General features: G+C 33.6%; 5 protein-coding genes across 5 annotated transcripts in view; 3 read left to right on the forward strand and 2 right to left on the reverse strand.

Annotated features, from left to right (window-relative positions):
- Positions 1-3908, reverse strand: part of LOC132717842 (uncharacterized) — a 5306-nt gene extending 1398 nt beyond the window's left edge. Inside the window, exons 1-4 of the mRNA XM_060701416.1 lie at positions 3524-3908; positions 1390-1617; positions 313-766; positions 1-36 (exon numbers count right to left, since the gene is read on the reverse strand). The exon at positions 1-36 is cut by the window's left edge and continues 1398 nt beyond it. Of these exons, the coding sequence (XP_060557399.1) occupies positions 33-36; positions 313-766; positions 1390-1617; positions 3524-3782 (945 nt within the window). The 5' untranslated portion in view covers positions 3783-3908 and the 3' untranslated portion in view covers positions 1-32. The remainder of the gene's footprint in view (positions 37-312; positions 767-1389; positions 1618-3523) is intronic.
- Positions 3909-17894: 13986 nt separating this feature from the next.
- Positions 17895-57425, forward strand: LOC132717843 (protein O-linked-mannose beta-1,2-N-acetylglucosaminyltransferase 1-like). Its single transcript, XM_060701417.1, has 26 exons — positions 17895-17994; positions 19796-19857; positions 21144-21221; positions 22161-22205; positions 27381-27483; positions 28622-28680; positions 28980-29030; positions 29234-29318; positions 35785-35911; positions 37213-37279; positions 37593-37776; positions 38616-38725; positions 40217-40301; positions 40777-40903; positions 41601-41670; positions 42049-42147; positions 42804-42902; positions 43525-43601; positions 44473-44566; positions 45010-45059; positions 45837-45963; positions 47958-48090; positions 49247-49405; positions 50078-50236; positions 50714-50842; positions 51852-57425. Exons 2-26 carry the CDS (start codon positions 19824-19826, stop codon positions 51940-51942), a joined length of 2442 nt encoding a protein of 813 aa, XP_060557400.1. The 5' UTR covers positions 17895-17994; positions 19796-19823; the 3' UTR covers positions 51943-57425.
- A 1433-nt stretch (positions 57426-58858) lies between these two features.
- On the forward strand, positions 58859-63286 carry LOC132717844 (protein rolling stone-like). The gene is made up of 4 exons (XM_060701418.1): positions 58859-59136; positions 61299-61533; positions 61972-62082; positions 62714-63286. Exons 1-4 carry the CDS (start codon positions 59044-59046, stop codon positions 63121-63123), a joined length of 849 nt encoding a protein of 282 aa, XP_060557401.1. The 5' UTR covers positions 58859-59043; the 3' UTR covers positions 63124-63286.
- Positions 63287-64250: 964 nt separating this feature from the next.
- On the reverse strand, positions 64251-68902 carry LOC132717845 (uncharacterized). The gene is made up of 5 exons (XM_060701419.1): positions 68755-68902; positions 67950-68097; positions 66952-67052; positions 66232-66373; positions 64251-64935 (listed from the first exon to the last, which is right to left on the reverse strand). The coding sequence occupies exons 1-5, from the start codon at positions 68801-68803 to the stop codon at positions 64806-64808; spliced, it is 570 nt and encodes a 189-aa protein (XP_060557402.1). The 5' UTR covers positions 68804-68902; the 3' UTR covers positions 64251-64805.
- Positions 68903-72023: 3121 nt separating this feature from the next.
- LOC132717846 (transcription initiation factor TFIID subunit 3-like) lies at positions 72024-95024 on the forward strand. Its single transcript, XM_060701420.1, has 11 exons — positions 72024-72143; positions 78265-78431; positions 78665-78913; positions 80379-80535; positions 81084-82720; positions 84928-85595; positions 86251-86343; positions 87844-88040; positions 89318-90431; positions 92662-92762; positions 94269-95024. Exons 2-11 carry the CDS (start codon positions 78266-78268, stop codon positions 94381-94383), a joined length of 4497 nt encoding a protein of 1498 aa, XP_060557403.1. The 5' UTR covers positions 72024-72143; position 78265; the 3' UTR covers positions 94384-95024.
- The last annotated feature ends 22137 nt before the right edge of the window (positions 95025-117161 follow it).

Below are 117161 nucleotides of genomic sequence, written 5' to 3' on the forward strand. Positions count from 1 at the left end.
TTATCCCTCAAAATGTCTTCGTCGTTCTCACTTTAGCTGAAAGAATAAAAAAGATGTCATTTCAATTTCGAATATATTGAAAGAGATAATGAACATTGAATTAATAAAGAAATTACATTTTCTACTTCAAAGATGTAATATTGTCACAAAACTTACATATGGTTATTGATTAAATACATATATTTAGAAAGGAATTGATAGCTCTTTAGTGATTTGTAAATGAAAAGATACAGTACATCGCCAGAAATATATATTAAAAGTTGCGCTATCATAGCATTATCTATTTATTCTGAAAGTTTCAAACTGACTCACCAATCGGATCTGTTTCCACACGGGCCACATGTCTTCTTTTCGGGCATGCACACATCATGGAAAGCATCAAAAGTCTCGCCAGGCTGACATTTCACAAAATTTGAAAACTTGCCCCCTCTGCAGACAGTGTACCGGTCACAGCGACCAAACTCATCGAGGTAGAACCCGTCAGCTAAATTGGTGCAGTCTGGCATCATACCGCCGTGAGCACGTGGAATTTGGTCCATTGAAACGCATTCGTTTAGTTCCGGGTTGAAAATCTGCGTTCGTCCATGTTCGTCTGCTTTGCATATTCTTTCCGAAATAGTGCGTTCTTTGTAGCAGTCGACAAAGTATGGGCTCCACAGTTTGACTTCATGGGCATGGATTCCGTCGGGCTTTCCTTCGCAGCTTGGTAATCTTACACTGCACGGGACACAGTGGGCGACTGGGCATTGATTTCTTCTGTAATTGCCTATAATTGTGAAATATAAAACTTAATATTTAGTTTTTTTGGCTTATTGACTATGAACACTTTCATTGATAGACCAATGTTAATTCGTTAAAAAGAATGAACTGTTTGTTAATGCGAAAACCTCTTAATATGATTATTAAATAAATTAAAGACAATAAACAAGGCGAACAAAAATAATGGAACTGTTTGTTTTATAAGTACCGAGAGATTATTTAAATTAATTTGATGAAATCTATTTACATATGCTTGACCGTCGTAAGTTTTAAAATGGTCATTCGGTCAAATAGAAGCATATTGAATCAAAATCTTATTGTTCAAATAAATTTATTAAACCTTCGGAATGTAAACATGAATAAATTATTAGTTATAAAGAATTTTGAAAGGTTATATGAATCCGTGAAAAACGTTTGGAGCCTATATAACCTCGTCTTTTAGGCCATATAACCGTAATAAAGTTAATCTTTTTAACGAAAAATAACTGCATAATTTTTTGCTTTATCTAAGAAAATCTTAAATTTGTAACTTGTGATAATTATTTGGCGTCACTAGTGTTCAATGAAAACCGATGTTGCAAACGTTTTGTACAATTTACCTTAATTAAATACATTTAAAGCCGTACTTACATCCGTTTTTAAAGACCTTTCGTTCTCCGCATTTTACGTCTTCGAAATGTTCACATTTTCCGGTCTCTGAACTGAAGAGCTGAGGGTAGGGGCACTCTTGCAAGTGTTGTTCAAAGTGTCTTGGCACGGACTCGTACCAGTGACTGCAGTTATAATATGCTTGGCACTCGTCGGGGTGAGGAATTAATCCGCCCTTTACATGACACTGCTCTGCGATAGTCAATGGACCTGTAATATCATAATTGTTAAAATTCATAATTGTTGAGATAAGAAATTTATAGAAATTGGTATAATAGAAAGAATTTCTTAACAGTAACTATTTGAGCCAGGTCACGACAAAACCAACGTTATGCGTTTGCGACCAGCATGGATCCAGTCTGCGCAGTCTGATCAGGATCCATACTGTTTGCCATCAGTTTCTCTACTTGTAATAGAGTTTGTAAGCGAACAGCATGGATCCTGATCAGACTGCGCGGAGGCGCAGGCTGGTCTGGATCCATGCTGGTCGCAAACGCACTATGTTGGTTTTGTCGTGACGCGGCTCATTGAATAAAAACACATGATTAACAGTTCATGAAATAATAATAAATCATATATACAATATGCAAAGTAGATCTAATGAAAACTTGTCAAAAACTGTTGTTTTCTCTCGTTTATTTTGTAAAAGTCATTCTTGACGCTTGATAAGCCCCGTTAACTGTGTAAACAAATAACAATTGATTGTGATGTCATTTCAAAAAGAAAAACAACATGTTTTCCATATTTTAAATTGTTTAAAAACCTATTTGAATCAATCAGCAATGAAATATTTAAATGAATGAAACCTCCCATTTTTATGCGCGTTTAATTGATGATATTCAATTAAGATTCCCTTTGTCCAATTGAAAATATGTCAACAGAATTAGAATATATTCTTTAATGGATATGTTTACAAGTGTTAAAATAATCAAGCGTTTACATCAAGCATGTTTTAGGATAGTTAGCCTCGTTTTGAGAATTAATGAATCGGCATCATGACAATTCGTCATGTTAAACAAATCTAAAATTGTAAATTTCGCCAGGCCTCATTGTAAACATAATTTATTATAAATAACCAGAATGTTTCAAAACATGTTGTAACTATATATTTCATGATACATATTTGTATTTTTCTATATTTTTTCCCATTTGTTTAAACATTTTGGTTTGAACATAAGTTACAATACAACACATGAAACACACAATTTATACAAAATCATGATAAAGTGGATTAAACTGAAAGCTCAAAGCTAATTGTAATTTTCTCCACTTCTAGTTAGACATCGGTACAGATTTTTAAACATTTTAAGGTCTGTTTATTCATCATTTCGTACATACAGTTTTTTTATTATCAATCATATATTAGATATAAAACAAAAAACATGTATGACTTAATTAAATTTAAATTGCGGTAAGCAACACAATGGAAAAGAAAAAGGTTTCAATGATATAATTAAAAGGTCTCATTGTAAGAATTATATTTCACAAAAATCATGATGTGACTTCTTTCCTACTTAATACAATACTCGTTTAATACTGTTAGAAAATAATTTATTCTCAAATCGCACATTTTTTTCTTAAGATCGTAATTTTTATCGCATATAAATACTTTTATGTTTTATTAATAAGCATTACTAACTTCTATTTGATATCTATTTCTAGCATATATTGTAATGTTTATTAATTGGAATTTACAACTGTATACTTCTATACAATATCATTTTCATTTTCAATTTTCAATCAAAGTTTTGTTTTTGAGTTATCTAAACTGATTATGAACAAATTAACAAGGAGGAACATATACCATGGTTATAGTAAAACATAAAAAAAATGAATACGATATCGCGGACAATGAAAAAATATATACGTAAGAAATCAAATGTGTAAATCACAGATCGATTGACTTGTGATTCTGTAAAGTTTTATTGACCGTACCGAAAGTTTTATTCCTTGCATGTCATTTTTTGGTTTGATGCATTGAACATCTAATAGAAATTCGTTTCATTTTCTTTTTATTTATTTATATTTTTTTACCTAGACAGTGGACGATCTGAATTTTGAAAATACTCAGCTATCAGGCAATGAATATAAAAAGATAAATATCCAAAGGTCTTACCGAGGTCTGGAACTGTTGGCATAACATCTAGTTTACAGTCGTCGTATATGCTATCTTTAGGAACGCACACGTGCGCAGACGTGCTGAACGCTGAACCAGGGGGACAGTCTGGCATTTCCACGGGTTTTCCGAAAACGCATAGGTAATATCCGGTGCAGTCCAATTTCGGAATAATCTGATACTTTCCTGCAACGCATTTTGGTAGATCGGCTCTTACAACGCCAAGTGTAATGAATAAAATTGCTCCGTATACAAACATTTTCAGTTTGTGTTGTTTTTTTCGAAGTGAAGTTTCTTAAACTCTGTAAAATTTTCCGACTTTACTGAAAGTTTTTATCGTGTTTGTGATATGTTTACGAAGTAAACTTTCAGTGGATAATGAACACACTCTGTCAATTGCCTTGTTTTATATGAATCGGGCCCACCTTTGGGCCGGGCTATCTTTGCTGTGTAAACAGAACAGGCCCGCAAAAATGACGTAGTGTCGGAAGTTAAAGAGACAACAAACCGCGTGCGCATTACGTACACCTACGGAAATTAATTATGCAAATCGGTCCGCATATTTTTGTAAAATACTCCTGTGCAACGCACGCTAATTGTGTTTAATTTGTTATGTCATCCTGGCTGATAAGCAAATGAATTAAGCGAAATAGATATGTGAAAACTAAATATAGACAATTTGCGGTAGATTATCTAAGGCGGATTGACAATTTCATTCAGATTTTTCATTCAAATTATTTTCCCACAACAATTAATAATTATGCGCGTAAATTAATTGTATTGAAATATTTCATTTACGCCTTTTGTTTTTTTTTTGTTGATAATATATTTTTCTTTATATTTTTTTCTACATATACATTTATTACCTTATTATGCGTTACCCCGTCATTTAATTATTAAAGGTCCATTATGACTCAGGAATAATTTTTCGTTAGTTGTCAAAAACTTTTAATTTTTGGTCTACTTATGAAGTTTCTAAAAAGTAACTCACTGGCCAATTTCTTGAACCATATTTTTCTGTTGTTTCTTTTTGGTAATTTGTACAGTTATAGTCATTTAGTATTATATGTATGGAAGTCAAAATACTTTTACATAATGTTTCTTTAATTCATGACAAATTATTTCACGTTTAACCAGACTTTCTCAAGAAAACAAGCATCCTTCGTGCTTTTTACTATTATTTAAACATTATAAAACTCATGTTTTCCCTTTGTAAAGAGGTAAAAATTCATTCGTTGCTGAGGCATAATGTACCTTTAAATAAATGACAATTTCACTAAACTGTGTTTCTTTTACATTATATCAAACTGAGGAAAAACTCCGAAAACAAGCAATCGATTTACATAAATGTATACATTTATGCTATTCATAGACTTATTTTCATTTAATTCATCTTTTATTTACCTTATATTTTTCGTATTTTCTTTTCTTAATTAGACATCATTTATTAAAATTTAATAGAGGTACAGCGGTGGGGTAATGATATGTCGTATTCTTGTGTTGAATTTGCAACGTCTAAAGATAACTGTACACAAGACTATAATATTGAATATACATGTGAATTTCTTTCAAAGGTAAATTTTATCATTATCATATATATTTAGACTTTCATGTTTAAGATTATTCTGCCCACGAACAATTTTGCTGATATTGTCTTAAACACCAACTTCATTAATTAAAATATCCATTGTTTGCTCCGCCAATGTGATAGATAATTCCCATGCGTTCCGAAAATATCGGTATCATTACAAAATCAAAAGTTCCCCGACGTCAAATTCTGACTAAAATTTTCAAGACAACATGTTTTGAAACCTTTTTAACCTTTAAAAAAAGTGATGGCTGTGTCAACTTACATTTTTAGCAGATTTGTACTTGAAATGAAATTTTATGTTTGTGTGTTATAGAATGCTATTTTGCATGCCATTTTAAATAAACCATCAATAGATTTATATCTATTACTAGTACGCAATCTCCGCAAAAGGATGGAATTGTTAATTAAGCTAAGTTTATTTATTGTGCTATGTATGAGAGAAGCTCAAACAGTTGATTTTATATATGTAGGTATTTGTTCCTATATTAATATATTCTGTATTTACTTCTGTGACTCCTATAGACATTTTGATATTTTTATAGTAGTTTTGTTAACTGTCTACCATACTTTTCTTATGTAATGTAAAAATGTTATTTGGCGATGAACATATATTTGTTTTGACAAAAAATAATATTTGACTTGACTTGACATGCTCTTTTCTGTTTTATCATATATTTTTGGAAGGTTTGTTAATGTTTTACACCATTGTTAAATAATTGTCGTTTAATGTTTCGAGTGTTTCCTCATCAATATACTCGATGTTTAAGGCACAAAACACACGAATGATAAGACATATTAATGCGTAAATATCGATGAAATACAAAAGAGTCAAATAGAAGTTCGACATTTAGGCAAAAAAAAGTTCACATTTTTTATCAATAATAATTCGAAATAGGGAAAGTTACCATTCAATTTCTCAAAAATTAGATCAGAATAACTACCAACCATTTTATCAATTTCAAATATGGTAATGGTAACTACCAGTCGATATATAAATTGGAACACTGGTTATGATAACTACCAGTCGATATATAAATTGGAACAGTGGTTATGATAACTACCAGTCGATATATAAATTGGAACACTGGTTATGATAACTACCAGTCGATATATAAATTGGAACACTGGTTATGATAACTACCCGTCGATATATAAATTGGAACACTGGTTATGATAACTACCCGTCGATATATAAATTAGAACACTAGTTATGATAACTACCCGTCGATATATAAATTGGAACACTGGCTATGATAACAATCAGTCGATATATAAATTGGAACACTAGTTATGATAACTACCAGTCGAAATATGAATTGGAACACTGGTTATGATAACTACCAGTCGATATATAAATTGGAACACTGGCTATGATAACCATCACTCGATATATAAATTGGAACACTGTTTATGATAACTACCCGTCGATATATAAATTAGAACACTAGTTATGATAACCATCACTCGATATATAAATTGGAACACTGTTTATGATAACTACCAGTCGATATATAAATTGGGACACTGGTTATGATAACCATCAGTCGATATATAAATTGGAACACTGTTTATGATAACTACCCGTCGATATATAAATGAGAACACTAGTTATGATAACTACCAGTCGATATATAAATTGGAACACTGGTTATGATAACATCAGTCGATATATAAATTGGAACACTGGTTATGATAACTACCAGTCGATATATAAATTGGAACACTGGTTATGATAACTACCAGTCGATATATAAATTGGAACACTGGTTATGATAACCATCAGTCGATATATAAATTGGAACACTGTTTATGATAACTACCAGTCGATATATAAATTGGAACACTGGTGATGATAACTACCAGTCGATATATAAATTGGAACACTGGTTATGATAACCATCAGTCGATATATAAATTGGAACACTGTTTATGATAACTTCCCGTCGATATATAAATTAGAGCACTAGTTATGATAACTACCAGTCGATATATAAATTGGAACACTGGTTATGATAACCATCAGTCGATATATAAATTGGAACACTGGTTATGATAACTACAAGTCGATATATAAATTGGAAAACTGGTTATGATAACTACCAGTCGATATATAAATTGGAACACTGGTTATGATAACTACCAGTCGAAATATAAATTGGAACACTGGTTATGATAACCATCAGTCGATATATAAATTGGAACACTGTTTATGATAACTACCAGTCGATATATAAATTGGAACACTGGTTATGATAACCATCAGTCGATATATAAATTGGAACACTGTTTATGATAACTACCCGTCGATATAAAAATTAGAACACTAGTTATGATAACTAACAGTCGATATATAAATTGGAACACTGGCTATGATAACCATCAGTTTATATATAAATTGGAACACTGGTTATGATAACTACCAGTCGAAATATAAATTGGAACACTGGTTATGATAACCATCAAGTCGATATATAAATTGGAACACTGTTTATGATAACTACCCGTCGATATATAAATTAGAACACTAGTTATGATAACTAACACCAGACATATCGATTTCAAAACCGGTTGTAGTCGATATTTGAATATGAAAAGGGGTAATGAAAAATGCTGATCTTTGAATATGGACACTGATTATGATAACTACCAGTTGACACACCACTTGGAACACTGATTATGATAACTATCAGTTGAAACACTGGTTTTGATAACAATGACCCGGCATATAAAAAGAAGAAACACTGGTTATGATAACTGCCAGTCAGAACTATCATGCTAATTATGAACTAGAACCCTGCTCATGATAAGTACCGCCATGATAACTACCACCCGGTACATCACTTGGAACTCTTTTGTGATAATTACTTCTCGATACAATTCAAATATTTTAAACACAGTCAAGACATGAAAAACACAAGCAAATTCATTAGGGAACCGGACATAGATAATAATTAGATCCATAAATTTTCATTTTTTTTCAAACGTTGCCTCAGTCATGATATGTTAATCAAATTTATATCCGTGATTATTTTAATTTCCGGGCTCATGTATAGATAATCTTAGGATTCGGATTGGTATTTTTTACTAATTTTCGCACCAAAAATCTTATTAATATGTTTCCATATTTAATAAGCGGATCTAACGTACATGCAAAGTATGTTGACCGCTTATTACGTAATTTTAACTTTATAATAAGCCGCGTATCATTGACACATGCACGTCATAAAGGTTACAGTAATTTAATATTAAACATTTTCCTCTTGCATTTTTATCTCTCTCATCACCAAGCTATTTCAATCTTTTGTTAATGATTAATTTCTGTCTTTTTTTCAGAAGGCTATTATGTTACATAAGTGCTAATAAAATTTATGAACATGTTTCAAATTTGTGGTTTTATTTTAAAGTCTGTGCTGTATAAAACCGTACGTGTGTTCAGTCACTTTCAATACATGTACAGCAAAAATGAATACTGAAATTAAATGAAAAAGTTAAAAATATATAAGAAGGTGAAGCATATCAAATATATATTTCATCATGATTATTTCTTAGTTTTAAGTACTCGCTAAGAGTGACCAAAAGTAAGACACATTAATTTACGCTACTGAGACGTCAATTATAATAATTAGGATGAAATATGATCCTTTGGAAGCATATGTCATAACAAAAGTACATGAAAACTGATTTAATCTCTGCATGAGGGATAATGAAAAAATACAACATCCCTCACGTCCCGGATTTAGCACCGGCTTGAGCGGTATTCGAGTTTCAACACTTTAAAGTGACGGAATCAATGATCCCGTAGGACCAGAAAAATATAACAGTTATAATGTTCACGTTTTTTTATTTTTATATACAAAATCTTCTTAAGTAAGAAAAGGTTATTTGTTATTTGTTTCTGAGGCATAATGTGCCTTTAATATCGAGGCACAACTTTCGACAATATTCGACAAATAAATTAAGAGGGGTGATTCAGCAAATTGTCTGTCGACGAATTGTCATGGGCCCCCTATTTTGGTAACCTTTCTAGGAGCTCTTTATCTTTAGAATTGTCCCTTCACTTATCGCGTTCCGTGAGAAATGCCCTTTATTTTGCTCTGGCATTGATGAATGTTCATTCATTTTGGTCTCGCCTTTAGATATAGTAGTAACTCCCCTTTTTGCTATGTCCATACGAAATGTCTCTTCGCATAAGTCTTGGCATTGAAATATAATGTTCATTCATTTTGCTACAACCTTGGTAGATATGTCCCTTCGTTTTGTTTTGGCCTAGATAAATGTTCCTTCATTTTGACAGTGGCCCTGAGATATAATGTCCATTCATTTTGCTACAGATTTGATAAAAAATGTTCCTTAGGTTTACTATTGTCTTTTGTCTCGCTTCGATACATTTCCTACTGTTTTAGTCTTGCCTTTGAGAATTTTCCGTTCATGCTGGTCTTCCATTTAGAAATGTCCCATCATATTGCTCTTTTGGAATTGAATTCTTAGCAATCAGATCAATCGATACTGGTCACTCGATGATACTAGGTGGTTACAGTTCCAGGTTTCGTACTATTTGTTCATCCACAATGCTGTGGTTTGAATCCCATAATGACGGTAATGGAGCTGTAGAAATATTGGTAAATTATTATATGTGAGAATATAATATTCAAGGACATTTGGGACTAAAAATTTATACCTTTCTTTCCCACAGAACAGTGTGTAATCCTTACATGTGGAGATATAATACAATAAATGAGCCGCGTCACGACAAAACCAATGTAATGCGTTTGCGACCGGCATGGATCCAGACCAGCCTGCGCATCCGCGCAGTCTGATCAGGATCCATACTGTTCGCTCGCTATCAGTTTCTCTACTTGTAATAGGGTTTGTAAGCGAACATCATGTATCCTGATCAGACTGCGCGGATGCGCAGGCTGGTCTGGATCCATGCTGGTCGCAAACCCATTATGTTGGTTTTGTCACGACACGGCTCAAATGTACAAGTTTATTGGAGATCAGTGGTCTTCCTGATGGGTATATCTCCATCAGTAATGCTGAAAAGTCGCAATTATTATGACATTAACAGTTAAGTGAGTAATACCCCAACATACTCGCCCCCACATACTCCCCACCCATTTTCCTTGCAGTGTGTACCGTATTGTTAGAGAGCATTTAAATTCATGTGTTTCTTTCACTTTCTTTCTCAAATACTTAAATACAACGTAGATAAGTAGCCCCGACAATGTGAAATTCATTCTCATTGCCGGTGTAATCATCAATTAAACGTTAACAAACCCGTACGATTAAGACGGAATACACTGATGACAAAATATTTACATGTTATTTACTTGTGGAATTCGTTTCAGATACGTTTTGTTTAATGAAGGGGCTAAACCGTGCATATTTTATTAAATTAACTGATAACACAACCTTCAGATAGTTGCAGTAACGGGCAATACAGGTTGGAATAACTTCCGCTGATCCTGTTTTGTTGATTTAACTAATACACCTATATTTAAAATCTTTGACAAACCTAGGAAAGGGCTGTAGTTTGGTCTAACACGCGCAAGAGTCACGCTAAGTAAACAAGGCTTTGACCTTTTGCGTTCCAAACTTAAAACGCAAATCATGTTTTTATAAAAACTGAATTCCTGTTAAAAACATTCCTGTCTTATGCAGCATACATTGTACAATATTGTACATTGCATAATTATATAATTTTATATTACCTATCAGTAATCACTAGAACCGGAAGTGCTTAGTCTTTGTCACCACTTTAAAAATCCGACAAAAAAAAGTCCAACAAGTCTGCAAACCGATGCAGTTTGACATTACCAGGACCTGAACTGATGGTTAGGAAATTTAAGAATTGTGTCTGTGCCTGAAGCAGTTATTCTTGTTCGTAAGTATTCATTACCGAAGAAAAAACATGACTTGTATACGCGATCACGCGTGGGTCAGGGCGCCATGTAAAATAGCTTAATGCAATGACGGCCTGGTAGTTTCATTATCAAAATATATAACGCGATAGCACGTGAAAAGTAAGACAAAACCTAGGGTGTTTTTTCTAGAGCAAAATCAACAACAAAACAACAGATAAAGTAAGGCGTAATATCCGAACCATACTTATACTCTTTATGGATAAATGTTGTTAGCGCGCCTTTCAATATCCTCGGGCTTTAAAAATTATAAAATTTAATATCCTGCGTCCCCGTGCTTCTGTAGATGTTAATGCATGTGAAAAGTGCATAAACCCTCATGGAATATTACACATAATTTAAAGAGTCCATTACATAAATTCAGGATGGGGGAGGTTACTGTGTCTAGAAACAATTACGATTCCATAAGTTCGTTTAAAATGCTAATAGTCTTAGAAATCGAGGATGCAGAATCTTATAGGTTTATTCTGTATTTTCATGAAGTTTTCACACTTGTCTTTTCATATTATGTACACTATATACGGTGATACATTAAATACAAAAAGAAAGTGAAAAATGTAACATGCATTAACAAATATTGACAAACTAGTAGCATCCGTTATCGGGAGCTAACCTTTGTGGGGTCGTGTGTAAACCGGAAATTTTGTTCTTTTATGTGAGGAAGCTATCAATATAGCTTTCAGATGCCCGGATGATCTATACATTAATAGATAGGGGAATCATTTTAGAGTGTCCAAATTCATGTTCGATACAATTGAACCTCCACTGAAAAACCTGCGGTCATAAAACCCTTTTTTTATTTTATAAAGAATTTGGATGGCAAATTTGATTTTGATGAGCGACAGAGGTTTTGAAATAACAGAATAGACGAGGGCAACAAAAACGCTTATACATGCATGTCGATATAGTTACAGCCTACAATAGTCACGAAAGCAACACGTACAAATGTTTAAAAAATGCCTTTTCAAAATTAATATTAAAAATAACATTTAAACATTGGCTGGGTCAAAAGTTCGGACCGCTTGTTCGCCATACACAAGTCATAAAGTGCGAACCGCAATATTCTGTGGTTGTCTTTATTTTTCAAATTGTCTCGACAAACGAATGAAAATTAACAAAAAACGTTTTGAATCTATTTATATAACAACTACAGGTACTTTTATCATTATTTTAAGCTAAACGTCTGATCAAGATGAGTAAGAAATTTTTCATAAAACCAAAATATTGATAGTTTAAAAAAATGCATGAATGTAATCCAAGTTACGCTTAAAATATTTCATGCAAATATCACATAATTGATTAGTTTTGTCATCATGGAATAAAAACTGGTTCTACGCATTTTGACAATTGTTACGTAATGAACCAAACAATTGTAATTCCGGCTTAGCAACCTACGAGGACTTTAAATTTAGGATTTTACCCCCCCCCCCCTCCGCCCAAACACACACTCACCCTACTCGTAAGATGCTTAAGCCACCGGTAAATGACAATCAGATTCTGGCGCCAAAACAAAACTGCTATATTGACTCGGCAGAGCAGGGACTGACAAAAGGTATAAAAAATCTCATTTTCCCGCTGTCTCCGCACTCCACCATGCTAGTGCTTGGTGACGATTGACTATATAATGCATATTTTTATGTATATTTATAGTGCAATACACAGTGTACTAGATTTCACACTTTAAGTGTACACTTGAAAATAGTGCTATTAATTAAAACATTTAAAATCGTACTTGACCAACTAAATGACCCGACATTCTTGAACACTTTCAACTGCTACCAACTGCACCCCAAACTTCACAACAAGAGCCAAATCACAAATAGAAGTGTTCATTGCGGAAAAACCAAGGCTAGTCGGTGTGATTATATATTCTATTATATATTAACCTCTGGTTAACGTTCATTTGTTTACAGACCACCTGTAAAGGTTTTTTCCTCATAACGTTTACTTCTTCACTTTCCTAAGTGTTGTCATTACACACAGGGGTATCTGTACATTTGCTTGTGTTTATTTATACCTACAGCAACTAAGAACAAACTCCGTTTTTCGTATAATATTGCATTACATCAGAAAATGCACTTAAAAGTTACATGTATATAAATGCACTGAATAAACGAAAGCATTTGTCATTGAATTCAGGGTTTGTCAAAAAAATTCCATTTGAGCGACATTGTTTAATTACAGCGTCGTAGCCTTCTATTTATCATTTACTTTTTTCTGGAAAAAAATCAAAGTCGGTTTTGCCTTTCTTTTAAAAAAGAAATCTTTTTTTCGGCGTCATTTTGGCAACACAATTTAAGATAACTTCCTTAAACAAAAAACCTAAATCTCTTTTTAATCAAAAGAAGGAGAAATGCAGGTTTTATTTGTTTAATGTACAATAAGCAATGTCAATTAGCCTTGGTTCTCTATGTGTAGTCGGCCTAGTGTATACCATTTAAACAAACCATGTCTGGAATTTTCCATGCCTATACCACGTGACTTGTTTGTGACTTTTTTGTGATCTACAAATACAAAAGAAGGTCGAGGTTTTATTTCTGTCATAACTTTTAAAGAATATTTTTCATTACCTTTTATGGGATATTTATCGTAGATCCTGTTCATTCTAGAGGGAGGTCAATAAAAAAATATTTTTTCGTAAGGTAAAAGGTAAAACCGCGCTAATACATGAAACACGCGGTTTCACTTTCCGTAAAAATATTAATTAAACCCCCCCCCCCCCCAGTACATTGCATTTAATTATATAGGTTTCAAATCAGAATGATACGGAAGAGCATTAGTGCCAGGTGTATGTTTTTTAATAACTCGAAATTTCGAGTTACTAACTCGAAATTTCGACTTACTAACTCGAAATTTCGAGTTACTTATCTCGAAATTTCGAGTTACTAACTCGAAATTTCGAGTTACTAACTCGAAATTTCGACTTACATTGCACGACTTTCATTGGTTGCCAGTGAAAGCAAGGATTGAATTCAAGATACTTTCTTTCGTGTGTAGCTGTTGCACATTGACAGAGCACCTTTAACATTTATTTAACAGAACAATTTTATAGGGTCAAATTGTCCACACATACTGAACATATCCTTCGCTTTTTTGTGGGGGGGGGGGGGGGGTGTAAAATCACACTTTCCACATTTCTGTGTTAACCGGGTGTTTCTTTTTCTTAAGCACACATACAACCCTCATGTGGAGAAACAACAAGTCCAAAACCCACCCTATTGTAAACTTTGCAATATCATGTGTTAGATAAGTTTTAATTGGCGTGTATACGCCAGTTAGTCTGTCACGTTTCTTTATACTAATAATGTTTTTGTAACATTATTCATTATTTACTAATACTTTGATATTGTGTTGATAAAAGTTGATAAAAGTGATACTTGTTGTTATATATATGTTGGGAATAATATAAAAGCATCCGATTTTACAAGAAATATAGTCAGTCCAACAATTTTGACAAAGGCCTCAGCACGCCCTATTTTGGCCACGCCGCGATACTTTCCTAAGATGTCCCACACGTGAAGTATAGGACCGTTTTATTCACAGGGATGAGAAGAATATGATTAGTGAAAAGATATGTTCGAACAGATGGGATACAATACAACGTCTGAAGAACGCCTGAACGTACAAATTAAAGGAAGCCTTGTTTTTTTTAGGTCAGGTGTGTACATGCCATTACTAAGTTTAAGTTAAATTTCAATAGTTTTTGTCCAGGCACCCGTTTCTCCATCTCCATCGTTCAAAGGCACTGCCTACTATATCTTATACCATCTAACTAATAACTTTGGCCATTCTTGTAATGTTAATAAGTCGAAATTTCGAGTTACTAAGTCGAAATTTCGAGATAAGTAACTCGAAATTTCGAGTTAGTAAGTCGAAATTTCGAGTTAGTAAGTCGAAATTTCGAGTTAGTAAGTCGAAATTTCGAGTTAGTAACTCGAAATTTCGAGATAAGTAAGTCGAAATTTCGAGTTAGTAAGTCGAAATTTCGAGTTAGTAAGTCGAAATTTCGAGTTAGTAACTCGAAATTTCGAGATAAGTAAGTCGAAATTTCGAGTTAGTAAGTCGAAATTTCGAGTTAGTAACTCGAAATTTCGAGTTAAGTAAGTCGAAATTTCGAGTTAAGTAAGTCGAAATTTCGAGTTAGTAACTCGAAATTTCGAGTTAATAAAAAACATACACCTGGCACTAATGCTCTTCCGTAGAATGAGGGTTATTAAAAAATAATGAAATATTTAAAAAGTTTGGGAGGAAAATTATAATCTAAATTGGTTATTTGTCCCACACAGATTATACAATGCCACGTGGACCGTGCGTGGCAATACATTATTGTTACTCCTCACAAGTGATTTTCCGGTTTCAATTTTTTCTCTGATGTATCGATACCGGATGTCATTCTTCGATGGATGTGTATAAACAATAAACAAAACGCCTCCATACAAGTAGAAGAATTTTGATGATTTAAATTGAGCCGTGTCATGACAAAAACAACATTGTACGTTTGCGACCAGCATGGATCCAGACCAGCCTGCGCATCCGCGCAGTCTGATCAGGATCCATACTGTTCGCTATCAGTTTCTCTACTTGTTATAGAGATGGTAAGCGATCCATGCTGGTCGCAAACCCATTATGTTGGTTTTGTCGTGACGCGGCTCAAAATATCAAGATTGCATTGGCCAAAGTCGTCAGATCCTACGTAAGATATATACTTACACCTGGACTGTTATTAGAGAAAGAGATTTTTCAAGTATAAACTACTTGACTTGGTTAATATTGAATATTTATAACGTCACTACAAAAGTACACTTGACGTACATTTGAATTATAAATATTAACATAAATCTTATGATGAATATTCATGAGATGTGACCTGCCAACATTTGACTCGGTGACATGGCCAACTGATTGACAGTCTTTCGGATGAGACATTAAATCGAGGTCCCGTGTATGAGTGCTCAAACACTTGGCACTCATATATAGAACCATATAGGTGTATATATATAGTCAAGATTTTCTTAAACAAATCATTCTAAGGTGTGGCGAATTAGTAAATATCTCGTAAGAAAAAGATATGAATGTTTTATACAGATATCAGTTGGCGTAGGTATAATCAAACTATATCACGTACTGTAAGAAAACCACAAGATGAGATGTAACAGAATCTATTGTTAAAAAACTATAACAAATAGTAAAACAATTCATTTCACTTGTACCTGTAATTTGGTCAAAAATACCATATTTCCGTGAATGAAACCACGGATTTATAATATAAATCCGTGATGAAACCATTAAAAATAAAATATGCAGATCTTGTGAATTTTTTAAGCAGCGCGCTCCCAGATTCATGATAATTTTCATGAAAAGTTTGAAATGTATTTTTTAAAAGAAAAATATTTTCATATGAACAAAGATTTAGTACTTTACACATTGCAAACAACACATTCAATCCACGTATATTACCAAATAATTATTATGTTTATAAAATGGAGAAAAAACCCTCACTTATATGGTGATAAATACAGCAAAATCGGTCATCCATAACATTGTAAACATGCAAATTATAACTTGAATTGTAAATATTTTGCTTTTTTGAAAATCTTGATACATTTTCCCGCCAGATGAGTCAAAATATTTCAATAAAATCAAACTTGAGAAAAAGATGTACTAAGTTGTATAAGTAAAAGTAAAAACTTTCAAAATTCAAGTAATATTTTACATATTATGTGCGATTAATGACTGATTTTTCTTTATTTACAATTATATTTCTACTGCGTCACTAACGCAGTAAAGGCTATTTATGCATATTTTGACCACTTTTTGGTAATTTACGTGGTTTGATAATAAGTGCCATTGATAATGTGTAAATTGCTTTCTTTTGGTTACTATACAGTAATACACATTTAAATACATTTTCAAAATTTTCATGAAAATTAGCATGAATCGGGAGGCTAATTTTCGTGAAATTTTTGGCTCTACTGGATGCATGCATGCAGTTGTAAGTATTTGGAAAATACATCGACAGTTTTGACTTACACTATGTTCGTTTGTGTTTGTTTGTCCTTGCAACCGGGAAAATACAATATTGGCAATCGCTTAACGGATAAAGCTGCCTTATTAAGCCAAATAAATTGGCTTTAAATAAGTACGGCGCACAGTTCTTTTATTTGAGCAAAGTGAAAAATGGGGTGAAAGGCCTCAAATTTCAGATTTTAGTTGTTTCAGAGACATACAATAAGTATTTTAACGTCTCTGGTGTGTGTGTGTGCGTGCGTGCGCGCGTGTGTGTGTGCGTACGCGCGCGCGTGTGTACGTACGTCCCCGCGAGGGATTTGACATTAACGAAAGATAGATAATGTGGGGTTTTCTGTTGTTGTTTTTTAAAAAGGCATAAAAAGAATTGTTAAACTAGCGCAGAGAATTTTCTTTCAGGTATTGCATGATTAAAGCAGAGACATTATCTGATTAAAGAGTATCATGATTGAAAAAAATTGATGAAAAATCCTATTTTTGTGTTTAATTCAATTACTTTTATTCATATATTATTACAGCAGCATTATATATATAGAACAGCAGCACTGTATCATGGATTTATTTTACACAAAAATTAAGATCCGTGTACATAGATTGCATTCATATGATTTTCAAATGTTCAGACATATCAAATTTACAGTGGTAGGACTTAATTTGCTAAAAATGCATTTGTAAAACTTTTAAAAGTTTTACTATTTTGTTTAAGTTTAGTAGACTTTCTTCCAATTGATGTGTAGATATTATATTTTTATGTTTCCCTCTGACACGTACGGCTATAAAAATAATTACATGTAGTTAAAGCTGTGTCTCAGAGGTGGGATGGATGGATGGATGGATGGGTGGTCGACATAAGGGGAAGTAAATCCGGTGTTTTCCGCGAATCAATTTTCTAATCTCAAAATAAATTGATGATAAACTCTTCACTTAAACAGGTACTTTATAATAGGAGAATAAACATTGAATTGTCTTTGCCATTTGTTTCAAATGAAACATTAATAGATTGCTTGACAGGTTGAAATTGTCAGAAGAAGATAAAGTTTGCAGTGTGGTAGTAGCCGGATTAGAGTAATTGCCGGTTAAACAATGAAACTTCCTCTTCAGTAAAATCAAATTGTATTAAAGTATATCATTCCAAGAATAAACTATTAAATTGCGTACAGTTATATTGTGAAGTTGTTAAGGGTTGTGTTATTTAAAGACATTCATTCAAACTGGTTGTGTATATCTTAAGTTACAGTAAACATTGTCCAAAATGATCTAAATCGGTTAGAAAAGTGGGATTTGGAGTGGGATATTGGATTTAACCCCTCCAAGTGTCAAGTTATCCACATCGCTAAAAGGAATAAGACTATCCCAACACAGTACTACCTCCATGGAATCGATTACCTCAGCTAAATACCTAGGCTTGGATATATATCAGAAAACCTCACATGCGATGCCCATATAAACAGGACATCCAAGAAAGCAAACCAAACCTTAGGATTCCTATGCAGAAACATAAAGTTTAAATCCCAATCAATTAAGTTCATTGCTTGCCAGACATTAGTCAGAGCCCAGCTTGAAGTATGGTCTACCCACACCAAAATACAAATAGATCAAATTGAAAATGTCCAAAGAAGAGCAGCCCAATAGATTATGCTAGATTATGGTCAGACCTCTAGCGTCACAGACCTGCTTCACTTCCTTTAGCTTAGAAAACTGAAACTTTGACGTATAGATGCTAGGTTATCCCTTTTCTATAAGATTCACCATGGTCTGGTTGCTATCCCCACAGAAGAATATTTGACACCCCTCTCCAGAACATCAAGCCATGGCCATCGCTTATGTTGTAGGTTATTCACAGCAACATCAGACTATATTAAATTCTTATTCTTTCCTAGGACAGTATACCACTGGAACCACCTACCCCCTGCAGTAGCCCTACTTCCTACCCAAGAGCAGTTCATTGCAGCCATAGCTTGCATCCAACTAGTTTTCCAGCCCCTGTTTTTAACATTTTTAATATTCTTTTATCCTCTTTTAAACAACTCTTTTTAACTTTCTTGCAATTTTTGAGGCTCAGACATGTTTACCTCCCCACAAGGGTTTTGACAATAATGGAAGATAGATAGATATTGTATAATGTTTTATGCATATGATGATTATGATGAAATCTATGCATATTGAGTGTCCATCCCACCTTTCATTCACAAAAATCAGCTTTCCCTGTTGAGAATGGACCCGTAGCATGTCGCCAGTAATGCCCTTAAAGGGTTAATTTTGAAATGCGAAGTGGTGATAATTTACCTCCATGCAATTCGAATTTCCAAAGGGGTATTAGCCAAAGATATGAATTTTGAGCCAAAATTAGGTCACTGTACGGTGGCCAATGATATCCTCAATGTACAGTAAACTGAGACAATATGTGAAGGACGTAGCCCTGAAAAGGATGTTGTTGGTGCAAAGCAAAGGGCCTGCCTTTCAAGCTGTCACTTTCTATGCCATCTATTCTTTTCTACTACATGTACATCATTACATGTAGGTTCCCACTTTCATCATGGTCCCTGCCTACTTTGTAGAGCCATTCCCCTTGGCTTTATTCAGGACACTGACAGCTTACTTCATGTAACTGTAGACTAACCCTGAGATGTAGAAAACATGCAATCATCTGCTGATGCCCTGCAAGATACCAAGTGGAAGAAAGAAATTTTTATGCATATGATAAATTACAATTTTTATTATTTACATTTTCAGGTGTACAAAAGGATCATCATATTCAGTAATGAGTTTGGGAAGAAAATGCAAAAGGAAATTTGGTTTGTACATTAACTAATTGTTGAAAATAGAGTATTTTCATTATAATCAATGGCCTCACTATATAGTATTTTATAGGACATAACTTAATAGATTATTAAATTAGAATTTATGAATGCTGCATTTCTAAATATACTTACAAATTGAACTGTGACCTTTAGTCTGCCCTACCCTTGTGACCAGTGCAGACTAAAATCTGCAGGCACATCCATGACATATTAGATTATGGTCTACACACTTGGCTATTCAGTTAATATTTTGCAAACTTTCACTTATAATGATCACAGCTTAAATTGATAAATTGAATTTGAACTTAAAGCCATGGATTGTTGAATGGTTTTATCAGACTGAAAAATGGAAAAGTCCATTTGAGGTATTGAGCATGGTAAGGGTTAATACAAAACTTGACCTACATACGAGTTAACATGCTTTTGTGTAGAGATAGCAATAATATTTTACAAACATGTATATTCTTGACAAATAAGAACTTTTCCTGCAAAATTACATATTTGATATTAAACAAAATCTAAAAATCTGAAAGTAAAGCATCATTCATTACCTTTTCCAAGTTACCAATTACCAGACTTCCTGAACAGTGTTCTCTACAATATTGGATATATTTGGCCTTATAGGCGCTTGAAAAAAAAAACAATTGGCTCATCCAATATGGGTTTTCCTGCTTGGCATTAGTTTGAATTAATCAGTTCTCCATATTGTACAAAACAAACTTGAATAATAAATCTAATATCATTTAACATAATTCGGGCCATCCTTAAAAAAATGTTTGTTTGCAGTAACCCGACCCAGAATTTTCAAGGTGGGTAGGTCGATTTTTTTTTTTTTTTTTTTTTTTTTTTTTATTGAACTGTACTCCCAAATAAACATGTAATTTCAAAATGCTGGACAATATATGCTTTGATAATGTAGTAACAATTAATAAATTGATAACTGAATTCTAATTTAATAAGATCTACATTTTATTTCTTCTATTACCCTTTAAAGAACGAAAACAAAGCACAAGGCATAATTTTCTGATTCAAGAAAATTTTTTTTTATCCAGACCATGAAAAAAACATTTGAGTAGGGGCAAATTTTGTGAGTCGGTCGCGTTACTGCAAACAAATATTTTTCTAAGGATGGCCTCTGCTTCTTTCCTTTATCATATTTTGTAAATATCTTGTGCCCTTTCTTTTCCCCCCACATACAATGTACTTCCTAAGTAGGTAAAGACATAAATGAACTATAGAATATAGCAATAATTGGTATGAAATATTTATACTTGTTTCAGGTGTGAAGAAGCTCTTTGTTTTGACAGTTTTATGCAGTCTTGGAGTCTACATTGTAACAGTTGTGAACAGGGCTAGAGGTATAGATTTATGATTATTTAAATGTTTTTTAATGTTCCAGTTATGATGACAGCTGATCTGCATTCAGTATTACCTCAAATTTTTTTTTAGCCGTGTCATGCCAAAACCAACATAGTGCGTTTGCGACCAGCATAGATCCAGACCAGCCTGCGCATCCGCGCAGTCTGATCAGGATTTATGCTGTTTGCTTACCAACTCTATTACAAGAAGAGAAACTGATAGCGAACAGCATGGATCCTGATCAGACTGCGCGGATGCGCAGGATGGTCTGGATCCATGCTGGTCGCAAACCCACTTTGTTGGTTTTGTTGTGAAATGGCTCATTTGTCTGTTTTAGTTTCACCCAGTTTGGTGACAAGCAGAAAGTCACAACTATAGGGAAGCTATCATGGTGACAATCACCTCTTAAAAAATCGCGAAGATGCTCTGACTTAGGAAAAATTGTTAAAACTGTACCATATTTAAGTCATTGTATAAAGATTGCATACATTTTATAAGTGTATCCTTTGGTACATGCAGTGTTCAACCAAAACATGCTCACCTTAGTGCAGAAACAGGTTAACTCCTATTAAATTATATAAGGAGTTAACTGGTTACTCCACTAAGGTGACAAACTGTCATATGAAACATTTATGAACCCCTAACCTTCTGCTGGAATTAAGTGAATAGCCTTTGCCACCAGTATAGAGTCAGGTTTGTCTGCACTTTGGTACTGTTGGTACATGTTTATCTCCTTGTCTGTAATGGACTGGCCAAATTCAGAGCTTGAAATGTTCATTTTTTCAAATAAGGGTTAAATTCATGAAAACAAAAAAAATATATCAGCAGCCTTGGTGGCTTTTTGCAATAATTTTTGTTTAGTTGAGTATATACCCAAAAAATGTTTATTTCAGTATTGAACGGAATGCTGTTAAAGACACAAGTATCATTTTTTTCAGGGTTTAGAGAAGTATGGACACCAAGTGGACCTGTCAATGTTACAGGTATGTAGAAGTTTGATTGTTAAATTTAATTTTAGGATTCTAAGTTAAAGCCTTAGAAAATGATTTAATGATGTCGTTTTTAATCTGTTGTATTTTTAAAAGGTGAAAATCATTATGGGAAAATATTACTGGTGAAGAAGCTTACCAGCTTCAAAGTTGATAGTTCAACACAAGTGTTACTGTAATTTTTTTATGAACAGGGCAGACTCCCTTTGAACTGAAAAACTATTTGTGAAAATATTTCTATTTGTAAATGCTAAATATTGTTTTAGCTATTAAATGGAAAAAAAACAACAGTTTTTGTTCAAGTCATGTGTTGGAAAATATCCTGATTCATCACAAACATTTAAATAAACAAAAGTCTCATGGTTAAAAGGGAGACACAGGCAAAATTTTTAATTCTTAGTTTTTGAAATTTTCATTCATTATTCTGTAAATGTCCTCAAAATGAATACATTAGACAGTCAAAGGACAAAATTTTTCTCCATATAAAGAATAAAATGGTGGTTTCCTAACTTGACCCGCGTGAGTCAGGTTAGAGCACTAAGATTTCACAATAGTTGTCACAGTGAACTCTGGAAACGTTAAAGAACATGTCAAATGAATGACTTAGACTTGTTTCAGACATACAATATCCACAACATCTGTTATCGTTACTTACAGGATTTGTTCTAGTCACATGATTTGTTTTAAAACTATTCGGTGATTCTGTTGGGGTCTAAATTTTGTTCAACATATAGACCCTTTCATTTAAGCGATAACAGTCATGGAAGAGTTACTTCCCTTACCGGATGTGACGTAAATGGGGGATAAAACTATGCATGCAGCATAGAATGTTAGCTTATTGAAAAGTTAAATGCGTAAATACTGATCGTTCAGTTATGATTATAACATGTAAAAATTTACGCATGCATACATAAATTTAATATCAAGACAATAGAAAAAGAATACAAAAACAAAGATTGAGATTAATTCTCGCTACGGAGTGAAACAGCGAAATTTCAAAGTGAATATATTTATTAGATCTAGATTTTCTCTAATGCCAGGATAAAAAGCTAGTAACTAAATCAAATTTTAATATTTTATAAACACCCATACACACTGAAATTGCCTATTATAAATTTAAATGGCCATTTTCTAGTTTTCTGTGTTATTTTCTGTCATTTAGAAAATTCTGGCGTATTTGTGACAAACCTGAAAACTGGGACATACGATAATGTTATCGTATGTCCCAGCTGAAAATAAGATTGCCAATGTCTTTTAACGATTTTTTTTCTAGCTTTAATAGAACAAAAACAGAATGCATTCTGCCAATACTTCATTATGCCGTATAAAAAATATTTCAAAGAACCAGTGAAGGATATAATTTTATAAATATTCCAGAAAGAACAAAAACCATGTGGCATTGACTAATAATTTTAGATTCGCTGAAAACGATAATAAGATAATTTTGATATTAAAAATCTATTCTTTAAAGACCTTTTCCCTGTAACTTATTTCATAGATAAATAGATGTGTATATTTAAGCGCCACTGGGCCGTAACATATTAATTAACAGGGTACATATGTTGTATATACAAGCGGCACTTGGCTGTGATATCATAAATCACCAGGGTGCATTTTTTCATTTTTTAGAGTTATAACATCACATCAGATTACGTCACTTTTGTTAGTGGTCAAAATATTTATGGTCCGAATTTTGTTATGGATCATCCTAGGGACTTTATTGGTCATGCCTTACTGATTTACTGATTTGATACTCGATCCAGAGTCCTATCAACTGGCACAGTCAAAAATACGTAAACTTATAATTCAATTAATAACGAATTTCTGTGAACGTGTTTCACAACTTGTTTTTTTTTTTTTATACGCCCGTTTGAAAAACGGGACGTATTATGGGAACGCCCCTGGCGGGCGGTCGGGTGGGCGGGCTTTCGGCGTCCAATTTTGTCCGGAGCATATCTCCTACATGTATGGAGGGATTTTAATGAAACTTCATATAAATGTTCACCACTATGAGGAGCAGTGTCGCGCACATGAACCAGGTCTCTAGGTCAAAGGTCAAGGTCACACTTAGAGCTCATTGAAAAAATGCTTGTCCGGAGCAAAACTTCCACATGTATAGAGGGATTTCAATATTATTTGGCACAAATGTTCACCATTGTGAGGCGGAGTGTCGCGTGCAAGATTCAGGTCCTTGCGGCCAAGGTCAAGGTCACACATAGAGGTCAAAGTTCAGATAAAAATATGAAGATGTGTATATGGACCATTTAGTCATCATTTATTGAGGGATTGTAACACAAATGGTCATTATCAAGACTATGGCTGTGATACATATAATTTAGGTCAATATATACAAGGTCAAGGTCACTAAAGATGATGAAATATCCAGATTTTGTAAATAGAATTTAATCAAAGGGAGACAACAAAGTTATTACTTTGTTCATAAATGACTTACACAATTACTCCCCTTGATCTACTTTCACTTTCAATTCTAAAAATAGAATTTAATCAAAGGGCATGAAATAATCCTCTTTCTTGTGCTTGAGTATGTTCTAAAGAATGTAACATTATTTACACATGTTTCATTCATTGGTCAAGATTCTTAACTGTGATAACTATGGTGTTCTGTAGACTTGGTATTTGTTCATAAAGATCATACAGTAATTACCTTATCAAATGTAAATACTTTCTCATAGAAATTTAATTATATTTTAATTTTCAAGTAAATATCAGTTCAGCTCATTCAAAGATTAAGAATTGTAATGAAATGTATTTCCCTAGAATAAAATCTTAAATCAGAATTTTCTAGTTATTAAATTACATGTACTTTTTATACGCATGTTTAAAAAAAGATAAAAATATGAAGATGTGTATAGGGACGATTTAATCATCATTTATTGAGGGATTGTAACACAAATGGTCATTATAATGACTACGGATGTGACACATGTACTTTAGGTCAATATATGCAAGGTCAAGGTCACTAAAGATGGTGAAATATCCAGATTTTGTCTGGAGCATATCTCCTACATGTATGGAAGAATTTTTATAATACTTTATGGAAATGTTCACCACCATGATATGTATTGCTCCATGCATGGTCCAGGTCTCCAGGTCAAAGGTCAAGGTCACACTTAGAGCTCATTGAAAAACGCTTGTCCAGAGCAAAACTTCTACATTCATAGGGGGTTTTCAATATAACTTGGCACAAATGTTCACCATTGTGAGGCTGAGTGTCGCATGCAAAATTCAGATCCCTGCGACCAAAGTCAAGGTTACACATAGAGGTCAAAGTTCAGATAAAAATTTGAAGATGGTTATAGGGACCATTTAGTCATCATTTATTGATGGATTGTAGCACAAATGGTAACTATCATGACTACAGGTGTTACACATTTAATTTAGGTTAATATTTGCAAGGTCAAGGTCACTGGAGATGATTAAATATCCAGATGTTGTCCGGAGCATATTTTCTACATGCATGGAGGAATTTTAATGTTACTTTTATAGAATTGTTCACCACCATGAGACGTAGTGCCCTGCACATAAACCAAGTCTCTAGGTCAAAGGTGAAGGTCAGTTAGAGCTCATAGAAAAACACTTGTCTGGAGCAAAACTTCTACATGCATAGAGGGATTTCAATATAATTTGGCACAAATGTTCATCATTGTGAGGCTGAGTGCCGTGCATAAAATTCAGGTCCCTGCGACCAAGGTCAAGGTCACACATTCTGTGCATATCTTCCCTATTGATTTGTTTTAAAGTTCATTTAACAACACAGTGCCAAGAATAAAAACTTGCTTGCTAGATAACACTTATCCATAATGCCCCATCTCCATCTAAAGCTTTTTCGTAAACGGGCGTATTTTGTGACTATGGCACCCTTGTTTAATATTTGATAAGCAGAGTATGAATTAAAAAGTATCGAGTTGAAAATATTACTTTACCAGCTTAAATATATTGGTGTGATGTACGATTTTTAAGAGTGCATTTTTTGCCGACACAAAAAGTATACAGTCATGTACATTCAAAAGAATTTTTACTTTTTATGCCTTTACATTTGTTTTGAAATACATAGATTTATATTGTTTTCTTTTCTTTGTCTTAGTAATGCTTAAATCAAAACGGTTTTAATAAACCAGTATCTTGCAATTAATTATTACGCAGCCGTTTTTCGAAACTACAGAATCCTTACATTTTTGAAACTCAAAATATGGTATCTATTGGGTATTGTATATTAGCAGAGACATAGATACATTATCTATATCTCTGGTATAAGCAAGTTATTACGATTTTACTGCCTGGTAAAATTTTCATTATTAAGAATCTAACGAAAATGGTAATCATGATCAGTTACCCAGGAATATGGTCTACTATTAAAACAAATCTAAACATATTTATTCATTTCACCATCCTTTTTATGTAATATCTTATTCAATTACACAAAATTTTGGCAATTTCAATCTGCCAATCTTACAAGAGAAAAGATTAAGATCTTTATATCCCTCTATTATTGTACTTTATCGTATAGGCATTGTCCACCGTATCCCCCAATGACATCATCCAAGGGCGACAACTTGAGTAAGGTCTTAAATGAAAGTGTCTATAAAGATGTATTTACGCTTCAAACCGAAAATATATATAATTTAAATAGAAAATTTATGCTAGGACTTTAAAAATGTCCTTTAAGTGTGATTTGAGTACATAAGATCATTTTAATATTTTTATCATTAATTTGCCTGAGTATCCCTTTAATGTCTCTGTTTCTCATGTTGTTAATTTCATTGACAATCATGTCATAATTTTCATTAAATATTTAAAAAAAAAAAAAAAGAATAATAATTTCCGGCTTGTGAGTTGGTCACATTTTCGAGCACTAATCGGTATGAACGAAAAAATACTGCCATTCTCATTATTTTTGTACATCTTAATTATGAAAATATCAATCAAAATAAAACATATAATAGAAATAGTAAGTAAAAAAGAAAGAATCAGAGCTGCTCTCTTAAGACATTGCATGAACATGCACATTATAATAGGAACATTATTTTATCATCAACATGTGAAAGGGACATAAATCTATTTTTCAAACTGGAAAATTTTTGCTTAGTATTTTTTTCTTATTAGAAAATTTTATTTGCAAAATTTTTCATATGCAAATATTTATTGCAGTTGGACAGTGTGGAGTGAAATGTGGGCGTGGTCAGATAAGTTTCTATGTAAAGACTGGGGTCGAAATAAAAGAGGGCCCTATGATATGCTACAACAATCAAATGTAATAAGTTTAGTTCAAACATATTTATTTGAGCTCATTTTAGCTCAACTGTTTAAGAAGCTCTTGCAATCTACATGTATATTATTCTCTTTTGAGTCTGCTTCTCCGAACTAACCAGTACTGTTGTCATATGAGAAAACATGGTTGAGCCCTAGGGCAAAGGCTCATACCCATGATCCTTGTGTGGAGGGACAGACGCCTTGACCACTTGGCTACTACTCCCATGTAACCATGTAATTTGTCACTGTATTTTGTATGTATTCATATTAAAAATATCTAAAGTTTATACAAAAATTAAACATGACATGGATAAGCATGCTGAGAAACATTGTATTCTTGGTTAGAATTGGTATTAGACTAAAGGCTCTAACAGTCTGACTTTACTTGCATGTATCTCACATTTTGCCAATTGCGGTTTGACCCATTTTTCAGACTGATTTTTTCATGCCGGTCAGTCAGAAATAAGAAATCACATATCACTGTTACATTGAAATTAGATTATTGTGAATGTATAATAAGTTGTATCGTCAGATACCTACGGTTGACATGTTAATGGTGTCGGTTATTCCATATTAGCCATGGTTATTCGACAATGAATATGTTGTATGGATCAATGTTCATGAATAAACAAACTATGTCATTGTTAACTCAAAATTTATTGTTTCCAGAGAAATCATGCTGATTATTAGACTAACAATGTTTTACCTGATACATATGACAAAACATTTGAAAGACATTTAACTCAAAATCTAAATGCCCCTCTCTATATTTATGCACCTAGATAGATAAATCAGGAGTGCATATTGTTTTTAGTCTGTCAGGAAACTTAAACCTTGAACATAAGAAAGAATTCCTTCCATCTTCAGCCTATGAACACCTATAAAGGTGAATGCACCTTGATGACTTCCCATTTAGAGGTCACAAAGTTAAGGGTCAAGGTCACCACCAGGGGCAAGATGTTCATTTGGACATAGCACTTGTAAATGATAAATATTTATGAAATTCTGTTTTAAAAGGATATGATCAGGATGACTCCATCTTTTGTTTAACACTTCCTACCGCATGACTTCTATCTACAGTATAAATTTGCAAATATTTGTTATTTTTACTTGTAATGTTATTTTATCTTCTTTTTCAGAGTTATTAGTGATAAACTCCAGAATTTTGGAAGGGGGATAAATCTTGCTGTTATCAATGGTAAGTTGAACTGTATTATTATTTCAAGTTACTAAAATTTATATGGATTATATAGAAAAATGGGAATTTTTACGGCTGACTGGTTCAGGTCATTGACAAGTCATTTAACATGCAGACCAAAAACGGTAGAAAAAAAAGCAATTTTCTATGCTTAAATAGCCACATAATCTCCATGACCCAGATACCAGGTCTTGAAAAAAAGATCAGTATTTTATTTACATCTTTGGTTTTAAATTACTTTAACACAAGTGTGGTGGCATTAGAATTTATAAGGACCAATGATTTTTATTATTTTTCAGATAAAACACTGGCATTGGAGTATGTGAAAGCGTATGACACTTATGTTGATGGTAAGAATAAGGAGCACAGTTCAATTTTTCACATTTAACATTTATATTTTTTTGGCTTTTAGATTAAAAATATGTCCATTTACAGCATGATTATAAAACAGGTATCAGATGAATCACAAAAATTGATAGCCTTTCAGATTTTGTATTGACTTTATGGCTTATAATTCAATGTTGACAATATTGTCCCTGTTTTTTTGTTTTAGATTATGAATATATAAAAGACATGAAGACAAAGGTCAAAGAAGGTCATTTAGTAATAATGGCAAGCTTTGATGAAATAACAGAAAAGTAAGTGTGTAGTGTCTCAGAAGCCTTTTTTTCCCTGTTTACTTTCTCAATTAAACTTTGTAATGCTTAAAACTCTTTAGGTTTATATCAGCTGTGTGTTTTGTGTTCCTCTTAGCATTCTGACATATTCTTTGGGTTAATTGAATCTTCATTTGGCAAAAAGTACATGTTCTGTGTGGGGATTTTGTAAATAAATGAATATAGGCAGCTTTGTTTGTCAACTGAGACCCATTTTAACTTGACTATTTGAAGAAACAGGAAGAGCTAATTGTACTCACGTAGGGGTCGCATCCATGTCGGTTTCACAATTTGATTATTTTGTTGCATTCAAGTTGCTATCTCCAAAAATACTGAAGGGAACCAGTTGAAACACTCTTATTTGAGATCTATATTTAAGGCCCATAACACTAACATGGATTTTGATAGACTTATGGCCTTTTTATAGATTAGAAATTTCTGCATAATCATTATCCAGGCTCTTGTTTTACTATCAAGCACTGGGAATAGTCAAGCATGCTGTCCTACCAACATCTCTTGTTTGATACATTGTTGCCTTAATCAAAAATGACTTATGATATGTATCTTTAGGATGTACATAATATTTTCGTGTGAAATAAATGTGTCTGCCTGTATATTACTATTTTAGGGGATCAGGTAAGTTTTCAGTTGAGATCTAACAAAATTAACTACCTAATTAACTTACAAAGGGGAACTCGTGACTTGTAATGGTATTCCTAGAATAAGTTGCTTATACATGTATATGTTTCTGTTATTGACTATAAAATATGGAACATATATGTCACATCAAGAAATAAGTATTCTAGACTGCCATGTTATATACATGTATATACATTTATTTGTGGGTGGGATGTACTGTTTAAGGTCATGTGTTCCCAACACAATAATTCTGCAAGGATCTTTTAAAAGATAATATTAACAATTTCAGTTTTTGTTTGTTTGTTTTACAAAATCACTTGAATTAAATGGTTGTGGGATTAAGCTAGGGCAGCTTATTTCTTTGTTTTTAGCTCACCTGACCACGAAGTGGTCAAGGTGAGGTATAGTGATGGGGCTATGTCCGGCGTCGTGCGTATTGCGTCGTCAACAATTGGGTTGTTACCAGTCTAAAAGTCACAGTTTTGATTGGATCATCATCAAACTTTGTCAGAATGTTTGTCTCAATGAAATACAGATCGAGTTCGAAGATGGGTTATCTCGGGTCAAAAACTAGGTCACAGGAGCTAAAAATAGAAAAAGCTTGTTAACACTCTAGAGGCTGCAGTTTTCATCCAAATATTCTGGAAATTTGTCAGGAAAGTTGTTTTGATGATATCTAGGTCAACTTCGAAGATGGGTCATCTCCGGTCAAAAACTAGGTCACAGGAGCTAAAAAAAGAAAAAGCTTGTTAACACTCTAACAATTGGGTTGTTAACAGTCTAGCAGTCACAGTTTTGATTGGATCATCATCAAACTTTGTCAGAATGTTTGTCTCAATGAAATACAGATCGAGTTCGAAGATAAGTTATCTCGGGTCAAAAACTAGGTCACAGGAGCTAAAAATAGAAAAAGCTTGTTAACACTCTAGAGGCTGCAATTTTCATCCAAATATTCTGGAAATTTGTCAGGAAGATTGTTTTAATGATATCTAGGTCAAGTTAGAAGATTGGTCATGTCCGGTCAAAAACTAGGTCACAGGAGCTAAAAATAGAAAAAGCTTGTTAACACTCTAGTGGCTGCAGTTTTCAACCAAATATTCTGGAAATGTGTCAGGAAGGTTGTTTTGATGATATATAGGTCAGGTTTGAAGATGGGTCATCTCCGGTCAAAAACTAGGTCACAGAAGATAAAAATAGAAATAGCTTGTTAACACTCTAGTGGCTGCAGTTTTCATCCAAATATTCTGGAAATTTGTCAGGAAAGTTGTTTTGATGATTTCTAGGTCAAGTTCGAAGATGGGTCATCTCCGGTCAAAAACTAGGTCACAGGAGCTAAAAATAGAAAAAGCTTGTTAACACTCTAGAGGCTGCAGTTTTCATCCAAATATTCTGGAAATTTGTCAGGAAGGTTGTTTTGATGATATCTAGGTCAAGTTTGAAGATGGGTCATGTCCGGTCAAAAACTAGGTCACAGGAGCTAAAAATAGAAAAAGCTTGTTAACACTCTAGTGGCTGCAGTTTTCATCCAAATATTCTGGAAATTTGTCAGGAAGGTTGTTTTGATGATATCTAGGTCAAGTTCGAAGATGGGTCATCTCCGGTCAAAAACTAGGTCACAGGAGCTAAAAATAGAAAAAGCTTGTTAACACTCTAGTGGCTGCAGTTTTCATCTAAATATTCTGTAAATTTGTTAAGAATGTTTTTTTGATGATATCTAAGTCAAGTTTGAAGATGGGTCATGTCCGGTCAAAAACTAGGTCACAGGAGCTAAATATAGCTTGTTAACACTCTAGGGGCTTCAGTTTTCATCCAAATCTTTTGGAAATTTGTCAGGAAGGTTGTTTTGATGATTTCTAGGTCAAGTTCGAAGATGGGTCATCTCCGGTCAAAAACTAGGTCACAGGAGCTAAAAATAGAAAAAGCTTGTTAACACTCTGGTGGCTGCAGTTTTGATTCAAATATTCTGGAAATTTGTCAGGAAGGTTGTTTTGATGATTTCTAGGTCAAGTTCGAAGATGGGTCATCTCCGGTCAAAAACTAGGCCACAGGAGCTAAAAATAGAAAAAGCTTGTTTACACTCTAGTGGCTGCAGTTTTGATTCAAATATTCTGGAAATTTGTCAGGAAAGTTGTTTTGATGATTTCTGGGTCAAGTGCTAAGATTGGTCATGTCCGGTCAAAAACTAGGTCACAGGAGCTAAAAATAGAAAAATCTTTTTAACACTCTAGTGGCTGCAGTTTTGATCCAAATTTCCAGGAAATTGGTCACGAAGGTTGTTTTGATGATTTCTAGGTCAAGTTTGAATATGGGTCGTGTCCGGTCAAAAATTAGGTCACATTGCCCAAATATGGAAAAATCTTTATAACACACTAGAGGTCACATGTTTGACTTAGTTGTCATCAAACTTGGCCATGATGCTTGTTTAAGACATTGCTTGGATGCAGTTGTGTCAGGTGAGCGATCCAGGGCCATCATGGCCCTCTTGTTTGTTTTCTTCGTATTATTTATCCGATGGCATATACACTGTTCCAAAATTAATTTTTTTTTATCATTTAGTTGTATCCTTGTTATTTCTTTGTTTTTGTTCTTTTTGGGATTTTTTTCCTTGGTTACTTGTCTTCATATTAAAAATGTTCAAATGAAATAATATCTTTGCATATACAGTAGAACTTCGGTAAGTCGAAGTTGGAGGGACTTGCGTAAAAACTTCGACACATCGGGACTTCGACTCATGAATCGGTCTGAATTTCATGACAAAATTTCAACCCGTGACTAGCCCTTATTATAAGATCTATAATGTAACCTATTTCATGTTTTTCTTTCATTCATTTATCTGATACTTTACATTATACAATGATAAATATGACATGTTAAGTTACTTTTCACGGCTAATGATTTGGACTCCCTGTTGACGTGACGTATACAATGAAGTTACAAAAGGCGAACAATACAAAAGGGCAATAACTAAAACAGCTTATAGTAAATATTTCACGTGTGATTTTCATGCAACAGCGGGTCACGGAAATACTCAAATGATAGTTTTTACTGTTTACATGTACTTTCAAATACCACTACAGCAATTAAATAGTAATGATAGAGCATTTTCACACATTTAAACGCATACAAAGACTGTCAAAACACTCGGCTGTGTAATTAACACCTGTCCCTAAATTTGATCGGAAGTCGTCTTCGCGGCCAGAAAAGGTTTGAAAATGCCTCGAGATCAAAGGTGTCAAAATAACCGAAGAACTTCAACTTATTTGTGGTAAATTGTAGATTTATTATATACGGACCACGAAAAACTTTGACACATTGAAAAACTCGACACATAAAATCTCGACTCATACATAGGTTTTTATAAGGAATATATAAGGGAAAAAATCGGGATTTTCATTTTACTTCGACACATCGTAAAAATTGACTAATCGAAGTTCGACTCATAGAAGTTCTACTGTATAATAAGTGAAACTTTCACCGTATGTTGGTACTTAGAAGTTAATAATACATAGAGGATATTAAATTAATGTAGGTTCAATACTAAATTTATTGAACGAGTTGAATAAAATTATATTATGCGAGCCTGTGGCTAGGGTAATATATTTTTATTTTCAACAAGTTCAAAAAAGGTAATAAACTTTATTTGTCTGTTTTTTTTCCATAAAGAGGGATCTAGTCTTTTAACTTTGTTTTAAATTTTTTGCGGTGGTAGTCATTGTCAGAAAACATGTATAAAAAGTAATTTTTCTGAGTAGTATACTTGATAGAATTATATATAAGCTGAAGTGTTCTAACAGATAGAGTTAACACACTAACATACAATGGATTTCTTTCATTTCGTTTTATTTATTTATATAATAATCAAACATAATCACCATATTGAATTCATGGGCACATTTGAAGAGATTTCTTGTTTTCTTTTTCCTGTACTTATTCATGATAAAGCTATTTTGATAACATGTACTTGTAATTTACTTTGTGCACTTATTATACCCCCGAAACGAAGTTTGGGGGGGGGGGGTATATAGGAGTCACTCTGTGGTCGGTCGGACTTTTCCATTGCTTTTTTCTTGTAACAGCATAACTTTAAAACTACTAGTTGGAATTCAATAAAATTTCATACAATAGTCAAGTATATTGAGAGAAAGCGCAGTGCACAGAAACCATAACTCTCTTTTGACTAATTTAAGAGTTTTTGCCCTTTGTTACTTTTTATTGTCCAGTGCATAACTTGATAATTAATGTTTGGAATTCAATACAACTTCCTACAATGGTCAAGCGCAATGAGAGGAAGTGCAGTGTACATTAACTCCATCTTCAGTATTTGTAGAGTTATTGCCCTATGTTCCTTTTCCTTGTCATGTGCATAACTTTAAAACTAATGTTTAGAATTCAATGAAACTTCATTCAATGGTCAAGCGCAATGAGAGGAAGTGCAGTGCTCAAGAAGCGTAACTCTTTTTGGACTTATAACAGAGTAATTCAATAAAACTTCATCAATGGTCAACCACATTGAAAGGAAATGCAACATACAAGAACTATCTTTAATTGCCCACAACCATGACTCTATTTCAGTTCTTTTGCAAGGTATTCTGTTACTAGTAACTCTCATTTCCTAAGCAGTCTTGCGGGGGATTAATCACATTTAGTGATAGTTCTAGTTCAAATTGCAGAAACTGTATTTCTGTAGCAGTATTTTGCATACTAATTTAACCATACTTTTTAGCATGAGAAAACTCTTGCTTACTAATTTAACTTCATGCAAATAAAGAATATGCAGAAGTGTGTGCATACTAATTCAATGTTTTGTGACACATTGTAACTATTATGCATACTAATTCAACTTTGTGTTTCTCATATTATGATTCTAAAGTCAGTAGGTTGTTGTGTATTTATTCAACTTAGTGTATCTGGTAAGATGATTACTTAGTGTATCTGATATTAGACAATAAATTTTTGTATACTAATTCAATATAGCGTATCTGTTATTTTGATTCTTAAGTCAATAAGCTGTTGCATACTAATTGAACTAAGTGTATTATGATAATAAGATAATAAGTGTATATATATATTCAATTTATTGTATTATTATTATGATACCAAATTAATGTTTTATTGCATACTAATTCAACTTACAGTACAGTACAGTATTGCGATTCTAAATTTGTTGGTTATTGCATACTTATTAAACGTTTTGAATCTCATATATACCGGTAAATATGTATTTAAACTAAAGTGATGACAAATTTTCATGATTAAATCATAATTGTAGTGAAATTATAAGAAAACCTTCTATGTTCTGTATTTTTTATCGCTATGTTATTTTATGTACAACATAGGCATATAAATTATTTCATTTTGATTACTTTTATCCCTAAGTTATCCATAAATAATGCATATATGTTATTTCATATTGATCTGTAAGTTTGGGATATATTTAATTTCATATTTTTTTTCTTTAGTAATCCATAAGTTAGACATATGTGTAATCTTAAAATGGTTATTTTATCCGTAAGTTATGCATATATTTTATGTAAGTTAGATTATTTTTTTCCCTAAGGTAGCCATAAGTTCAATTTCATACTTTTTATTTTTATCAATAAGTAAATTTTTTTGTGAAATTTCATTTTGTTTGTTTTCTTCTATAACTTAGACTTATAGGTAATTGCATATTTATCAGTTACATTCATAAGTTAGGCATATGTGTAATTTCATATTGATTATTTTTGTCCATAAGTTAGTTATATGAGTAAGTTCAGCTGCTAAGCCAAGTTAATATTTATATATGAAAAAAAATGATTTTAATTTCTAGTTTAAGTGAAGAAGGCCATAAATGGGTGAAGATGTTTGGTAGTGAACTTATTGACCAGGTTGGCTTTAGAGATTCCTTCCTGCTGATTGGTCAGAAAGGTCTCAAACAGGGTTATGCCATTGAATCTGTAAGTTTATAAATACATTGTCTTTGACATTTCGTAGGAGAAACCTTAAGACTTGAGTTTTTAATGTTATGAATTCTTTTGACACAAGTAGACTTAATGTTAGTTTAAACAATATTTTATTTATAAGTATTACATTTACATGATAATTGACAAATAATAAATACATGTAGTACGGATTGAGTAGGAAGCTAAGCTTTTTTAGAAACTCTTTCCGTAATCACTATCTCAAAGAGTATGTAAAATGGTAACAATTATATGCATTTTTGTGTTAAATATACATAACATTTTCACTATAAACTTGCTTCTTTACATGTACAAGAAAGTTAGCAATTTGCACTCTGGTTTTCCTAATCGAAACGACCTTAATAATAGAATTTAGACATAAAAATGCGAAAGAAAACCCTATAGCTCTATAGCATAAATGCACAAATTAGCACGTTTAAACTTATCAAGTAAAATAATAGAACATTTAAACGTGTTTAAAAAAAAATAAAGAAAAATAAAGATATGGAAACGTAAGGTAATTGTTGAAATTGTTGGGTAATAGAAGGTAAATAAAGATATGGAAACGTAAGTTAATTGTTGAAATTGTTGGGTAATAGAAGGTAGGAAAACAAGAGACAGATTCGAGAGAAAGAAATAGAAAGACAACAGGAAATGTTCACTTAAATACTATGGAGTTGATGGAACGAGTTTATAATATACTTTTGAGAAGATATTATGCATCTAAATCTCTATTTCATATTATTAGAAATAATAACTTTCTATTACATTTCAAAACGTTTTGTTCTGTGTAAATATGAGTGTATATGAAGGACTATTGCTTCATTTAAATCGTCAGCAATTGAATTATCACCATAGAGTAAAACGTTAAGTGTGACAGTTGTTATTTCACTTAAATTATTAAGGAGGACATTTCGTTCATCTTGGTACCTTGGACACGAGAAGAAATAATGAGATGTGTTTTCTATGTCGCCACATTCACATAGGGGACTTTCTATTATGTTTTTTGAAAACAAATGTTCTTTGAGAGAACTACAATGTGTTCTAAGTCTTGTGTGTATAATCTGGTATTTTCTCTCACCTACATAATAATGAGAAGGCACACTTTGAACATCTTCATTAAACTTAATGTTATTAAACATGTCATAATTATAAGGGACAGCAGGCATTAGAATAAAATTGTAGTCAGCTCCGATAATGTGTTTTGTCTTAATGCCTCTTCTTGTAAAAACATAAGAAGATCTTAACTTTAGTTACATTGCTTACCTTTTAATCTTTTATCTGCAATATTTGTCCAGGTACAAAGTAAAGGGGAGAAAATCTATAGTGACAGTACAGCAAGACAAGGTTGCTTCACCATGCCATGTAAGTATGTGACGGTTTTCAAATAACGTAATGAAGCTTGTAGCTTCCCAGTATTTGTTTGTAAAAGTTTTGGAGTTTGGACAGCCTAACACTCATAACTGTAGGTCAGGGAATTTTAGCTTGACTATTCTAGGAGTTGGGAGAGCTTTATTGTGTATACTTTAGACATTGTATTTGTAAGTTCAAGGAAGAGCATATAAGAGAGGTTTAAATATAATCTTCAAGCTTTCATCACATTTGAGCTAATATAAGTATGTTTAAACATAACATAAATGTGATAGTATTACATGTGAGTTATAACATTGTGTGTCAGTGGGACCATTGTTGGCTGTGGAAGAAGTGATCAACCAGTTGATATCCAACAAGAAGGTAACATTAGGGAAGGCTGTGGAACATTGTGGTAGAGACAGCAGCTGTCCTGACAGACATATTCCAGTTATGGTCAGTACTGGTAAAGACAGTACTAAGTTACCTGAAATTTGTGTCAATGGCTTCATGTAAGTATATGTACATTTTAGTTTAATATACAAATTGAAGTTGATTTATTGATTGATTTATTGGTATGTCTGTCCATTGGAGAAAATGATTTTCATAGGTACATTAGCAAATGATAAAGAAATTATGATATGTTTTAATCTTGGCTGTTTCAAATTGGTTCAGATACTATCAGTTTCAGGCAATTAAAAGACAATTCTTTGTTATCAACTGTATTGTCACTTGTTTAACTATTTATCTTGGACAATGGAACTAATTGTCTTTTGTGTCTATCCACTGATAAAGAAATCTTGAGGGAAAAATTTGGTAATAGCTGATTAGTTGTTCAGGAAAGCAGGTTAGATCCACTACCCACATAGATAAGACCGAAAATGTGATGAAACTGGTGTAGAAACCAGACATGTGTAAATTTTGGATTCTTTCATTTGAGGAAGCGCTCCAGCTAGCTTATGGAATGTTGTTGGTTCTACTCAGGTGCGTGTGTGTGCCTGAAAAAACACATAGAAGGGCACCTGAGGTCTTCCTCTACCAATAATCTGGAAAGTAAACATATGACCTATACTGTGTTGATGCAACATAAAATCCATCAAAAAACTAATAATAACAAAAAACACGAACATAAAGATTTATAGAATTATCACATTGCCCTGGTGATTTGGATGGGGACTATAACTTTTTAAGAGCTAGCTGAGATGTCACCAGTATAATCTGGTTCCAAATTTAAAACAGGACAAGTCAATTACACAAATTAAGCATAGTAATGGTTGTATTATTCTTTCACAAACATTGTTAAATTTTTTCTATGAACAAAAAAAATTTACTTTCACTGTGTGATTTATAGGATAATGGATAGTGAGGTAAATAATGCAGGACGAGGACTTAATGTTGTGATTATAGATCAACACACTGGTAACGCCAAGTCTGTTATGAGGTTTGATACCTACGAGAAAGGTGAGATTTCTTAACTTGAGCCGTGTCACGACGAAACCAACATAATGCGTTTGCGACCAGCATGGATCCAGACCAGCCTTCGCATCCGCACAGTCTGTTCAGGATCCATGCTGTTCGCTTACAAACCCTATAACAAGTAGAGAAACTGATAGCGAACAGCATGGATCCTGATCAGACTGCGCGGATGCGCAGGCTGGTCTGGATCCATGCTGGTCGCAAACCCATTATTTTGGTTTTGTCATGACGTGGCTCATTTAAATTTCTTAAATTAAACACGTTTACCATTTGAATGCTAAATATGAAAACAACATGCCTGTGCAACCAGAGCAGAACAAACCTGCTCACATGAGTAATATTAATACATTCTGTTCTGTTAGTCTTTCATTCTTGCCAGTAATAGAAAAAATTGTTTGTTTTTCCTTGCCAATGAATAAACTCCCTTAAACTTTGTGATAATCTTTTGATAATAAAGTTAATTAAATTGATAATGGACCATTCCAAATTCAAAGCAAGGTTATTCTATAGCAGATATCTATCAAGTTAAAGCTTTATCACTGGCTAAAGTTTCTTGTGTTTACCTATTGACTTATAATGCTGAAGTATATTTGAAAAGCCAGTACTGATGGGTTGCAGATATTTTTTCCTGAAGAATTAATCATAATCTTTTACTAGTATTTCTTCATCATTAAAACTATACTGCAAAATATGATACAGACATTATAACTATAAAAAAAGGGAGATCTTTAAAGCTGCAAAATTCTATATTACAATAATTTTTCAAAGGTAAAGAAAAAGTTTAAAAAAGTTAAAATATTCTCAGGTGAACGGAATTGGCATTAGACCCTATTATTATAATAATTTCCCCTAAAATGTGTGAACTGGTAAATATGCAAAAACCAATTGTCCACACTTCCATAGTAACAGGGTTGCAAGGCTGCAATATGGTAGTGAAAAAAATCTGACATCATGAAAAAATTGAATTCAGGTATAGTAAAAAAAAACCCACTAAATTTAGACAAAGTAAGAATAGTTTACCTAGACATAGTAACAAGAGTAAATTCATACTTAAATGAGCCGTGCCATGACAAAACCAACATAATGGGTTTGCGACCAGCATGGATCCAGACCAGCCTACGCATACGAGCAGTCTGATCAGGATCCATGCTGTTCGCTATCAGTTTCTCTACTTGTAATAGGGTTTGTAAGCGAACAGTATGGATCCAGATCAGACTGCCCGGAGGTGCAGGCTGGTCAGGATCCATGCTGGTCGCAAACGCATTATGTTGGTTTTGTCATGGCACTGCTCATATACAGATATAACATGAAAATGGGTTACATGAATCGCAACTTTCATAGTTTTTGCTAAAATTTTGGATTTTTTGAACTTGTTTGCTCATTTAGTTGCTTGGCACAAATAAGCACATAAACTATCTTTGCAATAGTTTAAGAAATATCACAATAATTAATATAGTATGATTTTAAATATTTCAGACAGTACAAACATGGAGTTATATTTAGAAAGTATGATGGCTGGAGATATTATAATTGCTGTGGCATTTGATGATGCTTCCAGAAAGTAAGTAAACTATATTGTCACAGACTCATTCTTACCTTAAATTTCATTTATCACATAAACTATGGTGCAGGAGTGTAATAAAGCCATTTAATAAAAAGCCATGTCAATGAAAAATGGCTTTTTTTACTGTAAAACGTTCTTATTTTAAATATGTGATAAATAGAATATTACATTCAATACTAAAATTTATTGAACTTGTTGAATAAAACAATGTCATGCTTGCTAGAGGCTTGAGTAATATCAACTTTCTCAATAAATTTAGTATTAAACCTACTCTCATTTAATATCCTCTATTTATGATACCAATTTAGATCAACTTAGCTTAAATAAGTTCCATTTAACCAAAATCACCCACACTTTATTTATTTTATTTTAAACTTTGAATGACTGTGTTTCCAGTTAGATTTTGTAATAAATAACAAATTAGTTTAACATTATTTCACATTTAAAACACTAGTTTTGTATCAATTTTTAGACTGGCCTTTCATACAAGAGAGCTACTTAATGAACTAGGGAGCAGCATGGCCCAGAATATCAAGTTCCGAGACGTCTGGTATTTTATTGGTCAGAAAGGTATCAAAGGCTTCACCAACATGGAGAAGGTATATCTTCTTGCTATAAGACTTGCAATGTAGTCCGCCCACTTAACTCAATAGGGAGAGCATTAGATTTGTTCTCTGAGGGTCCCTGGTTCAATCCTCCTGCAAGGTGAAATTTCTCCATGACATTGTATATGTCCTGCTGCAAAGCTTAATAGAGAGGACAGTGGATAAGTAATACAGGAATTACCGGTTAAATCCTCCGGTTAACCAATATTTCTGTGTGTCGATTGATCTCAGACATTGTGTCTAATGGTCATTTGTCTATCACTATTGATTCAGAAATCATATGGGATTAGTGGTTAGTAACTTGCAGAGAAATAAGTAATTACCGGTTAGTAAACACCCTAGATATGACCAAAAATGTGTTAAAATTGGCAATTAAACCAAACAAATTAAGCTGTGAAGGTACACTTTACATCAAGATTGATTAACTGTAATTACCCATTTTTCATTAGGAAATTTACTGTTTTGTCTAGAACTCTTTTAAAATTGTGGAGGTAAAATCTTATTCACTAAGCTCTTAATTGTCTGAAAATTGATTTCTGTCTGATATTATTCTACCACCAGCATATTTTTATTTTAAATATCTGTGTAAACAGCAACTTTATTGCAATTTAGCATTACATGGGTAGTTAAGGTTTTCATCCATCAGTAAAGCTGGAATGATGACAAATGACTTATTTTTATTAATTTTCAGATAAGTTATGCAGGAATGGATGCTGAATGGCCAACACCTCTACAAGATAGGTTATGTGTTCCTGATAAAAGTAAATATTTTCTCCCTGATTTCTTAAAGTTTAAAATTTTTCTCTTGTTTTCTTATTGGTTGGGGGGGGGGTGAATTCTGTTGTTTTACTCCCTTGCCATCTTGAAACTGTGGCTAATTTGTAAAAGTAGCTGACTTTTTACTCTTGTGCCCAATTGTACCTGAAATGATTCACAAAGGGGCATTTGATGTCTAGATGTAAAGTCACCAGTCTTAACAGTAATGATGTTACTCAAGCAGAAATATGAATTAATGATTGAAACTGTCTTGTATGCAAAACCTGTTATTATTAATAATCAGTTTAATCATATTAATTTTTTAATGATTGACTTAGGTTAAATGCTTAAACAACATGTGCATTTATTATTTGATTTTACAGTAGAAGGAAGTGATATTATCCCAGATCCTCCAGCCAATAGAAATGATGCTCGAAGGGATTTTTGTAAAAAATTTGATGGATATGGCGATTTCTGCAACCGTAAGATTTCTTTTTGTTTTTTTCCATACTTTATTGTCGTTGAGTACTTGACAAAACCAGTTGTTTTTCACTGAGTACCTGACAAAACTTTATCTTGCTCATGAGTAGTCAACAAATTCAGTTCTTGCTCATATGCTTGACATACCAGTTTTTGTCATGAAGACTTAACTAAACCAGTTCTTGCTCATGAGTAGTTGACAAATTAGTTCTTGCTCCAGCTTGAATTAGCCAGTTCTTGATCCAGCTTGACTGACTTTCTCATGAGGTCTTGACTAAGCCTGATCTTGCCTACAAGTGTTTAATTAAATACATTAAGTACATTTGATTATTGCCCATGAAGAATTTGCTAAACCAGATATTTGCTCATGAGTACTTTACTAAACCCATGTTTTCTCATGAGTACTGAACTCAACTTGTTCTTGCTCTTGAGTAATTGACCAAACCAGTTCTTGTTCATTAATATTTTTACAGAATTGGAACTAGTTGTTGTGTTTAAACGATCATTGTCGTAAATATAGTATACTTAATAAAACGTTTTTAAATGAGACTTATTATGAGTAGGAATGTTAAGGATATCACAATTTGTTTTTAAATAAGACTAATTATAATTAGAAAAGATAAGGAAATCATATGATTTTTCTAATTAACTTATTTAGCGGAGCATGTGGATGATCCATTTATAGTGCCAGCCAAACATACAGATGAGCAATTGAAGGAAAACCCTGTATATTCATCTCCAATTGTTATTATTCCAGGTATATCATAATTAATTATTGTTGTTTAATAGGTTTTTAAGCCCATTTTATCAATTTTTGATTGTATTTCTGTGGTCGTTCCAACAGATGGGCTTTCCTGGATAAGAAATCAGTAATTATCAGTTTCTTTATAAGTGACCAACTTATAGTCCCACATGATTTCTTAATTGAAAATGAGAGTCAAATAACCATTAGATCCAATAGCCAAGATCTACTGCCACACACCAATTTTGGCTTTCCTGACTTTGAATATGACCCTTGACCTTGTGTTCACTAAAGCTAATCAGTATGTAATCAGTAAGATCAGGATCAAATGGTCCTGATTTTATTTGTATTGATTAATTTAACTAAAATTGATCGTATAATGCTGAAATTAAATGAAACATAAACAAAAATGTAAGAATTTGCTGATTTGCAAAGACACAGCCCTATTTTGGTATATAATGGACAAATAATACAAATTTAAAGATAATCAGATCAAGATCAGGATCAATTTTAGGAACAAAATCAATATTTGGATCAACTGTAAAATGCCCATTTATTGTAAACTAAGAGAGAATCATCTGTAATTTTGTATGAGTGATGAATCATATATGATTTTGTATTTTTGGTGTGTTTTTAGGTTTGAATCACAATGCTCTTGTTAGAACCATGGAGACAACAATAATGCAACAAGGAATCAATCCAGAAAATGTTCTGGTTAGTAGATTCATAATGAGTATAAATCAAAACTGTAGTTAATTGTGTAATTATACTTTCTGTTTAAATCAATACTGTTAATAAAATATTTTTAGGCAAGAACCTCTCACTGTCCTATGTCCAGCATCCTTTCACTATATATCATACATATGTAAATACATGTAAGTTAACAATACATTCCACATGGTTTAAGTACAAGTAATATTTGAGCCGTGCCATGACAAAACCAACATAATGGGTTTACGACCAGCATGGATCCAGACCAGCCTGCGCATCCATGCAGTCTGATCAGGATCCAAGCTGTTCGCTTACCAACCCTATTACAAGTAGAGAAACTGATAGCGAACAGCATGGATCCTGATCAGACTGCGCAGGCTGGTCTGGATCCATGCTGGTCGCAAACCCATTATGTTGGTTTTGTCATGACGCGGCTCATATACATATATATATATGTATGCTACAGAAAGTACATGAAATGGAAAAACATGCTTTAGAGCTGCTGCATGCATCCAAATTAGCCAAAGCATTTCAAGAAAATCAAAGGGGAGAAAAATGAACTAAGATTTAAAGAAAAGTTAAAAATAGTCACTATTAAAGTTATGATTTAGATGTTATATTAAATGAACGACTGATTTTACAGTATTTATTACCATATTTCGACTGTGTGACTAATGCAGTCGGGTGAAAATGATTTCTATACTAGCCTATAATGAAAGTACCATAAAAAAGTAAAAAATCATTTCATATTAGGGAATATTCCAGTAAAGAGTAAATCCATCTTGTAAGCAGCGTAAGGGTTTATTTGACTGAATTTTCGATGTAAAAAGTCCAAGAAACACAAGTACTTAATGGAAACAATTATTTATTGTAGGTGATGTTTGACGAGAAGTTTCCTGAGTTATCAGACTTGGCAAACTTGTTTGGATTCCGCAACATTAGTTTAGATGGCAGTGTGATGTATACAGGTACTATTTTATCTAAAAATGATGATTTCCCAGATTTACGAGGAAATGAAGTCAATATTGTTTTTCTTACAATATCTTTATCAACAATGCAATTGTCTTTTAGCTCGCTTTTTTCAAATAAAATCTACATTGCTACCGTCAGGTTGTTGTTGCCCCTGCCATTGCCTTCCAGAAACTTGTCCATTATTTTTTTATTTCTTAATGGATTACAATAACCCTTTGGACAATACCTTCAAGGAGACCAGACAAAACTTGACCTTGACTCATAAATAATCTTAACCTTCAAGATCAAATGAATTTTGCTTGACTTTCTATTTTCATCTAGATATAAATCTAAAAAAGAACAACAGGCAAAACATATTTGTATTTTAAGTATAAGTGCATGACTTGTGAAGTCACTTTTTCATATTTTTAATAAAGGCATATATGTATATCATTTACAGAACAGGTGATAAAGGCATTGGAGAAAGCAGTCAGTGTTTTCCCAAAAGCTGTAAGTTTATGAATGTTTAAATCTATAAAAAGTTTGTAGAATTTTGAATTCAATAGGCAAAGTTATGAACAAATTATAAATTTTAGATTTTGTCAGACCAACAATACATTATGATATTGAAATTTAAATACTTGGTGATTTTTAGATTATCATTTGTGTTGAACTAAACTCAAATTACATATCTTTCTGTTGTGCTCAATGTATTACAATGGCTTTCTTTTTCATTACTAAGTAATATGACATAGCTTCAACAATAATAATTTTGTGTGGTTGTGTGGTTTAGCTACAGATTAGTAATCTAAGGATCTTTAGCTGCAGGGGTTCAAACCCTTTCAATGGGAAGCAGTTGTTTCCTTCAGCAAGAAACTTTAAATGGATTGCACATTACTGGGGCCGAGGTTATAAAGAAATATTCTAATCTCTAACTCGGATCTCAGGTATCTGATTGGTCATAAACAACACAGAATGTGAATTGACCAATGAAAATCCCTAGATTCCAGCTTGATCTAAGGAAAATGTTTTATAACCTTGGAGCCTGGTTAGGTCCAGGAAGAGATTGGAGAATGTGTCTCAAAACTTTTAACTTCCTATACCATGGAACTAAACTAAATCCTGTAAAAACTATATTCATATGAGTTTCTTAAATGACATTGATTTATAAAGTCTTTGAATGTGCCCACAGCATAGAACTTAAGACTTTACATGTATATTACTTTAAATGTTTACATACTTACTCCAGAAATGTGTATCCTATAAATAAATGATGTATTATTACAGAAATACATGATAGTACTAGAAGAAGAGCTTGTGTTATCACCAGATTTCCTGTATTTTCTCTCACAATGTACATCTGTCCTAGACAAAGATCCTTCTCTTCTAGGTGTTTCTACTTTCAATTTTAATGGTAAGATAAATTTATTGAATTATTTAGGCATTGTTTTTATGCCCCGCCATGTAATGGCCGGGGCATATAGTGTTACCCTGTTCCGTCATTTCGTCCTTCCGCCATTCTGTCATTCCGTCATCATCAGTTTCCGTTCATTATCTTAAGAACGGTTGCACACATTCAACTCAAATTTGACATATGGATATGTCATGAGAAAATACAGGTCAAGTTCGAATTTGGTCATGGTTCAATGATTTTTGGCAGAGTTATGCCCCTTTCACTTTGAAAATAATATGAAATTTTCAGTTTACGTTCATTATCTCCCCAAAGGTACAACACATTCAACTCAAACTTGACATATGGATATGTCATTAGAAAATACAGGTCAAGTTCGAATTTGGTCATGGTTCGATGATTTTTGGCAGAGTTATGCCCCTTTTACTTTGAAAATAATATGAAATTTTCAGTTTACGTTCATTATCTCCCCAAAGGTACAACACATTCAACTCAAATTTGACATATGGATATGTCATGAAAAAGATACAGGTCAAGTTTGAATTTGGTCATGGTTCGATGATTTTTGGCAGAGTTATGCCCCTTTTACTTTGAAAACAATATGAAATTTTCAGTTTCCGTTCATTATCTCCCCAAAGGTACATTATCTCCCCAAAGGTACAACACATTCAACTCAAACTTGACATATGGATACATCAAAGGAATGCGCAGGTCAAGTTCAAATTTGGTCATGGTTCAATGATTTTTGGCAGAGTTATGCCCCTTTCACTTTGAAAGTAATATGAAATTTTCAGTTTCCGTTTATTATCTCCCCAATGGTACAACACATTCAACTCAAATTTGACATATGGATATGTTTTTGGAATGCCCAGGCCAAGTTCGAATTTGGACATGGTTCAATGATTTTTGGCAGAATAATGCCCCTTTCACTTTGAAAATAATATGAAATTTACAGTTTCTGTACATTATCTACCCAACAGTGTTACATATTCAATTTAAATTTGACATATGGATATGTCAAAGGAATTGGCAGGTCAAGTTGGAATTTGGTCATGGTTTGATGATTTTTTGGCAGAGTTATGTCCCTTTCGCTTTGAAAATAATATAGATACATCTTAGGAATAAGCAGTTTAAGTTTGAATTTGGTCATGGTTCAATGATTTTAGACAAACTTATCTTTCCTGAATGTTGGTAAAATATTGAACTTTCAGTTTCAGCACTCATACTTTTAGCCATTATTTTGGCTACAAATATGCAATATGCTATTTTTAAAAGGTTAAGACTGAATAATTTCAGTGCCTTGAACATTGTATGAAAATGGTTTGTGTTAACATTGAAAAGTTTTAAGGGCTTTGAACTTAAAATGAAAAAAATAATTAATGCACCATCTGAAATTTTGGCTGCATGCGGGGGCATCCGTGGCATGATTTTCCTTCAATTTTAGAATCACTAAATGGCTAAAATTTGCTGTATCTTTGAACCATCACCTCTGTAGGTCTGAATGAAGTTAAATTATGCCCCCAACAAGATGTAGCAGACTTTGCAGTGATTATCCATATACAATGTACATGAAGTGATATTTTGACGGAATCTTAATTTAGCAAATTTGCCTGTCCACAAAATCCTGGAAAACAGGTTTTCCATAAAAATTAATTGTGATATGATATTACGGTTTTGCAGTATATCACAAATAAAAATGTTTTGTAAAACATTAGTTTATAGAGCTTTATATGATATTTTTTGAAAAGTTTTGATGCAGTTTATAATGATAAAATTACTGAGTATTTATATCTGTCAATTTGATTATGTTCTAGTAACAAAACGTCAGTGGTTTTACTCAGGTACTCGTTTGTGCCTGAAATATAAATGTACCGAGGGGCATGTGAAGTCCATCGGTAAAGCTGGAAAGTCGTCATATGACCTATACTTTGTTGGTGCAACATTAAAACTCTTCCAAAAAATTTGTAATAACAATACCTTTTATAATTATGTTACAGGGAATAAGGAAACATCCAGTAACAAATCCCTTGTATACATGGTAGATGATTTCCCGGGGCTTGGTTTTATGATAAAAATGTCAGTATATAGAGAGCGAATGAAGGGGAGTCTTCAATCATGTTGCAGTAATAGGTAAAATATGTATTATAAATTTTAAAGCTACATGCCTCCAGATGAGTCAAAATATTTCAATAAAATCAAACTTGAGAAAATGTACTAAGATGTAAGAAAAAGTAAAAAGATTCAAGATTCAAGTAATATTTTACATGTTTTGTGCAATTTATGACTGATTTTTCAGTATTTACAACTACATTTCTACTGCGTTACTAACGCAGTAAGGGCTTTTTCAGGATATTTGACTACTTTTTTGTAATTTATGTGGTTTGTAAGTGCAAATGATAATGTGTAAATTGCTTTCTTTTGGTTACTTCACAATATTACACATTCAAATACATTTTCAAAATTTTCATGAAAATAAGCATAAATCTGGAGGCGTGCTGCTTTAACGCTAGAAAAAATACATGTAAATATCTATTGAGGGATACAGTGGAGAAATGTGTACTTTAGAAGTGAAACCTTGATGTAATGATATTATGATATTTTCATTGTTTTGAAATGTTAATTATTGTACTAACCCAGGCATTGGTGTTGCCATCACACTTTGATTAAGTTTTTGCATGCAAATTGGTATCTCCAAAACTACTGAAGGAATGATTTGAAACTTCACACACTTGTTCTCTGTGATTATCTAAAATAATGGACACAGGCCCTATTACTCTGAGATATTTTTTACTGAGTTATTTTCCTTTTCTTACTGTCTTACTGACTGCTCTTGTTCAATTTGTTTAATTTGATAAAGTTTTCTTGATGATGCAAAAATCCATTTTTCCTTTAAAATATGAATTTCTTGTACAAAAATCGTGAAAAGGTATAAAATTCTGGAAAAAAAAACTACGCATATTATTCAAGGGCAATTATTCCCTATATGAATGATAGTACATGTAATTACATCAAAAACATGATTAACCTGTGATTAAAGTAATATAAACTTCCTTATGCTATCAGAAATATTGATAATATTGAAATATTTTGGTACTTAGGGGTAGCCAAGGCGTTTGGAGAAGAATTTCATAAGAATGTCTTTCTTTCTAATCTCTTACTTTGAATATATGATTTTATTTGTATTACAATTATAATTTCATATTCATGTACATGTTTTTGAAAATGAATATGTTGCTATGTAATATTTTTACTGGTTACAAAATATGTTCAAATTTTGTATTTTCAGAACTTGGTATGGTTGGTCACTACCCATGTACAACCAGTCCCATGGTGGATACATGCTGGTACCAGACGTATCAAGAGTTTTCAGGAACCCATACCAGGGATTTAACTCAGATGAAGACTTTCTTGTTCATCTATTTAATATGCCAAGGGAGACAAATCTGTAAGAACATTTTTTCAATGACATTACTTTTCTATATAAAGAATAGCAGAGTTACCCTACTTACTGTGGTGTCAGGGCTGGTTTGAAATTTAAAGACCCTGATTTAAGGTATTGAAGCTAGTGTTTTATGTGGGTTTTTTTAACTTAGACATAGTATATTCTGAACTTTCTTAAAAATTTCCTTGTTGGATTTTAGCATGCAAGGTCTATCTCCACAGGTATTGAAAGTATTAACTTGCAACTCAAAACCTGTTCCAGAACATTATTGTAAGTCACTGACCAATATCCGTAACTGATGAAATTTTTGCTGAATTATTATCTTCAAAAATTTAAGAAATTTGAGCTTATATTACCTTTAATAGATCAGGGATCATTAGTTTCATTGTTTTAGCCATACATGTACATTGTACTTTGGTCATGAATGATTCATGAGTTTTAACCTGATGTGGGTCACAATCATGTTTCATTACATGACATTTATACTGCTTAGTTCAAGGAAGCAGACTTGAAACTGGTTCAAAATAACTTTTATTTAAGCTTTCTTCACAAATGAGCTGAAATAACACAGTTACTACAATAATATGGTTAATGAAATAACATGTTTAATAAACTGTAAAAGTTATGATAAATAATGTCATTGCGTTGAACAAGCTTTGTATTAATGTTTTTCAGGGAAAAGGATCCAGTGTTACTAGGAACTGAACATCTTTCTGTGACAAATTATGACACTTTGATAAAGGAATATATATCATCAGCAACATACATTAGTGATAGTGATATAGGGAAATGCTCATCATCCAAATCATTGCTCAGATTACCTGCATCTGGAAAGTGAGTATACCCCTCCCTCTTTACCTGCATGAAACAATGTTTTCTCCCTTATCCTAATGAATGTCCTGAAGTGGACTAATCCAACTCCCATTTCATAACTGTCCAATTTTTGGGGACTCGTGCTAAATTTTTTATTCATTTTCAATTTTAGGCAATTCACAATAAATATTTGATACAAAGAGATTTTATTTCTTTTTTATGCCCTGGAAAAAAAGAAGCAGAAGGGTTATATTGTTTTTGGACTGTTTGTAACTCCTACAACCTCCAAACATTAAAGTGACATATTCATGCCCGTTGATGAGGTAAAGACCCAATAAATTTACTAACAGGTCATGATCATTAGTGTAAAGTATGGGAGGGGGGAGGACATTGATTTTAAATAAGTATTTGTTTTGTTTGTTAACATGACAAAAAGAAAACTTTTGTTTGTCAATATAAAGCAGTATATGTACTTGCATGAATGTGTTCTGTTTACAGAAATTTCCTGCTATTTTACAACCAGACGAAGCCAGCAGAATATTCAGTGTTACAGAAGTTGAGCAGTTGTTTTAATCTACACACGTCAGCTAATCATGCACCATATAACATGTACAAAAATGTACTGAGGTAAACGCACCTTTTACTGCAAAATCATTAATAATCGTGGTGAACTAATTTTCATGGTTTTTCATGGATAAGTCAATTCACGAATTTAAGATTCAATGAAATTTTCATTTCATTTGCTGTAAGATTATTTTGCATCATATTATTTACATGTTACCTTTTGGAAAAATAAACAGACAACAGTTTTGAGAATCCACGAAAATGTTCCTTGTGACAAAACCATGAAATTTAATGCCCACGAAATTAAGTGAATTTTCAGTATTTCTTTTTGTTTGAAATTTTGTTTGTTATGATTTTACGTCACACCGACACAGTATAGGTCATTTGGCGACGTTCCAGCTTTACTGGTGGAGGAAGACCTCAGGTGCCCTTCTGTGCATTATTTCAGGCAAGAAAGGGCACCTGAGTAGAACAACCGACGTTTGAAATATAAAGTTACAAGGATATCCATATGGAGCCACTGAGTAATCAGCAAGAGTGTGCATCTGAGCAGTGATACAGCTATCTGGATAGCTTCATCATATTAAAAAATTAGTCCCTGATAGAATTTGAACTCGCATATTTTCTGTGTTTGATTGAAAGTTAGCAACCTTAACCACCTAGCCTCTATTGCCAGCTTAATATTGTGAAGAAATTGTATAGAAATTAAAATGCACTTTCAGAGAATCAAGGAAATTTGCTTCTGAACACACATAAAATGAAGGGGAGCGGTGGCCAAGTGGTTAAGGTGTCATGGGTTTGAGCCCTACTCGGGTCACTACCATGTTTCTTCATATGACACCAGTACTGGTTGGTTCCAAGAGTGGAGTCGAAAGTGATTAATATAAATTGCAAGAACTTGTTTTGTAGTCGAGCTTAAGCCTTAAATAAATATGTTTAAGCCAAACAAACCAAACATAAAAGGATACATAAATGAGCAAATATTTTAAGAGAATTTAGGGAATTTGTTGATAGACACTTTCACATCAAATGATATATACATTATCAAACTTTCAATTATTTTTCATTTCAGATTCACATACATGGGGAACAATATCATGTTAATCGGATCAAAGTCTGACTTTGCGGCTTTAAAACCAAACAAAATACCGACCTTCAAGTAAAATCCTCTCTTTTTGTGTTTCAAACTATGAAATAGTCTGTGATTGTTTAGTGCAGGGATCAAAATAGGCTGTATACCAAGTGCCAACATTAAAACCTCAATGTGTTGGTGTTTCTATTTATAGATGTTGTGTTACTATTAATAGATGTTGATGATGTCATATCACATAAATGTGTGTTGGTGTTACTATTAATAGACACATATAAAGACTAATGGTATATTTGGATTAAAGTATTGAGGCTGTGTTACTATAAATAAATGGTAAGTTTATTTGGATGTTACACATAGGATACCATGTCTAGGTACAAATGGCTTGATAAATTGCCATCTTTGAAACATACATTACGGACCTACAGAAATAAGGTGATTATATCTAATAATGTGACTTGCCATGTAAGTCTATATTGATATAAAAGTGTAAGTATTGCACAGCTGAAAATATATGGCTTCATTTAAAAAATGCAAATGCAAATGTTTATCATGATCTCAAATTGTCCAGTATTTTTAGCTTTTGTTGCTAAGTATGTATTGTTGATCAAGTGCATTGCCATTATGATTTAGAGTTGTGGGGTATTCCTTGCCATTCAAATCTTATTTATAGATTTGCCATAATTATATATGCTATTTATAGCATATCTTTAAAGCTGCTTAATATTTTGTGTGTTGAAATGTGTAAAGAATGAGTGTAATTTATTCCTGTAAAAATGAATAGATTTTCAATTTTATTAGAAGTGTCCCATGGCTGAGTTACTAAGATTGTTGACTCTGGACCAATTGCTCCTCGCCACGGTAGGTTCAAATCCCACCTGAGTCTTTGGCACTTTCATGCGGGGAAGCTATCAAGTAGCTTAAAGAAAGTGGGTGGTTCTAATGGGGTGATTATTCATACCTGTAATAAGGCACAGAGGGGTACTTGAGGTCTTCTTCCATGAAAAAAGATGGATATTTGCCATACAACCTTTACTATGTGATTTAAAACCCAACAACAACAGACTGTTGTGGGACAGTTTGATCTTATATTGATTTCTAGCTATGAAAGGTCTTCCAGGATTCTTTTCAGAGATGTGCAGCAGTTGGGGCATGAAGGACGGGATTCAGAGTTAGATCATATAAATTTAACCAAATTTTCAACATTTTTTTGTTGAATTTTTCACTATTTTCCACTACATATTAGTTATATTAACTTAGATTTTCAAACAAGATTGAACAATGCTCTATCTTCATTAAGGAAAAGTGTGTAATCAATATGTAGAAATATTATCTTCTTTCTGTGATCACAATAGATGATACAACTTGAATTGTGTCAGCTTGCAATAAATGATACAGTGATCATAAGTAAAAGATGCTTGTAACCCAATAACCCATATGAGCCGCGCCATGACAAAACCAACATAATGGGTTTACTTTCTCTACTTGTTTTAGGGTTTGTAAGCCAACAGCATGGATCCTGATCAGACTGCGCGGAGGCGCAGGCTGGTCTGGATCCATTCTGGTCGCAAACCCATTATGTTGGTTTTGTCATGGCACGGCTCATATACATTGAATTGTATAGACTTGTGTAAATGATACATTGATCACTGTTTCTACACTGTGATATTATTGTACATGAGTGAATGTTCCATTATGGAGAAATTGGATGTTTTAGTGGGGTAATTTTATTTTTGTTTGCTTTTTGCCAATCAAGCTATTAAATTTGTGTTCAAAGAACAGATTTTTATTTTTAATGTTTTAACATATTTAAATATTCAATAATCGCATGCTAATAATTTACATTAAATTGATACCAGTGAAAATAGATATTCATTTCCAAAGGTATTATTGAGATATTGAACTTAATATACAGAGCTGGAGATTGTTTCTTAGAGATAATAAGTGTTGCTATGTAATAAGTCAAAGGTAACGCTTGAGTGAAATATTGTCATATTTCAGCTCACCTGAGCACAAAGTACTGAGAGGTGAGCTTTTGTGATGGCAGTGTGTCTGGCTTGTCATCTGTCATTATCTCAACAACATCAGTCTCCTCCTTAACTAGTTGATGGTTTTTACCCAAACTTCACAGCAATGACCTGAAGCTGGTCCTCTACAAAAATTTTGTAAATGGTTCCAGTCTGATGCATAAGAAGGTGGCTAGAGCTAAAAATGAACTTTAAAAATGAGATCTTTAAAAATCTTCAGAAACTGCAATGGCCAAATGGGCGGGGTAACCTCGGGACTGATATTTCGATCCGAACTGCAAACATACATTGTATGTCAGATATTTTTTCTTGCACATATGCCATATTTTTTTATATTTAAAATAGTTTACCTCAATATAAGATATTTGTTCATGTCATTTCATCCATAACTATTTTCTGACAATAGGTATTAATTTACAAGTTTAATAACAACGGCAAAATGATTTTATCCTAAGCACATAGTTCCCTTCTAAAATGCGCATAATGACTCATTTTAACGATGTTCATTCATAAAATTTGCTAAAATGATGTTGTATGGCACGCGACTCATCTGGTACCCACAAGCCAGATGAAATTTCCGGCATCATGGGTAATACTTACGGAAAGCCAGTCTGCTATGCAAGAAACGCCAGTCTACAATACAAAAATTCTTAAGTACAAATGTCTTAAAAATCTTTTTTACCTGAAAGTATGATGTCCAGAGTTTAGATATTTGGCATGTAGAATCACCTTGTCCTCTACAAAATTTTTAATGTTTATACAACATGCTGCTCGGGTCAAATTGCTCTCACCCCTTGGGGGTCATTTACGTTATATACACTTGTATAGGAAAATATAATATATTTAGATATAAATTTGATCTTCGTCAATCAGGAAGTTGAGTTGGTGTAGCATAGTCTTGCTCCAAATATCTCGATTTTACACAGGATTAAAAAGTATACTGGGCCCATCTGGCGAGAGAAATAAGGCACACTGACGTTCTGACTGAAGGGACCAACTTTTCTTCAGAGTCCCGTGTGGCAACACTAATAATAATAATAATATCTTTATTCAAAGAAGGTTACACATTAAGAACATACAAAAGCAATCATATATATCTTATTTCCAATGTGGCCTTCTGAAGAAAAAAACAACAACAACAGGACATGCATAGGTAGAAAAATGAATGTATAATATGTAATATTTACATAATATACATTCATTTTTCTACCTACGCTGTATACACTCATTATATAGATACCGTGCCTACGAAATTACAAAAAAAAGAGACTCGACATAAATTAAAGTGACATTATACTCATCCAAGTGTAAATGGTGGGTGAAAATGTCAATGTCAAAACAACTTGAGATTTTTCCATAATAGGTTTCAATTTTATAATATAGATAATAGTCCATTATATAATCAATAACCCACGTGAATCACAATAAATTCTATAGATATCCTGCGGAATATATCGTTAACATTCCGTTGTTAAAAAGAGTGGGACAAGCCTTTTATATTTCAGGCAATTTATGATATTTTATACTAGACATGTTTCATAATCAATAATTGTTCAATGGCCATTATTATAGTCAATCTTTTTAAATATATAGTCAATTTAACATAACTCGGCAGCTAAAAAAATGTGCATTATGTAACTTAAAGGTAAAAACAGCGTAATTGAACCTTTTTAAGCAACGATCTTTATAATCACGGTAAAAAAAAATCATATCACCGGAATAGGTAACATATGGCACTAGTTAATTCTTTATTAATTCTTTAGTGTATTGAGTCTTTATTAATTTTATAAAAAAATATGCTTATAATATAACAATTTGCCTATTAATTTATGTATGTTAAATACAAATTTACTTTTTTTCCTCATGCTTTGTCTTAAGAGACCGTTTCGTTAAGCGACTATTTTTGGAGTCTTCCCTTGTGCGGTCGCTTAATACACGTTTGACTGTATACGTTTTAATTATATGTGTATAGTAACATTATTGTTCTTTTTTATTATTACCTTTTGCGCAAAAAGTACGTGGTCCCGCAGTGCTGTCATGGTTGCTTATAGTGTCACGTTCTCAGTCACAGTGCCTGATATCTGTCTGCACAGCTTACCACAAGTGGCACATACATCATCCTTTGTGATAGCTATACGTATGTGTGGTAAACATGTACGCCAGATGTCTTTGAATGACGTGAACTCTAAAGCGCGCATAGGCCTGTTTGTTGTTAAGGTAGTACACCCCTAATGCACTATCTCCACTTTGAAGAGTATTGAAATAGGTTAGAATCACTGTAAAGTGTAATGAAACTGAGGGGCGCGGGTTTAAACCCCAGAAGGGACAACTTTTTTTCTTTCTTTTTTTTTCTTTTTAACATTTTTTATTAATCTCTCAGATCCATAATAAGAAAAAATTGTTTCATTTTAATAATATGATTTTTGTAGGCATTTATTTATTAAATAATGCCAAATTAAATAGAAAATATGATACCACATATTTTCAAAGTTTAATAAAATAAAAACTACACGGTAAAAGTATTTTATATATTGCAAGACTAACCAATGTACATTTAAAAAAATTTAGGCAAACTTTGAAAACAGCCCCTCATTGTGGAAAATTTTAGGGCTATTTTTAATAAGGCTTTTTACGCAGGGAAATGGTCAAATAAGTGTTAAAAGTGGGTGGGGTAGGGTTACATTTTTATACATATTGTAAACATTTCATTTAAAAACAATCACTTTATTTGTTTAATTTGTTACCTAAATGTCATTATTTGTTTCTAAACAATGAGCAACAGGAAAACAGTTTTCATAATGATGATATTATGGATTATTAGGAGTTTCCTCATTTCTGAAAAAAAAACCTTCTAATAGCAAAGTTTTAGTTCAGAAAAATGTCCATAACTCATAAACCACACGGTAAATTTTGTTTAAAGTTTGCATACAGGTGACATTAACGGCATATAACTGTCCTATGTTGTCAATTTTACAGTTCCTTATAGTGCCCATTAGGGGTGTGCTACCTTAAGTTGGTGCATGTATTTTTGTGTGCCAGACGTCAGATACGCTGGTTGGATGTTATCTAGTCAACGAGGGTCTACAGGTTGTGGAAGACCTCTTTCTTCAGCTTAATTTCGAATGAACTGAACAAAACTCATGACATCATCATACGTATTATTGTGCTTTGGTTTTCTTTCTGCGTTGTCTTGCTGGTCTGATAGGCAAAACAAACAAATATCCTCTATGTGTTAAAAATCACAAACACTTTGTGACCACTTGGCCACTTTTAACATTAAAAAAATGTTACCTTTTTTAGCAATTTATCATAGGTGAGCGAACCAGAGCCATTATAGCCCTCTTGTTTGATAATTTATATTTATTAATTTTGTTATAGCAATCTTGCAATGTTAAATTTTTTCTCTATCATTATTTTCATGTACAATTTGACATGTGCCATATGAAATCACAATTATTAGATAGTTTTGTCACTTTAAATATCCTTTACATGTTTTTGTTAGATGTATTGAAAATTTGAAAATTTATAAAAATAAAATTTATTGACATTGTAAAACATTATCAATTTGTCTTTTTACTTTTGCATATAGATATTTTAAACCTTTTACTAATCTCGTATTTATTTTAAATTCATTATTCAATAATTTCTGCAGAAATAAGTTACAAGGTAGATGGGGCTAGCAGTTCGAGCAATATATGTAATATTAGATGCTGAACTGTATTAGTTACCCCATTCGTCCTTAAGACGCACTATATTACATATGTTGGAACTTGGTGCGCGTAGCTTAGACGCGCTAGAAATTTAACCACTTTTTATATCTCTGAGCCTACTAAACTTTTATCATATTTTGCGCAAAAATGGTTTTTGGGAGAAAAAATATTTACATTTTCTTTTGTGCATGTCGTGGACCGTGGTAGGTTGTCCATTTATTTGGTCACAGTATAAGTTAATAAGTAATACAGATTATTACAAAATGAAATGACAATATTTAATTCAAAATATCGGTATTTGTTGCATCGTCTTGCAGTGCTCATTTGAGCATAGCTTCCGGTGTGATACTGGTCTTTTACGAAGCGCTTGATGAAAGAACCGGTGCAGGGGGGTCATTGCACTGTATAATCTGACCGCTTTGGTCATTTTATGAAAATTTTAACTTTTTTATTTAGCAACTTTAATATTCTTAATCATGACATATTTTACATAGGCTTGTTCTTAATACATTGTCGATAAATATTGCGAACATATACTGTGATAGTACATGTATATTAAAGTCGTGTAGCGTATCGCGTCACCTGTTGTTGATCTGGACACATATACAGTCTCTTTATTAGTATATCACTGGTCAAACCTGGACCAAAGTTTATAATAAGAATACATATTTCTCTGCAAATGATTGATTTTATTGCCGTCGATTTTTTTTGTTCTTATTAATGCCAACCGAATTAATTGAAATTAAATGTGTCTTCGGGGCTGTGCTCTAAAAACAAAACATTTGTCTATTTTGAACATACACTAACCCAACAATACATCTGTCATCAACAATACATGTATCTTAATGTATTTCTTCCCTTAATTACGTCATCCCATCCTTTCAAATAAAAGTATTTTAAGAATGTCAAAATTACCAAATTATTACCGCTTGTTATAAATTGGTTTACTTTCATTGTTTAAGTATATGAAATATGTCTTCATCAACTTTAACCCTCGGGCTTATCGCAAACTGTACTTGTCAGTCTGATTCATAATACGTTAAACGCACCCGTTGTCATGCACGTTAGTTACGTAAATCACGTTAAACAAACGAGCGCTGTACTCAACTGGCCTCGTTACTATAAATATACATTTTCATTTGTTGTATTATTTAATTATTCTTCATTCCTTGTGCTAAAGGAACACAATCGGATTTAGGTCACCACTTATAATCATATATTTTTATCTGACGCATCAAAAAATATATCACCGAAGCGGTAACTTCGTTATAAACTACTGAACCGTCCTTTAATAAAAGTGGTCGCTGGATCGTGTCCAGCGCTGCACAACAAATTTAAGTTAATACGGAATGTTATTGTTTACTTGCTGTAAAGGAGGATATGTATAAATTATCAAAAGAGAAATAGGCAATACACGGAAGAGAATTTATACTAAAAATGGCAGGGTGTAAAGAATGGTGTAAAAGTGAATTTAAAGTAAAGAATTTACTTCTTCAGCACGAAGATCCACAAACTTTCATCCAATTTCAAGTAAGTTTGTTTACCTGTTTGTTTGCTATTAAGTTAGTTTCTCTATCGATTTATTAGGTATATTTGTTTACGCCAATTTGGACACTAAATTATTGAAGAACACGGACGGATATATACATATAGTACAAAGTCATGTACAATTATAGAGAATGAACGATCATTAAACACAATTTCGGTAATGAAAAGATGATTTCGGTAAAGTGACGGAAATCAGACTATTTGTATTTGCATTTTACTCTTCTATAACTTTAGATCTGTTTGTGTTAAGATACGTTTAAAGTTTTCATGTTCTTTTACCCTAATCACGCTATGGATGTGGAAATTAAAAGAAATTTTAACTGAATTGCAAACCCCATATCAAACAGTGCAGACCATCATCGGTGATATGCTGGCTGATCTTGGTCTACACTGGTCACATGGACAGAATCGGTTAACGCCAGCAGACTAAGAGCTACCATGCTCTCGTGTCTGATATATTGTCAGTACCGAAAATGATTATTTTACTTTCAACGACAGGTATATAAGCTTTAAAGTTATGAAGGCACCAGGGATGTATGTAGTAAACCTGTGTAATATACACAGCATAAATTATGTTGTCTTACAGATCTCTTTACTACATAGATAATTATATATAATTATAAAATCACCTGACATTGATATAGATCTCTACTTAGCTTTATAAGATTACCTGCCGACTGTGATAAAGCAAAGTCTGGCTATGTTTTATCATCAGAAAAAAATGGCATGATAATTAAAATTTCGTTCATGGAAATAATTGTATGTATTTGTATGCATATTGGTACCTGGAAAATACACGTAGGAACTAATTAAAGATCTCGGGGGGGGGGGGGGTCTAATATTCAGTCAGTGAATCGGTTATCACCTTCCCGGGCCTAGTCTGTCGTGTATAAATAACTTTTTCTACGTTTCAAAGTAATTAAATAGAAATATACCCTACATGGAATGTAGTCATGGGAGATATAAACAAAGTAGAACTCTGGTTAATCTGAAAACTCCTGAATACACAGTATTGATTGGTAAAGCACCTAACTGATTAGGTCTATACATAGTATTGATTGGTAAAGCACCTATAAACTGATTAGGTCTATACATAGTATTGATTGGTAAAGCACCTAACTGATTAGGTCTATACATAGTATTGATTGGTAAAGCACCTAACTGATTAGGTCTATACATAGTATTGGTTGGTAAAGCACCTAACTGATTAGGTCTATACATAGTATTGGTTGGTAAAGCACCTAACTGATTAGGTCTATACATAGTATTGATTGGTAAAGCACCTAACTGATTAGGTCTATACACAGTATTGATTGGTAAAGCACCTAACTGATTAGGTCTATACATAGTATTGGTTGGAAAAGCACCTAAGTGCTTAGGTCTATACATAGTATTGGTTGGAAAAGCACCTAACTGATTAGGTCTATACATAGTATTGATTGGTAAAGCACCAAACTGATTAGGTCTATACACAGTATTGATTGGTAAAGCACCTAACTGATTAGGTCTATACACAGTATTGATTGGTAAAGCACCTAACTGATTAGGTCTATACATAGTATTGGTTGGAAAAGCACCTAACTGATAAGGTCTATACATAGTATTTATTGGTAAAGCACCTAACTGATTAGGTCTATACATAGTATTGATTGGTAAAGCACCTAACTGATTAGGTCTATACATAGTATTGATTGGTAAAGCACCTAACTGATTAGGTCTATACACAGTATTGATTGGTAAAGCACCTACCTGATTAGGTCTATACATAGAATGGATTGGTAAAGCACCTAACTGATAAGGTCTATACACAGTATTGATTGGTAAAGCACCTACCTGATTAGGTCTATACATAGTATTGCTTAGTGAAGCACCTAACTGATTAGGTCTATACATAGTATTGCTTAGTAAAGCCCCTAAACGATAAGGTCTATACTCAGTATTGCTTAGTAAAGCACCTAAACGTCGGTCTATTAAATGTACTCAATATTGGTAGGTAAAGCACCTAAACGATTAGGTCTATACTCATTATTGGTAGGTAAAGCACCTAAACGATTAGGTTTGTACTCAATATTGGTAGGTAAAGCACCTAAATGATTAGGTCAGTACTCAGTATTGGTTGGTAACAAGAGTCTTTTCTTTTTCAGTTTGGTTTCCAGAAAGTATACTTAATATGGCGGGTATTCTGGGCTCTGTACCACGTGGCGTGGATTATCGTGTCAGGGGTTAAGGCTGACCTGTGGGCTGGGGAGGACAGTAGTCAGTACGTCAAGTGGTTTATCTTCCTCACAGACTGGGCTTATTTTTCACTGACCATCTCTACATTAGTGGACGCTGTAGTGACCACATATGTGTTTGTCAGGCGGACGGATATCAGAGAAGGTATAATTAATAAATGAGGAAAATACATTCCGTAAACCAGTCAAGGTTTATGTCAGATTTTGAACTAGAATATTATTATCTTATTTTTTCTACAAAATTGGTTATTTTAGCCTGATGATTGAAATGCTACATGATCCTTTGCACATCAATCAGATTTCAATATAGAAATCAAATATTTAATTTTACAACAATAAATAAATAAACAAATAAAATAATATACATGTAATTAAATGAAATAAAAAGGACACAATTTCACGAAGAAAAAAGTAAACGATAGTAGATACAGTTGGTTCTTTCCGTTACTTTAGAAACTTTAAAAGGTGGGATGAAAAAAAGAAAGTTACGAAGCGCGAAAATGTTAATATCAATTTATTAAAGTTTTCTTGTCGTTGCTGATGCTTATTTTCAGTCATAATGTTTTTATGCTCATTGTTGTAGGTACAGAAGTCGAGTTACCATGGTTTATGCGAGCTAACTGGTGTCTATTTAACATTGGAAATGTAATCAGCGTTTCAACATCACTGGCGTATTGGGGCCTCGTATATGATGGTATTTATTTATAACTTCTTTCATTTGTATGACTTTAGATTAGTTAACAGAACTTTAGAATATCAAACTTATAAGTAGTCAGTAATGGGCATGTATGCCATTTTTTGTGGATAGTTAGTATCTTAGGCTAGTCATGTTTACTTGACAAATGTTTTGCTTAATAGATTCTAGAACCACGTTTATTAAAGCTTAGGTCGTGTTAACATGTTACATGGCGTGAAAGATTGGAACAACATTTTGAAGTTTGAAGGATTGGTATAAGCGCCCGTGACAGAACGGACGCTTCTTTGTTGCTTGCGTGTCAAACATAATGATCCAGAAGGCTTTGGAATTTCGTATTGGAGCGCATAACAAAACAAAACGATGAATTACATTTTAATTAAGTGGTTTGTTGCTTTCGTATTACGTGCACGACAGGATATGAATGGTATTTACATTAAATTGTGAACACGACCATAGAGCGTACATTTATTCGTATCTTTTTGTCGTTTTGTTGGAATTGTCGTGCGTACGATTGAATGTATTGTACTCTCGCACGGCAATACGAAACGACAATTATTATTGTCTGAAATTAGCCACCATGTATATTTTCTCTAGGATTGACTTGTAACATCATTCTTTTTAATTTCAGGATCACAAGATATGTCGTCAGTGAATATAGCAACCCACATAATTAACTCTTTATACGTATTCTTAAACATCAGCGTCACGGGAATGCCAAAACGTGTCTTACATTTCTGGTTCTCAGTAATATTCGGAATGGTATATGCGTTATTTACTGTGTTTTATCATTTGGCCGGGGGAACCAACCATAATGGGAGCCCGTATGTATACTCGCCTCTTGATTGGAGTAAGCCTGGGACGGCATTTTTATATTGTGCAATAGTCTGTTTTATTCTTGTTCCAGTAGTTCATTTAATCTTATACGGAATTCATCGTTTAAAATTGTTAATCTACGAGAAATGTGATTGCTGCAGAATTGAGACAAGGTATCGAAGAGATCCCAGCACCGTGGAGATGAAACCGCAGTACCCGTATTGAGTCCGAATGCATGGGCGTGGTTTATAGTGGCAGCAACACTTGCCCTTTTTGTTGATCATGCTTTACTAATGTTAACTCTACTTTAAGTATTTTTACTATATTATTATTATTATTTTGTAATAAATTTATGTTCTCTTTTTTTAATAAACTTACAATGAGATAATTGTTCAACTTTCAATACATCAATATCAGTCCATTACAACATGCAACATCATGAAAAGCGTAATAGTGAATTGTGTGTTATGATAACAATCAATTGGTGACCAACATATGTCACGCGAACACGTCGGGTTAAATTCTGGTCAGTTTTCAGTAATTGTCAATCACAACTAACCTTAGTGTCAATTGTTTTCGATAAATACACACCAGAGACCACTTGATGATTCAGTATATTGTCTGAAGAATGCATTAATTAATTTCCGTTGTCACGAAACACTTCGCATTTAAACTATTTACTGTTCTGCAACGCTTTGAAATCTACAGTTCATTGTGAATTGAATCCCTACGTAAAGCTGTTTATTGTTGAAATAATGACTTATTAAATTATTTCCCCGAAAGGACAGATGTATGATCGAATTATTGATTCATTTAACGAACAATTAACTTATCGAATTATTTACGCCATGTGCACGTGGCGACGAATTATTGGTCATACATCGAAATTATCATGTCAGCCTATTCACCTTGCATGTGTCTGTTTGTTTTAACATCAGTTTAATAACTTTTAGCCATTATAACCAGTTAGTAGGTACCTATAATTACTGTTTATTTGAACATAGTTCTTCATATCCTCTTTTCCACGTAAATTATTTGAAACGGCGTTAACATAAACAAATTGGTCACACCACGCCTCGATACGGGAAAGAAATATCATTATGGGTAATTGGTGAGGTGCTCCGAATGAGAGCGCACGAGAGTCGAACTCGCGAACAAGCTCTATAGCTTTATTCCACACAATCAAATGTGAATTTTACCTTCTTGCCATTGGGACCTTAATATAATGTGTACATAAAGAAACCAATTTCACATTGTACAAGACAGCAACAATGGTAATACGACTAATTATAAGTCAATTTTATCAAAACAATGAACTTAATTAGTTTTATTGAAGATCCTCTAATATAATAAATATAAGCAGGTTTTATCAAATATTAAATTGTTGTTCATTAGATTTTAATGAAATTTTAATTTCGATATCATATAATGTAAAGGTAATTTTCTACATGATGTAGATATATCCCTGATTTTGTCAAAATACGAATGCAAAGCAAATTTCTTTATTATAAAACGCAAATTCATTATAAAGTTGATTATCATCATTCATTCATTCATCATAAAATCACGTGACTTTAATTGAAATATAGAGCAAATTTATTTTTTCTTACAAAGCTTACTTTATTGTACATGCAATACGAAACTAATTTTATGATAATAAAAAATGAAAATATCGTATAACAATGCTGGTTTTGCTACAATATTAAGTTTGATTTACTAAAATAAAAAGTTAATTTCATTGCACAAATATATACCATTAAGCTTATACATATTTGTAAGATTTGATTCAACGATGAGTTTATCTCAGACCGCGTGATCAAATATTAATGTCTGCATTTTATCCAGATTATAAACGTTGTTTTTTATCTATACCTGTTTATCAATTTAATTGTATTATTATTCTTTTGTTAACAACCTAGCACATTTCTGTTTGCACGTGTTGTAGTACTGAGAAGAGTGGCGACATAAGCCTGGGCACGTGTGTCACATATACTCCGAGCAGCGTCCATGCAACATGTCTTGACGTCATAATATGCCCTGAAAAGAAAAAAGTACATATTATTCCATGCTTATACTGAGTGTTTCTAATAGAATTTTACCTGCGGACAGTAAACATTTGAGCCGCGTCACGACAAAATCAACATAATGGGTTTGAGACCAGCATGGATCCAGACCAGTCTGCGCATCCCTGCAGTCTGATCAGGATCCATGCTGTTCGCTTACCAACCCTATTACAAGTAGAGAAACTGATAGCGAACAGCATGGATCCTGATCAGACTGCGCAGATGCGCAGGCTGGTCTGGGTCCATGCTGGTCGCAAACCCATTATGTTGGTTTTGTCGTGACGCGGCTCATTTTTAAATCATATGCTGGTTCCAATTTATAAATAGAGAACAGGTATGAAACCTGTATCGATGGATTGACTTGAACATGGTGCGAGCAAAACGGATGTACATATATCTTCTTCCCGCCAATTTCTCAATTAAAAATTATCAAAACATGGAACGCTTGTTTCAGCATTAAGGAAATTTATTTAGCTTATATCAATCTTATTGTAATGAATTTCATTTATCACACGTTAGGTTCAAGCTTACTATCTCAAAGTCCGTAGATACCAAACTCTGCCAAATGAGACTAATAAGGCATTTCCAACAGATCAAAGATAACGTGTAAATCTATATGAGCCGCATCACGACAAAACCAACGTAATGGTTTGCGACCAGCATGGATCCAGACCAGCCCGCGCAGTCTGATCAGGATCCATGCTGTTCGCTTACAAACACTATAACAAGTAGAGAAACTGATAGCGAACAGCATGAATCCTGATCAGACTGCGCGGATGCGCAGACTGGTCTGGATCCATGCTGGTCGCAGACCCATTATGTTGGTTTTGTCGTGACGCGGCTCATATAATCTTACTAGACTCTATCTTGCTGTCTGCTTTAGTTAAACAATTTAGTTTTGAAAAATCTTGGACTCTCAAATTTCAAAGTATGTTAGAAGAAAGAAAGCTTTTACGGCGCACTAACACAGTTTAGGTCATATGGCACCGAGCATGAAAGATAATTTTGGCTAACCTCTGGTGTTACAAACTTAAAACATCACCAGGCGTCAAAACCATCTCACCTGCTGGAGCTAAGAGATATATAGACTCCGGTTATTCAAACACCTCTTGCGATCACGCGGGGATAAACGGTGGCTGCAATTCTAATGCCTCAACCCTTTAAGGCGACCCCTCAGTCACAATGATGTGGTATACCGAAGTGGTATTCAAACGACTTTTATAAGTACTATTTAAGATATAAAGAAAAACATATTTTAAAAAACGCCTACCGGCATAGTGCAGCATTTAGCTCGTCTGATGTAAGGCTAGTGTCACCTACAACATTGTCCACGACAACTTTAAATAGCTGGAAACAGTAGCTGCATCCGTGCTGTAGGTCACCACGTGCTAGGCACGGATTTTGAACAATGTCTGAAAAGCAGACAAGAGAAATATGTTATAAAAGTCAAGTATTTCCCATAAAACACAGTTAAGAATATGTTAGTTATTGGACATAACACTTACAGTTAGGTCAAATATCAGTAAATGTATTATTCCTGGGAAAAAAAACTTACGAAAGGGCATTTATTTGTCAATGTACGTTTTCTAAAAACAAGACTTATACCGTCGCGTCATAGACATAAGTATTTGAATGTATTATTCGTGAAAACACAGCTTAGCGCTGCGTCAAATACAAGTAAATGTATTATTCCTGTATAGACAACTTACCAATGTCAAATATCTTAAAAACACAACGTTGCGTCAAATATCTGTGAATGTATTACTAGTAATCCTGTAAAAACAACTTACCAATATGTTGTTAAAACAACTTACCAATATGTCAAATATATGTGAATCTGTTATTCCAGGAAGCACAACTTATAGATATCTGTTTATGTATACGATGTATTTCAAAAGCGCAACTTACCTTATCTGCAATAATATATAACGATATGGAAGAACTTATTTCGTGTGACATATTAAATGATATTTATCAAAATACAACTTACCAGTACGGCATATTAGATTAATTGTGTTGGTGAGGGTCTGGTAGGGCGCGAGGGCGTTCAGTGAACAGTTACCACTCATATGCTGGAGGCATTGTTCCAACCTGCAGATTGTAGACAGATAATTTCGTTGTATACGACTACAAATCATGTACACGTGCAATGTATTTTCTCGGTTACAGAAAGAAAAAGAATCAAAACAAATAACATCTTTGTAATAAAAGAGGTGTATTCGCTCAAACCGGCCCTTTTATAAAGTACGGGTTCAAATGTTGCCAATAAAGTAATCTTAGAAGCCAAACGGTGTGCTGTCGTCTTGTCGTCCTGTCTCTAGCGCGGCACGCCAAACGGCGCGTTGTCGTGCGATGCGTTGTCGCGATGTCGCTTGGCTTATAAGCCAGTCCTTCAATTTGAACCGAGCGACAATGTGATATTGAGACAACGCGCCTCACGACAACGCGCCGTGCTAGAGACAAGACGACAAGACAAGAGCGCGACAACGCTCCGTTAGGCGCTTTGTCGTGCTGCCACTAGCGCCAACGCGACGAACAAACGCGTACAAAATCAGCCACCATATCTTTGTAATATTAGAGTTGTATTCGCTCAAACCCGCTCTTTTATAAAGTACGTTCAAATCTTGTCAATCAAGTAATCTTAGAATGCGCCATTTTGTATTATATGGTAGTTTTAAAAAAACTTTGCTCACTTCTAAAATATTTAGACTTAATGGGGATGTATTGGTAGAACTCTAGTCAAATGCATAGTAAGGAAGTAAGGACAATGACAATATTGGTCAAGGCATTTTGATTACTAACAGTCAACGCCATTTATTTGCAGGCTTGTTCATATAATATCAAAATTGAGAACGTAGTCTTTAAAAGCCCCTTTTCCGATTTTATACCTGTCTTAGGACTTTAATGTTGATAAATTCCCCGCTAATGTGAGGCTAAATTTCAGATTTTTAGAACCGATCAGGTGATACATAAGCTAATCATATTTACCCTTTCCCGCAATAGTTTTCTTTAATGTCACTAAGAAGCTCCGAGCTGGCCGGATTGAAATAAATTGTGGGAACCAGGTCTGTTGCGGAACCAGCACATTTGTCAACACCAGTCAGATCGCACTCACTACCGGAAATATGAGGTAGTGCTGAAATTATATGTTTTATAGTACAAGCGAGTATATGGTCCGTACAATATTGTCACACTCATACTGATAACTTCCGAACATGCCAGAGTAGAGGTACAGTGCGAATGATCGTAGAAAACATTTCATGACCAATCACAACGAAAGTGACCCGCACCGTCCGGGAATCGAATCCAGATTTTCCCATTCACAGTCCAACGCTCTACCTATTGAGCTAACTGGACGGTGCAAATGGTACTGTCTGCATGGTTTGTATATGTCCTTATATAAAAGGACCGACAAAAATACTGTATTGTTCTGAACATTATTTTGTATGATAATTATTTTATTAATTTTCGAAAGGAATTTAAAATATTAATATCTATGTATAAACATTGATTTTGTCTTTTGGTTTTATTTCTCAAGTGTGTACAATTTTGAACTTGAAAATGACATCACTATACAGTTTCATGACAACAGCAAAATTTAAAAGAATCAGTTTTAGTTTCCCGGAATCAATTTCTCTTGTTATCAGCCGAAAATGCCGTTCGTTTGAATTTTTCCAAAACTTTCAAATTGACAAAACTCGTTCAAAATTGTTTTTTTAAAGCTAATTTTATCCTAATCCCTTAACTTAGAGTATGTGATTCCATGCAAATATATCTTGTAAACTATACTTACAAATAGCGAATATTATCAACACATTGGGCACAAATACGAGCGATCTCATCCTGACCGGTTTGCTTGTTATAGAACTTATGCTGTTTATTTTCAGTAGGAACGGAATTTATTCCTATGAACTCCCAATGCGGACCTTCTCAACCGGCGGACCAATTGTGCGCAAGTTATTGTCACGCGACGGTATGTCTATCAAAGTTCATAATCTAAGATACGCCGTTTAATTTCATCAAAATTAATAATGGCTATCGGTATATTGATATTGTCACCACAATGTGCGTACTTTTTGCTAGTATATGTAACGAGGGTAACTCGGATTGTACTCCGATACATATATTCCTCATGGGAGCCCAACCTTTCACTAAACGCAGAAACCCGCCAGCTAACACGTGATTGTGTTATTGCAAATATTTAAATTCAGCGTTCGTTAATTAATATAAGTTATTAATAATCTATTCGTCAATTATTTTCTATACAACATATCAATTTTGTATAGCATGAATTATTACGCTATTTTCTAAGCGCTTACAACGTTTTCAAAAGCATTACATGTACATTTATTTGGCGTTTTATTTTTAAGAATATGATTTGATGCTCAAAATAATTTTCTACTTGGCGACGGGCTTTAACTGTACAAAATGGCACACAGTATGGACATTTTTTTCTAAACTTAGATAAGCTCACAGACGTCAGCCGTTAGCGCGTTTGTTCATGCACTAATTAATACACGTATACAAGCAAAGTATGATTTTTTTGTTGTTTTATCATAATGTGATATAGTCATGACAAATCCACGGGGTCATACCTTTTAGAAATGAATTATATCAATTTAGATTGATATACATGTGCATGTTCTTTTTTTATGAAAGGAAACAAAATGTTTAGCTCTAATAGTAAAAATGCTGATATTTTATTTAAACATTTTTGTGACACGCATACTTAATTCTCGTGCCACTAAAGGTTAGGCTAATGGATTTTATTCTGTCATGTTTTTTTCCTTACATATTAAGCTTAAATTTTTAAATAACTTTATTTTTAAAACTCCAAATGAACTCAGGCTAAATGAAGTCTATCCAAAAGAGCCCAAAGTGAAAGTGACATTCGTGCACAATTGCACATATTACGAATTCACATTAATTAAGTTTATAAAATGCATATTTTAAATTCCATTCACAACGAGACCATAATGCTACTGCGGTTAATATAAAATTGAGCGTAATATAAGTCATGGTCACATATCCAATGGAACTTTTGTTCCTTACAGAAAAATTGTTCAACGTCATTGATGTTACAAACTACTGAACTTAGAAACAGAGTTTTAGTTAGTAATGTAAAATGAAGTAGAATGTATATACAAACCTATTGAGAGCTCCTTATAATGACGGTACTATCAGACATACATGTATCAAAAGGAGCGGGGCTTAAAAAGGGCTTATCTCTTCCACCAGAGCCAAGAATCATCCTACAGATATATACCAGTCTGTGCTATCTGGCCACCTTTGAATAAATTTAGTTATCTAGGAAGACGGATCAGTCTTTTCCGTTGCTAAACACGTGCTCAGAACATTAAAATCTGTGCGTGACAACCTACAATCTGTAGGAAATAATATCTAAAAAAAAGTCGAAAGTGCGTTGAGTTTCACGCATCAATTTTTAGTCCGGATTTTTATTAGCTCACCTGAGCATATGCTCAGGGTGAGCTATTAGGATCACTCTTCGTCCGTCGTCCGTCGTACGTTGTCCGTTCACACTTTTCAAACGACATCTCCTCTGAAACCATAAGGCAGATCATAATGAAACTTCACAGGGATGTTCCTTGTGTGAAGCCTTAACAAAGTTGTTCAAAGAATACCATTCCATGCAGAACTCTGGTTGCCATGGCAACCAAAAGAAAAAACTTTAAACATCTTCTTCTAAAAAACCCAAAGAGCTAGAGCTTAGATATTTGGCATGAAACATCTCCAAGTGAGCGTCTACCAAGAATGTTCAAATAAAATCCCTAGGGTCAAAATTGGCCCCGCCCCAGGGGGTCATTGATTTTCCCTATATGCATATAGTAAAAACTTAAAAAAAATCTTCTTTTAAAGAACCCAAAGAGCTAGAGCTAAGATATTAAGCATGAAACATCTTCTAATGAGTGTCTACCAAGATTGTTCCAATAATAGCCCAGGGGTCAAAATTGGCCCCGCCCCAGGGGGTCATTGATTTTCCCTATATGCATATAGTAAAAACTAAAAAATTCTTCTTCTAAAAAACCCAAAGAGCTAGAGCTTAGATATTTGGCATGAAACATGTTCTAATGAATGTCTACCAAGTTTGTTCAAATAAAAGCCCTGGGGTCAAAATTGGCCCTGTCCCAGGGGGGTCATTGATTTTCCCTATATGCATATAGTAAAAACTTAAACAAATCTTCTTTTAAAGAACCCAAAGAGCTAGAGCTAAGATATTAAGCATGAAACATCTTCTAATGAGTGTCTACCAAGATTGTTCAAATAAAAGCCCAGGGGTCAAAATTGGCCCCGCCCCAGGAGGTCATTGATTTTCCCTATATGCATATAGTAAAAACTTAAAAATCTTCTTCTAAAAAACCCAAAGAGCTAGAGCTTAGATATTTGGCATGAAACATGTTGTTTGTTCAAATAAAAGCCCTTGGGTCAAAACTGGCCCCGCCCGGGCTGACATTGATTTTCCTTATATGTACGTGTATAGCAAAAACTTAAAAGTCTTCTTGAAAAAAAACCGAATAGCTAGAGTTTAGATATTAAGCATGAAACATTTTCTAGTAAGTGTCTACAAAGATTGTTCAAATAAAAGCCCTTGGGTCAAAACTGGCCCTGCTCCAGGTGTGTCATTGTTTTTAACTATATGTGCAAAGAAAAAAACTTGACCAGCTAGACCTTAGATGTTAAGCATGAAATATCTTCTAATGGGTGTCTACCAAGTTTGTTCAAATAAAAGCCCTGGGGTTTAAACTGGCCCCGCTCCGGGGGCCTATATACAGGTGAGCGACTTCAGAGCCATCATGGCCCTCTTGTTTTAATAGCAATACATACTGTACTGCAGTAAATTTCCAATAATTATACATAATCTATACAGTATTATTTGCGTAGCATTTCTGAAAAATAAGCAATAAGCAGATGAATTTTCATCCGAAGAACGGTTAATTCTGTGTAAAAAACCCGTAAACATGGCTTATTGTATAGATAATAAAAGATACGAACTTTGTAAAATTTATTACTTGACAACCACAATATAAAAAAAAAGAAATCCGGTATATGAACGTGTACGGTGAAAAAGCTGAACTATTTTTCAAGATGGCGACAAGTTTACATTTACAATGTTGAAATTTAGATTTTATTGTTTATACCTTGTTTAAAACAAAATGCATTAAGGTAACTACGTTTTTACTGTCAAACTTTCATTTATCATATTGTTGGACGTTTCATTTATCCGTGTAAATGGCTGTCTCTTTTATTAAACGGTATTTAAATGAGGTACAATTCAGGGTTCCCTCTGGGTCAAAATAATTTAGTTTGCGCCACCAAATTCGCCAATTAGAAAAAGTTGGAGCCAATGGCTCCAAAGTTGGAGCCAATATGGAGCCAGTAATTCTGCAAGGGAGACATGCCTATCTTTAGCACACTAACAAAGTTTGCACTCTTACCCTATGCTACGACCGGATGTAAACAAATTACAATACGTTTGCACAGGGCATGCGCGGTGGTTAAATCCCACCCATTTTATTCGATTAAATTCTAGAACAACCACTACTTTCGGTTTCAATTTTGCTGACAAGGAACAGTTTGAATCAACGTAAGCGTTAATTTTAATTGCAATGTCGAAAACTTTGCACTACACGGCGTAATTTTCATTACATATCCGGTATTATCACCGTCATAATAGTTTTTATTCCAGTCGGTCAAAATGACGGTACACATTTACATGTAAACAAACAGATTTAACTTCTTAGACAATTTAAATAAGGAATGGACACACGGTAAACTCTGTTGCAACGTAAAGTATATTCATAAACCTGTTTGAGAAAAATTGTCTCCGTGTTCAAATAAATTTCAAAAACGGGAAAAAAAGCAGTCTTTTACCGATACCCTGCAACAGAATCTTATTATTCTGACGAATTAAATTGACTTTATAACGCTCGTATACAATTATTGATTGATCGATTTTCATTATATTTATTTTGTAATACTTATCATTCAGTATGCAATCAAACAAAACCAAGTTTTCCTACATTCAAGGAAACTGTAAGTTAGGACGAGCTTTCAAAACGAACAGGTAGCAATTTCCAACACGCTTACCGAAACTCCAACATGGCGGCTCAACGTGGCTCATTTGCATAATTTATTCATAAACGCAGGAGCATAGAACTTTGTTAGTGCGTTGCACTAACAAAGTTTGCACTCTTACCCTATGCTACGACCGGATGTAAACAATACGTTCGCACAGGGCATGCGCGGTGGTTAAATCCCACCCATTTTATTCGATTAAATTCTAGAACAACCACTACTTTCGGTTTCAATTTTGCTGACAAGGAACAGTTTTAAATCAACGTAAGCGTTAATTTTAATTGCAATGTCGAAAACTTTGCACTACACGGCGTAATTTTCATTACATATCCGGTATTATCACTGTCATAATAGTTTTTATTCCAGTCGGTCAAAATGACGGTACACATTTACATGTAAACAAACAGATTTAACTTCTTAGACAATTTAAATAAGGAATGGACACACGGTAAACTCTGTTGCAACGTAAAGTATATTCATAAACCTGTTTGAGAAAAATTGTCTCCGTGTTCAAATAAATTTCAAAAATGGGAAAAAAAGCAGTCTTTTACCGATACCCTGCAACAGAATCTTATTATTCTGACGAATTAAATTGACTTTATAACGCTCGTATACAATTATTGATTGATCGATTTTCATTATATTTATTTTGTAATACCTATCATTCAGTATGCAATCAAACAAAACCAAGTTTTCCTACATTCAAGGAAACTGTAAGTTAGGACGAGCTTTCAAAACGAACAGGTAGCAATTTCCAACACGCTTACCGAAACTCCAACATGGCGGCTCAACGTGGCTCATTTGCATAATTTATTCATAAACGCAGGAGCATAGAACTTTGTTAGTGTAGCAGTTATATATCATTAAGATTAAAAACACATATTTATAATGTTTCATTTTATTACAGCTGCACATGTTTATTATCTAAAATATGGACATAGTATTATGTGGTTTTCAAATTTCATTTGAATAGATACATGTGACATTAATATGAAATTAGGTGCTACCTATGGCGCGGAAAGCTCTTATGAATTATGATAAACCAGGCAGGTATTTTGTACCGTAAACAAAACGAATAAATTGGTGGTGTTCAACCTATCATCGGAGCGCTCGGAATATTCCGAAAATCTCCGAACGTAAAGGGGATCACTGCGCATACGTCGGCGTTTGGAAATCCCGTCCGCCATTTTTGTTAATCTCTAATCACAGTTGTTGTTTTAACGTTATTTTTTAATGTGCTTATTTATAAAAATATATGTTAAAGTAACTTTTGTATATTTATAGTGGTTACTATAGTTCTTATCGATGAAATGCATATTTATTTTCGGATTTTGTACATCATTCTTTCACCGAAAGTGTTATTTAGCATGCGTCTGCTAGCAATAGTCTGAATTATGTAGACGCTCATTAAAAGCGCTCTGATATCTATATTTAGCTCAAAAGGATTTCAAAATGGCGGCGCCCAGTAAACTAAGGTTTTTTTCACAGCTCATTAGTTATAGGATATATATTTTTTGAAATTTTCATTTACTTTTATTTTGATTTCATTTGAATTAATACGCGTCATACATGTTATCTAAGAGCGCTACAGCCCTCGTGGGGCCTTTGGCCCCGCTCGGGCTTTCTGCGTATAAGTATAATCAAAAACATCATTTTAAGTTAGTAGTGAGGTTTGGAGGTACTGTTTTCCACTGTTTTGCCTATAGCAGTTCTTATCACTTATTCATTCTCACTGACTGGACTGAGCCATGATCTTTCCAGCTTCTACCTGACATTCTGGTGATCTACAGATACAAAATAAAAAAAAAACATTACTGTAAATTGACTTCATCTAAAAATCAATAAGATCAAAAATGAAATAGATACGAAGTACTTTTTAACAATGAAGAATATTGTTTATTTTAATAGGTTTTGCATGTGATTAGACATTTCAGCATTTTACATTCAGATATGAAAATATTAACGCTGCAGTAAACTGTGGCTTTAGATCAATCATTAGTGAAATTATTCTTTTAATTGTCATCCGATTTTATATTTAAACTGTAATTATTTAAATCAGTTGACGAGCCAACTTACCTAAAGTTCAATGTTTGTCAACATCACGGACGATCTTTCATTTCTCTGATTCGCTACTAACACCATTTGACCACATTTGTAATTATCAGTGCTCCAAGTCAGAGGATTAAAGACGTAAATTGTTCCAATTAACACATTGACACTTTAATCTTGTCATTTTCCCGAAGTGTCACACAATTGATGACATAATTGATGATACAGTTTGATAAACAAACTAATTGCGCGTGACCTTTCACATTAGGGCCGCTTATGTAATTGACGCGGCCGCTTATGATATTTAAGTGTACTAGTTGTCGGATGCTTTTATCTTACGTTGGCGCCAGTAAAATTCGCCAATTGAAGATTTTATGCGCCAGAATTAATATTTTGTCGCATTTGGCGCCATTGGCGAGCGACAGCGGGAACCCTGCAATTGATCAGGTCTTAGTTCATGTAGTTCTGGCTGAGCCGCTATTTAACATTTTTGTCTTTCATCTGATGCGGCATTAAAGTTTTGGATAAAACCCGTTACGAAACCTAACCTAAGTTGATTTGACCTTATTTTTCACTTGCAAATACACTTGACCCAATCCAGTGTTTTTTTTGGTCGAAATATTCGGCGATATTCGGCCCCTTTCCCCACCTCTCGGAATATATATTTTTCCCCATGAAATTGCGAAAATTCCCCACCGTCAAAAAAATAAACCCAAACAAGAATCAAACTGAACTGAAGTCACTCAGTTAATAAAGTTGTTAACTAATTTCAATTAGTTATTTTATTTATTTTATAGGATTGTTAAAAAATCATGTATTTTTAGTCTTTTTATTGAATATTAATAACACTGAAAATTCCCCTTTTTTGGCATTTACGCGCTATTTTTCCCCACCCAATGGGCACTGACCCCCTTCCCCCAAAACTGAAAAAAAACACTGCAATCAATTCTTGTGCTTTTTATACGATAAAACAATATTTTAATATTGTTCTATACCAATTAAAGTATCAAAATATTAATACCATCATTAAAATTGACTATTTAAGTGTAAAACATCAGTTACACCGGCTACAGTCGGCCATGACATTTAGGTGCCATGCGAGATCTCGTATGACGTCATTCGCGGGAACCGATTAGAATAGAGTCGTGTGCTATATTTAGAACATCTTTCTTGACATGATTTCAATATTTTTATTCAAGATAATGTTTTTATTTATTTTCATGAAATTTTTAGTTATTTTAGAATTTTTTTATTGAATACAAAAGTCAGTAAATCACCCTTTTCAATATCTTTAAAAAAAGTAATTTATAAAAATATTGGAAGCACATGGGTTCGTAAAGGTCAATCTCGTAATCACGTGGTCAAACATTTTGGCAATATGGCGGCCAAGTGCCGAAATTTAAAGTTTAAAATGCAATGCTTTAAATTCTGCTGTCGATATTTTAGATCCGTATATTAAGAAAAAGCGACATATTTTAAACTTGTGTTGCAAGAGTTGCTCCCCTTTTCTACCTGAAAGAAAACAATGTCGCTCAAAAGTAAATCTTACAGTGGTAAACTTGTGGTATATTAAAATATGCTCTGCATTCTTTTTCGTTTCTTCTCATTTGTGAAGAAATAAAATTCCCCCTCCTATTGCATTTTTCCCCCCTAAAAAGGGCACGACCCTCTTCCCCCAAAAGTTAGAAAACAACACTGAGATGTTTATGATGTGATAGATCTTGTAAAGTTTTAATGACAAAAAGTGAAGTGCATTGCGGCGGCACGAAATACCCAAATATACGGTATAATACCCAAATATAGCAATATTTAATTTTGTTTGTATAAAATATAGATTATAATGAGAAATAAATAAATATTTATAAAAATAATATTACTTAGTCTGCTTTAACTTTCATTCATTCCGTTGAAATGGGCAGTTTAGATGTTGTAAGAAAATAAAGTTGTGACATTTGCTTATCTACTATACTGAGTATAGGTTCTTTATGAATGTACTTGCAATTTTAAATCAAGATATGATATTTGTTGTCTACAATTACATTTTAAAGGTGTAATTTTGTTGAAATTTCATATGTGTCAAGTGTCCATGTTATTTAAAAAAATAGCTTTAATGGTTCAAATCACAATGATAGGAAAAATTATATTTGGGTATGTTTGAATATATATTAGTGAAAGTGTATGTTGTATTCATGATTAAAACAGCACTTTTTTAGTATAAAACAGTTATTTTTAGTATAATTGGGCAATATTTGGGTATATTTGGGCAATATTTGGGTATATTTGGGTGTATTTGGGTATTTCCTGCTGCCCGTGCATTGTCTTAACAATATTATTCACAAGCTGAAATTTTATTAGTTATAATTACAACAGAAACAGAGCTCTCGATCGGCCGCAGTCCCCCACCAAAAAAGTATGGTTTTTTTTCCCTGACAAAGGTTAAAATTCCCCCTCAAAATATCTTAAATTTCCCAGAAAAAAATCAAAGTTATGCTGTTTTCGACAAGCAAAACACGCTGATTCACAGCGTTTTTCTCGGGCACCTTCTTGTCAGCGGAATATTGTATGTATGCACCGTTTACCGTTTTACATAGTTTGATATTTATATGGGTGCACCATGAAGATTTTCATTCCCATTTCAAAATGTCCCATAATAGCAAATCGTATCACAAATTGGATTGAGGGTCCTGAGAAAGAATAATTATTAATAATTTATTAGCTTAAATTTACTGAGCGCAATGCTTAACAATGCTAGACAGTCAGTTAGGGTTTTCATCAAGATTTTGAGAATAGGAGAAAAAGTAGGTGTCACAAACCTTGAAAATATGTTAAGCTGTCTCTGTTGCATTTATGCAGTTGATAAATAAGCAGAGTAGGGTGGGGCCGGGTGTCAGAGTTTGAAAAGGGAAAAAACTGTATAAAAAAATGTGGATTGTTCCAGATGGAAAACATTGTACCTTTACGGCATAAAAAAGTAATTGAAAAGATTTGAAGGATAATTTCTAAAACCCTACATCAACAGACCATTATGCTGTCATAAGTCTGGTGATTTACTGTTACACCTTTTTGAATTGTAACCTTGCTGTTATTTTTATTATTTTACAAATATTTTCAGTTGAAACATTGTAATGTCTTTACAATTACATTTTTTTTTGGTTATCAGAATGACACAGGAATATAGCCGAGCATGTCTGCGTGTGGCAGTGGCACAGATCTGTCAACACCTGGGATGGAACTCTATACATACAACACCCATGGAGCTTTTGACAGATGTCCTAGAGAGGTACTTGGTTCAAGTAGGCAAAGTGACCCATAGATACTCAGAACAATGTAAGTTAAAGAAATAAATAAGTTGTACATTGCTTACAGTGAAAGTACTTGTAAATAAAGATTATTTATTAAAAAGGTTACCCTTTGAAACGCCCATTTATAAAATGTAACACTTTATTCTTTTAAAACATAATATAGTAAGTGGTCAGTCAGTAAATAAACATTACAAGCATAGCATTTTCTAGTTGACTGTTCCGTTTTCAAGAGAACAAGATTTTTTAACAAAATTTCAGTTGGACGGACAGATGCTCGCCTCGAAGATGTATTCATGGCATTTACACACATGGGTGTTCAAGTGCACGAATTAGAAGATTATGTCAAACATGTGGATCCATTACCATTTGCCAAGGAAATTGTGTCATACCCAACACCCCAGGAAAATGACTTAAAGTTCCCAAATCCTGACAGTACAGAAGTACAGCAGAGGAAGGTGTTCGAATATGTCCCAGAATATCTACCATACATGCACCCAGAACTAAATGGTACTTTGAAAAATGTCTTCTTTTTTTTTTGCAAAAGTATTTTCACAAACATTTCTTGGACCAATCAGGTGGCTTAGTAGTTATTAAGGATGACTTTGAATTACCATACATGACAATGTATGTGTTAGTTTCTGAAGGCAGTGAGTTATTATATGAGCCGCGTCATGACAAAACCAACATAATGCGTTTGGGACCAGCATGGATACAGACCAGCCTGCGCATCCGTGAGTCTGATCAGTATCCATGCTGTTCGCTTACAAACCGTATAACAAGTAGAGAAACTGGTAGCGAACAGCATGGACCCTGATCAGACTGCGCGGATGCGCAGGCTGGTCTGGATCCATACTGGTCGCACACCCATTATGTTGGTTTCGTCGTGACGCGGTTCATATGTGACATAGCTTTCCATTCAGCATACAGATGATCATTGACGCAATGTAGCTGCTTTCATTTTAACAGAAATACTGCCATCTTCCTTTGAATTCTTTTAGCTAATACTACTGGTTTTTGCTAAAATACCATGTTTGAATTTCAATGATAAATGAAAACAAAGCATATTTTCACAAGTTTATGATGATACTAAATTACTTTGGTAAGCACAGATATACTATTGTACCAGGAATAATAAATGGCATTGTATATTTGTGGGAGACGAGTATTGTAGCTCTGTAGGGAAATATGTAAATGTCTCACCATAGTTGTTAAAAATTCCTTATTAATTGGCAAAATATGATACCGACAAACAGTTTTGTACATTTGTGCAATAGATCAATTAAATAAAAAATTAAGATAGTGTTAGTAATTATACTAAAATGTGTATGTTTTATCAACCATAGTAAAATGCTCGGTTAAATGTATGTGTTTATAATGTAGTTATATGTGTTAGCATTTATTAAAACACATAGATTTTGTCATATATTGGTATTGCAATGTCATTTTACTTTAACAAATAAAGCTACATACACATGGACAGATGGGCTACTCTGATCAAGGTGTTTGCATTTCAACCTATGGATCGTGGGTACATGTGACCATCTAGATTCACAACCCTGATTTCCTCATATGACATCACTACAAGCTAGATCAAGGAAGGAGACTTGACAGTGGTTCAAAAGAATCAGCTACAAGTTTTATATATAACCTTTATTTAAACAATAATGATAAACTAAAATATATGGAGTTGTACTGCTTTCATTTTTTTTGCTCTTACAATTAAGGTGGTGGGCATAAACATTTGCCCTTGTCTGTCAGTCTTGCTGACCATCTATAGACTGACAAATCAGTGGAATGTGGGGGGCATCCCTGTCATGTAAAGACACTGCTAGTTATATGAGGTAACAGATGTATTCTTGTACAGGGTAATGATTTTTATCAGGGCCAATTCAGAGTTTAAGTTCATTTAGTAAACTTTCTATTTAAATGTTGTTGACATGAAGGCAAAGTAAATGTTTATTGATATTTACAGAAGAAGAACCTGAAGATACAAACCAATCAGCAAGACCAGCCAGCCCAGAAAGACTACAGGTGGAGCCACCAGTTGTAGAATTGAGCCCAAGTCCTGGTGACAAAAGGCCGGTACCTAGTCCAGGTGATGGTTCAGTCCCACCATTTAAAAGACAAAGGTGCGTGTTCATCCAATGTGTATGAAATTTTTTTATCTTTAACATTATATTTAGTCCTTATTCTGATAACTTAAATGTTCCGCATTAAAGGGTAAATAAGCCATTTTAGGCTCTTAAAAGGGTATAAAAGCAATATCTATAAAATAAGAATATAAGTTTGCCTATTTATTTTGCCAAATTACCTTAACTGATGAAATAATCATTTTGAATTAATAGTAATGTGCAGGGTGCCTGTATGAAATCATAATAGCAGCTGAATATTTTGTTTTTCAACATTTTATTCTGTTTTCATATATAATCCATTTGTATAAGATAATAGATTACACCTTTTTGCTAAAACTCTTTCCCAATAAATTATTATCAATAATTTAGAAACATGAGAATATGAAACAATATGATTATACAGTTTTTGAAGAATTTTTGATATAGTCTGTAATTTATAGCTTGACAAATATGATAATAAACTATTAGAGTCAATTAAAAATATCTGATAATTTTCTTTTCCTCATGCTTGTTACTTGTATTGAAAGTTTTGTTACCTATTTCAGGTTGACAACATCGCAGCCTTTGCCAGAAGAAGCTTCCCAGTCGCAATATGAGATGACCAGTGTTGTGATGACTCATAGTGGTATACTTTCTCCCATCAGGGAGGGCAAGGTGCCGGACTCCAAGGCCCCTCCTGCGGGCTTCAAACAGATTGTCATTGTTCGGCAGAAAAACGCTGGACAAGCTTCAACACCGGGAATTCATTTGCCGACAGATGCATCTGTTATTAAGCTAGACTTTAACAAAGATCCAAACAAAGGCGGTCATATCGTTGAAGTTGGAAACAAAGAGAAGGATGCAGGAGCTTTTGACTTTGACCTAAATGATCCAGAGTATAAACCAAAGGCAAAGAAGAAATTGAAAGAATTTAAACGGGATAAGTTATCACAGAAACCATTCAAAATAAAAAGAGGTCCAGGACGGCCACGTTCTCCAGGGAGAGCAGCTGTAGTTCACACTAAAGGATCAATTGGATTTTCAAAGATATCAGCTGTTTCAGGAACAAATCCAATGGCTACAGCAGGACAGGAAGGACCCATAGATTTGTCTCTTAAGCCCACACCTCCTCCACCGAACATCAGTGTTGTCAAAACAGAGGATCAGGGGAAGGAACCAGAACTCTTGAAATATTTGGATTACCGACCGAAAGTGACAGCTCTAAGTAAACAGCAAGAACGCGATTATGAGGACACAATAGATTCCGTTATAGGGAATAAGTGTTCAGAACCAGACTTTGAAAAATCAGTGCACAAAGAGCCAACCGTTTCAAAAGAGAAGAAATCAAAAGCAGTGGATGAGTGGCGTGTGAGTCACATCAGCGAATCTTATATTAAAGAAGATGAGGAAGAGAGCGAAAATAAAACAGAGCCTTCGTCACGATCTGAACCAGACGGTTCATTTACTTCTCCACCACCAACTACCATTGCCCCTCATCTTAAATTTTTGATTGGGTCAGGAACATCAGTAAGCCCAAGACCTAGGGGTCGCCCAAGAGGTAGTGGAAGTGGATTTTATAGAAGCTATGCTGGTAGGTCACCAGTGAGCGGAAGACGGGGAAGGCCACCGTTGCACAGAGGTAGCCCGGGACGGCCACCACTCAATCGCAGTCCTGGAAGACCACCTCTGAATAGAAGTCCAGGTCGTCCACCCTTGAACCGAAGTCCAGGCAGACCAAGTAGTGGGCGAAGTCCAGGAAGACCAAAAGGTTCTGGTTTGAGTCCACGACCAAGAGGCAGACCGAGGGGATCAAAGAGCCCTAGAAGTAGGGGAGCAAGTCCAAGAGGAGGAAGCCCTAGAGCTATTTCTCACCTGAAGTTTGATGAAAACAATGACTCAAATGATTCTAGTACGCATATTTTCAAGCTGGATAACACAGATTCAGAAGCCACTCTGTTTGAGTTTCCATCACGATCACCAGCTTCAAAGTCACCTGAGAAAAAGGTATCGCCTGTTCCGATTAGCAGGACACCATCAGCAGAAGATAGATCTTCATCTATGCCAAGTCCAGCACCGACAGAACCGGCTGAATCATCTGGCTCAAGGGATGTCTCCCCTGGAATGTCTCCAGGATCAGTTCGATCAATACCTTTTGGACGAGAACCAGCATCTGATGACAATACACATTTTCCTTCATCGAAAGGTAGGTCAGAAATTGAGATAATGTTAAAAAAAAATCATGGAAAACTGAAAACTTTACAGTGATTTTTTATTTTTACTGATATTAACATCATTATGCATAGCATTTGTCTGTCTGTTTAAAACTTCCATATGGCATCTGTTTTATCATTTTTGTAAGGCATCAAAGTTGTATGGAATCCAGTAAATATACATGTACTTGCAAAAACTAAAGAGGCCTGTTTTTCGTTTAGTTTGGATTATAGCTTTTATTTTCATTTTAAGACAAGAATTTTTTTGAACACGGGATGAATTCAAGAGGAGCATTATAAGAATATAAAAATGTATAAATTTTCATGCCTTGATAACATATATTTAGATACATGTAGTAACATTTTCATATTTGAAGGATTCAGCATTTGCATATCTATAAAAAAAAAATATATTTGCTTTCTTTAATATTATTCCCCATTCATAATCATTAAGTCATATTTTGACTTAATGTTTCTAAAATCTTATAGAATTAAGTCCAAACTGATCCTTGATCCATGTGACTGTGCTGTCTGATCATGGTCTGCCCTGTTTGCTATTCATTAATACATATTTAGAAATGTTCCCAAATATTGGTGAATGGTTTTGTCCAGAATGAAAGATGGTCCGTCGTCCGTCCGTAAACTTTTACTTTAAATGACATCTCCTCATAAACCACTAAGCCAATTTCATCCAAACTTCACAGGAATGTTCCTTTGGGGGTCACCTTTAAAAATTGTTCAAAGAATTTAATTCCATGCAGAACTCTGGTTGCCATGGCAACCAAAAGAAAAAACTTTAAATATCTTCTTCTAAAAAACCCAAAGAGCTATAGCTTAGATATTTGGCATGAAACATCTTCTAGTGAGTGTCTACCAAGTTTGTTCAAATAAAAGCCCTGGGGTCAAAATTGGCCCCGCCCCAGGGGGTCATTGATTTTCCCTATATGCATATAGTAAAAACTTAAAAACTCTTCTTTTAAAGAACTCAAAGAGCTAGAGCTAAGATATTTAGCATGAAACATCTTCTAATGGGTGTCTACCAAGTTTGTTCAAATAAAAGCCCTGGGGTCAAAATTGGCCCCGCCCCAGGGGGTCATTGATTTTCCCTATATGCATGTAGTAAAAACTTAAAAAATCTTCTTTCAAAGAACCCAAAGAGCTAGAGCTAAGATATTTAGCATGAAACATGTTCTAATAGGTGTCTACAAAGTTTGTTCAAATAAAAGCCCTGGGGTCAAAATTGGCCCAGCCCCAGGGGGGTCATTGATTTTCCTTATATGTGTATAGTAAAAACTTAAAAAATCTTCTTTGAAAAAACCCATATAGCTAGAGTTTAGATATTAAGCATGAAACATCTTCTAGTGAGTGTCTACCAAGTTTGTTCAAATAAAAACCCTAGGGTCAAAACTGGCCCCACCCCAGGGGGTCATTGATTTTCCCTATATGCAATTATAGTAAAAACTTAAAAAGTCTTCTTTTAAAGAACCCAAAGAGCTAGAGCTAAGATATTTAGCATGAAACATGTTCTAATGGGTGTCTACAAAGTTTGTTCAAATAAAAGCCCTGGGGTCAAAATTGGCCCCGCCCCGGGGGTTCATTGATTTTTCTTATATGTGTATGGCAAAAACTTAAAAATCTTCTTTGAAAAAACCCAAATAGCTAGAGTTTAGATATTAAGAATGAAACATCTTCTAGTAAGTGTCTACAAAGTTTGTTCAAATAAAAGCCCTGGGGTTAAAACTGGCCCCGCCCCAGAGGTGTCATTGTTTTTAACTATAAATCTTCTTTTAAAAAACCCATTGAGCTAGAGGTTAGATTTTAAGCAGGAAACATCTTTTTGTTGGTGTCTACCAAGTTTGTCCAAATAAAAACCATTGGGTTTAAATTGGCCCTGCCAAAGGGGGGCCGGGGGGGGGGGGTGGGCGGAGGTCATTGTTTTTCATTATATGTGTGTAGTAAAAACTTAACATCATGAAACATCTTCTAATGGGTGTCTTCCAAGTTTGCTCAAATAAAAGCCCTGGGGTTTAAACTGGCCCCGCTCCGGGGACCTATATACAGGTGAGCGACCTCAGGGCCATCATGGCCCTCTTGTTTATATTGGTGAATAGTTTTGCCCATATTGAAAGATGGACAAGTCCATTTAAGATATTTATCATGGTTATGTTAAGTCTTATGACAGCTATTCTTTCTTTCTCAGAATCTTCCCCAGCAAAGGATCTGCTCATGAGAGATATAAGTAAAGAGAGGTCATGGGAGGCTGAAAGGGAGATAAAACAAGAACGAGATTTTGATCACAAAGACAAATATGATAAAGAAAAGAGCTGGGAAAGAGATTACAAAGACAGCAGTAGCGAAAGAGATTATAAAGAACATATTAGAGATAAAGAAATAAGTGGATATAAGAAAGAACATAAAGAAAAGAATAGAGATAATCGCGATAAAGAAAGAGATCACAAAGATCGCAGCAAAGAAAGAGATAGGGAACTTAAAGAACATCATAGAGATAGAGATCATAAAGAACATTACAGAGAAAAAGAGCAGAGGGAATATAGCAGAGATAGAGAGTACAATAAAGAAAGAGAACATAAAGAGCACAGGGACAGGGAAAAAGACAGAGATTATAAAGAGCATAATAGAGATAAAGACATCAAGGAGAAAGAACATAAAGAACATTACAGGGATAGAGATTATAAAGAGCATAGTATGGACAGAGATTACAAAGAGCACAGCAGAGAAAGAGATCGTAAAGAACACAGTAAGGAGAGAGAACATAAAGAACACAGTAAAGACAGAGAGCATAAAGAACACAGTAGAGATAGGGAAAGTAAAGAGCATAGTAAAGATAGGGACAGAGATAGATCAAAGGTAAATGGTTATACTTTATAAGTGATTGATAATTGTTAAAGGAAGCACTTCTCCAGATGAGTAAAATAAATTGTCAAAAGATTATGAGAAATATATTTATAATGCATAAATAATCTCAGTCAGTGTAAAACTTTTAATGTGTGGTGTAAAATGTTCCAGAGATAACATTCTTAACATCCAAAGTATAACCCTTTTACTAGCACAGTACAAGAACATTGTTCACATTTCACAAGTAATAGATAATTTTTCTGTGAATAGTAAGTGCCTTTGATTAGGTGAATCCATTGAATTTGAACCATATATAACATTAATACTCTTTTAAGTTAACATAAAGATTAACATGAGTATCGAGACTAAATAACCCTAAACACACAGTGAATAAATTGCCAAATTGTAGAAAAGTATATTAAATATGTGTACTGCTTTGAATTTTGAATAAGATGCATTAAGTCATATCCTGTTGTCACATCTTTGTACATATTGCTTCATCAAGCTGCTGAGAGTTTTCTGCTTCTGTTAAATTTTCCTTTAAGATATCTTCAAATGTTTTACTCATATTTCAAGTTAAAAAGGGCAAATCTAATGAGATTTAGCAGTGCATTGTGCATTAAACGCATAAACACCCTAAAAGTAAAATGTTTAATTTGAATTTTAGGAACACAGGAAAGATAAAAAGAAAAAGAAGAAGAAAAACAAGGATAGAGAGAAGGAGAAAGAAGATGACAAAGAGAAGAAAGAGAAACATAAGGTAATTGCTATTTTGTAATGCAAAATTTGTTAAAGAACACCACAGAATACACAGATAAACAGTGTCCAAACTAGCAGACGACAGGCTTTTCTTGTCGGTTGTGTTTCGAGTAAAGATAACAGGCTGCATAGCTCTCTGTATATATCGAATGAAAATCGTCTGACCAGTGGTAAGTTTATAACAGTTCATTTAAGGACCTTTGGCATTAAAAGATATGTTGAAGTTCATTAATGTAAAGCTAAGAACACAAGCTTTTCGGTGGTGTAAGAATTTTGAAAATCGGACAATAAATCACAATTAACTAGCACTGAAAACCAGCTTTATTGTATCATTTTACCATCTATTTAACTTGCAATTTAGGACAGATGACTCTTCGGTTTTCATTTGATATACCTTGGTTATTTACAGAGTTTATATAGGCACATACATGTGTAATGTTGTGCATCATGACCTCAGGTGCCCCTTCTTGTGTTATTTCATCACAACTGGAACAAATACATTCATAAGATAGCTTGATAAACCGTTGAATGTTCAATAATTAACTGTTCATAACTATGTTGTTTTTTTTCTCTTTTAAATATTTGTTTCATGGAAACCAAGCATTATTATTAATACATTTTATGGTATATGTCAGTAAAATCAAATGACAAATAAATTCATCATTTGCACTGAAACATTACTATTGTTCTTGTTAAATTACATTTTGATTGAATGCTGCTTATTTTACATTAAACCTACATTAAATATATGTAATAGAAAGAGCACTGAAACACGAGGCTATCTGATTTGTACGAGGGAGCATAGCCCCCGAGTATAAATCAGATTGCCGAATGTTTTGGTGTTCTTTCTCTTTTGTATCATAGTCAAACATAAACGCACGTTCCCTGTATCACAATATGAAACCCCGGCAAAAATGAACCAATGAATGAACATCTGGATATGACATTTCTGTCGCTTTCCCTTTCTCTGCCGTCACAATATGTAAACCCCAGCAAAAATGAGCCAATCAATGGGCATGCTCTGGAGTGCGGGTAACTAATACCCGCACTCCAGTTAACACACTGTGCATGTATATGTATACGATTTAACCCTGGCACATTTTCAACAGAAAGGTCTCCAAACTATGATACAATGATTATTTGTAACATGCTGAATGTACAAATATTGCTTTTTATATTTTCACTTTCTTAATATGATATACATGTATAAGTAAGTCTTGTATAGTGTGCTTAGGATGATATTTGAGCCACGTCACGACAAAACCAACATAGTGCGTTTGCGACCAGCATGGATCCAGACCAGCCTGCGTATCCGCGCAGTCTGATCAGGATCCATGCTGTTCGCTATCAGTTTCTCTACTTGTAATAGAGTTGGTAAGTTGGTAAGCGAACAGCATGGATCCTGATCAGACTGCGCAGATGCGCAGGCTGGTCTGGATCCATGCTGGTCGCAAACACACTATGTTGGTTTTGTCATGACGCGGCTCATTTTTTTGTTCAGGAGAAAAAAGAGAAGGATCGAGAGAAAGAACAGAGGGAAGAGTCTCCGTCAGTAGTGCCTCTTCAAAAGTTGAAGATAAAATTTGGCGGTGGATCATCGTCATCGCCCAAGTCATTCAGTATCACTACTGCTAAACCTGAGGCATCACCAAAGCCAGGGTCAGTGTCACCAGTGAGTCGACCAGAAATTCCAAAATTGTGAGTACCTTATACCATTTTATATGGGTTTTTTTTTTTCCCAAAACTTTTTTAATCTTTATTTAACGCAGAAAAAAATCAGGAATTTCGGAAAATTGCCATATGACCTCTACTGTGTTGGTGTAATGTAAAATCCAAAAATATGTCTTGTTGTTACCATTTTGGAAAAGAAATTATTATAGATTAAGGCTGCTTTCAGTTTTTCTCTAATGCCTAGAATGATACAGGTTGTCTGCCTTGTAGTTGTCCTGTAGTATGTTCCACCGTCATACTGAGTACAGTTATACGATTGTACTAAAGTAACTCATCCCTGCTTTGGACTCAAACTTACAAATATAGTTTCAGGACTGATCATATCTGTTTAAGTATAAAGCCACTGGGTGGGGTACCATGTCAATCCGCTAGTGGCATTATATTGGTAGTAAGCACTATGGCTGCTACAAGTAGCCGTTGATGCCTTTATTGAAAAGTTGTTACTTTTTGTAATTCTTCTAATGGAATATCAATACAGAAATGTAAGTCCAGGATACAAATTTTGTCAGTGCTGTTTTGTTTTACTCATTAAATTCATTCCTGTCTTAACTAACCTTTGGTACTTTTTAGCTAAAGAAAATTATTTGATTGTTCCAAAAAAACATGCAAAATTTGAATTGCTGTAGTTTTTAGCTCGACTATTCGATAAGAATAAGTAGAGCTATTGTAGTCATCGGAGCGTCGACCTCGGCATCGGCGTAACCACTTATGTTAAAGTTTTTGTAATACCTCAAATATTTTCAAAGTCCATTGACATATGGCTTTGAAACTTTGCACACTTGTTCACCATCATGACCCCAACCTACAGACAGGAGAAGGTAACTCTATCAAGTATTTTGGCAGAATTATGCGTCTTTTTCAACTTGGAATTTTCGTTAAAGTTTTTGTAATACCTTAAATATATAGTCCATTGACATATGGCATTGAAACAAGTTGAAATTTTATACTCTTCTTTGAGAGCATAAAAGACCTATAACTGTAATATGGATTTAAAGAAAAAATTTGCCCATTTGTTTACTCAGAAAAATTTACATTATCAAGGCTTTTTTACTATCAAGCACTTAGAATAGTCGAGCGTTGCTGTCCTACGGACAGCTCTTGTTTTTAAACTAACAACAATTGTCCTGGACTGTATATTGCTGAGCTTATAAATATTATTTTTAACATGATAACAATTATGTGACAACTACATTGAACACACTTAATAAGATTTTTAACAAATATAAATATGCATTCCTTTACAGGAAATTCAAAATGTTACCACCAAAACCTGATGCTTCTGCAGAAGGGGACCAGTCATGGGTATCCTCCATCAAAAAAGAAAAATCGGCAACTCCAAAACACGAATCTATGATAACTGATTCACCCAGAGCATCGCCTGGTCCAGGATCAAGGACAGTCTCCCCAAAGCCTAAATACAGTACTGCTAGTGGTTCAGACAATTCTGATGACGATGATGCAAATGAGAAAGGAAATAAATCAGGTGAAGAGGAGAGGACTGTGTCTGTTGTGAAAGGAAAAGTCATTGTAAAGAAACCTGGGAAAAGAGGAAAACGAAAAGGATCAGGAAAGAAAGGAAGACCAAAAGGAGATGGGTTTAAAAAAGAAGAATCTGGTTTATTGTTTGGCGAGCATAATGAAGGACTCGTGGCGGCCATTAAGAGAGAGTCTGAAAAAGAGGCTTCTCCAATTTCACCTCCATTTTCTCCACAAAATGTGCCATCCCCTATCACTATCCCTGCCCTAAAAGCTGCTCCTCCCCCACCATCTCCTCCCCAACCTGCTAAGAAAATATCCCCTCCAAAACCAAGGTCTTTGCTGAAAGAGCAGAAGCCAATGTCCCCACTTGTGAAGGAATCATTAACACCTAAACCTTTGCCTGTACCAGTAGCTAAAACAGTTAAAGTTGTCAAATCGCCCCGTAAAGTGTCGCCTAAGAAATCACCAAAAATCTCACCAACATCGAAAAAGAAGGGGAGCATGTCTCCTCCTAAAACATCACCCATAAAATCATTACCGTTCACTGACTTCCCAACAGTGAGAACCCCGTCGCCACGACGTAACTCAAGTCCATCACCCTCACTCCCTTCGTCACCAATGTATTCCCCAGCTTCCTCACCAGCACGGGATTCTCCTCTTCATTTCCAGATACCTCCTACCCCAGCAGCTTTTCCATCTCGTACCCATTCACCTTCACCCTCGCCCATATCCCGACAGATATCAACAGATGATGAAATTGAATCCAGCTCCTCAAGTAAACAACCAATGCCACCACCAGAGTTACCACCAATGCCTCCTACCTCTGCTCAGAAGCGTGCCCAAAGAACAGTTATTACAGAGACTGTAGGGACATTTGTGGTGAGAGTTTGTTTTAATACTTCATCACATTTTCGTATGAATAACTGTTATCTGGAACTTGGCAAATGTGGTTTTTTGCCCATCTAATCCACGGACAAGTAAACTTTTATTGTTACAGTTTAACAGTGCTCTCCCATTCACAATATTGATCAACACATGATGCTTTTTATCGAAGTTGTAACTGTAAAGTTTGTTTAAACCCAATGATTTGATGGGGAAAACCCTCATTTGCCAAGTTCCAGATTACATTTTTATCAGACTTTAATCTCTATAAAAAAAAATTAGACTATTAGGCTTGAAATAAAATTCAATAAAAATGATGTATTGATACAGCTAAAATCTACACCAATGAGGCTAGGGATTTATTGTAAAAATGTATGAAGAAATAAAAGAAGTTAAACTCAGTTGAATATGTGAAGTATGTTTATTATATGCCCGAAAGAATTTCAGGCATATTATGTTATACCCCCTGGCATCCGTCCGTCCGTTAGCAATTTCGTTTCCGGAGCATAAGTTAAGTTCCTTTTGGCCCACAGTATTCAAACTTCATAGGATGATTGTCCATATTGGGTAGAAGACCCCCTATTGATTTTTGGGTCACAAGGTCAAAGGTCAAGGTCACCATGACCTTAAAACTGAAAACAGTTTCCGGAGCATAACTTAAGTCCCATTTGGCCCACAGTGTTCAAACTTTGTAGAATGATTGTCCATATTAGGTAGAAGACCCCTATTGATTTTGGGGTCACAAGGTCAAAGGTCCAGGTCACTATGACCTTAAAACTGAAAACAGTTTCCGGAGCAAAACTTAAGTCCCATTTGGCCCATAGTGTTCAAACTTCACAGGATGATTGTCCATATTGGATAGAAGACCCCTATTGATTTTGGGGTCACAAGGTCAAAGGGCAAGCTCACAATGACCTTAAAACTGAAAATAGTTTCAGGAGCATAACTTTAGTCCCATTTGGCCCACAGTGTTCAAACTTCATAGGATGGTTGTCCATATTGGGTAGAAGAATCCTATTGATTTTGGGGTCAAAGGTCAAGGTCACTATTACTTTGAAATTGAAAAAGGTTTCTTGAGCATAACTTAAGTCCCATTTGGCCCACAATATTCAAACTTCATAGGATGATTGTCCATATTGGGTAGAAAACCCCTATTGATTTTGGGGTCACAAGGTCAAAGGTAAGGTCACTATTAACTTAAAACTGAAAACAGTTTCCGGGGCATAACTTAAGTTCCATTTGGCCCACAATATTCAAACTTCATAGGATGATTGTCCATATTAGGTAGAAGACCCCTATTGATTTTGGGGTCACAAGGTCAAAGGTCAATGTCACTATTACCTTAAAACTGAAAACAGTTTCCAGGGCATAACTTAAGTTCCATTTGGACCACAATATTCAAACTTCATAGGAGGATTGTTATTTGAAGGAGGTAATACTTTATTTAATTCCAATGTCTTACAAATGCTTCATCTTTACTAAAAAAAAAATCACTTTCAGGCATATAATGCTCCGCCTAGTGGTGCTCTTGTTTTGTATATGTTATTATATAACTATACTGTATTTACATACAATGTATTATTATTACCATTATTATTTTAAATAGCTTTAGGTTTAGGTATAACTGAACAAATTTTTTAACCCCCCCCCCGGCATATTTTTGGATATCGTGGTTACACAAAATTAACGAATGTAAAGAAACTATCCAGCTAGCTCATGAAATGCGGTGGTTCTACTCAGTTGCCAGCTCATGCCTGAAATAATGCTTGTAAACCATCTGAAATCTTCCTCTATTAGTAAAGCTGGACAGTCACCATGTGACCACCTTTACAGTGTTGGTTTGGACATAAAACCCTGCCAAGAAAAATCCAAAAAAATTCCAGTAAATACATTTGTGTGTGTTTATTAATCCAAGCATAATTATAATTCTGCTCATTTGTAATGTTGATTTCTATGTGATATTTATATATACAGCTAGATTCCTTTTTTTATTTACTCGAAGAAAGCAATTGTCTCATATTATAAATTTGTTAAAGACACTAGAACAATATATATATAATGATAATAATAAGTATAATGTGTTGATCATACCTAAACATTTGTGTTATTTATAACCTGCGTCTAACAATTACATTATATTATATGACCTGTCAGAAATTTTTGTAACTGATATTATAATCAGTTATTTTCAGAACTGTTTCAAGAGTTTATCATAAATTTATTTCAGAATGAATCTGGTGAGAAGATATGGATATGTCCGGCATGTACGATGCAGGATGATGGTAGCCCGATGATAGGCTGTGACATCTGTGATGAATGGTATCACTGGTACGTATATTTGTCATGGCCACTATGGCTTGAAACCTTACTTTACTATAGCGCAGACCATAAAGCTTACACAAAGGTTATGCTTTTAGCAGGCAAATTTTTTATTCCTTCTTTCTCAGTTTTCAACCAACGCATTATAGTATGTTGTAGATTTGGTATGACATCACATAATGTAGCTTTTCCGCAAAATATTTGTTTTATGTTACTATGTTTGTAAACATTCAGTGTTAATACAGGAAGCGAACTGTACACAATATCTAGTGTACTCACGATCACATCCTCACATAGTATAAGATGACTGGTCCATTTGTGCTTAATTTTTTTATATGAAAGTTAATAATTGGTTTATACAGAATTTACTTTAGTTCGATTGTGTAGGAAGTTAATAATTGTATGTGAAGGTAACATAAGAGATTATAACTTTTTTGATATGCATACCTTGGTGTATACCCAAGTCAAAGATTGAAAATCAGATATTAACATTCATTCTTTATGCAATTCTCAAAAAAGTTCCAGTTTAAGGTTTTTACATGACAAATTTTTAGTAAGCACTAGATCTAGTTATAAATGTCTTTGTCAAGTGATTAAGCATGCTGACTTGAGATCACAGGTCCCTCACCGCTGTAGGTTTGATCCTCACTCAGGTCGAAATCTTTCATGTGAGGAAGCCATCCAGCAGACTTACAGAAGGTCGGTGGTTCTACCCAGGTGACCGCTCGTGCCTGAAATAATGCCCGGGAAGGCACCTGGGGCCTTCCTCCACCAATAAAAGCTGGGAAAAAAATTGACGAAAAAATCTCGACGGGACGCTCTAGGATGGCCCTACTTGAGTGTATGGTGGCCCATATGGGCTTTCCGGCGGCAACCTTAAATAAACGCATTAAAAAAAAATTAAGCATGCAGTTTATTGATAAGACTTGTGATGGATAGTATCTTTAAGTACAGACTCTACCACTTGCCCATATCTCATTTTGTGTGAATTTCAAAAGGCTTAAGTCTCCAGTGTGGAATTCATGCACAAAAAGGCTATATGATTTTTGCTAAAGGCTCAGTCACTGAAGCTAATATATGCTTTTAAAAATTGAATTATAATTTTGATTTTAGGCATTATAATGATATCCTTGTCTTTTCAACTTTGATAACTTGTTGCACCTTTTGTCTATAACTTCATTGGATATTTGCCAGTTTTCAACAGAGAGTGTGAGACCATGTTACCACCTTAGTGCAATAACTGGTTAATTCCTATTAAATTTAGAAGGACTTAATCCTTTACTGCACTAAGGTGACTAATGGTTTTACTTGAAACAGTTTTCATGCAGTTATTTATGAAAACCATTGTTTTGAAGTTAGATAAGCATAAAAACCACTTATGTTTTGAGATCAAGATTTTAGATTAAGATCAAAGTAGCCATTGGACTCCAAATTTTAATAACACTGTGCTGATGTACATTTTATTCACAGGTTGTTTAGGTTAAGACTAAAAGTGTTCATTATATATCATTTCAGGGTTTGTGTTGGTATAGAGAAGGAACCGAGTGAGGACTCATCCTGGTACTGTCCAAAATGTATGAAACCCAACAAATCTAAGAGCAAAAGAGGACGGAAAAAGAAAAAAGTTTGATTGACCTTAAAACGACTTGACCTTAAAATGACAAACCTGATTGTCCCTAAAAGGACAATACTGAGTGAAGCTTTAGGACGAGCAAGAAGAATTTGATAGCATAATGTGTACAGAATTGAAAACAAGGGATATGTGGAATGGATAGGACATGAGATTATTCATTTAAGGTCATGTGATTATTCATTCTAGGTTATGTGATGAACCACTTAAGTTCATTTGATGCACATAGGTTTTGACTGAGTTTATGCAATCAGTGTGAATATATCAAAAATGGCATGAAATTCCGTTGTGGTATGGTGGTGAAACATCTAGTGATAGTTAGCCTTTAAATCCTTTTCATTCACTCTTTAGAACAATTATAAAAGCAATTGAATAATTGGTGATAATCTAAGTTCAAATTAAAATAGTAAGTTATTAAATCCTTAAATTTAAGATATTTGTGATTAGAAAAATATTTTGGTGATTGATGTGGTAGTGATAACATTGACATTCAAATATACAAGTTATTGTGTTGGCAGCTATTGATTATGGCATGTATAATGATTTATTGCAACAATTTAGAATAGTGCTATATTGTATAAAATGTAATATTATTGTACTGTGTACAGTATTAATTTCTAAAATAAATGTGCAATCAACAAGTGTGTTTTTTTTTGTGCCCCCACGTTAGTGGCGGGCATTTAGATTTACCCTTGTCCGTCCGTCCGTCCGTTCACTTTTGTGTCGCACGTAACTCAAAAAGTATTTGACCTAGAGTCATGAAATTTTACAGGAATGTTGATCAGCATGTGTAGTTGTGCACCTGGGTATTTTCGTGTGGATATTTTTAGTATTTTCAGAGTTATTGCCCTTGACTTAGTAAAATTTTGCAATTTTCAACTTGTGTTGCACGTAACTCAAAAAGTATTTGACCTAGAGTCTTGAAACTTTACAGGAATGTTGATCAGCATGTGTAGTTGTGCACCTGGGTATTTTCGTCTGGATATTTTTAGTAATTTTAGAGTTATTGCCCTTGACTTAGTAAAAATTTGCAATTTTCAACTTGTGTCGCATGCAACTCAAAAAGTATTTGACCTAGAGTCATGAAACTTTACAGGAATGTTGATCAGCATGTGTTGTTGTGCACCTGGGTGTTTTCGTCTGGATATTTTTAGTATTTTCAGAGTTATTGCCCTTGACATAGTAAAATTTTGCAATTTTCAACTTGTGTCGCATGTAACTCAAAAAGTATTTGACCTAGAGTCATGAAACTTTACAGGAATGTTGATCAGCATGTGTAGTTGTGCACCTGGGTATTTTCGTGTGGATATTTTTAGTATTTTCAGAGTTATTGCCCTTGATTTAGTAAAATTTTGCAATTTTCAACTTGTGTCGCACGTAACTCAAAAAGTATTTGACCTAGAGTCATGAAACTTTACAGGAATGTTGATCAGCATGTGTAGTTGTGCACCTGGGTATTTTCGTGTGGATATTTTTAGTATTCTCGGAGTTATTGCCCTTGACTTAGTAAAATTTTGCAATTTTCAACTTGTGTCGCACGTAACTCAAAAAGTATTTGACCTAGAGTCATGTAACTTTGCAGGAATATTGATCAGAAATTTTTGCAATTTTCAACTTGTGTCGCAAGTTACTCATATAGGATTTGACATAGTCATTAAACCTTATGGGCAGGTTGCTCAGCATATTTAGATTTGCACCTGGGGTTTCGCTTGTGTATTTATCCAGTATTTGTAGAGTTATTTCCCTTGACATAGTAAAAGATTGACAGAACAGTGGCGCGGTGGGGGCACCCGTGTCCTATGGACACATTTTTTTTTTACTTTTTAAGCCACTGGAGTATAAAATATGCAATATAAGATTTAAGGTCCTGGTTTTCTAGGAGTCTAGATGCATTTGGCCGCACTAGTAGTAAAATATTTGACCCAGTCTTACATATTCATGTACTACCGTATTGGTAGTTTTCACACCGGATCACGGCAGAAAGTCACATTGAAACATTGAATTTACCAGTACACAGTTCAGCCACCGCATCGCTCCATGGCAGGGTGTCAACCAGTACTAGTTGCTTTCACTTTCGCAAGGAACTAACTTTTGTAATGCGAGAATTGAAGTACAGTGCGAATGACCGTAGAAAGGATTTCAGGATCAATCGCAACGAATGTGACCTGGACGATGTGACCAGCATATATGGCATCAATAATTCTAACTAAAGCTGTTGACCAAAGGTATGGTGCGTCTGGGTACGAGCATGAAGGTGTTACAACAAACTTGACCACAGACAGATCAACAGACGAATAAACATGGACTGGCAGGGTCTATCAATGCAGGTGCATGAAAAGGCGCTGCTGTCTTCTTTTTCTAGGTCTATAAAAACTCTATAAATTTCAGTGGCGGATTCAGGCCCGGGCTTCAGGGCTGCAGCTCCCCCCAGCTTGGCCCTAAGATACGTTGACCAGCTGGGCTGGAACATATTTTTTGTCAGTTTCAAACATTATTGGCTGTAGTGTACTCCCTTATCAAAACATTTATTGTTGTCATCCAGTTGTTAATCTCCTGCCTTGGGGCTTGGAAGAGATCTTTATCTATCAACATGCTTGACTGACTTCAATGTTTGAACTGCATAACCGATTGTTTAATTACTTTCCAAAGGTCTAATGAAATTAATAGTCACAGTTAGTGGGAAATAGATAGTTAACAAGAGGGCCATGAGTTACATATATGCATATAGGGAAAATCAATGATCCCCTAGGACGGGGCCAATTTTGACCCTAGGGCTTTTATTTGAACAAACTTGGTAGACACTCACTAGAAGATATTTCATGCCAAATATCTAAGCTCTAGCTCTTTGGGTTTTTTAAAAGAAGATAATTAAAGTTTTTTCTTTCGGTTGCCATGGCAACCAGAGTTCTGCATGGAATTAAATTCTTTGAAGAATTTTTAAAGGTGACCACCACAGGAACATTCCTGTGAAGTTTGGATGAAATTGGCTTAGTGGTTTATGAGGAGATGTCATTTGAATTAAAAGTTTACGGACAGACGACGGACGGACGCCGGAGGAAAAGCGATCACAAAAACTCACCCTGTCACTGTGACAGGTGAGCTAAAAAGTAGACCACATTAAACTATCTTTTTTTTCCATTTTCTTTAGGAAAGCCCTATAAATTATTTGTAAATTAAAAAGATGGCGAGTTTTATGAAGATAATATTAAAGGAATCGCATTTTAATAACTAAGAAATTAACTAACAAAGATTTTTATCAAGGTGAAAAGATTGGTCATTTGCTTTTAATAACTTTTTATGACAGTTATATTGTTTAAATAAAATTTAAATTGGACTGACCTCTGGATTCATTGATGGAAAAAAGATCTTATTGAATATTAGTGTTTGAAATTATGTTTTTGCACAATAGAAAGGGAGTATTTAATACCACTTTACTTTGGAAATTCGTCTTTAATTGATTAAATTAATGAAGTGTTTGAAATTATTTTTATCAACGGTCGCGCATACAATCCTTACTTCTAAACACCAGGGGATGTAAAATCATCCAAAAGGTACCATAAACAGCACTAGAAAGTCAAGGAAATAACACGATTTTCAACCTCATATTTCAAAATTTTCTCTGTCTATGGGAGGGGACACCCCTCCCAGGCACCACTCAGTTACACATATTTTTTCTTAATTCCATATACTGTATCATATACACATATATAAGCAAAGTGCATTGCCACTCATAAGATGACCTTTTAAACACATCAAATTGCAATATTTGTTACATGAACAAGATGCTGGCCCAATCTTCAAACAAAAGTGCACAATATTTCGCCTGTTGCGTTATTTTTATCAAAATCTTCCACCCTATATGTCACCCCCCCCCCCCCCCCCCAGGAAACCATGTTCTGTACCCGCCCCTGATAATAACGAAGTTTTGCTGAAAGTAAGCAAGTACTGCAGGAGTGTAATGGTAAGAATACTTGATTTAAGTAAGTCTATATAGTTATATGTAACTTAGATATCTTTGAAGCTCATATGCTCATATTAATATAGGTTTGTGATTGACTTGCATCAACATCTAATTCATGCCAAGGTATTCTTGTTCACCTTTTTTGTTGAGTAAATAGGACAAGCTTGCTAACAATAATATTACGGTCTCAAATTTGAGCTTTTAACTTGCAGTATAAGTGAAAATACAAGATCAACTGAAATTACAGATGGAGGCTGATAATATTATTTATTATTGATATAAATAAAGACTTTTTATTTCTCCTACATAACTGTTTTGATTAGTGGAATCATATGCAGCTGATAGTTGATAAATTCTTACTATACAAAAGAAATGTGCACGTGTACACGTTGAAATTACAAATACTCATGTTATCTCTTGAGAATGTTACAGGCGTCCAAACCAGCCGCAGAGCCTGGTCGAAGTGAAAATACTGCCGTTGTTAGCAGAAATGTATTTTTGAGGCTGCCGATGTTGACAGAAACGCTCTAAAAGTGGCTAACATTCTGTCAGAAAATCAAGACCACCCTTTTATTACTTCCTTTATTCGTGTCTTCCCTTTATCCTCAGCTGAGACTTAAACTATCATTTGTAATATTTTTTTTCTCATGACAGGAAGATATTAATGAGGAAGGTGGATCAAAAAAGTTTTTTTTTCTGCAATTAAAGCTTCATGCACTCAGATGAGCCAATAATATTTCAAGAAAATCAAACTTGAGAAACGTGTACTTAGATTTTAAGAAGAGTAAAAGATTAAAGATTTTTGCAATAAATTACATGTAATGTGCGATTAATCATTGGTTTTGCTCACGGATCTTAATTACATATAAAAACGTAGTTTTGCTGTATTCATCGCGTAAGAAACGCAGTAAGGGCTATTTTTGCATAATTTGACCTCTTTTTACTTACTAACGTGGATTGTAAGTGACTTTCGCAATGTATTAATTACTTTCTGAGCTCACCTCGCAATATGTAACTTTTAAATACATTTTCCAAATGTTCACGAAAATTAGCATGAATCTGGAGGCATGCTGATTTTACACTATAACATTTAATTTCCTATGCATGCAAGAAAATAGAGAGAAATAAAGAACCCCTAAAGAACTTCCAAAACGGCAAAATTGAAAATGTTGCCTGCTCGGGTGATTGAGCCTGTCCATGAATAGTACTGGAAAATGCAAGCAACCGCCCAAGCCCCGGCCCTAACACCGGCGTAAGGGTCTAATATCTGTTTTGTTCATGAGTTCATAGACATAGATATATTCTTTATGTTTTCATGTAATGTAAAGTCGCATTGACTTCGTTTGATTTTAAATAATGTTTACTGTAATTTAAAAATTAATAAGTAAAAGAATTGAACGAAAATCTAGATTAAAGACTAATAATCATTTTTCATTGGACGGAATCGAGGCTTGCTGATTTTCAGGGACGGATTTAAGACATCGAAGCTGCATGTCTCCAGATGATTGAAATCAATAGGTCTAAGAAAGATATAAATATTAACTTTTTATGCCACGCTTTGAATGTCATTTGCAAAATTAAAAAAAAATGTCTGAATTTTGTAGTTTCATTACGAAATCTGCGAAGGAATGTTTTTTTTCTCGTATTTTGACACATTTTAGAACGGACCTAGATTATTCGTAAATAAATCTCGAATATTACGTACCTAATAAATGTACATGTGTAGATTTTAATTGATTATTGCTTTGTGGTTAAATACTTTATTTACTAGTTTATTAAACATTATTTTATTTTCAATATTAACCGTTTGTCAATCACTGTTAAAACAGTCAAACTTTTGTAATATATTGTTAATTCAGCTCATATATTTTAAAAAAAAAATGAGCATAATGTCACTTTAAACATTTAAAAAACACTTTCTAAAATTTCCATTGATATTTATATACATGTATGTGTGTGTGAGAGTGTGTGTGCGTGCGTGCGTGTGTGTGTCTTCGATAAAAATTAGTATATATCACATCGATTCCATCCCCATCCCCCATACATACACACTTTATCGAAACTGTTTTTAAAATCAGAGATGTAAATATTATCTATATCTCTGTTAAAATGAACCCTTAGAAGTGTGTTAATGTCAGATACCTTTGTTATAATTATACAAAAAAATCAACAAACAAACAAAAAAGAACAAAAAAGCACAACAAAACAACAACCCGGAAAAGTTCAAACTTCAATTGCATTGACATTTTAGATTTATTTGTCAAGTACGCCTCTTGCTCTATTTGAAAATATAAGAAAACTGACACACACACACACTTACATAATAATATTTATTAAAGCACTTGGGCCGCTCTATACTCTGACAAAATATTATTTAATGCTTTTGTGTTTCTGGACTGTTAAAGACGGTTTCAATGTTGTTGGATAGATAAACAAAGAAAAAAAATGTTAATGGTTATGAAAAAATAGAAATTTGTTGTAAAGGTAATAAGTAAATTTTTATTTGGAGATGTAATAATGACATTCAAGGTATACATCATTTATTCTGGGACTTAAAATATTATGAGTCCAAGATTAATTTAATAGATTACGAACATTCAAATTTTAGTGAATATTCTGCATTGTGTTGTAATTCATTTGAGCAGGGATTTGTAATTTTCGAGATCTTCTCCTATGTGATTAAAGTGGTATTAATTGTGAAAGCAAATGGTTACATACATTTTAATTTGTCTTGGTTCCATTTGCCTTGATTATGGAATTTTATGAAACATTTTTCATTTTAGAATTGTTGCATTTTGGTTGTTAATCTAAGCTTTGCATATTCTAGATTTTAAAATTTATTGATAAACAAATTGTTTGCTAGGTCAGTAAATAAAGCAATGCAACATAACGAATGCGTGCAATTTCGTGCATACAAGACCCGCATTTTTCAATATTGTCCGTGTAAGACACCACATCCGGGAACTAGAACCGGAAGTTTACCTTATCGATGGCGGAAAACACTTGATAATTTTGTAAGTGTTACGGAAACTTGTGAAGAATTCTTTGCATAAACTAAAATACCTTTGATTGTATTCGTTTTCTTTATGGATTCTTAGTTTTCTTTAGTAAAAGTATGTTTTCTCAGCATGATAAACGCGCGTGGAATTTTTAGACAGCTTAGTTTACTTTCTTTTGAAAGTTGGATGATCAATAAATTCTGACTCAACTCTTGACATCTGACTAACTCTTTTGTGTTGGCCAATGTTATATTCAAAGAAACGAAAGTTCTAGGTTTGTTATTCCCTGAAAGTGGTTAGTATGGTGGTTTAAACGTTTGAGTTGAATTTAGCACAAAATTATGCTTTCAGCCAGATCTATTTGTAGAAAATTAAAAAAATAAAGAGGATAATGTTATCTAAAAGTCTAGTCCTAATATGAAATTAGGTGCTACCTATGGCGCGGAAAGCTTTTATGATTTACGCATAACATGTTTATTGTACATGTTAACCAGATCTATCATGCAATTCGTTAATAAGTAAATGCAGGTATTTTGTACCGTAAGCAGAAACGAATAAATTGGTAATGTTCAACCTATCATCGGAAGAGGGACCACTGCGCATGCGTCGGTGTTTGCTAAATCCCGTCTGCCATTTTCTGTTAATCTCTAATCACATCTGCTGTTTTTACATTATTTTTAATAAAAGCAACGTCATATCGAAATTGCTCAAAAACTCATAGCATGTTCCGCCAGAAAATCAGGCGGAATAAAAAAACAATTAAGACACATGTATTTACATTACTTTTGACCTATTTATGAACAAAACTAAAAAATAATTACCTTTTAACAAAATAATTGAACTGTCACATCCGAAAAATCATGAGTAAATCCTCTCATTTATTTACATTCCTAATACAGCCGATAAACAAATGGCCGCCATACAGTGCACGAAATCTGATTGGACTTTTAATTCAAATCATACAAATGCAAGTGTTTAAACGGGTGAGAAGTTTCTAACGGAATATGTTTTTAACAAAATGATGGCCCATGCACTGTCAGTGTGTTTAAATATATTTTTCGGTTCAAAAATTTTGGATCAATCTGTAAAGCGCTTAACTTAACCAGTATGGCCGATAGACAAAAATAGATTGATGTTTATGTTTTATTTTAAATTGATAAGTACATTGTTTGAGAGTTTTTGTTAATGATTGAGCATGAAATTGAAAGAAAAGGAGATAAGCTTTTGAATAAAGCTTGAAAGGCAAGACAATTGATATTTTTAGATTTTTTTATGATGCTATGTGTTTATGAGCAATAACTATTAGATGTCAGCTTGACCGACATAAAACTATAACAAGCCTGTAACGTCTAATATATTGGACTACTAAAAGTCACCCTATTTTGGGGATCCAGACATGTGCTTAAATTCACACCATATGTCTGCTTCCATCAATCTCCTGGATAAGGCCCCTTTGTATTTTTCAGGAGTAAAACTTGTAAATAATAAACTAAAGAAAACAGAATGAACCTTATAAATAGTCCTGGTTTAGACCCTGGGGTCTACTTTAGGATATAGCCCTGCTTACTTGGTGTCATAACCAGTTAGTGCACCTGTGTGCATTGTTTGAAGTGGGAAGAATTTCCCCACTGGTGGTGAGATTCAAACCCATGACCTCTAGTTTAGGAGTCAGATGCTCTACCTCAACACCACTCTTCCTCCGACATAAGAGATAGATGTAAAATATTGTATAATACAACACATTTGTTTGTAGCTAATTCACTAGTTATTTATTATCCATCCCCTCATTATCAGATTATGGGCTAGTGCAGGGGAATTTAATAGCGTTGTTACCTTTCATTTGTTTCATTGAGTTGTTTTATTGGCACCAAATAATGAAGAACATGTCTAACTATAAGGGGCATTTATTTAGATGGGATTTTACCAGGACGTTGGTAATCAAATAGTCAAAGTCCCACCCAGTCCTTTTTAACAAGATCTTATGCTGTACTTTAATTTTTTTGTAAGGTGAGCATATGTATGATCAAAGTTATCTTGTCTGCCCTATCCATCCTGTCACAATAAGTCTTATATAACATATTTCATAGAGCCTTCATATATTGTCCAATAAATGAGACCTATTTGGTGTTTACTTAAATAGAAACTTCAACCTACTCATGGAGCTTTGAGCCACTTGATGTCATGATCATTTCTGGATTATTTCATGGATTAGCTGGGAAAACCCAAAATAAATTTTGGAATAAGTCTATTGGTCAGTATGGTTTGCTGGACCAAATTTCAAACAATTGTTCAAGAATTATAGTGAATAAACTTTAATAATAACTTTATGTTGTTTGATATCATGAATAATCAATTGCAAAAAAGAAAATCTGAAAACTGGAAACAATGGATTATAGTAGAAAAAAATCTCCAGCACCAAAATTACTATTAAACCACCATGAAATTCAAATCAGTTTGAGCACATTCTACAAATTCAGCAGGATAAGAACATAAAATTGTCAGGTTGTGCTAATATGTAGCTAAGATTAGCCTGACTCTCAGTCTGTTCTAAAAGCAAGTACAAGTTGTTTCTGCAGTTCAAGCACATTTAGATGCCTCAGAAACGGATACATTTTTCTTCTTCAGGGTAAACATGATTGTGTTGTATAACTTTTAAAAACTAGTTTTAAGGCTTGTTTGATGCATTTCACCTTGAGAAAGTAGTGCTGATTGTTAAAAAATTTGTCTTAAAAGTAGCAAAATGTACAGATTTTCTGTTCAGAATACTAAATCTGACACTATGATTGTATGAATTGCCAAAAAGCAATAGAAGCCAAGGATAGTTTAGGTAATTGGCAAATGAGTAGCTTTTTGACATTATTACAGGACACCAAAAATAAAAAAACTTGAGAAATGAAAATAAAATAATTTCTAGTGCATAATGAGAGTAGATGCAATAAGATTGCCATTGATTATGTAGTGTTTTTATTTTTTCAGATATAATCATGGATATAGCAGAATTATTACACCATTGTACCCATCTGACTTCTGCTTAGCAGTTTTGTACTGCTACTTCATTAACTGCTGAAAAGGTTTGTGCCGTTTATATTTTACTATTGCTTCAGGGAGCCTACTCTTCCTGTAGTAAATAATTTGTATTACTTTTATCTGAGTTGTTCCCCTTTATCTTAAAGTGGTTTATGGCAGATAGCACAGGTTGTCAGTAATTACAATATGTTGGATTTATTTAAGGCTTTATTTCTACTGAAATAACAAAAATTATTTATCAAACTTCCTGAAATATTCTTTGCTTAATTATGTATATACAATTGTGAGGACTAATGTATTATATCTTTAAACTAGAAGTATGATGGTTAGGTTTTTTAGCTCGACTATTCGAAGAATATGAGAGCTATTGTAGTCGCGTCGGCGTCGGCGTCAGCGTCCGCGTCGGCGTCTGCGTTGGTTAAAGTTTTTTGTAATGTCAAATATCTCAATTATTACTTGAGATATTCAATTGAAACTTACAATACTTATTTATAGTAACAAGGTACATCAGATTGACAAGTTGGATAACTCTGCCTACAATATTGACAGAATTATGCCCCTTTTTAACTTAGAAATTTTGGTTAAAGTTTTTTGTAAAGTCAAATATCTCAATTATTGCTTGAGATATTCAATTGAAACTTACAATACTTATTTTATAGTAACAAGGTATATCATATTGACAAGTTGGATAACTCTGCCTACAATATTGACAGAATTATGCCCCTTTTTAACTTAGAAATTTTGGTTAAAGTTTTTTGTAAAGTCAATATCTCAATTATTGCTTGAGATATTCAATTGAAACTTACAATACTTATTTATAGTAACAATGTACATCAGATTGACAAGTTGGATAACTCTGCCTACCATATTGACAGAATTATGCCCCTTTGGAACTTAGAAATTTTGGTTAAAGTTTTTTTGTAAAGTCAAATATCTCAATTATTGCTTGAGATAATCAATTGAAATTTAAAATACTTATTTATAGTAACAATGTACATCAGTTTGCAAAATTGCATAACTCTGTCTGCAATATTTGCAGAATTATTTGCCCCTTTGAAACTTAGAAATTTTGGTTAAAGGTTAACGGTCTTCAAAGATATTTACTTGAAACTTTACACATGCACTTAGGGTCATAAATTGGAGGGTCATAATTGTATGTCACTGACCAAGTTCCATAACTCTATCATGCATTAAGGCTGATTCATATCCCCTTTTCTACTTAGTCTCTTCGTTAATGTTTACATGCAAGTTTTACATATTCAATAACTATTAAAGATATTTATTGTAAAACTTCACATATGCATTAAGGGTCATAATTGTAGGTCACTGACAAAGATCCATAATTCTATCTTGCATTTAGGCTGACTTTTCTCCCCTTTTTCAACTTAGAAATTCATGGTAAAGTTTGCTTGTAAGCTGTTATCTCAATAACTACTAAAGGGTTTGTGCCTTTTTTGGGACAATTTTATGCATTCATAATAATAAAGTAGTGATTTACTTGATAAAACATCTTAATAACAAGCCTTTGTACCTTTTCTGTCAAATTTATGTATTCATAGGTAATTAGTATTATTATACTCAATAAAAAAACCTTGTGACATTACCTTTCGAATAGTCAAGCCAATTCTGTATAATTAGACTCTCTCTAAGGCCTATAAACATGAATTTATAAAGAAAAATTAGCCCTTTTGTTAACTTAAAAAATTTAACAATATCAAGGCTCTTTTACTATCAAGCACTTAGAATAGTCGAGCATGCTGTCCTACAGACAGCTCTTGTTATAAATTCTAAATGATGGTCCATTTAAATTTATTTAATTATTATTAACTTAATTATATAATTATATTATCTTATGAACTTAAGAAAGAAATAATTATACTGTCTTGAGCAAATTTCAAGAATTAGAAATGAATTTTAAAGCTAACTCTCATAATTTATGATTGATGTATAAACAAAATAAAAGATCTAAAATCTTTAATTGAAATTATATGAATCTGTTACAGAAAATGGAATGCTAGTGCATGTTTTATTAGATACATGGTAGTAATATTAGCACCAGGTAGCCATTAAAAAAACAAAAGTTTTTTTCATGGTTATTGATTGAGGAGAAAAACATCAGATTCTAATTATAATGGTTAGAGACTTCCAGTAGATAGTTGTGTATGTGTATATGTATAGATGATGGAAGGATGGATGAGTGAGAATGTTTTAAATGGTTCAGGAACAAGTGGGTTGTTAACTGAAGAGTTTCACCATTTGATAAGTTATAGTAGTTAAACTGTAGACATATCTTAGGTGGTCTTACCCTCCCTTTCAACACAACCTGTTCAAACCTTTAAGATCAAGGTCTATTTAGTATTTTGGGAACATCATTCTTATCTTCTTGATTGGAAATTAAAATGGTGTTTTGTTAAAAATCAGCAATTTACAAATTGAGTTGTGGTAAAAGACCACCTCCCAATATGAAAACATTTTTCTGAAAACAGCTCACACATTTTACAAAAATATCTTTGGCGCAACTGTTCTGATTTAAAGATTTTTTGGAAAATAGACACTTTATTCAGTTTGGAATCAATGACCAAGGATGTCGGCTATAAAATCATTACAAAATAAAGTCGGTCATATGTTTCATTTGATGCTTAAAAAAAAGCAGTGTTAGTGAAAGATTACTCAAAGTTTATATCCTTTATTATTTATACAGAAATATGAAAAGATGTGACTTCCCTCAAGTGTTTGAATATCCATGCTTGTATTCCTTGTAAATAATGTAAACCAATCATCTAAAACAATGAAGTCTTATTCGTTCATGTATTTATTATGTATGTTATAATATAACCTGATCAAAGCATTATGTTACAAACAGACTATCGAAAATCAGGAAGTTATTCCTTCATTTGTTTAAAGCACTGATACTGGTGTGGTTTAATGTCCTTGTGAAGTTTTGTTAATCACATGTTATAATATAGGCTTCCTCACAGTCACTGAATTTCTATTGTATGATTGTTTTTCATTTCTTTATACAAAACAAACTTTGATGACCTGAGTCACATAACCAAAGCATGATACTTGTATGAGTGATATTCATAAATCAACCCTTAGCCTGCTGGTTGGCAGCGGCAGGTTCTACCCATGTGACCAGTGCAGACCAAGATTAGCCAGCACATCTGTGCACACTCACTATTCCATCAGTAAATATTTTGAAATTTTCTTAAAAAAAAAAGATAAATGGTTAAAAAAAAAGATAAATGGTTAAGTCCAGATTGAAAGATGGACAAGTCCAGCTAAGATATTTAGTATGGTAAGAGTTATTTCAGTGATTAATCAATGTTTCCTGTATATAAAATAAGTGTTGAATATAGGCCTCGTCCCAATGGCCAAAGTGTTGAAAATTCCAAAATAAATCTTAAAAAACCACCTAAAATTGTGAAGGTTTCTCCCGGGTAGCTCATGACTTATTATGAAATATCCGATGACATCATAAGCAATAAGTTCATGATTGCACTCCATGTAGTATTTTGTAAATTGACATTTGCTCCAAGAATAAAGAAGACTGATGGGGAAAGAGAATTAGGTATGTATTAACCATGTTACAGTATGTATTAAACTATTTTTTAACAAGTATGGTAAAAATTTGTATCATGCTGATCCCAGTATTAAAAGTTTGTGATCCGATTAATTTGACATCGATAGTAAAGATGAAAATTTATTCAAAGTCAAAACTTAATAGCGTTACAAATATGCTTTGAATAGGATGGTATGCTTTGATACTTACGTTACAACTCGGTGTTAAAAAGATAGCTACAAAAGCTGTATTCTTTGCGTGTAAACAAAAAGAGCTTTTGTGATGTAAAGGTTTTTATCAAAGTATAATTCTCATTTTAATGTGTTTTTTCTATGGATAATAAATACTATAATGATATGATATGAATTTAGATATTAAAGTTATTCAGTTTTTATTGAACATAATACTGTTAAAGTATCATTCATTTCTGTTCTATAAAAATTGGATCGCAATTTTTTTAAAGTGATACTTGTTTGTTATTGTATAATAATATTATATTTAGGGAGATGATAAAAAAATCAGTGTTGAAAAAGTATACACTCTCAGTAGAAAAGTATTTCGGTAGACACAATGGTTGTAAAAATGAAAGATCAGACCGAAATTTTAGTAGGAGTATAAGTTGTTTGTGGTTATATAAATAGAGAGATTAAAGTCTTGGGAATTTGAATTGTTGTGGAATATTCCATCACAGTTGCTCACAGTTGTAATTATTCCTAAAAAATGGATTATTGAATTTAATATATTGATCAATGTTAAAACAATAAGTAATCTAATATGCATGTAACAGTATAATTTGTAACTTTGATTGTGATAACAAAATTTTAGTATGGATAGATAACTGTGGACTGAAGAAAAGGCTATTTAACAATTCTGAAACTAATTCTTTGACTCCCTTGGCTACACTCACTGTGTAAGTCAACAAACATTACTTCCCTTGGTATAATCCCTTGTTAACCAATTTCTGTTTGTTAATTAAGCAAATTAGTTTGTGACAGTAAGTCACAGAGCTGTTCCCTCTTTGTAAATATGAGTGTCTTGTAATGTAAAGGGACATCTTGGCAAAGATTTATCTTTTTCAGCCATTTATTTGACAAGGGAGCCTGTCAGTTTTGGCACTAGAGATGGTATTTGTATGTTAATTTCTTTGATATATGGTACTCAGAACAAATTTCTTAAGGTATTGAAGCAGAAAAATTTCTGAATCATCTAATGGATTGATATTTTTTCCTTGTTGATTTTCTAGAGAAACAGAATGATCATGTGACTTTATTGACTTAAGGTCACGGTTATCAACATGGTTCGTATTTGAACTTTAACCTTACATGTTCATGGTATTGACGTTTTCAGTTTGAAATCAAACACTTCATTGTTTTTGAAATGTCCATTAAGTATTATTTTGTCTCCTATTGACAATTCATTTTATAAGCTTGAACCATAATGCTTAGGCAATGCTTTGTTGAGAGCATCATTGATATACATGTATGTCTTTGACACCAAAAGGGCCTTGACTGTTGATGCCTATTTAATACAATTGTAACTTGGTGATCGATATATTAACATACATGTATTTGGGAACAGTGGCATTGTGTTTTAGAACGGATCTTGTTTTAATGTATAATGTTAAATGTCAATGTTCAGTTAATAACTTATGCATCATTAAAGTTATGAAGATCGAGTATATATCAATTTAAATACTAACAAGTAGAAGTAAATGAATGTAATATCAACTTACTCATTGAGAAGAGATTTATTTTTACAAGGTGGTAATAATTGCACCCATCTCATTAAGCCCCCTCCCCCCACTTTGCAAATATTTAAACATCCAAACAAGTAAAATATTATGACTTGATTACTCACAGTTTTTAACAACAACAACTAGGGAGTTCAAATTTCACCACTGACAAATTTATTGTTATAGATTGGTGTTTAAATGTAAAATAGTCCAATATAAAAAATGATTTATGTGACATTTACTAAAGCTTCTGGCTTTTTAAAGGAAATTCCGATGAAACGTTTTTAATTGGGAGATGAAATTAGTTTTTTTCCCTCTAATCTTTAATAGTGTTTTAAGCTAGAGGCAATAGCTTTATTGAAATCTTCCTGAACTTTATGCCAAAGATTTTGCTGAAAAGATAGTTCAGATTTAATTTTCAATTATTTGAGATTTAATAGACTTTCGATCCTTTTTAGGGGTTAAATAGATCTCTGAGAATTTGATCCTGGGAAAGACATTTGCGATCTTTGATTTTCTTTGATTCTCTGTGGGGTATAATCAATTTGTTTATATGATTTTGCATTCTTTTCTCACAAGGAAACAATCACAAAGCAGTTTCTGTTAATAATTTGTTTCTCCTTTAATTTTCATTCGAGTTTTTTTCTTCTTTATAATGGTTCAGAACTTGACGTTTTTTGAGTAGCAAAGAATGAATAACTTTTAACTATTGAAGCATCAAAGAATGTATAACTTTAAATTGAGAAGCTTTTAAGAATTAGTAAATCTTTACTAATAAGCATTAAACAATGGCTTATTTTTAGCTGAAAAGCATTATGATTGTTTACTGAGTTCCTTTTAATCAGGTAGCTTGAAAAGAAAGAAAAACTCTTAACTGAGTTACTCTTAACCAAGCAGCTTAATGAACCGAGTAGTATTAAAGAATGACTAGCTCAGCTGACTAGCATTATCAGATATATAACTAGAACTGAGTAGCATTAAACAAATCAGTTACTTTTAACCAAGTAGCATTAAAGAATGAATAACTCTTAACCAAGTAGCATTAAAGAATGAATAACTCTTAACCAAGTAGCATTGAAGATTGAGTAACTATTAACTGAATAGTATTAATGAATGAGTAACATTAACAGAGTAGCATTAAATATCTTTTGAATGCCCACTATTAAGGATTGCCCGTGTCATGGTCACCTGTGTAGTGCCAATTGGCCTGCTTTCTCATTTATCCAGTGCATGCAGTAGTGCGTCTGACTTGAGGCACTATTTTGGATTAAAACAAAGGGAATGTTTATTAAACACATTTAGCATTAAAGGATAGAATGACTCCTATGGCACCAGTGATAGGTATTGTGCTTGATTAATTTGATATCGAAATCCCTTAAAACTGTCCCAAGCTCAAATTCAAAACAGGAGCCAAACAAATTTATCATAATAAAGGTTTAAACAGTAATTGAGTAGTATAAGAAAGTTTTTTTCTTGAGCTTTCTACATTTTTATTTGTTTTCTTCCCTGGAGATCAATCGGGAGAAATCTTTGTCAGATTTTCTCTACCATGAACATGATGAATGTTTAATTGCCTTTCCTGATTGCCATTTACCTGTTGTTTGTTTGTGTAGAAAGCTGACCAGATCTGCCTCTCTATCCGCTGATACAGGTGTATTGTTTACCTATCTTTGAACTCCGGATCATTTTCTAATTAACCCAGCTGCTTTAATGGGGATGTTATATCTGATATGTTTAAATTTGTATATTTTGTAGATTATAAGCGAGATTGCCTTGTTTGAATTGTAATATGATATGATTTCTTGTTAGCATTTGATTACATGATAGGAAAAGTTTAGCCTTTATCCTGCTGGGTTTACATAATTCACAAGTTGGATTGATAATTTGTAATGCCAGGCACAAGAGAGTGCCTAGCCCTTCCATTCAAATACTTACACTCCAGTCCCTTGCACTTCAGGAAAAGCAAGTCATTTAAAATTTTCATTCTCATACAAACAGTTTGGTATGATTTTCTCTAGTATGTTTTCACCATAATTATTTGTGTAATTAAAACTGTGTTGCACCAAAATCTCAAGTCTGGAATGAATTTATTTTCATGTTACCTGCTTGTTATTCCTGTGGAACTTTGACCCTTGGTCTGCATTTTAATGAAGCTACATGTGTATTACAATACCCCAGCTTTGAAGTATTGATCGATTTATCACTAGGAAGATTGGTACCTGTGTTTAAGAACTTTTGTGTTCATGGAGTTGCAATGATTATTTTGCAAAAATGGACTTGTCTTTTTTTGAAACTTCTGTTTTGGCAAATGTCTTAAATGGACACACTATGGTCATGGACACACTATGGTCATATAAAGTCCTCTTTGTTTCTTAATTGCCATTGATTTTTGAATTTTTGTCTTAACAATCAATAGTTCTATACATTTCTCTGCACCGAGATGAAAGAATTTTATTGATACATTAATTAAAACATTGTGCTCTCAGGTTAATCATATTGATCTGTTTAAAGTACACAAGTAAAGGCAGCTTTTGTACAATTTTGACGGAAATTTCTATAAATACTTTCAACGATTTTGACGATTTTGGACAAATTTCTATAGCAATATTGATTTGGACATGTCTAGTATTTCAATAAACGTGAGGATGTTTAATAATAATGAAACTTTTCTGATAAATTTATTGATTAAGGATACATTCAGAAATGTTTCGATATGTCCTGCGATTGGGGGCAACAGATGTGCAAGTCAATAACGAAACACGGGCATCATAATAATCCAGGTACCAGCTGGTGCATGTCTGCCGGAGCTCGGAATGAAGAGGATATATGGAATGTATAAGGAATAGTTCGTGAAATGTACCACAAAAAACTGACATTAATAATGTGCAAAAAAAAGTGTCCGTTTATTTAAATTTTAACAAAAAAAATTTGTTTTTTGGTCGCTTTGTAATATGTTGATGTTATACTCTGATTAACTTACAGTATGTGAAAGTAACAACCGTAAATGGAATTAATATACGATGAGTCATAAGTGAATTTAAAAAAGAGATGGTGGCGAGATTTGAAAATATTGTCGGAATAAATTACTTTATTTTGATAATGTCTGTGATAATATATTTATATTAATTTTTATTGGTAATGGAAACTTTCTTTTATCTTTTAAGAAGTAATAAATGAAATTTGGATAGAACAGCATGCGTTTCGACATTCAGTTTAATTAGGTTTGAAATAGTAAAAACCAACTTTAAGGACTGTCCATGGAAAGATGTTATTTTACAAAACTCGCATCTGTCAAGACAACGCATTATTAATAGTTTATCACATGCTATAATGTTTGTAATGATGTTAATAAGAGTGTCCCCGCATGTCATGTAAGTTATTGGTATACTGACACACTTGCTTGTCAGCCGACCTTCGAGACCTCAGGCGAATATGTTCACCATTCATTCATTGCTTATTATATGGTAATTGATCATTTGAGCAGCCGTGACAGACTCCTAATAGGGAAGATTTTAAAAGGCTTGATGTGCGGTGAGGTGAATATATTGTTGAGATTCTGAAGGGAGAAGCCGGTGGATATTTTATTCTATTGTCTCAGTGTGCTTTTCTGGTGTTGAATTAGAAATGGATTATCATATAACTGGAATAAAGTATTATTGTATTTGAGATATATGATTGTCCGATTCATCATTACGAATTTGGGATTTTAAGAATTGATCAGCTTGAATGCTTGAGGACAACAAGGATTTGTTTTTATGAGTTTTACAAGTTTCTTTAAATTGATTTGAAGCTGTTATCAGATGTTGAAGTGATTGACGCTGTTTTACAGAAATAGACTTATTGGTTTGATTTTTTTTTTCTCCTTTATTGTGTTGAACTTGGTTTATATGTTAAATTCCCTGGTAAATGATATCAAAGCGTTAATTTTAAGACCAGGGATTTATTTAAAAATTATTCTGCCAAATAAAAAATCGATGGCTTTTTAAAAAAATTTAAGAGTAATTATTGAGGGAAAATTGTGGCAAAGTTTTTGGTTTGTAAAAAGGTTCCTTAAATTAATGTTTTTCTACATTGAAATTTCTAAAAGCTAATAAATAATAGACCAGTCTCCAATTCACTGGGTGTTTGTGAGATGATAATACCTTTATTCCATTAGGGAATGGAAAAATTTGTTGGTAAAAAGAACATTTTACTTACTTATTCAAGACAGTGGCCTTGTGGATCTTATTGGTTGGGCAGCGAAAGTTGCGCTGAATATCTAATCAAAATAATCAATAGACGATCATCGTCATGTCTGAAAGTGCTGAAATTGCATCCATGGCAAAATTAATCATGCGGATATATTGGATTATAAAGTAATGGTTCGATTACCTTAAGATGGGCGACTAGCAAATTATGTATCTATAGGGATCTGCCTCATTAATGAAGTCCCCATATTGGTACCGTAGTAATTATAGATTTTCTTATTGACAAATGCATTAATTATTCACTCAGAGGTTACACAGTGTTATGCATGACTATTAAAATCCTTCGAGAGTTCATGTTAATAATGAATGTCCTTATATGTTCATTTATTTGATTTGCTTTTCCTGCACATTTTAAATTATATAACTAAGTTGAACCCGTTTTTATGAAACAGAGGTGGAACATGATTGTATGGATAAATTATTAAATATTTAACCAGAAAAGAGAGATCCAAATAGAACATTAAAAAATATCAACGAATATGATGACTTGACTAATAAGCTAAGAATATGATGAATATCACGGACTCATTTTAATTGACTCTGTTTATGAGAGATAATGGAAAAAGTGCAACATGACTTTCAGGCCCCTTAGTTAGTACTGGCTTAAGTGGTATTCAAGTCTCCACAAGGATCCTTTAGTTTGAAATAAGGTAAATTTAATTTGTCTTGAGATTAAGACACTCGTGTTGCGCAATTTAACACTCATTCATATTTACATTATTTAGTAGATACATGTATAATTGTTACAATAAGGTCAGGGTCACCAATGACTACATGACTGTACAAGGTATTGCTTTCCTGGCCTGGTAGTAAGGAGGTTGAATTTATGAAATTTTCCTCAGGTATTTTATAAATCTACAACATGTCACATATAGCAACAGACCTGCTGTTTGACATGATTACTCATGAAAATTGATTTTTTAGACTGGTCGTAAATCATGTTTTCGTACCCTTTTCAAAAAACCAAATTAAGATAGATTTGATATATTTGGTACACATCACAGTTATGGCAATCAATCTTTCATTACATTTGATTTATCCAGCTGCTAAAAAAAATGTATAAAAATAGTTTAATAATTAATGTTACACCACCATGTATGTATGGAGTTCAATCATTGTCTTTGAATTATATTTAGAGGAATGAATGCCAATTACAGTTTAGAAGTTCTGTAACTGCTTGCAGGTCAATTTAATAATTTTGATATTGACATTCCTTAAACTGGTTAGACATGGAGTGTTCCTATGTCCAAGTTTAGTAGACAAGTAAAAATTAACAATTTAACATTGTATTTAATGCTAATTACCATATTGATATAAGTAAATGCTTTGGGGGCATAGCAAAATTTGATTGAGATGAATTATTACATAATGATTAAAGACTAAAGAATTTTTCACAGAACAAATTTTTCAAGCGTTTGTGGAGAGCAGTCTCTAAAGCCTATTATGAGCCGCGTCCCGACAAAACCAACATAATGCGTCCGCGCAGTCTGATCGGGATCCATGCTGTTAGCTATCAGTTTCTCTACTTGTAATAGGGTTGTAATAGGGTTGGTTAGCGAACAGCATGAATCCTGATCAGACTGCGCGGATGCTGGTCGCAAATGCACTATGTTGGTTTTGTCGTGATGCGGCTCATAATATATGTTGGCTATAATAATGGGTTGTTTATTAGGATCAATATGGCATTTTTCATGCACTTTATTGCAGTGTTTTACATGACAATTACTGATATGTGTAAGTGCCTATTTAGTCAGTTATTTTTACCAGTAAATTAATTGGCTGATGTCAAGACCCCACCCCTGTTGATAAGATATCATATTTAATGCAATTATTATATTATGCATGTTTTTGGTGGAGTGAGTCACAGTGGCATAGCCTGACAAATACAAATAGAAATCTGCATGAAGCAATTTCTTATTGGTTGGTTTAGTAGTTTATATGACTCTGACTTTTGTGTGGAAGAAAATAATGTTTGAGTAAAAGTCATAGATCAGTATATACACAACAGCTTGCCCCTGACGTGGTTTGAACCCACGTGGCTAGCTTTCCTTAGATCAAGTTTTGGTACATATTAAAAGATGTATCCACCAGTCCACCAGATTCTTCTATCTGACTAATGCAGCCAATGCTGTTACACCAAGGTGCTTTACCGAGCCAGACAAGATTTAGTACTTTTTACTCACCTCAACACTGATACAAACTGTATCATTTACTAACATTGAAAAAGAAAATAGATGCCAATATAAAAATGTGATGCCAAATAGTAAATAATGTGATCAGAAGTGTTCAGTTTATTTTGTCTTGATGTAAATCATCTGTTTCGGTTTTTTTTCTGTAACAGTATGTGAGATTCGCACTTCAGAGGGAGTCGGTGGTTTTATTTAGTAATTCTTCACATGGTTTGTCTCTCGGAAAGTAATTATACAGACATGAAGTAACAGGGAGAATATAAACAATGCCTGCCTTTTGTTCTTTTTTGCATTTTTTTGCTTATCTTTAGGAATTCTGTAAGAACTCCCACTCTTAGATAATTAGGAATAATTATTGAGGTGAAAATAATGATTATCATGAAAGTCAAACTTGTCTGTGAAGATAAGAAGCTATTTATACTTATGAAAGTTTTTTTTGGTTAGCTAGAAGTTGGTGTTTTTTTGTCCCTTAGAGTATTGGTTCAGATTTTATAGCCTTGGACTTGTACTTGCCACAAGCTGTGGTCTTCTGAGTTAGTTATGAATCAACTTTTTAATCAGGTTGATTGCTGCTTATTTTTGGAATTTTCATTTCATTTCTACTCAGTGGCAATTTTTGCCTGAAATAATACACTGAGGGGCACTTGAGTTCTTCCTCCAACAGTAAAGCTGGAAAATCATCATATAACCTTTTTATTATGTTGGCGCAACATAAACCTCAAAAAAAATAATTAAAAAATAACAGCCGCTATTAACAACTTAAACAAGAGACATCTAGATTGGTGATCAGGTTGAAGCAACTTGAAAAGGAATCTTAACATGCTTGTCTGGCAACCCATATAATGAGTGGCCGTTGTGAAAAGGCCTGGTCAAGGTTGAGCTGTTGGTTGAATTTGTAAGGGACTTTGGGCAGTCAGGATAATTTAGTTGATTGGATCAGCAGTGAGAAATCGACTTTACTTCAGAGAATAACATTATGTTTGGAGGGATTATGCTGGGGGTGACAGTATTATATTACTTTTTTTGGTGCAATTTAAATTTTAAGTCAACTGTATAAATTA

This window comes from Ruditapes philippinarum, unplaced genomic scaffold (genome assembly GCF_026571515.1).
Source record: "Ruditapes philippinarum isolate M1 unplaced genomic scaffold, ASM2657151v2 ctg342_1_1_1_1, whole genome shotgun sequence".
NCBI classification, from domain to species: domain Eukaryota; kingdom Metazoa; phylum Mollusca; class Bivalvia; order Venerida; family Veneridae; genus Ruditapes; species Ruditapes philippinarum.

Bases quoted from the DNA above. Each gene is read 5' to 3' on its own strand.
- LOC132717845 (XM_060701419.1), bottom strand. From the start codon at position 68,803: ATGAGATCGCTCGTATTTGTGCCCAATGTGTTGATAATATTCGCTATT. The intron at 68,098-68,754 runs GTAAGTATAGTT...ATATAATTTCAG, and splicing joins GTTGATAATATTCGCTATTT to CACTACCTCATATTTCCGGT. The intron at 64,936-66,231 runs GTAGGCGTTTTT...TTTTCTTTTCAG, and splicing joins CTAAATGCTGCACTATGCCG to GGCATATTATGACGTCAAGA.
- LOC132717843 (XM_060701417.1), top strand. From the start codon at position 19,824: ATGAGTTTGGGAAGAAAATGCAAAAGGAAATTTG. The intron at 38,726-40,216 runs GTGAGATTTCTT...TAAATATTTCAG, and splicing joins GTTTGATACCTACGAGAAAG to ACAGTACAAACATGGAGTTA. The intron at 41,671-42,048 runs GTAAATATTTTC...TTGATTTTACAG, and splicing joins GTTATGTGTTCCTGATAAAA to TAGAAGGAAGTGATATTATC.
- LOC132717844 (XM_060701418.1), top strand. From the start codon at position 59,044: ATGGCAGGGTGTAAAGAATGGTGTAAAAGTGAATTTAAAGTAAAGAAT. The intron at 61,534-61,971 runs GTATAATTAATA...TCATTGTTGTAG, and splicing joins GCGGACGGATATCAGAGAAG to GTACAGAAGTCGAGTTACCA. The intron at 62,083-62,713 runs GTATTTATTTAT...TTTTAATTTCAG, and splicing joins TTGGGGCCTCGTATATGATG to GATCACAAGATATGTCGTCA.
- LOC132717846 (XM_060701420.1), top strand. From the start codon at position 78,266: ATGACACAGGAATATAGCCGAGCATGTCTGCGTGTGGCAGTGGCACAG. The intron at 78,432-78,664 runs GTAAGTTAAAGA...ACAAAATTTCAG, and splicing joins CCATAGATACTCAGAACAAT to TTGGACGGACAGATGCTCGC. The intron at 88,041-89,317 runs GTGAGTACCTTA...ATTCCTTTACAG, and splicing joins CGACCAGAAATTCCAAAATT to GAAATTCAAAATGTTACCAC.